The sequence below is a fragment of the Pecten maximus genome, chromosome 16 (genome assembly GCF_902652985.1).
Source record: "Pecten maximus chromosome 16, xPecMax1.1, whole genome shotgun sequence".
NCBI classification, from domain to species: domain Eukaryota; kingdom Metazoa; phylum Mollusca; class Bivalvia; order Pectinida; family Pectinidae; genus Pecten; species Pecten maximus.
This window is the reverse complement of record NC_047030.1, coordinates 2,707,905-2,835,857: the sequence shown is the minus strand read 5'-3', so window position 1 is coordinate 2,835,857 and position 127,953 is coordinate 2,707,905. Positions and strand designations below refer to the sequence as shown.

Sequence of the window (127,953 nt, the reverse complement as noted above, 5' to 3'; positions counted from 1 at the left end):
CCGCAAAATCTATTCAATCCATATATGTCTGTTTTCACACATTGCCTGCATTATCTTCAAAAGTAAAAATGTACACTGTATCCTCACTCATACCCTAACAACATGATATGTTTAACAAATCAAGAATCTAATCATACACACAACTCATATATAATATCATTAAGATATATGCAAGTTCTCTCAAATAATAACAATTACATGTAATTATTATGATACACCAGTTAAATGTATAAGAAATTAAGTTACACTTTTTTTATAAGGTCAATATTTCTGATGTTAAAAAAATTTACACTCATGACATATGTCATATGGAATTTATCAAACTTGTTCAATGATTTGATATGCCACAAGTGTAAGGTTCTGTTTATCACGTAACTACTATTTATAAGAATATAAGCTAACACACAAACACAATCGGGTATTTTGACAGATGCTGTGTCAAATCAGCACACATATGTTTATTTAGATATTAGATATGGTAATATTTTCCTCCAATCTCATTGGCTAAGTCATTGTCACACAGAGATTTATCTTGTGAGGTATTAACTTAATGTTTCTATTTTTGGAAACACTGGATCAATATTGTGATAACATAATCATTGTGACATCGCAATGCCCTAGTGTAAAATTCCAGTTATTAAGGTAAATAATATATTGTAGCGAAAATAGCCGGCGAACTATATACTCAAAGTCCCGCAGCCCTCGGTAGGTGTCCTCGAGGTAGCGTCAGACACCCGCCACAATACCCGAGTTTAGAAATGAATAGTGTGGGTCGTCGAGAATAACAATTCAACACCGTCGTAAAGTTTCAGTCTATGTATTCAGCAACATCAGCTGTGTACAGGGCATATATAAATGGCAACACCGCTCTCGCTTTCATTAGCATACGTAGCAACATCCAGCAAAGTAACACCTAACACTCTCCGGCTTGAACTCCTTTCATTTCAAAATATTTTATTCAATAAATCATTTGAATTAATTTAAATACAATATTTCATAATAGAGATATATATACAAATTGGATTGGACAACAGGCTTAGCCTATACAGGTCCTTTCCATACTTCCGTTAACATAAATATTATTAATAATTTTAGTGGTATAGTTGTAAATATAATTATGTAGAGAAAAAGTAAAATGGAGTGTTTATTATCAATTTATGGAAAAGAAAGATCATAACTGAGAGGAGAATTTTGCTTTATAATAGAGAATAATTTATTGAAGAGAATGTCTAACAAAGAAGAGAAAAGATTAACAAAAAATTAAATATATAGATAAGTAGATTAATGAAAAATAGATATAACAGTAGTTAATGGAGATGATGAGTAAACAAAAAGAAAAAAAAAGAAAAAGAGAAAACCATCACCTATCTTCATACATACATACATACATACATACTTACTTTACATACTTACTTTACATACGTACGTACGTACATACATACATACATACATACATACATACATACATACTTACATACATACATACATACATACATACATACATACTAACATACATACATAGATTCATACATACATACATACATACATACATACATACATACATACATACATACAGTTGAGTGTAGACTAAAGGTTACACAAAGTGCACTCCGAGTGCACTCCGTTTGGACTCGGAGTGCACTCCGTTTGGACTCCAGGTAAACTTGGAGTGCACTCGGAGTGCACTCCAAGTTTACCTGGAGTCCTATCAGGCCCCAATCCTACCTGGGTCCACATGTATCATGATACATGTACCTGTAACCAAGTACATATATACATAATGTTTATAGATAGATGTATACTCTTATACATTTTGACTCCTTAAACATGTAACAATAAGATATGTGTTACTGTTTTATCTTTGTATATATCATCTTATTTTGTTGGTTAATTTTTCGTTGGTTAACTAACAGCATCTAATATAATTGATTTTTTCTATAAGTTAACCCTATATAAAATGAATAGATCTGGCACCTCGTTGAAAAATGTATGATAGCATTCCTTTGATTTGAAGAGTTTTAACAAGCCACGTCAATTAGTAGAAAATTGGCAATAAACAAAAATGTATTTGGCAAGTTGTTTGTTGTCTCTCAAAATGTAGAGTTTGATTGTGTACTGGACATAACTTGTACTCGAAGTACTAAGTACTGTTTTTAATATATTTCAAATACTTTTCTTCCAACAGTTTATATTTATCTAAACATACAACAAAAAAGAAAGTTTTTTTTTATCACCTTGATAGCATATTACGGATCTAATGTCTAATTTTGATTTACAGTTTAACATCAGACTTACATTTCTATTTGGTAAACCAACTTTTTTTTTGTTATGCCTGCCTCATTAAATCCAGGTCATACATGGAGTTCTTTTAACAGTTATATCTGATACATCCTCCCCCCCCCCCCCCCCCCCCCCCCCCCCCCCCCCCCCCCCCCCCCCCCAACTTCCAGGTTAATATTTACTTGTATATCAAGCGTGATTACAGGGGTGTGGAGAAAAGACAGACTTACACTGACCCCTATAATGACCCCTTCCTCCAAGTTTACCTCATAAGGTGTACAGATCTGGACAGGTGTACACACGGTCATCTAACTAGATAAAGACCCCCTTAATTGTTAGATGGAAACTGGTCATCACACCTTACCTTTACCTAGCCCGAGTTTCCTCTGGCATTGGCACCATGTCTGGTATGGTGTCAGGGCTAGAGGAAACTCAGGCTGACCTATACCAAGGTCATATAGAATATACGTACAGACTTGTGACGGTCGATATCTGACACTTTTGAAATTATATGATTGTCCATTCCTATTACAGTATTATAATATTAAAACAGTTATAAGTCATTAATATAAAAAAAAAATAGTTGAAAAAAAAATTATTTCAAACTGGTACTATTACTTTATGTCTTTGATGTTATAATGGAAGCATGTATAGAGTATTAGAGGTCAATATGTAAATCAACATAGATTAATGTAATTTTCATGTTTGAGTTAAGTAAATACTTATCAAACATTCCATACACCAATTGTAGCTGGCCTTATGCAATTTTTTTTTAAAGTTTGAACATTTAACTTTATGATTTTATAATTGGCTTGAACAACCATTGTACATTCATGACCTGTATCTGTTACATACAATGTATGAGTGACACATACAATGAAAGATATTGACTGAATGGGAATAGAAAACGATGTAGTTCCAACAGGTCAGTTTTACAGGTAAATGGTACATAGGTTGCCGTGTCCAACTGCCCTGGGGCAAATTTTACCTCAGGCTCTATAATCTTATTTCCTGGATGAGAACAATGTGTACTAATTACGGGTATAAAGCTATAGGTTGGTTTTGGGAAATGGTGAATTTACATTCATTATACCATTTTGAATTACACTGAAATAATTTTTTTTATTATTTTAATCTCTTTCTTTACAATTAACTTTTTAAAGCAATGTCTTTATATTTTTGAATATAACAAGATAAGAACTGCATCATTTCTTAATCTGATTTGCATTAATTTTTTTGAACTTATATCATTCAACAATGTACCTCTACATACCGGACACCTGCATAAACCAGCCAATACGTTTGGTCTCAATGACTTACGGTTTAGACAGGTTACAATGTAATAAGAAACAGCTTATTTTACTTTCTAATTTCAGTAAAGAATGACTTCATTTCAATAGAGTTTGTCTTCTTAAACCTGTTAACCAATTTGTTAATGGTTTTACAACTTATCTTGACATTTCCACCTTAATTACACTGGCATTTCGTTTATACATGTAATTTTGGTCTGATTAAGGCCTCTCAAATGGAGAGCTACAATCCTTTCCTTCAAGTCAGGAGATAATCTTACTCTTCTGTTAATTGGCCTGAGGTTATAACACTGTGACCCTGCTTTGCACAGCTTCATCATTTGAAGCTATACAGTGGCAAAATTGACACAGGTATTTCTGTGAACCCAGGACAGTACCTGTAGCTGGCTCCTAAAACTTACCTGGCACGGTATCAGGGGTGTCAGGCCAGAGTCAGTCATGCATGGCCAATAATAATAGCAATTAAACAGATACTGTCATTTATTATGGGTAGTCCAGAACTACAATACTTGTATGTACGTTATGTCAGAATATTAATTTAACAAGGTAATGCTCGTAAATATGTACAGTTGTAAGTGTATATTTTTCTAATGATACATTTAAATATATAACCTATATAAACTAAAATGATTGTTTATTTTATAATTACTTGCCTGAATTGAGTACATATATGTAGAGAATGTAATTCATTAAATACCGTAAACTTTCAATATTTTGAATAATCAATAACATAATATAGATATATTATCTGAACTTCCTTTACAGTCATGACATATGTACAGTAATAAATATTCTAATTGAAATAATTTTCAATTCCTTAATAAAATGAAATACAATTTACTTACATCTTAATGAAATATGAAATAATAAGCAATTAACTTTCATAGAAACCTGATTATAGCATAAATTGTATAACTGTCTTTTATGGATCTTAATAAATATAAATTTAACATGTAGGCATTATTACCATATATTAACAATAAAAGAAATATTCCTAGTAGACTAAACAAATGTTAATAGTAATATTAACAGAACAAAAGTAATTTGTAAATATCTATTTATGTATGTGTAAATTATATTAAAAGCCTCAAAGTATTAATACATATATATGATATAGTCTGATATAGAACTGGGGTAGGCATGGTGTCTTATAGGACTCCAGGTAGACTCGGAGTCCAAACGGAGTGCACTCCAAGTCCAAATGGAGTGCACTCGGAGTGCACTTGGGTGTAACCTTTAGTCTACACTCAACTGTACATACATAGATTCATACTTACATACATACTTACATACATACATACATGTATGCATATATACCAATGTCCTCGATATCCCTATACTCGTTCACACACACATACATGTACATTTAAATTTATACATATAATTTTACATTCTCATACATACTGCCACATATAAATATATTGTGTTATATAACATGGTGTGTTTATATACTATAAATTAATTATGCCCCTGTCACACTTTACCGGATTGGGCCACCGGACGTGAAACGGATAACATTTTTGGATATCCGGTGATGTTCGTCAATATCCGTTTTATGTCCGTTTTATGTTCGGTTCATTCGTTTCATGTCAGGTGATGTACGGTGCGTCCGGTGGTATCCGTTGGAAAGTTTTGTGCATGCACAAAACTTAAAACGGACAGTAACGGATAAGAATATTCGTTGGCTGTCCTGTGCATGTCCGTTTTGTCCTGTATATATCCTGTCATTGTTCGTTTATATGCGGTAGGTGTACGGGGGGCATGCGTTACCCAGTCCGTTGATGGATCTTGAACGCATACGCCACGCATAAACCGGACCTTCAGCGGACACATAACGAACACATAACGGACACATAACGGACAAACACAGGATGCTTGCAGGATTAACACCGGACACGACGAATAGACAAACGGATTGAAAACGGATAACACACACAGAACGGTTGAATACAGAATACCTACAGGATACCTACAGGGGAGGAACTGACTACCGACAGAAACTGATTAATTATCGCAGGCATATAAAAAGGTTCTTGGAAGCTTCCAAATTAGATTCACAGACAGTTGTCAGCATGGAATGGAATGTCAGACTAAAGTTTCTGTGCAGTTTAGGGCCGCCTTGCTGCAGGCAGAAATGCATATGAACAATGTTCAGATGGACCTTCACCAGTACCTTTCCCACAGGAGAAGAAGGCACCGCAGGCAACAGCGAAGACGTTATTGGTCGAGGTCATGGCTGAGCCCGTAACTTTTTGACAACTGATCGCCGGAGAAATGCATATATCTTGTTTTTTTCTGCACGCGCGCGTTAATGTCCGTTAGGTGTTCGGTTTGTCCGGAATGCATCCTGAACACGTCCTGATTCACCGGTTCATGTTCGTTTGTTGTTCGTTACTCATTCGGAGACACCCGGTTGGTAGTACGGTAGCCGTACGTTACATGTTCGTTATTGGTACGTTTTATCCGTTCCATATTCGGTGCAAGTACGTCGTCAGTTTGGATTTTTCTACCGGACTGACAACTTTGCCACCGTATACCACCGGATAACAAAAATTTCTATCCGTTGATGTCCGGTACAGCAATCCGGTCAAGTGTGACAGGGGCATTATAAGTTGTAAATCTTTTTTCTTGAACTCCCCCTCCGCTCTCGCTTTCACCCCTTTTATACCAAAACCTAACGGAGCGCTACCGGAGCCCTGCCGGAGCCCTGCCGGAGCGGTGCACACCTGTACCGGAGCCTTCCGCTCCGGTGACTTAAATGTGTAAATAACAATGTACATAACACTTAGAAAAACAGTTAGCCGCGAGTAAATGTTGACCATGTGTAATAAAGATGGGGCATCGCTGGAGCTCCCAGATAGGTCCAGCCATTTGTAGTGGATAATAAGGATGAGAGGCGGTTAATACCTCTCTGACAGGGGCATTAAACATGAACAGGAGCCGGGCAGACGATTACTGTCACGGGCGTGGTGAATTGATTACTTCACGGGATATCATCCCGACGTCCCTCCCCATCTAATTACCAACGGTCAACAGATTGACGAGCTATTAAAATTCCTAAAGCAAAGATGGTATAACAGAAAATAGAAACATAGAAAAATACTACACTAATATAGAAAAATACTACAATCTTATAATGCAATTCCATCCTTTCGCAAACAAGTCCCATATCTAATATAATAATTAAAGAACTTTGAACAGTCTATACAGTGTTATACCGACCTGGTAGAATCTTTGCTCTCAGTATATTTGATTTTACAAGGTTGGTACAACACCATATTGACCTCACCAAAGGCCCATAATTGATAAATGTCCCACAATAAATCAACCTTTTATAGGAGTATCAGATGTCACTCTGTCAACCTTCTATATCTTACATATATACAGGTCGTCGCGAGCTTTCAATGGAGTTTGCCGAAAACGTTTTTTACTTTACGTTCTTAATTTGACAAGTTCGAACTATCCGAAATAGTGTCAGTTATAAACAAGCAGATTTCGAACTATTAGTAGCTAAAAAATATTGTTCTTGAAAAAAATGTGTGTTCGAACTATCTGCGTGTTTGAACTAACCGGAGGCTTACCGTATATACTTTCTCAACCTTGCACCTTGCATTCATATATTAATGTGGAATTGAATAAAAACATAATATTTCACCACAAACTTTTTTTTTCCAAATTGAGCTAATATGATTCACCGGTGTCCTTTTGGGTCAAATGAAGGTAGAACTTGAATTTTGTGAAAGAATGCATGCTAACATGTTCTTAAGGAATGTAACATCATGAATTTAACTTCAGGAGTTGAACAGCCAGTAATACTGGTTACCATATCTATGCTGCAATAAGCCCACAAGGCCAACAAAATCCCTCTGAGAAACGAGGCAAAAGCCCACAGGGCCAACAAAATTCCTCTGTGACATGAGGCAGGGATTGGCTAAATAAAGGACAATTGCATTTGATGGATTTTCTGGTGAACAGCTATAGACACGGTGGGCTAATTACCATAGTCATATGGCAAGTATACTTAAGTCGAAACTAGATGTATGGTGGTCTTATGGCAGGTCAGACCTGCGTGACTGAAGGGTTGCTAGTTTGAGTCCTGATACGGACACTGTTGTATCCTAGAACAAGATACTTTACTCTGTTGTGTTCCTGTCCACTCAGCTGTAAATGAGAATGTGGTAGAGCAGTGCAAGAAATCTTGTAAGTTGTTAGTAACGAAATGGTAGCTGCAGCTGTAAGCTGTTTGTAACGAAATGGCAGCTCCAGCTGTAAGTTGTTAGTAACGAAATGGCAGCTCCAGCTGTAAGCTGTTAGTAACGAAATGGCAGCTCCAGCTGTAAGCTGTTAGTAACGAAATGGTAGCTCCAGCTGTAAGCTGTTAGTAACGAAATGGCAACTCCAGCTGTAAGTTGTTAGTAACGAAATGGCAGCTCCAGCTGTAAGCTGTTAGCAATGAAATGGCAGCTCCAGCTGTAAGCTGTTAGTAATGAAATGGCAGCTCCAGCTGTAAGCTGTTAGTAATGAAATGGCAGCTCAGAAGTTCAGAAAGATACTGTTGTTAAAGGCCCTTTAACCACGAATAATTTGTGAATCTGTAAAATGACTGGTATCACAGTAAAAAACTGAAATGATAATTATTATGATTAACAATACAATCACTCTTGAACATATTAGTTTGTAATAATTTCATCAGATGAAAGATGTTAATTGGACTTTAACTGAAGTCAATAAAATTCAATTATACAATCATCAAACAAAAACATTAATCCATTTTAAAAGTTACCCTGATAAGAAAATTAAGGGGAAACTGACATAAATGTGTTGTCATCTTCAGTGGTATACCGAGGTACATTTTTTGCTGTTCTAAAAACAGCTATAAAGAAATTTTCTGAACTGATCATCTAACTTGGAATTTCAGCAATGAACATCCTGATCAAACTTGGAATGCACAGATTTGACAGGAATGAGGCACAAATTTAGCTAGGAATGTGGAAAGGAAATGTTTAGTTAGGAATGTGGAAAGGTAATGTTTAGTTAGGAATATGGAAAGGTAATGTTTAGTTAGGAATGTGGAAAGGTAATGTTTAGTTAGGAATATGGAAAGGTAATGTTTATAGTCAGGAATGTGGAAAGGTAATGTTTAGTTAGGAATGTGGAAAGGTAATGTTTAGTCAGGAATGTAGAAAGGTAATGTTTAGTTAGGAATGTGGAAAGGTAATGTTTAGTTAGGAATATGGAAAGGTAATGTTTAGTTAGGAATGTGGAAAGGTAATGTTTAGTTAGGAATATGGGAAGGTAATGTTTAGTTAGGAATATGGAAAGGTAATGTTTAGTTAGGAATATGGAAAGGTAATGTTTAGTAAGGAATGTGGAAAGGTAATGTTTAGTTAGGAATATGGAAAGGTAATGTTTAGTTAGGAATGTAGAAAGGTAATGTTTAGTTAGGAATGTGGAAAGGAAATGTTTAGTCAGGAATGTGGAAAGGTAAGGTTTAGTCAGGAATGTGGAAAGGTAATGTTTAGTTAGGAATGTGGAAAGGTAAGGTTTAGTCAGGAATGTGGAAAGGTAAGGTTTAGTCAGGAATGTAGAAAGGTAATGTTTAGTTAGGAATGTGGAAAGGTAATGTTTAGTTAGGAATGTGGAAAGGTAATGTTTATTCAGTTTAACTGTGAATTACTCTCTCCGCACATTTTTGTTCCTAAGTTTCAAAATTGTGCTCAATTTACTGCTTTTTTTTCTCTGCGTGTATCAATTGATCTGTATCGGGATTAGATATTTGACAACTTTCATTAGAAGAAACTCATCTCGGAAATCATGAATGGGCCTACCTTATCTGTTCTGGTAATTTGTTGAATCGCAAGTTCATGTTATATACTTTATACAAGCATTTCACAATCGACTGGTTTGAAACACGCTTTATCGTTATCAGAATCTTTGTTGCAGAAACAAGCTAATGTTGAAATTTCGCCTCATAATCACTTCAACCAGCTCAACCAGCATGGCCAGTTTTTTGTGGCCTTTTTCTTGGAATTGACAAATCAATCAGAAGTATTCTACTTTCATTTTAAGTATCAAATGTAAATTTCACTTAAAGATTTCTTATTGGAAAATCCGAGACCAAAAACAGTATTCGATGGGTGAGGGCCATTTTTATCAGCCAATGAGCTTGAGGTGACTTTCTTATGTTGCATCAACTCGAGTGCGTACGAGTTACCTCCCCTTGCAAAAGCCAGGCAGCAAGCGTAATAATTGGCAGAGAAAAAAGTTTGGATTACTCAGGGTTAAAACAGGTCATTGTGCAGGATTTTAACAGTTTTTCTACAATAAATTTATCTTAAACAGATGTCTTCAAACAGGATCATCCAGTGTGTTGTAAGATTTTTTTGGAAGAATTATTTCTAGACCCATCCTGAACTCATCAGGATTGATCATAGAAATAAGTGATAGTTTTATTCCCAGAGAGTTTTGAATGAATTTGGTCTAGCAAAATTTGGTGATGATCACTTGAAGTGGCCATTCCACAGCACCTAAAAATTTCTTATTTTATAAATAACTCAAAACTTGAATTAAAACATATATACATTTATTAAACTTGGCAATGGGGACTTACAGCTCAATGAAACATAAACAAGTGTAATGCAAATTAAAACTGATGTACATTGAAAAATGTTACTCCTATTGTTTAAGTATTGCATTACAAAAAGAGTATTTGAAAACATATTTATAAACATTATCAAATGATGCAGAAACAAAAACTACCCCCTAAACATAGAACAAACTTGGGGATATTGATGAAACTATTAATAAGTTGAAGATAATTTCCAAATACAGATGTTATCAGCTGTAGTCCCCAAGTTTAAAGTATGAAAAACAAAAATTTTGGTCTCTCCATGTCTGTCAGTACATATAACACAAATGGGTTGTAAAAGGACTGATCATGGCCAGAATCTCCGTAAATGATATATCCCAGATGTTTACTTAGAGAATCTGGTGTCGCATATTTGTTTTTGTGCATTTTGAAGGACATTTTTTGAAGTGTGAATGTAGCGAGTATAGCAGTCTGATGTCCATCGACCTAGAGTTTGGATCAAATGATCTTCGAGACGAGCCATATGAGAGGATGTAGCGGCTCCGGACCTAAAGGAGTGACCATTGTACAAATTGGCATCTAAACCTATTTTACTGAGCAAGCTTTTCACATGTAATATGAAAAAGGCTCTTGACAGAGGCTGTCCCTGACCATTAACAAAAAATGATTGACAAGCATTTACAACTACCCCTCTTCTAAGACATAAATACTGCTTAGTGGCAGATACTGGACAAATGTTAGTGTTATTTGCGTAAATGTGTATAGTGACCCCTTGTCTAAAAGGGTCTGTTTTAGATTTTCTCAGGGTTAACTCAAGTTTATCTTCGAGTAGGATGACGTCACCAATACACAAGTTAGAGTTCGGGTCAAAATGACTGAGATGGGTAAACTCTCCACAACGCAAAAAGCCGAAAAAGGCAATAAGACAGGCTGATTTCAACATACTGTCAATGAAATAGGAGAACACACTACTATCGAGTAGAGAGCACATGTGACATAAAATGTTCGCTGTTATAGGTAGGCGAGTTCTTTTGGTTTTGCACACTTGCTTCTTTTTGATTGCATTTAATAATGTATACAAGCCGGTAAGTGTTTGACCGTTTGGTTTCTCTAAGGGATGGAAACCCCAGTGTCTCACGTAGTAGAAACGAACGCCACACAGATACAGTTTAATAGTCGAGTGGCTGAGCTCAATACATTCACTACAATAAGTACAAAACCGTAACAGCAATTGTTCATTCACTGGTGGCATGCTGCAGGGTAGCCATGAATTACCATATAGTTGAAGGAAACGGAAATAGGTTTTGACGCCTATGTCATACTGATAACGAGTCCTATCCGATACTGCATGTTGCCACAAATCGTCTAACTTCTTCTCCAAAGAATCTCGTCCAGTGGAGGACATTGTGTCGGGTACAGGTCTGCAGTTGGTGCTAACTCCCTGAATCTGGATATCTGAAACCGAGATAGAGCGTCAGCAATATTGTTCTTAACACCTGGATAATATTCACTATAGACGGCGAAATTGCTGTTTGCAGCACACATAGTAAGAGTTCGCATGAGTTTCGTGATTGTGGGGTCTTTTGATCTACCTTTGGTAATAATATGAACTGTTGCTTGGTTATCACAGTAAAACTTAATGCGTTTACAAGACCACTCGTTTCCCCACAGAATGGCTGCGACCACGATAGGGTATAACTCTAAAAAAGCCATGGAGAGAGAATTGTCAGATATGTCGGGCAGATTACATGGCCATTTCTCAGAAAACCATCTGCCCTTAAAGAAACCACCAAACCCTTTGGTAGAAGCAGCGTCCGTGAACAGAGAGAAATCTGCAGCAATCGTAATGGAAGGCTCGTAAAAAAGAGACACGCCATTCCACTTCTCTAGAAAGTTTAACCACATATAGAGGTCGTCTTTACAATCACTTGTCAAATGCACGAAAAAATAACTTTCTTTGACAGAAGACATGAGTCTATAAAGGTAGGAAACGAAAGCACGACCCGGTAATATAACTCTCATAGCAAAGTTCAAATGACCTAGAAGCTGTTCTAATTCTTTTCTAGTGCAAGATTTCCTACTAAGGATGTCAGTTATAAATTCGGTGATCCTGTAGACCTTATCTAATGGCAACCTAGCTTCCATCTTGTTGGAATCTAAAATAATTCCGAGGTACTCAATAATGCAGGTAGGTCCAATAGTTTTCTTTTTTGACAGTGGAATCTGAAGTTTATTAAATATCATAGTGATCAAAGCCATAGTCCTGTCACTGTCATGGGAAGGATCATCGACTGTCAAAAAATCGTCCAACAAATGTAACATATTACTGATGCCGTAATTGTTGACAGCTATCCACACTATTGCCTGAGATAGTTGGTCAAAAATCTTGGGGCTGGACCGTGAACCGAAAGGAAGACGCACGTAATGATAGTAGCTGTTATTCCATTTAACACAGAAAAGGTGCCACTGACTTGGATGAATTGGAATTTGTTTGAAGGCGTCTGTAATGTCTGCCTTACACATGGCAGCATGCTTCCCTTTGTGTTTAATAATGGCGATAGCGTCGTCTATAGTCACATAAGAGAGAGAGCACAGATCTTTATCAATCAAATCATTTATACTGGTGTGCGCATTGTTATTATGTGGCGATGACAAGTCTATAATGAGACGTTGTTTACCAGAATACTTGTGTGTGGCTAAGCCCAACGGACTAACACGATACGGTACAAATGGCGGTGATTGAAAAGGGCCATACATAAATCCTTTGGAAACTTCCTCCTGCAAAAGATTTGAGACGGTATCTTGATTATTACGAGCAGATAAAAGATTACGGCATTCGTAAGTTGGTAAGTCTGTGCTAGATACCTTTGTATCAAAACCAACCTGTAGTCTGTCACATAAATTTGAAATGAAAGCCTTGTCTGGATGTGAGCGTAATTCATGTCGCAGTGTTTGCACTGAAATTGGAGTTGAAGCTGTCTGTGTAAACATAGGGAACGCATTGGAAACAGGTAGTCATTGAGACCTGCGTTTGTTTTGGTCTGCACGGGTATCGGTCTTAGCAGGCTGGTCATTGTTTGTTTTGTTAGGACAGGAATTTTTTCCATGATTATTGGATTTGCAGCCTTTACAAACATGCAAGAAGTTACAATTGGGTCTGGAACAGCTGCGCGGGCTGTTGAAATTGTTACAAATTTGGGCTCCGTTTTGAAAAACAATCTCTCGTCCCAGTACGTCATTTCTGTGGTTTCGGTCCACTTTACCTTTAGCCTGGACAGACTGCTTTGTAACACACATAGATGACACATGTGTTGTGGATTTACAAAAATCACAACATTTTACTTTTGAGCCGGCACACACTATCTGTCGAAGTGAAGGATCGCCGTACGACCAATCAATTTTCTGGTTCCGTTGATGCAGCACGATAGCACATTTGGCACTGAACATCTTGTGATATTCGTAGAACTTGTCAGGCCACACGTTGGCCGTTTCGATTATATGTGCCATGTAATCATCAAGCTCTTGTGAACGATTTGGGAAGCCTGAAGTCATGATTCGTTTAAAACGACCAAACGCTACAACGAATTCATCTAAAGTGAGGTTTCTTTGCAGTTGTTCATCGATGTCTTTGGAACGTTTGTTGGGCTCAAAATTTGGAATTAATAACGTGTTCAGGTTTATATCTTTGCCTGCTAGAATTTGAATTCTGACGTCTGGGTGAACCATATCGGTTATGGAAATTGATGCTGCTTGAATACCAGTAGATGAAAAGTTAGCTGACTGACCTGAGACTGATGGTTGACTTGGCGGAGATGTAGTCGGTGCTGGAGCTATATGAGCTTGTGCCTCATAAGCTGATTGTAGCGTGAACTCTTGTGAATTAGAGCTTGTTGCTGTTGATTTGGCAAATTGTTTCATAGTTTCCATCGATTGTTGACACAATTTGATAGTATTCAGCAGCATGGTCTCCATGTTGTGAGTGTTGATACCGGAAGCGGATGTACTCTGCGAAGTCTGAGGTTGCGCAATCGGGACCACGCGGGATGCATGCGCGCTCTCCTCGGTAGTGTTAGTCCCGAAAATTGCGTCCGATTCTAAAGAAATCAGTTGACTTCCACGATCGCTGTGCGTGTTATCACTGCTAAATAAATCAGTCGTAGCAGATTGTTCCCTGTTAGGCATAGTGTCAATTTCACTGCTAGCGACAGTTCTTGTAACGTTTCTGACTCTTGATCTGTTCGTGTTTCTGACGTTGTCGTCATATATCTTCTGCAAATCTTTGTGATTAAGATTGCCAGATATTATTATCCCTGCATCTTTAAGTGCATCCTTCATTTCACTGTTAGTCAAATACGGCTGGGAAGATATCTCGTGTTGGTTTAATCTACGTCTTTTTCTTGTCTGTCGTTCCGCCATTTTGAAAAAAAAATCAGCACCAAAATTTTCGTGAATTTAAAACTCTTCAGGAGCAAACGTGTGACACACGTATGTCGAAATAAGTCCATAAAAAGTCATTTTAGTCTAGTGTTAGATCCCAGCAAAAACTGATACTGTGACGTTTACAAATGGGTTCGTCACTACCTCTAATAGATCCTGGTTAGTGACTAGTCTACAGATGCAAATATATACAAATATTACTACTATTTGGTAGCCTTTAACATTTAACGAGAACATATAACACATAAAATATAAGTTTTATATATACAGTGGTCTGTCTGACCGCTGACACTTAATCTTAATACTATAACTCGTCCCGTACCACTCACAACGGCTAGTTATAATTACTGGTCGCCGGTCTGTGTGTGACCGCTGACTATACGGCTACGGGGATTCAGTGACTAGCAATATGTGTAATCGAACATGATTATACGCTCTGACTGTTCCCATGTATTTTCATCGGCCACCTAACCCCTGGTGTTTGCTGCTGACCACCAACACTACTTATAGTATGGTCGCTGACATGCCCGCCGACTACCTTGTAGTTGCTGACTTGACCGTCGACTACCTGCTTGTAGTCGCCAACTAATTTGTAGTCGCTAACCTATCAGCCTCTGCCAAACACTCTGTGTTAAAACGATTAGTTGATGGATCAAGGAGAAGACCGTGGTCACATCTATCTTTCCATAACTAGCTACCTTTCTTAGGGTCTCTCCGCTTCTGTCTGTACAGTTTGGATGCCGAAATCAGAGTGTTTGTGTTCTGTCAGAGCCGGCTTTTATACCCTCCGATATAGACCATCTGAGTCATTCAAGTGTTTTACATGCAAGGGTAGGATTACATAATCAAGCGTGCGGGAGAATGCACGAGAATAGTTCAGGACCCGGATGAACACATGTAAACAATACACAACGATGCCTGATCGGTATGTGTTATCTATTTTCATTACACTACCCACGCCTTCGAGGTTGAAGCTTCCATGCTTCTTAATTATGTTAGAACGAAATCAAAGAACCAAAGGAAAACAATTATTTACAAAACAAATAAACTTTCTTTATTAATCCAGCAGTGTTGAAACACTAGTGTACGGACACTTCGTTTAAGTGAGGTCCGTCCAAACGTTGTGGGCATCTAGCCTATTCTCTATTTCCAGTGAAGGTATCCAAATAAAAGTAGGTTTCATCTACCGTGGTTTGTTTCACTTGCTTGCCTGCCTCATGATATCGACAAGTGGTCGTGACTGTCCGCTTAGTTTTGTTCATGGCGGGCTCCGTCTGGACTCCAACACTAACAAAACGTCGACTAACCGTACTCGTATGTCGCTTCGTGGGATGATCCAGAGTTACTGGTTTCGGGATGACATGTCGCAGATCTGTGGCACGTAGCCTTTTGCCTGGTTCACCACTTTGTTCTGCTATTCTCTTCTTATGAAATGGCAGTGTAGGTTTTGTTGATTTCCTGATCACCCGACCCATCAAAGAATCATGCGGGGGTACAGGATTTGTGGCCACTGCTGTAGCTGAGGTTGAAGGTCTGTTGTCAGATGGGACAACTGGCTCAGTAGTTTCTTTCTCCGACTCCTCAGACAGTAAGCTCCCAGGGTCCTGCTTTTGCCAATCTTCTGTTTCCTTAGGCGAAGGATAGGAATCATCATCCGACCCATCGTCACTATCACTACTGGAGCTGCTTGAGCTGTCACTGGATCCTGCGGTCTGCTTATCCTCTGGTAGATTAGACACATGGACGGTCTCAGGTTGGCTGTTTTTGTCCATACCCTTCTCTTCGATATGTCTTTTCTCATGACGAGTAAGGTATACTTGCTTTGTAGTCGTGAAATTACAATGAGTACAGGCAAATGCATTCTTTTCAGAGTGTTTCAGACCACACATCACAAGATGCTCCCTGAGCTCTTCTGTTCCAGCGGTTCTGAACTTGCACATAGGACATGCCTTCATTGGGGTCGTCTTTGTGTTTACCATTCTCTGAAAGTACCAAAAGCTTTGATTAGTGGTATATCTTCTTCATGTGATACAGGTATTTTATGATAAAACATCTCAAGACATAGACTAGTACAAAATATAGTCAGAGTGTTTGGCAGGTGCTTTCCTATGTCTGCGACCCTGTTTTGGGTTAGTTTCTATATTCTTAGAACTAATATTCTTAAGGTCTCTCCCAGACTCGTTTTCACTCTCTTTGAAAGTAGCACTCTCCTCACACCAATCACTTCTACTGTCATCAACTTGCTTGCTCTCGAAACAACTCTCGTCAACCTGAGTCTGTTGCTCTTTAACTTTTGCAAAATCCTCTGCATTCTCATTCCTGAGCATCTGAACCTTTTTTGGCTTCATGCGGTCTACATGAATTACTTGTAGCTTCCCTTTTCGCCCACAGCGTACACGATATGTGACGTCAGTGAGTTTTGATATCACTCGGAATGGACCCTTCCAGCGACAGGCTAGCTTTGAACTTTGTCCTGTCTTGACGTTGGGAAAGAAAACGAATACATCATCACCAGCTTTGAATGGTTGCCAGGAGAGTTTCTGATCATGAAGCTTCTTCTGTCTAAGCATTCGTCCCTTTACACTTTCTCTGACTAACTGATGTGCGTCTTCCATCTTTTCCTGTAGCTCCCACGCCCATGTATTCTGTGGTAATGCTTTCAGATTTCGTGGCATTGAGTATTGTAGATCTAGTGGAGTAGAAGTTTCTCTTCCAAGCATCATGAAGTTTGGGGAATTGGAAGTGGTCTCATGTTCGGTTGACCGATATGCCATCATGACATATGGCAAGTGTCTGTCCCAGTCAGTGTGTCGCTCATTCACAAATGCCCTCAACATGGTAACCAGTGTCTTATTGAACCGCTCAACCATACCATCTGACTGCGGGTGGTAGGGAGTGGTACGGGTCTTTTGAATTTGCAGTATACGACACATTTCCCGAAACAATGCACTCTCAAACTGAGAGCCCTGATCTGAATGGATAATACTGGGGACTCCGAATCGACAGACGACTTCTTCTACCAGTATGCGTGCTACGGTCTCTGCGTTCATGTTTTGCATTGGAAAACTTTCTGTCCACTTTGTGTAGTAGTCGGAGATAACCAAGATGTGCCTGTTGCCATCATCGGTCTCCGGCAATTCGCACAGAATGTCCATAGCTATGCGCTCCATTGGGTATCCCGATTCAGTTATCTGCATAGGTGCTCTCTTGGTTTTTGTCATGTTCTTGCTCTTAGCACACATCGTGCAACCAGTGACATATCGTTTGATATCATCTTGTATCCCAGGCCAGTAATACTGTTGGCGGATCTTGGCAAGAGTCTTTCTTGTTCCCAGATGAGCAGCTGTCTTGTTATCATGGGCATGACCAAGGATTGTGCGACGTTCGTTTCTAGGAACTATGATATGAACTACTCCTTTTTGTGTTTTTCTCACCAATAGATCATCTTGAATGGACAGTATTTCAAACTGTGACCATAGGGATTTCACTGTTTTGTTTCTGCCACCTATGGACTTATACCCAGGTCTTTCCCCTTTCTTGACCCAGTCAATAACCAGACCTAAGTCATCATCTTCCTCTTGTTTTTCGCTCAGGGTTTTCTCACGTTTTTCTTTTTCATCAGATTTACAAGTGTCTATGCTCCTCACTATCTGAGCTGTAGATTCAGTTGCTCGATTGTCTGCCTTCAGTTCCCAGTCTGGGTCAAAGTTGCATTGACGACAAGGGATCCTGCTCAGTCCATCGGCATTCTGATGTTGCTTCCCTGGTCGATGAATGATGTGCATGTCATATGAGCTTAACACCTGAAGCCATCTTGCCATCTGGCCCTCTGGGTCTTTGAAATTTAGCAACCATCTGAGCGAACTGTGGTCTGTTCTGACAGTAAACTTTCTGCCATACAGATAATGCCGGAAGTATTTTGTGAAATTGACGACAGCCAGTAACTCTTTACGCGTTACGCAATACTTCCTCTCTGCCTTGGTCAATGTTCGTCCTGCAAATGCTATGGGTCTCTCTATGCCATCAATTTCCTGTGATAGTGCAGCCCCAATAGCTTCATGACTCGCATCGGTGTCGAGTATGAACTCTTTACTAAAATCAGGGTGGGCCAGAGTTTTTGCACTTGTCAATTCTCTTTTCAGAATCTCATACGCTTCCTGACACTGAGGTGTCCAATCAAATTTCCGTCCCTTTTCTGTCAGCTTGTGTAGGCATTTCGCAATCACAGAAAAGTTTCTGACAAACTTTCTGTAATAACTACAGAACCCCAGGAATGACCGCAGTTGTTTGATGTTGACTGGGACTGGCCACTCCGCAACTTTCTTCACCTTATCTGGGTCGGTGGAGATACCTTCCTCCGAGATCTTGTGGCCAAGGTAAATGACTTCTTTGGCAAACAGACAACATTTTCTCGCCTTTAGCTTTAATCCAGCTTCTTGTAAGCGTTTGAACACTTGTTGCAGATTCTCAATCATGTCTTCAAATGTCTTCCCGGTCACGATTATATCGTCTAGGTAAATTAAACAGGTCTGCCACTGTAAACCTGCTAGTACCGTTTCCATCAGTCTCTCGAATGTCGCAGGAGCTGACGCTAGACCAAAAGGCATGACCGTGAACTCATAAAGACCTGTTCTTGTCGCAAATGCAGTCTTCTGGCGATCTTCAGGAGCCAAATCAACCTGCCAATAACCGGAGTTTAGGTCGAGTGTTGAGAACCACGAGCAACCTGACATTTGATCAAGAGCCTCGTCAATACGTGGAAGTGGATACGCATCCGGAATGCTAACAGCATTCAGCTGTCGATAATCCACGCAAAATCGTAAGCTCCCGTCCTTCTTTTTCACGAGGACGATCCCAGAACTCCATGGACTGGAGGATTTCTGTATGATCCCTCTGTCAAGCATATCCTTTACTTGTCTATCAATCTCGGGACCAAGATTGCCTGGCACTCTTCTTACTGGCTGTTTTATGGGTTTGGCACCCCCAGTGTTGATCTTATGTTGAATCAAATCTGTTCTACCCAGATCGTCGTCAGTAACGGCAAACAGGTTCTGATGTTTTAGCAGCAATTCATACCCAGCGTTGTATTGATCTGTTGTAAGATTATTTTTGGAGTCATTCAACAATGTTTGGATATCTGCCCTAAGTCCAGCTACTTTGTTAGGTGTCGGTTCGTCGACGGTTCCCATTACACCTTCAATAGTGCTGACCTGAGCAATCGTTGTCCCTGGGTAAAATTGTTGACTCTCGTTGCCCAGATTCATTAATCTTACAGGCACCGTAGTATCATACTGCACAAGTGCCCTAGCGACTAATGCTCTCTCTGTCTTCAGAAAAGTCGCTGGTTTCTCAACTAGAAGTAGTTTGCTGGCTGTTTCACCTTCTGGTAAACATACCTTCCCTTGGACCACGACCTCACTGTTGGCAGGAATGGTTACCTTCTCTGTAAGTGAAAGTCGGTAGCAACCCATAGCACCCTCGTAGAATGTCGGTACCGTTACATCATCAAGTGTGAGAACACCTTTCTTGAAATCAAGAGACCCATTTCTCTCCTGCATTATGTCTAGACCCAGAATACCATCGGTATTAATCTTAGCAATAATTGCTTCCACATAAATGTCTTTTGTCTTATTAAGCCGGATGACAAAACTCCCTTTGCCCTTGACCTCAAGTTTCTCACCACTAGCTGTTAAAACATCTTGGTGAACTCTACTCAGGCGAGGTTTAGCTGATTCTGTAATTTTATCAAACACTCGCTCTGATATGATGGTGACTGTTGCCCCTGTGTCAACCAATAGGTTTACTTTAGTTCCATGAACTTCGGCAGTTATATACATGCCTGCTTCCTGCACGGCTGTAGACAACCCAATGCCAGCTCTTGGTTTCTTTTGTCTCTGTCGACGATGGGTGTTCACCTGCTGGGCCCCTGGTTGTTTCTGACTTTTATTAGGGTCATTCTTTTTGTCAGGCTTGGGACAATTTCTACGAAAATGTCCCTCCTCACCACAGTTAAAGCAGTTCTTGTTCCTGACCACATTAGACCTACTTCTAGACTTCATCTTTCCAACGTCCTTTTCCAGAGACTCTAGCTTTTTCTGCATGTCCTGGAGCAGTTTTAACATCTCTGACCCCTCAGATGTTTCAGTATTAGTATTTCTAAGATATGATTGGCCTTCCTTTGATTTCTTCTCACAGCGGTTGTATGCCTCTAATTCAACCGATAGTTGTATGGCCTCAGTCAAATTCTTAGGCCTCGACTGTTTGATTCTTATGCGCATCTCGGAGTCTGCAAGTGCTTCAATGAACTGTTGCATAGCCAATGTCTCCCTAACATCATTTGGCACTGTGCGATATGCCAAGTTCACAAGCCGTCTAATCGCTTGTCCCAGTTCTGGTAAACTTTCCGATGCTTTTTGACGCCTCTCCATTAACTGAACCCTATAAAGCTCAGTCTGGTTTGGGGGAGCAAACCTCTCCTCCAAGGCTTTGACTAGCGACTCATAATCCTGCTGCTTAGGAATGTCAAGGTCACCCAGTATCCCTTGAGCTTGGCCCCGCAATGCTACTGCTAAGTGGAGACCTTTCTCATTATCAGTCCATCGGTTTATTCGAGAACAAGCATCAAAATGTGATTTGAAGTCAACCCATGGAGATGTGCCGTCATATGTTGCCGCTTTCACGGTAACCATTTTACTTTTATATTTTGTCGACATGTCCCTGACTTCATCATCTGTTTCTTCAGCATCCCTCCTGCTGGCAACTCTACTCATTCTTTTTTTTCTGGTGGTTACATTGTCATATTTGTGACCATCTAGTCTGTGATCATTATCCACACCCAGCGGACATGGTACAGATGTCATTGGTTTAGTGCGAGACAATAGATTGTGACTGCTAGCCTGCATCTGTTTCATTTGTTCTCCGAGCTCTTTAATCTCTTGTTCAAACTTTTGTATACTTTCGTCCCTTAATCCAAGACTATAGTCTGGAGAGAACCTCTCCGGTTTTAGACGAGTATCTTTTTCTTTGGTTCCAAACCCAGAGTCGACAACTGCGTGCTTCCGCATCGGTATATTGGGTTGTGTGATAGGGGTTGAGAAATCAAAATGAATATGACTTGTGTTGTTAAAGTCAAGACCATTATCTGATTCCCTGTCAGACTGGTCACTGGTATAGCCTTCTGCCATATTATATCACAGAGAGAATATAAGTAACAAACAATTTTTTTTTTATTATTATTATTACATCAACAACAGTTTATAAACTGTAGACTACTAAAATGTCACAAACAAGTTGTCAAATAACCAGGATCCCGCCGCTGCCACCAAAATTTGTGACGTTTACAAATGGGTTCGTCACTACCTCTAATAGATCCTGGTTAGTGACTAGTCTACAGATGCAAATATATACAAATATTACTACTATTTGGTAGCCTTTAACATTTAACGAGAACATATAACACATAAAATATAAGTTTTATATATACAGTGGTCTGTCTGACCGCTGACACTTAATCTTAATACTATAACTCGTCCCGTACCACTCACAACGGCTAGTTATAATTACTGGTCGCCGGTCTGTGTGTGACCGCTGACTATACGGCTACGGGGATTCAGTGACTAGCAATATGTGTAATCGAACATGATTATACGCTCTGACTGTTCCCATGTATTTTCATCGGCCACCTAACCCCTGGTGTTTGCTGCTGACCACCAACACTACTTATAGTATGGTCGCTGACATGCCCGCCGACTACCTTGTAGTTGCTGACTTGACCGTCGACTACCTGCTTGTAGTCGCCAACTAATTTGTAGTCGCTAACCTATCAGCCTCTGCCAAACACTCTGTGTTAAAACGATTAGTTGATGGATCAAGGAGAAGACCGTGGTCACATCTATCTTTCCATAACTAGCTACCTTTCTTAGGGTCTCTCCGCTTCTGTCTGTACAGTTTGGATGCCGAAATCAGAGTGTTTGTGTTCTGTCAGAGCCGGCTTTTATACCCTCCGATATAGACCATCTGAGTCATTCAAGTGTTTTACATGCAAGGGTAGGATTACATAATCAAGCGTGCGGGAGAATGCACGAGAATAGTTCAGGACCCGGATGAACACATGTAAACAATACACAACGATGCCTGATCGGTATGTGTTATCTATTTTCATTACAATACTCCTAAGTTAAAAGACAGCTAAAAACACACAGCTTCAGCAACACATGTCAGCCTAAGAATGAAAGCGAGGCTAAGTATACAATGTCAAGGGATGAGTAAGGGGAGATAACCCCTATGAGAAAGGCATAGAAGTTTTGTGTTTTATAAACCATGATTATTAATGACATAATCATAAAATAATATACCTATAAAATATAAAATATATATATAAATATATAATATAAAAGGTCCTTCACAGGCACCCGAGTTCTCTATGTGTGTACAGATTGTTAGACTTTATAACAAAATACCATTCCAAGTGCTGTGTCTATATAAGATTGATAGAATCTTTCAGCCTTTTGGTGGTAAGACAGGGGAATCTCAACCCAAGGGGGAATCTTACCCCAAAGGTTGAAATTTCTGTCTTACTCCCAAGGGGGTAAATTTTTCTCTTGCCTTGTTTATCCTCGAAAATATCTAATATAGACGTTACATCAATACAAGACAATGTTGGCATGACGTGATTGAATTGTCAATGTGATGTCATGGCATTGTTGCTGTGACATCATACAATTTTTGAAAACGTGCAAAGATCATGTGTAGCTGGTCTCAACACTATAAGGTGACCATAATATAAGAAAATCTCACCCCAGTAAAATTGTTGATAACGCTGTCCAGGGTAAGAGATAAGAAAATTTCACACCAGTAAAACTGTGGATATCCCTGTCCAGGGTAAGAGATAAGAAAATTTCACACCAGTAAAACTGTGGATATCCCTGTCCAGGGTAAGAGATAAGGAAATCTCACACTGGTAAAACTGTGGATATCCCTGTCCAGGGTAAGAGATAAGGAAATCTCACACTGGTAAAACTGTGGATATCCCTGTTCAGGGTAAGAGATAAGGAAATCTCACCCCAGTAAAACTGTGGATATCCCTGTCCAGGGTAAGAGATAAGGAAATCTCACCCCAGTAAAACTGTGGATATCTCTGTCCAGGGTAAGAGATAAGGAAATCTCACCCCGTAAAACTGTGGATATCTCTGTCCAGGGTAAGAGATAAGGAAATCTCACCCCAGTAAAACTGTGGATATCTCTGTCCAGGGTAAGAGATAAGGAAATCTCACCCCAGTAAAACTGTGGATATCTCTGTCCAGGGTAAGAGATAAGGAAATCTCACCCCAGTAAAACTGTGGATATCCCTGTCCAGGGTAAGAGATAAGGAAATCTCACACTGGTAAAACTGTGGATATCTCTGTCCAGGGTAAGAGATAAGGAAATCTCACCCCAGTAAAACTGTGGATATCCCTGTCCAGGGTAAGAGATAAGGAAATCTCACACTGGTAAAACTGTGGATATCTCTGTCCAGGGTAAGAGATAAGGAAATCTCACCCCAGTAAAACTGTGGATATCCCTGTCCAGGGTACAAGAGATAAGAAAATCTCACACTGGTAAAACTGTGGATATCCCTGTCCGGGGTAAGAGATAAGAAATCTCACCCCAGTAAAACTGTGGATATCCCTGTCCAGGGTAAGAGATAAGAAAATCTCACACTGGTAAAACTGTGGATATCCCTGTCCAGGGTAAGAGATAAGAAATCTCACCCCAGTAAAACTGTGGATATCCCTGTCCAGGGTAAGAGATAAGAAAATCTCACACCAGTAAAACTGTGAATATTTCTGTCCAGGGTAAGAGATATAGAGGATATCTAACAGTGTCTTCAGTAATACCAAATATATTTCACGAGTGGGGCTAATATTTTGATATTTTTCACGAGTGCACATTTAATATATATCAAAATATTAGCCACACTTGCATGGAAGTCGATTTTCTATTCATACACTTGCGGTAAGGAAGATCTACATGAAGTTCGAGTTTGATGGGGCCCAAGGAAACTTGTGTTATTGCATGGAAACCTCTGTGAGGACAACAATGCCCCCGACATAGTGATACCTATATGTCACCTGCTTTTGGCAAAACAAAGGGTTTGTTTGTTTGCTTGTTTTTGTTTAACGTCCTATTAACAGCCAGGGTCATTTAAGGACGTGCCAGGTTTTGAAGGTGGAGGAAAGCTGGAGTACCCGGAGAAAAACCAAAACAAAGGGAACCTTCACATAAAATCCATCAAGAACCCATTGAGTAATGAAAACAAACTTCAACTCAATCCTTTGGACCAGGTTAGCGAAAACCGGTAAATGTTGTAGATGCTGAGACAACTCCATTTCGTTGTTTTGGTTCACAAGCTGAAGTACTGTTTTCTGACACAACAGTTTTCTTTTGTGTTTCATGATCGATTGTTCTCCCCCCTGCATAAACACCAAAGGTACCAGATTTGTCTGTGTCTGAACGTCCACCAAGGAGTGGTTTTGATTCTGGAGAACCATCTTCAGATAAGTTAAGATCAGGTACTGAAGGACTCTGATCTACATTCACATCCATTTCCCGGCTGGAACGGCTAGCTTCCTGGTGTATTAAAGGTGTGATACTCTGCATTTCCACCTCCTCCTCCACCGAATTGGTAGATTCAGATTGATCCACTTTTGTTTTGGTACCTATCTGTACATTTTCTACTTTATTCATATGGATAGTTATATTATTCACGGTTCCATTTTTTGATCCATCTGAAATGACAAATATTATGATCTTATTATTGTAACAAGAGGCCCATGGGCCTTAACGGTCATCTGACTATAAGTACTCAGTAGCAAGTATGGTGGCATTGTTGGCCATGGCGGCCATCATGGATTTTAGACTGACCATCTCAGGATCATTTTTGTTAAGTATCAGCTGAATCCCACTGGTTGAACTTGAGAAGTTCGAAATAGTTGTTGTTCATAAAAACCATCAATGTGCAATCATGTTACAAAATGGCCACTGTGGCAGCCTTGTAAAAGTTTTTTTACAAGACTAAACATAACAAGACTTTGTTGGCTCCCCTTCCTTAACACCCTCACCATTTCCCAGCTCAGTGGCCCAATTGAAACTGGAGAAGAAGTTTAGAATGTGTTTTTTAAGATGGCTGCCACGGTGGCCAACTTTGATTTCAGACCGACCTAAAAAATACAACACTTGGTCAGAACCATCTCAGAATCATTCCAGGCAAGTTTCAGATCAATCCCAATAGTGGAGCTTGAGAAGACTTTTGAAATGTGAAAAGTTTACCCACTGCACACGACAGACGAAGCGCGATGACTCTTTGGGTCAGATGATATAAAAATTAATCTTTATCTCAAAACAAGAGGGCCGTGGCCCTAAACGGTCATCTGACAACTGAATCACTATATAAGAAATCAAAATTACACCAAAGTTCTCCTTTATGGGCATGCTACTTGGACCCCATGGGTCACACCAGCCTCATATATATAAAATATGATTTGTCTCCCCTACAGATGTTTCGCAACAAAGGTTGCAATCCACTCAAAGTTAAGAAAGAGTAGGGTTTTAAAGGCAAAACTTTAGTAAAGTTCCAATTTTTGGGCCCCGCACCCTGTCCCTAGTGATCGGTCCAGTCTCATTTACATAAAATAGGGTTGTCCTCCAATAAAAAATGTTTCACATAAAATTTGGTTGTAATCCACCCAAGGGTAAAGGAGGACTAAAGTTTAAAAGCAAAATTTCAGCAAAGTTTCCATTTTTGGAGCCCCAATCCACTGGCCAAGAGGATCATACCAGCATCATTTATATAGAATATGATGCCCTTCCCCCAATAATGTTTCACACCAAATTTGGATATAATCCATCCAAGGGTAAAGGAGGAGTAGGGTTTCCATTTTTGGGCCGTGCCTCAGTCCCCAGGGATGGCACCAGTCTCATATATAGAAGATATCATCACCCTCCCCAATGATGTTTCTCACCAAATTTGGATGCAATTTCAAAGGCTAAACAAGGAGTAGGGTTTTAAAGCAAACATTCACCAAAGTTCCACTTTTGGGGCCCAACCACTCAGACCCCAGGGGTCAGACCAGCCGCATTTATATAAAATATGTTCCCCCTCTCCCCATGATGTTTCATACCAAAGGAGGTGGTGCATAGGAGGGCTAAATCGGCCCACTGCGATTTTTTTCCCAGAAACATATTTTTGTCAAAAGCATAATATCCCCGATTATGTTGGAATTAATTTCAAGTCCTCAATGTATATATTCTTTTTTTGGTGATTTCATTATTTCCCCATCAAACTGCATAAGAAGCTAATGTTTTGACCACTAACTATTATAGAACATACTATTATTTCCTATTTGTGAAACAAATTCACCCCATTTGTTTAAGGTTTAATTTTGTATATGAATCATCACGCTCCGTGACACTTAAATTAAATTTCAGCCTAATTTGATGTCTTCTTTGTGAAAATCATTGTTTTTAACTTTTCATTTAAAGTCTAATACCACAAAGTTATTGATGGAGTGCTATCAAAATTTCATTTTAGAAATAATCTATTGATATTCATAAACATTTAATGAAACAAATTTATTTGGTGAATTACTGGATATGCCAAGATTTTATTATTGTTAAATGCATACACCCCCAATTTTGGACAACATATCAAAGTACCGAAAGTACTGAAAATAGAGGCAAATGCTAAAAATCCAACAAAAATAACAATGCAATCAGACTTTACTGCTTGTGTCAGACAGGGTGCTCCTTTTTAACCCTTGGTTTTTTAATACAATTTACTTCATCACCTTTCTTTGTATGCAAAAATCTTTTGTTATCCAGTAATTTTTGATGATTTTTTTTGGTTGTGTATTAAGATTAATATGCAAACATGTTTTTTAAAAGCAAAATTTGATAGTACTCCAACGATTATTACATTTTATCTACTTAACGAATAAAAGAAAATTTTAAGAAGGTAAATTTTTAACTGAAAATTTTGCTAAAAAAGCTGTAATTACACTTCCTATTATACAAATCCATGCTAAACACACATGTTTTTATGAAATATAACATCACATGAGACTATCAATGCAATATGAAATTTATCAAGTACTTTTGTACAAGAAATATATTTAATTTAAAAGGGAGGGTACACATTTTTTACAGAAATCATGTTAGGTGGCGCTGCGTATACAGCATTTGCCAATTTTCGTTTTAGTGTCTAAAATGACATGTATTTGGTAAAAGTCTATCATAATATCATGCATAAAATAAGATTCGGCCGTGGGCCGCCATGCACCACCTCCTTTGGTAGTAATTCAATTTGGTGTTAAGGAGGAGTAGCATTTTGAAAGTAAAAGTCTAATGATGGATAGCAGATGACGATGGACGGAGCACGATTGCTATATGGTCATCTTGACCCTTTGAGTCAGATGACCTAAAAATGGTAAATGCTAAAATTGAGAGATATTTAATGAAATATGTATTAAAAATGTGGATACATACTGCTATCAGGCATGTCGCTGTCAGCAGAAGTACTCCCAATGTCTCCAAGAACTGTTTTGAGCACATAGTTGATGTTGGTATTTTCTTGGCCATCTGTAATAACATTAAAATTAAATGACATATCAAACTTGATATCAATTATCATGTTGTTTTTGTTATAAGTAACAAGAGGCCCATGGGGCATATATCGTTAACCTGGATAGCTCAGTAATTATGGCGAGAGATCTTCAACTTTGGTATCTCTAGATTTCCTATTCATAGTTAAAGAGACTGTGACTTTGAGGCCAATGGCATTGTAGCACGATGGTCCAGTTAATTAATGTTAATTATAGACTGGTTTCTTGATTGATCAATTTGTCAAAAAACAACAACGTCTTCTAATAGTTGTGAGATACGAATAAGTGATCACTGAAATTACTAAGGTAATTATAAAGTTTTCACCAACATACTGAAGGATACCACAATCTTAACTCCAAAACACTCAAATACATAAGGATGCCATTCTTAAATGACAGATTGACAGATTTTCGAAAAGATTTCCCTATGACAAATTTAAAACACATATTGACCTGATTTCGCAACATTCAAGAAAAGCATTCCACATGTCAATTTTGATTGTCCTATAACATTTCTTTTTGAAAAAAAATTGTCACAGTAACTTAATTTTGAAATCTTTAGAAAAGTAAGTCACTGTGACCTAGTTTTGAAAAAATCTGGATCCAATGTATACAAATATAATATATACAATTTCCATTGATCTGTGGCATTTTTTCAAAAAATAGGTCAGTGACCTAATTTTGCAAAATTCATGTTCAACATATATTGTTCAGCCTCATTTACGTAAAATAGGGTTGTCCTCCCACAAAAATGTTTCACATAAAATTTGGTTGTAATCCACCCAAGGGTAAAGGAGGACTAAAGTTTTAAAGCAAAATTTCAGCAAAGTTTCCATTTTTGGAGCCCCAATCCACTGGCCAAGAGGATCATACCAGTATCATTTATATAGAATATGATGCCCTTCCCCCGATGATGTTTCACACCAAATTTGGATATAATCCATCCAAGGGTAAAGGAGGAGTAGGGTTTTAAGGGGCATCTAAACAGCAAATCCAGCCAAAACAGTTGATATTTTACAAGGCTATAAATCCTCACTAGGGTGCAATTTAATAGAAGTAACTTGACTTAATTTTCAACAAAACATGAGAAAAATGCATGTTTCAGGGGGACATAATTAACTCATATGTATCGCATTTATTGCGCAAAACAGTCATGTCGTTTTGCTCACTGGAGTCTAAAGCACAAAATAGGAGCATTGGTTTGGCTAGATTTGGCTTTATGATATGTATTAACACTGATTTTATTTTGACCTTGAAATGCAAATGGCGGTTGTGAATAATATCAGACAATTATGGCGTATAAGAAGGTATTTCAAATGTCAAAAATGCTCTCATGAGATGTACTATAAAGAAGTCTAGACATGACGGGAAAACTGTTTTTAGGAAAAAATGTTCATCCGTTGAGTTTGGGGTAAAAGATAAATATTTCTGAAAAAGGCCCAAAACTCACCAGTTTGACAATTTGTCTTACAAAGGTCATTCTTACTATAATCAGATGCCTTAAAAGTATGATATAGGAGCATTTTTATGCCATATTTGTGTAATATCATCCACAGCCGCCATTTGCATTTCAAGGTCAAAACAAAATAAGTGTTTATACCTACATAAAATCAAATCCAGTCAAACAAATGCTCCTAGCCTGTGCTATAGACACTTGAGAGCATGACATCTGGGCTATTTTTCAGGTTTTGTTATTTTTGTGACTTAGAATTATTCCATGCTACAACTTACCACAAAGTAACATTATAGAAGAAATGGTTAACATCATTACATCAAATTATTTGTGATTTTAAGATACTACGTATCCAAACAAACATTTTGGTATAATATATGACTATTTTTGTGCAAGTTTAAGATATTTATTCGTATTTGAAATAAAACATTGTTCTGCTATATAGATGACCCTTAAAGAAAAATTCACCAAAGTTCCCCTTTTGGGGCCCGCCACTCGAGCCGCAGGGGTCAGACCAGCCTCATTTATATAAAATGTTTCCCCTCTCCCCATGATATTTCATACCAAATTTGGTAGTAATTCGATTTGGTGTTAAGGAGGAGTAGCATTTTGAAAGTAAAAGTCTAATGATGGATGGCAGATGACGATGGACGGAGCACGATTGCTATATGGTCATCTTGACCCTTCGAGTCAGATGACCTAAAAATGGTAAATGCTAAAATTGAGAGATATTTAATGAAATATTAATTAAAATGTGGATACATACTGCTATCAGGCTTGTCGCGGTCAGCAGAAGTACTCCCAGTGTTTTCCTCTGTTACAGTTCCTGTAATAACATTAAAATTAAATGACATACTAAGTTGTAAATATTTGCATTGTAAATATTTGCTTGGGATTTAATTTTGCTATGTTAGCGATCATCAAATATAGCACGAAAATTGATTCCAAGCGAATATCTAAATTTAGACACAAATATATGGAAACAAAGTTACTACGGAATAATTACAGGGGGTGTTGTATGAAATATAATTCCTGTATCTTGTTAGAAATATTGTCATGAAAGACGACCAAATATACAAGGTTATGTATTCAATATCTATATTGCTGACAATGGCAGGTGTAGTCTACGATCACGCGAGTGAGGTATGTAAATACATCCGTGTACAAGCGTGACCAGGTGTAGACTACAGCGATAGTGGTCACGCACGGCCGAACATCAACTCCGGGACGAGGTGACACAAACACCTTCGCTTAGAGAAGTCAGCTCGTCACGTACATTCACAACAATATTTGCCCCGCAAAATCTAACATCTCTACAGTATGTCTATAGCACTCCCAGCTAATGGTAGTAGGCCGTGTTTTATTTCATCAAAAACTTTCTTCTTCTGTCGTGTCATTATCTATCACAACCTTAGTCTACCCTACATTTGTGTTGTAAACTCCGGTGTAGCAGCCCATTCTTTCCCCCCTGCTGAAAATTTCCTTTCGGAAACATTTGACTAGCTGATTCTTTCCCTGGGGGGAAACTTTCAACTAGGGGGAGAATTGGCTAGCTGATTGTTTCCCCTGGGGAAACTTTTACAGGGGGAAAGAATTGACTCCCTCACCGGCTTATAAACATGTAGTTAATATCAATGAACATAATACTCCCAGACTGTATACAGACATCTTGTGATGTAAATAGTCACAGTTTTAATGATGACTGTCTTATTGGATTCAACAATTGATATATGTATAGTGAGAGGCCCGACATTATATAATATTTCCTTTTTCTGATTGAGATACACACAAAACCTACAATGGCAGGGAATAATGCTTTAAGAAAACAAGTATTAAAAATTCTAAATCTAACATAATACAAACCTTTTTCCTTCCTTATGTGTTTGCAACAGCAAAAAACTATTACACATATCACTGTAATCACAGCTATACCACTAGCTATACTAATGCCAATGATTGCTGCCTCAGACCTGTAACATTAAAATTATTTATTTAATCGACCAAGAAAAGCTCAAATATGTGAACATAGCTGTCAATGGAGTGTGGCCTTTATATTTTCATGATGACCTTGACGGGTGTGTCTATAACTTTATTGTGGTTGTCAATTGTCGACCTTGAGGGGCATGCCTGTTAACTTAATTGTGGTTGTCATTGGGGTGTGACTGTTATATTTTCGTAATGACCTTGAGGGGCGTTTCTATGAACTTAATTGTGGTTGTCAATGGGGTGTAGCTGTTATATTTTAATGATGACCTTGAGAGACGTTTCTATGAACTTAATTGTGGTTGTCAAAAGGGTGTGGCTGTGTTATTTTCATGATGACCTTGAGGGGCGTGTCTGCATGTCTGTAAACTTTATACTTTTATGATGACTTGGGGTGGAGGTAGTGGTTAGGAACTCTATACTTACAATCCTTTATCTTCATTAACATCAGGCTTGCTGGTAGAAAGTACAACTGACATGCTGACATCAGGACCTGTAGTGTGATCAGGTGGGAGAGCACCCGTCGTAGAAATAACAGGAGTTGTTGACTTTTCTGATGTCACAGGATTCAACTTTGGAGTTGTTCTAGGAGGACTGAAACAATAGTCTTATTGTTACAATATTTCTTTTGATTGTGCATATGACAAACAATGGTCCAGAAATTGATTGTATGTTATTGATTAATATAAAATATGACACTGAAATTAAACTCATTGTCAGTTTTGAAATTTTTCTTTTATGGTAATTTCATTAGCATGCAAATTATCATTGACTCTACCTGAAATATTATTTGAATTAATTAGCTAAACGTTTTGCACCTGTAGGTATTATCAGATGATGTGAAAAATCGTGTGCCACTATAAAGACAACAACATGGCCTGACTGTCCATAATGCAACACTCTGACCTGACTGTTTACAACACACTGACCTAACTGTTCACAACACACTGACCTGACTGTTCACAACACACTGACCTGTCTGTTTACAACACACTGACCTTACTGTTCACAACACACTGACCTAACTGTTCACAACACACTAGCCTAACTGTTCACAACACACTGACCTGACTGTTTACAACACACTGGTCTGACTGTTCACAACACACTGACCTGATTGTTCACAACACACTAGCCTAACTGTTCACAACACACTGACCTAACTGTTCACAACACACTGACCTGACTGTTCACAACACACTGACCTGACTGTTCACAACACACTGACCTAACTGTTCACAACACACTGACCTGACTGTTCACAACACACTAGCCTAACTGTTCACAACACACTGACCTAACTGTTCACAACACACTGACCTGACTGTTCACAACACACTGACCTAACTGTTCACAACACATTGACCTGACTGTTCACAACACACTGACCTGTCTGTTTACAACACACTGATCTTACTGTTCACAACACACTGACCTAACTGTTCACAACACACTGACCTAACTGTTCACAACACACTGACCTGACTGTTCACAACACACTGACCTGACTGTTCACAACACAATAGCCTAACTGTTCACAATACACTGGTCTGACTGTTCACAATACACTGGTCTGACTGTTTATATGCAAAAACCTCAACTAGTGATGCTGTTAAATTATTAGAATTCTTACAAAATGTACACAAACTTATAACCTTCTTAGAAAATACATGCACATAATAACAACCATGTACAATAGTTCTATCAAAATGAAAAATAAAATATAAGAAAACTGCAATCCATCTGTTCCGACCAATGAGTTTCTCTCAACTGACTTGCCAGCTCAACAGTTGCACGTACAGATGAGCTACCTATTGGGCCAACAATTAGAGAAACCAATTTTACGCTAATTCCTTGTAGTAGCGAAATATTATTTCCATGGTAATGAAGAAATGTCAACACTCTAGACATGGAATTATTTGTAATGATCTAAAAATACTGATATTGACAACTTGTTTTTACGGTCAGCATAGAAATAGTGAAATGAAAACTGCTCCACAGCAAAAGGTACAACTATACAACTTATTGATGAGTTTGTTTATCTGAGTGATATCAATTAAATCTTTCTCTGGACGGACAAATGATGGGACACCTTAACAGAACCTGCCTATATATTCCCTTCCAACCTTTGATTGGTGGGGGATGACAACTTTTGATTGGTGGGAGATAACAACCTTTGATTGGTAGGTGATAACAACCTTTGATTGGTAGGGGATAACAACATTTGATTGGTAGGTGATAACAACATTTGATTGGTAGGTGATAACAACCTTTGATTGGTAGGTGATGATAACAACCTTTGATTGGTAGGGGATAACAACATTTGATTGGTAGGGGATAACAACCTTTGATTGGTAGGGGATAACAACCTTTGATTGGTAGGTGATAACAACATTTGATTGGTAGGTGATAACAACCTTTGATTGGTAGGTGATAACAACCTTTGATTGGTAGGTGATGATAACAACCTTTGATTGGTAGGGGATAACAACATTTGATTGGTAGGTGATAACAACATTTGATTGGTAGGGGATAACAACCTTTGATTGGTAGGTGATAACAACCTTTGATTGGTAGGTGATGATAACAACCTTTGATTGGTAGGTGATGATAACAACCTTTGATTGGTAGGGGATAACAACATTTGATTGGTAGGTGATGATAACAACCTTTGATTGGTAGGGGATAACAACCTTTGATTGGTAGGGGATAACAACATTTGATTGGTAGGGGATAACAACCTTTGATTGGTGGGGGATAACAACCTTTGATTGGTAGGGGATAACAACCTTTGATTGGTAGGGGATAACAACCTTTGATTGGTGGGGGATAACAACCTTTGATTGGTAGGGGATAACAACATTTGATTGGTGGGGGATAACAACCTTTGATTGGTAGGGGATAACAACCTTTGATTGGTAGGGGATAACCATAACTTATAATAATAGCATACCTAGGTGTATTAGGTCTACACCCACAATTCTGCTCCAGGACGGACCCAAATCCACATGTCTTCTGTTCACATCTACACGGATCTGTCCCACAGGAATAAGCGTGTAAGTCACATTGACACCACTGGGGGCAGGCATTCGGATTCAACACTGTCGACTTCACTGTTGATGGTCGTGTAACACCTGTACGTGATCAACTCAGAAATGAGGATGGAACACAAGTCATGATTACAGTCTGACAAACAACATACTGGAACACAAGTCATGATTAAAGTCTGACAAACAACATACTGGAACACAAGTCATGATTACAGTCTGACAAACAACATACTGGAACACAAGTCATGATTACAGTCTGACAAACAACATACTGGAACACTAGTCATGATTACAGTCTGACAAACAACATACTGGAACACAAGTCATGATTAAAGCCTGACAAACAACATACTGTAACACAAGTCATGATTAAAGTCTGACAAACAACATACTGGAACACAGGTCATGATTACAGTCTGATAAACAACATACTGGAACACAAGTCATGATTACAGTCTGACAAACAACATACTGGAACACAAGTCATGATTACAGTCTGACAAACAACATACTGGAACACAAGTCATGATTACAGTCCGACAAACAACATACTGGAACACAGGTCATGATTAAAGTCTGACAAACAACATACTGGAACACTAGTCATGATTACAGTTTGACAAACAACATACTGGAACACTAGTCATGATTAAAGTCTGACAAACAACATACTGGAACACAAGTCATGATTACAGTCTGACAAACAACATACTGGAACACAAGTCATGATTACAGTCTGACAAACAACATACTGGAACACTAGTCATGATTAAAGTCTGACAAACAACATACTGGAACACAAGTCATGATTACAGTCTGACAAACAACATACTGGAACACTAGTCATGATTAAGGTCTGACAAACAACATACTGGAACACAGGTCATGATTAAAGTCTGACAAACAACATACTGGAACACTAGTCATGATTTAAGTCTGACAAACAACATACTGGAACACAAGTCATGATTACAGTCTCACAAACAACATACTGGAACACTAGTCATGATTAAAGTCTGACAAACAACATACTGGAACACAAGTCATGATTTAAGTCTGACAAACAACATACTGGAACACAAGTCATGATTACAGTCTCACAAACAACATACTGGAACACTAACAAACAGACAACATGATGGACGGGACGGGACGGGGCGATGGATGGATGATATTAGGTGTATCAAAATCTGACTGGATCTGAACGATTATGTGACAGTATGTTTTGTAATATGGCTGGAGTGTTTGCTTAATTTTCATTGGCCAATTTTCTGTTTTCCTCACAAAGACTTATGAGTGAGTAGACCTGTATGTGCTAAAAATAACTCAGCTGGGAAATTCCCCAAGCAGGTTGGCAATCTTGGCCTTCAATCACGCAACTTGTTACTATGGACAACAGCCATTCAGAATGTTGGAAAGAAACGATTGTTCAGGATCACTTTGTTTACAATTTGGCAGACGAGATACCCCAACAACTATGATAAAGGAAGAGGAATTACAAGATACAGTGGAACTTTGTTAACTCGAACTCGATGGGACCATGAGAAAACTTTGAGTTATCCGAGTGTTCAAATTAAGCGAGTTGTCATTTTTTGTGCAAAGTTTTCATAAAAAATTGTCAACATTACATGATCATTTTAACTCCGCTCTGTCACTCATCAGTTTAGTGTAAAGACCAGTCAATACATTTGTAATATTTCTTTCTGTCTCTCGTAGTTTGGTGTAGTTTTGCCGATAGACAGTCATGATAGAGTTTCTTTCACTTAGTCACTTCAATAACGGTATAATGTTCATGTCATGTTTGTAAAAGAAATAACGATAAAATGGAAATCAACCAAATAACAATTTATTAACGTAATATTACATAAATGTTTAAATTTAACACAAATTAGGATATATGTAATATGTAACTGAACCATAACCTTCTATTAGACATATAAAATACTGTTTGATAGGCCTACTTATGTTTTACCCATAACCACGCTATTTCCATGTGTATTGGCACAGGAAGTTGAGCTGCGCATGTGTATAAAATGCTACTGTTACTGAGTTGGCATGTTATCCGATTTAATAGACAGCGGTGACAGTTTATAAGACGTACTCTGAACACTTCGGAAGTAATTACGCTATTGTTTCAGTCGTTTAAGGATTTGATAGGCAGTGGTGACTGTTTCATTTCTACACCTGTACAAACATCAGCCGAGTAATAGCGTGAGATTAATTCCGTTTGAGCAAGCGGGTAGATGAGTAGTGTGTATTATTATCGGCGAATGTCTGATGTAAGTAAAGCAGTACTTTTTATTACCAATTGCAAATTGTTCTATGATTCCACAGAAAATTTGTTTAATGAATTTATTAAACACTTATATTAATAGCATATAATAATCTATAGGTTTTTCTTCAGTAAATTACGAACGTAAGTTTAATGCTGACAAATTTTTGGTGTTTACCACCGATCGTTATCAGACTCAAAAACGATACTTCGAGTTATTCAATCATTTTAAATAAAATTTTTATTGTTGGGAACAAATTTTCACTTTGAATTATCCAAGTTTTTTTGAGTTTTCCGAGTTTTTTTTTACTAGGATAAAGAGCAAATTCGGTTGGGACTGACAAAGTACTTCGAGTTAAACGGGGTATTCAAGTTTTCCGAGTTCGAGTTAACAAAGTTCCACTGTATTTTGAAGAAAAAAAGACTTGTTGAACACTCGGAAAAATACTTCAGGTGCAACAAAACTATTTCCGTAATATTGAAGTGCAAATGGTCAGTCTGCATGCCGACATTGAAAACTTTCGTCAACATGATCTGGACAGGAGCCTTGGGATTTTGTTATTTATTTGTTTTAGTTGGCAATATTACAAAGTTACAATTTTATTAAATGTTCGGTGTACACAAGACTATATGGACCTGGTCAAGAGTTTGATCACCTCTGCATACGGCCTCAATGAACAAAGTCTTGATCAGGTAGTTTAGTCTCATCTATACACCTCAACTAAAGTCAATAATTGTAAAATGTACTCCTATGAAGCAAACATGACAGTAAATAAGTGATGATTTTCCAAAATAAGGTGATCAAAATCATTTAAAGGCTGTTTAGTGACTAATGAGTATTTTCAACATTTCCATTAATATATATTGTGCTGTGGTTGAAGAGTAACGCTATACAGTAAAACCCACTTGTGTCGAACACGGTTGAATCGAATACATCGGATGAGTCGAACGTTTCGTTCGGTCCCGATTTGTTCCCTTCTTTATCTTAGTAAATTAAGCACGGATGACTCGAACACTGTTGAATCGAATACTGCAGTTGTGTCGAATATATTTTGTGGTCCCTCCCTTCTAAACTATACCAAAATTTCCATTTTTGTGTCGAACATCGAGGCGTCATGCTGTCTCAGGTAAAATTTGCTGGCCTCGTCTGATTGACTGAGTGTGACCGATCAGCCGTAACGGTGTAACCAGAGCCTATTGTTAGTTTCCGACTGTCGGTTACGCATCATCCCATTGGTTATACAGGTGCTCAGGTGAAGTAAAACGTTCAGGTATACATAACTAAGAATAAAATGTGCACGTTTTAGTCTACAAACCAATATGTGTTCTGTTTACTGTTTTGATGCACACGGCCGCCGAAAAAAATAAGGAAAAAGTAAATGATAAATTACATATCTTCCATCGAAAAATGCAAAGAAAAAATACCTGTCTGTCATGGATTTATTTATATATGCCTAAATTCTGAATACGACGATGCAATAGTAACAATGATATGCGGAATGTTTTTACTCTGTTCAAAAGATTGTGGCAATGCATGATTATGCAGCCGATAAACACTGACCGCGGACTTCACCTTTGATACAAAATCAGCACGCGTACGGTCAATCAATTTTCCCGGACTGTTTATTGCTTAATATTGTTAAATTGGAGAACAATATAAACGGATTTAAAGATAAATAATACGAGTACAATATATACATTTATATTCTTATAATGTATGTAACGTTTTCATAGAATATTATGCTGTCATTTGCGACTCCCGTGTGTAAATCGTGTGTCTATGTTAAAGATGATTTTACGCATGAACTTTGTTTTTATCTGTAACTGTGCACAATATTGTTTATTAGATAAAGGAATAATTGTTATCATGTACAATTAATTAATTTCTTTGTTATTATTTATTGCTTATTTTCGACTATGTTATCATGCAAGCACTTGTTCTGCGTACAACCGATGATAGTCGGGTTTTGTCTCCGTATACAAGCATGGATAAGTCGAACCATCGGATAAGTTGAATATTTTGCTTGGTCCCGTCGACTTCGACTTATCCGAGTTTTACTGTATATACATGTCATAAATGTATCTCACCTTGTTGTAGAAGACTAATAAAACGTACCTTCCAAACATTCTGGTTTCACACATGCAGTGACCCTCTCTGACGTTGTTGGGTCCCAAAGGAAGCTATCTTCAGGACATTTGACACATGAGTCATTGCCATAATCAGTTCGGCACACTGACACCGAGAAATCTACAAAAAGAATGGACAGTGTTATAATTAACTACGGTGGAAAGAAATGTGTGAAACATTTGATTTTATATATTTGAAACTATTTTCCTTTTGTGAGAATTTACGTTCAATATTTATCATGTTTCGATTTCATAGAATAATAAATTTTCAGTTCACCAGATTGCTATTCAAATCGCCCTACGTCAGTTGTCAGTTGTCATGTCCATCAGTCATCCATCCGTCAACCATTGTCCATCGGTAAACATCCCTTTTTATCACTATTTCTTAGAAAGTACTAGAAGAATATTTCTAAAACTTCACTCATATGACCAATAAAGATCATTCAATGGGTGCTAAGACCCCACTGGGATGTCTTGTTTCATTTTCATATTGATTGTATATTTATTTCAGTGAGAATTGTTGTTTTTTTTCTTCAGACTGTTATCAAATCCAAGGATTGAGAAAACTATTTCAGTGAGAATTTTAATTTGAGTTCGATTTTTAATTTTTTCAGAGATATCAAATCCAGGTTTTTTTTAAGGAATAAGAAAACTATTTTGATGAGGCATCTCAAGCAATATGAATCTCGTCTCTATAATACAACTTAGACTAATAGATTACAAATGATGGTAAGAATGATCTAATCACAACGTCGCTCAGGAAAACACCGCTATATATCATAACAAGGGATATAGTTGTAAGAGCTTGAAGTAACACACCAATATAATTAACAATGTTGGTAGAGTGAGGATCTATATATAGAAAGAGTGACCTTAGCTTTGACCCCAGGTAGTTGAAACGCGTGAGTATACAACAGATGATGATTGCATGTAGTTTTAAGGACAACTGGATCATTACTGAAATCAGTAGTGTAAGGACTGAAATCAGTAGTGTAAGGACTGAAATCAGTAGTGTAAGGACTGAAATCAGTAGTGTAAGGACCGAAATCAGTAGTGTAAGGACTGAAATCAGTAGTGTAAGGACCGGAATCAGTAGTGTAAGGACTGAAATCAGTAGTGTAAGGACTGAAATCAGTAGTGTGAGGACTGTAATCAGTGGTGTAAGGACTGAAATCAGTGGTGTAAGGACTGAAATCAGTAGTGTAAGGACTGAAATCAGTAGTGTAACGACTGAAATCAGTGGTGTAAGGACTGGAATCAGTAGTGTAAGGACTGGAATCAGTAGTGTAAGGACTAAAATCAGTAGTGTAAGGACTAAAATCAGTAGTGTAAGGACTGAAATCAGTAGTGTAAGGACCGAAATCAGTAGTGTAAGGACCGAAATCAGTAGTGTAAGGACTGAAATCAGTAGTGTAAGGACTTAAATCAGTGGTGTAAGGACTGAAATCAGTAGTGTAATGACCGAAATCAGTAGTGTAAGGACTGAAATCAGTAGTGTAAGGACTGAAATCAGTGGTGTAAGGACTGGAATCAGTAGTGTAAGGACTAAAATCAGTAGTGTAAGGACTGAAATCAGTAGTGTAAGGACTGAAATCAGTAGTGTAAGGACTGGAATCAGTAGTGTAAGGACTAAAATCAGTAGTGTAAGGACTGAAATCAGTAGTGTAAGGACTGAAATCAGTAGTGTAATGACCGAAATCAGTAGTGTAAGGACTAAAATCAGTAGTGTAAGGACTGAAATCAGTGGTGTAAGGACTGGAATCAGTAGTGTAAGGACTAAAATCAGTAGTGTAAGGACTGAAATCAGTAGTGTAAGGACTGAAATCAGTAGTGTAAGGACTGAAATCAGTAGTGTAAGGACTAAAATCAGTAGTGTAAGGACTGAAATCAGTAGTGTAAGGACTGAAATCAGTAGTGTAAGGACCGAAATCAGTAGTGTAAGGATTAAAATCAGTGGTGTAAGGACTGGAATCAGTAGTGTAAGGACTGGAATCAGTAGTGTAAGGACTGCAGTAGTGTAAGGACTGGAATCAGTAGTGTAAGGACTAAAATCAGTAGTGTAAGGACTGAAATCAGTAGTGTAAGGACTGGAATCAGTAGTGTAAGGACTGAAATCAGTAGTGTAAGGACTAAAATCAGTAGTGTAAGGACTGAAATCAGTAGTGTAAGGACTGGAATCAGTAGTGTAAGGACTGCAGTAGTGTAAGGACTGGAATCAGTAGTGTAAGGACTAAAATCAGTAGTGTAAGGACTGAAATCAGTAGTGTAAGGACTGGAATCAGTAGTGTAAGGACTAAAATCAGTAGTGTAAGGACTGGAATCAGTAGTGTAAGGACCGAAATCAGTAGTGTAAGGACTGCAATCAGTAGTGTAAGGACTGAAATCAGAAGTTTAAGGACTGAAATCAGTAGTGTAAGGACTGAAATCAGTAGTGTAAGGACTGAAATCAGTAGTGTAAGGACCGAAATCAGTAGTGTAAGGACTGAAATCAGTAGTGTAAGGACTGAAATCAGTAGTGTAAGGACTGAAATCAGCAGTGTAAGGACTAAAATCAGTGGTGTAAGGACTGAAATCAGTAGTGTAAGGACCGAAATCAGTAGTGTAAGGACCGAAATCAGTAGTGTAAGGACTGGAATCAGTAGTGTAAGGACTAAAATCAGTAGTGTAAGGACTGAAATCAGTGGTGTAAGGACTGAAATCAGTAGTGTAAGGACCGAAATCAGTAGTGTAAGGACTGGAATCAGTAGTGTAAGGACTACAAGAGGCCCATGGGCCTAAACGGTCATCTGACTTCCTAATTACATACTACTGGTGTATCAAACTCATTATAAGTAATTGGCGGACATGGTGCCATCTTGAGTTGAAAGATAACAACAATGACCAGGATCATCAAAGCACGATTATTTCAGGCAAGTTTCAGAGTCCACTGCTGATGGCTGGACGACAGGCAATCAACGCTGCACCACTGCATAAGCTTATATATTCTTTTGGCAGGTTAGGTAACAAAACGTTTGCTTCTAATATAAAATATAACAAAAGATGAGTATATAGAGAAAATTGTTTATTGTCAAATTAAATTCATCATAGAAGGTACTCTTATGATATTTGTTCAGAATTGTTCTATACAGGTATAGTTTCATACATATTTGAAATAGAAAACAGATGATAGCCAGATAGATCTTTTATTAGGCAAGTACCAGACACCATCTATATTGAAAACAAAATTTATAAATCATTTATAGAAGACAAGCAAGATTTTCAAAGTTGAAAACATGCATTATGAAAATCAAATTGTTCAAGAACAAAAACATTTTATTATGCATACACATGAATGTTAAGTTAAGGTAATGATAACCCTGTGGGAAAATAGTATCAAAATTATCATAGAAACAAAATATTCAGGGCTGTGTAGTAGCTGTTGCATAAAATTTAACAATTAGCATAGATAATCCTTACCAGCGAAAATCGAAAGTTCTAATAAGGAATATCATAGGGGCTGGTATATGTACTAATAGCCTGATAAAATTCACTTTAGGTTGACAGACAAATCCCTTGTTGTTACAGAGAATTAAAAGTGATGTGTTTTACAAACCAGAAAGTTGCCTATGTATGTACAGTATATATATTAAGTTATTTTCTTTGAAACAAAACACAGACTGATTTATAAAAATATGACTAATACAGTATTGCAAGAAATAATGTGCTTCATGTAAATTTTGTAAAGCTATAGACCACTGATTGGCTTTTTCACACTTCATGTCTTGAATATCTAGATATATATGACTTATAAAATAATTATTGAAGTGGTATCTGACTGAAATGCTGAACAAGAAAAGGAATAGTAACATATTTTGCAATGGTCTTACACTTCTTAAGCAACGAGGTAATTAACAAATTACTGAAATATTTCAGGTATTTTCTCATTTTAAGTTAGCAAAGGAAGATTCATATACATTGATAGAAGAGTTTCATTGTAAACATCAAGTAATAAACAACAACTTCTTATTTGTTTAAGAATAAAATTATCAGGAAAACTTGTCATTACTATAATTTATCATTAACAGTGAAACAATTGTCGAGTGTAAGAGGAACACTCATTACTGTACTCAATAGTATATTAATTTGGAAGAAATACATTTGTGCAAAACCATGTTTTTTTTATCAAAATATACAAAATAAAGAAATGGTAAAGATACAAATACATTTGTACATACAAATGTAGCAAATCCCTTATTTTTATTATTAGTTTTAATTATAGCAAAATGTAAGCACACTGAACTTTAAGAGCCATAAAACAGGTGGTGTTTTTTCTCAATAAGTAATAAATGTAGTTGAAACAAGCATTACTGAATGGAGATAAATGATTCGCAATGACCACATTTACCTACATATACATATACATATATAGCTTGTACTAACTTGTTTAATATTAATCCATATCATGTCAACTTCTCAAGTTCAATAGTTCATTCAATTCATCAGTAGAGGGTGAGTTTACGAGCGTTTATAGCTGCGGCAGTGACATACCCTCTACACTATACTTACCTCATATTAGTTATGAAATGAAGCTGACAGTGATACGGTAGCTTGTTTAAGCATTGTAGTTTAAAGTTAGTACTTCAATATGCAGGTATTATTTTCCTGCTGCTGCTTTTTAATCTTAGCAGCTTTATTATCTGTGACACAGAGATAAGTTTGTAAAATAGCTCTGATATACATATACATGTTGTACATTGCGATATTAATTCATTAATATTAGACCTTTTAGGACTCTTTATATCTTGTGTGCATTGAAAAACTAAACGGTGAAAGATGCTATTATAATGTATAATATTAGAATTCAACAATGAAAAATAAAACAATGTATTATACTGTTTGATTGAATGCTTAGTTATTAAGATCCTCATTGTACAAATAATATGCCTACATTTTGAATATGAAAGGTTGAATTGAAAAAAATCACATATATATATAGTGAATAGTTTTGACATGCAAAACATTAATAGTACACGGTACTAAAAAATGCTATACAAGTGTTAGAATTAAAGCACATTTGATTACACGAGTTTTAATACAAAACATACATATTATTTTAATCAAATTAATTAATAATTTTTTTTTTCATTAATATGACACCACATAAGTTGAACAGTGCAGTTTGCAGATTCTCTGTCAGTAACACCTGAAATCCAGTCCAAAATTTTGCAAAATGTTAATGGTTGTTTCTTCATTTCCACGAAGTTGCATGTGTCCATCAAGCGTTCCAAATAAATTCAGGGTGGAAGGAAATTTTACTATAATGTCCTTTAACTAAATACAGGCTGTAACAGTATATTACGTTACATGTAATGTTCTTTTAACAGTGCACATCTGTATGAAATATATGTATATTTGTACAGGGAAATTCCAACACATACAGTTTCCCTCATTGTCTACTATTCATCCAGTAATATCATGTCTGTAGTAATATTAGCATATACCTATGCATACATATTGTAGTTATTCTGATAAAATAAATAAAATGAGAGAAATGTTAAATTTGATCTAAAATGTGTATACCTGTCTAATGACATCATTGCTTGATACATAGGTAGTTAAGTAAAAAAACAATGTAAACATTCAAATCTTGAAATTCCTCTCATCAAGATGCACAATATTTTAGTTTAATTTTTTTTTTTTAGTTTTAAATTCACATGGCTTAAGTGTAAATGAAGTTGACTATATTGAAATACTATATATTTCCAATGTACTAGGAAACCACAAAGTAATCACATGTACATGTAAAAACAAGAGGCCCCACAGGTCTGAATCACTCACCAGATGCAATATCATTATGCTGGATTTTTCACTTTTCAGTTATTGTGAAGAAGTTTAAAGGGAAAAGTTGACGCCGGACAGATGCTACACAGTCGACGACATGAGTTCATGTTTGAACTAAATAATACCACATGCATACAAGTCCTGTGTAGTGAGAAATTACACAGGAGTCGCATGTATGTGGTATGGAAATGGTGGAAACCCAGATACAGCTAAACCACCAAGGTGATGTATTGTCATGCAGTCTCAAGTATAATGAGACGCATGCGAATACTGTCACCAATTGTTCACGGCGGGTTTTAAGTATTCACAGCGCAGTATACCATATCATGGTCAGACCAATAGGCATCTAAAACACCAGTTTTTCTCTCAGTGAAATTTGTGAATATTAAATCTAATTGTGATTTCATTTTGGTTGTTGGCTGATTGATAGTTTGTGTACAGTGAAATGTTGATTCCATATACCTGAGAAAAGTATCTTGTCCAGTTTTCTTCAAATCTACATTAAAATCTCCCATTATAACAATCTTTTCATTTACATCTACAAGTGGTTGTAAATGTTCCTTCATTATAGCACAAAAGTGTGATAGGGAACAGCCTGGTTTCTTATATACAACTGCACATTGCACGAGTATTTGGCACAGATTGAATGAAATGTAAGAAAATTCTACGTCTGTTGTGGAAAACATTTCATATGAGATAACATCTAAATGAGATTTCACATACATTACAAGTCCATGGTGTGGTCTGGATTGTGAGTGCAGCACATCATTTCTAAATATTCTGAATCCTTCTAATTCAAATGTGTCATTTCTATCATTGATATGAAGTCGAGACTCTGCTATGCCCACTACATCAGCTGCAAAAACATTTGGATCTGATCTAATGTCTAAGATGTGTTTGTTCAAAGATCTGGCATTGTTGAAAAGAAACTGGACTTGCATGTGTATATTATATAGTGGATTGAAACAAAGCTGTAATCCATTTTCTGATAACCTTTGCATCTCTGCATCAACATCTTTGTCTTTTGAAAGACTTTTTTCATTGAAGTCAATTATGTGAAGGTTTTGCAGTGATCTAACTCTAGAGAGTGCGACATAGTGGATATGTGGTATTTTGCGTGTCCTAGTTTGTGACAAACTGACTACAACTTGATCCAGTGTTGCACCTTGTGCTTTGTGAACAGTTTTTGCAGCAGATGGTGTAAGAGGAAACTGTATCCTTTCAAATGTTTTTCTGTTGTACATAAATGTACGCTTTGTTTCAAAGATAGGTGTCCAGGATTTATCTATGTTTCTATTTAACAAATGTTGATACTGAGATCTTCTCATTGCTCCTATTTTTCCATTGCCAAATAATACCCATACAATGGCTGGTCTAATAGTGGATTGTTTGTATTCAATATATTTCACTACACATGTACTACCATTTGTCAAACCATCAGCAACATCAATGTTTACAGAAATATCATAAATCATATCTACTGCAATAGTCAAACTGGTCTTCAGTTGTCCAGTATTAGCTTGTTTGTCTGGAAGCTTATCAATAAGGGACTTTTTGACATCGAGTGAGAGTTTTGTTTGGGAGAGAACATCTGTGTCAGCTTGGACATTTACTTTGGTTGTGGTAAGGTTTTCCATAAAGTTGTTGTTGAAATCATCCACAAATTTATTTTCAATGAAAAGATGTGGTGCTTTGACTGGATGTTGAATAGAGCCTACTTTAACATGGCGGGTCAAAATAGTTTGTTTGTCCTCATTTGACAACTCATTGTGTCGGAGTCTGTTTAGGAGTTTGGAAAACTCAATATCATCCTTTTGTCTCATGATTTCAGTAAGCTCAAACATGGTAAAATGATCTTTCCATAGGTTTTTGGCAAGACCTTGGCCTGGACATGAAAGATCTTTGAAAATCCAAGAATCTCCAACTGGGGAAAGCTGATATAAATCACCAACTGCAATTATGCTGACACCACCAAAGTCTTGTTTTGTACCAGTCAGCTGCTGAAGCCTTTCATGGATAAATGCTAGGAGTTTATTTCCAACCATTGATATCTCATCTATGATGACTACAGACAAATTTCTATACTTTGTCCTATATGTGTTTAGCTCATCAGCATACATGTTTTGCTGTGACTGGTACATCTTTTTGTGAAAAGCTGATGCTATTGTCATTCCATTAATGTTATAAGCTGCCTTTCCAGTATAGGCACAAAGTAAAATTCTGATGTCGTCAGGATTTTCTCCTTCTTCTGAACAAAGAGTTCTATGCAAAGTCTGATAAAGTGTATCAATGACAACTGATTTGCCTGTTCCTGCACCTCCAGTTAAAAATGCATACAGAGGTTCATCCTTATGTTGGATCCAGTGACTTACATGGTTGTGGAATTCTCTCTGTTTATTGTTTAAAGACTGTAGAATTGTGTGATATTGTTCATCAGGGATCCTAACTGGACTTGTTTGTACATCAGAAGTTTTTGTTGGCAATCCAATATCTGGACCAATATCATAATTTTTATGTGGTTGTGTGTCTGGATCAAAGTGTACATACTGTTCTGAAGGTTGTGGACCAATGTCAGCATCGTCTGCTTCAGTATGTTCAGTATTTGGGGCTACTTCATCAAAATCATCAAGTTCACATTCAGCCTGAAGCCTGGCTTGTTCTAGTTCCTCAACAAAATGCTCATACTTCTTCTGTACAGCTTTAATAATGTTGGATTTGCTTCTATAATGTTGCTCAAATGTTGTATATCCATTAATAATGTCAGTACTTTCATTTCGCCATGGAAGGAATAGAAGAATTCTTTCTCTATAGTACTGTTCAGAGTTTGTCTTTCTGCTGTAACCTACATATCGTATAACTCGTTTGTTCTTTCGTCTCCGAATCTTTATCCCATTCTTTAAATGTACCAAAACATCCTGATTTGAAAAGTTTTCACCTTCAGATACATCATCTTCGTTTTGTTCTTCTGATTTTTCTGATTTTTGAGCTTCTTTTGGAAATGTTACTTCCAGTTCAGATACTACATCTGCTAAACACCAGTTCTGAAGTTGCTTTGGTCTTTTAGCATACCTGGTGATCATATTATCAGCTTTGATATCAGTAGAATTCTCAGGTAGACTTTCCAGATCTTCTTTACTTTTTAAGAGAAATACCCTGTCATCTGGTGGGGAGGTATTTATAAAAACTACATCTCTAGTAGCTTGTGTCAATGGCATTTGGAGTATTAAGTAACTGGCTTCTTGAGCACTGACTTCTACAAAGTTCAAGAATTTGTTGCCAATATGTCTAACCTGACGTCTAAGGTCCATATTTCCTTCAATTGCTTCTTGTGAGGCTTTTTCAAGCAAAGCACTGATACCTCTCTGAGACTTACTGATGTAAGATACTATGTATGTCGCACATGCGTATGGATCTAAAACAAACTGAATGTCTAGGTTTGCATGCCATGCTTTGAGTACTGCTGGGTTGTAGTAGTTCACTCTGATTTCAGCAGGGTTTCTCCTGAGAAATATTTTTGGACCTTTCAATGATGCTCTGATACATTTAATGTATTCTGTTTCTTCCATTTGGACAACTGTTTGTAAAAATGCCTGAAAACTTAACTCGCAGCCATCTTTGTATTCATTCATTTTTTTTTGTAGTTCTGTGTATTTTTTTTTGTATTCTGCGACATCAGTTTCCAGTGGTTCTAAAAGCATAGTTCTTGGTAAAGGAGGGAGTGGAAACCCAAATCTACACACTGGTTTGCCACCTTTTTTGCAGGTTTTAGAATGTTTGTGTACCTGTAGTTGAACTAGTTCTGCAAGTTCAGGATTGTCTGTTTGTAAAGAACATGTGATATACTTGTCAACATAAGCTATGAGATCTTGTTCATCATTGTCCGGATATTTTGGAGCATTGTCAGTCCATAGAAGCATATGTATGTGTGGTGAACCTCTGTTCTGGAATTCTACTCTACGAAATGTGTCTGTCACATTACCAATGGGGTTGTGGTAACTTTTGAGAAAAGCATTAACAAAAAGTTGAACTCTGTTATCAAAAAATCGTGCACAAGTCACAGGATCTTTTTGAACTAGATTAGTTTTAAAACCCCAGTCAGCTGTTTTAAGATCATTATTCGACAGAGTTTTCCCATCTAACTGAGCTAAGGTTCTGAGAAGATCTGGCCATCTTGTATCTGCTGACGACAAAGACATAAACCATGTTGGCAGGCCAAGCTGTCTAATCATTGCAAAGACATCCTTCTTTTTAGATGAAAGGTATGCTGGAGAATTACGTAATGTTCTGAATATATAGTAACCTTCATTTAACCTTACAATTGAACTAGTGGTTGAAGAATCTTTAGCTTGACCTGCAGTCAATTTCTTTCCCTCCGATTTACATCTCCGAAGTGCAAGATTGACTTTGTCTCCAACTTGTTTTGCTTGTATTTTTTTCAGTTTGAAAAATATGTTTGGAACAGAATGAGCAGCCCTCCGATCAACACTTCTCAATTCCCATTTTGCAATATCACTGTAATGAACAGGAATCTGACGTTCAACGTTTTCCTTTCTTTTTTGACCACAAAATATTGTGGGGAAGCAAAGATACTCTGCATCTTTATCTTCATACAAACCGAGAGGTCTTTGATTTTCACCAGGTGCAAATACATAAACTTTGTTGGTATCAGTGTCAGCTTCATCAACCAGTGTATCAGCATTGCCTTGAATGCATTCATCAGGTGTAGCTTCGCAAAAGTTGTCACAATTGGTTTCAATTTCTCTATCATCTTTTAATTGTGTTTTACCTGTGTATTCAGAAATCATCTCACTTTGGTCACTCTGAACATCTTCTTTCCAAGAAGTATTGATACTGATTCCTGCATTCTTATACATTTCACTGTTTTGCATTAGCCATTCTAGAGCATTCATAACAGCATTTGGTCGTACATTTTCTGTGAAACAAGCAGATTTATGTGATAGACGTTTTTTCAGTTTTACAGCAATAGTTACATGCTCATCAATCTGTCTCGGTAATGCATTAACTGTTGGTTGAATATCAACAGGCACATTAACCACATTTCCTTTAGCTGATAGCTGGCCTCCTCTTGGCAACTCTCTAATTTGCATAAATGGTATTCTCTGAGATATCAGTCTTTCTTCAAGAGGGTGTAACTTCAAGACATCTGGTTTTATAGGCCATTTCATTCCATTTTTATGAGAGAGTCTTGGGATTTTTTCTTCCTTGAGTGTTGCTAAACAAGTTCTGCACAGCCATTCCTCATTATCTTGTGATTTGTAACCTGTACAGTAAGCCTTGCTTTGGTCACTGATGTTTGTGTTAGAAAGCTTTACAACACTCTTTGGAAACCATGTTTGGTGACAACAAGTGCATACAAAGACTGGGCCTTCCGCTGCTTTTTCATGAAATTTTTCAATACATTTTTCAATAGAATCTCCAAAGTGTCTTTTCATTGACAGATCTCCTTCATGCTCACAAAAATCAATTTTTCTTCGTTTTACACCTTTTGCAAGTCTCTCCGTTTCTCTTTCATTGACTCGACACCTTTTCCGGCTTTCTTGTTTGAATATTCTTTCACTGTCTAACTGTAGTGGTTGTTTTCGTTTAATTCGCTTAGCTTCAATCTCGTGTTCAGAATATTCCTTCTTTTCTCTTGCTTTGGCCATGCTTGTTAAAGTGCTTTGCTTAGTTTTCATTTTCATGTCTGGTTTTTGTCGGGCAGCTTTCTGAGCTTTATACTCTTGCTCACAAAATTCTTTGTTTTCTCTGGCTTTAGTCATGCTTTTTGAAGTGCTTTGCTTAGTTTTCATTTTCATGTCTGGTTGTTGTCGAGCAGTTTTCTTAGCTTTATACTCTTGCTCGCAAAATTCCTTGTTTTCTCTGGCCTTAGTCATGCTTTTGGAAGTGCTTTGCTTAGTTTTCATTTTCATGTCTGGTTGTTGTCGAGCAGCTTTCTGAGCTTTATACTCTTGCTCGCAAAATTCTTTGTTTTCTCTGGCTTTAGTCATGCTTTTAGAAGTGCTTTGCTTAGTTTTCATTTTCATGTCTGGTTTTTGTCGGGCAGTTTTCTGAGCTGTATACTCTTGCTCGTAAAATTCTATGTTTTCTCTGACTTTTCTTTTGCTTTTTAAAGTGCTTTGTTTAGTTTTCATTTTCATGTCTGGTTGTTGTCGGGCAGCTTTCTGAGCTTTATACTCCTGCTCACAAAATTCATTGTTTTCTCTGGCCTTAGTCATGCTTTTTAGAGTGTACATTTTATCAATGATTCTGAATTTTTGATCTTTTCGACGGTTTTTTATATAGTTTCTCATGTACTGCTTTCTGTTTGATTTATAATTAGGGTCCAATGATTTTGTGTTATGTTCAGATTTTTTATTACTCATACTTGTTTGGTACTGGAAGTATTTGTCTAACATTGTCTGCGTTTGCTTTACTGGTCTTTTAACTACATGTTCATCTTCATGTATCATTGACGTAACGTTACTTTCCTTTTCTTCGTTTGCCAGGTTAATACCTTCTTGCAAGTTAAGTACAGCATTCTGGGAAACCTTGTTCATTTCAGTTTGAGGATGTACAATGCAAACAGCGGTTACTTCGAACATGTCCTGTGGTGTATAGTTCATTGACGCTGCCAAGTTTATGCAGTGATCATGCACCTCTTGAATACTATGGAAATATTTAAGAATACTGCTCCCATCTGGCACTTGTAAACCTGCTATATTTCTAGAATGTGAATCAAATACAAAATATCCTCCAGTTTGCTTTACAACAACAAATGTGTTACCTTTAAAGGTAATGAATGCTCCATGAATATCTTGTTGATCTAAAGCCAGTTGCAATGCTTCAATCAATGTAACAAACTGATATTGATCTAAATCTTGGACATTTCCAAAGGTACCTGTTAGTGATTCTTGAAACTCTATTTTAAACATTTGCTCATTGTATTCTATAAGTCGCGGGATGTCTGGTATGGACAGATAATCGTAATTCATTGTAGAACTTTGTCTAAGATACCCATACAATTCATCTCCTTTCTCAAGTGTATAGTCCAAATCAACAGCTGTCCATAGACTTACGTTTTTCTCACTATTATGTAGAAGAGCAGATAAACTGTTGAGTACACACTGTTTTCCTGCATTTTCTAAAAATCTGGGATGACCCTGGTGAAAATGTCCTTGTATAACTTTTTTGTGAATTAGCAAATCTCTGTTTGATTGTTCCACATTACTGGAAAGTATTGTTTTAGCTATATCTTTTGCAATAAATGTATCAGCAGATATTTGTAATTCATTTTCTTTTGCAACATCAAATGCAGATGTGAAATTGTTAATCTTTTCAGGTACATTACTTTGGGAGGTTTCAACAGCAGATTCAGCTTCTACTGACAGAACAACATCGTAATGTGTTTGATGCAGATGTGACAAATAAATAGCTTCTTGCTCAATCTTTGAATTCTTATTTATTTGTTTTGCTGAGAAGAGTTGCCAGGAAGATACTGCAGCATCATAAATGTAAATGTTAGTTCGAAGTAAATCTGCAGCAGCCAGAATCTCAACTTCAGTAGCCCATGTGCCATCACGTAGCATGCGTGACTTTGACAAGTATTCAGGTACAGATTTGAAACCTGGTCGTAAATGACTTATGAATTTATCTTCAAGTTTCATTACATGATTAACAACTGCATTTCGCAATAATTTGTGATGACTTTCTTCATCTGACAATGCAAATGACAGGGCTCTAAAAAAACAGTTCCCGTCACCTAAAATACTTTTGATGTCAAGAGGTTTCCCCAAACTTCTCAATTCATAATTCAATGTTGATGCAATGTCAGCTTTCATTCCCAACTTGCTCATTAGTTTAAATTTCGTACAATATGATAGTTGTTGAAAAGGGTAGATTACAGGTTGGGTTTGTTTTTTGAAAATAATGTCCATATCACTGATATTTGTCCTACTTTCATTAGATTTTGAAGTGTTTACTTTGTCTGAATGTGCTTTTGAGGCAACATTTCTCTCTGTATATAATTCTTGTAGAGGTTTCTGGTGGGAAAGTTCTGCAATCCGTTTTTCAACTTTTTTTCTCATTTCATCACTTAAACCAACTTTGGCAGGTACGCTTGTACTTTCAAGTTTCATTTTTTTATCTGTACATTCATTGCCTGGTTGCGTTCTTTTTCTTTTTTCATGTTTGACTTTGGGAGTTACGTTTGTACAGATATCAGACCGAGATTTTTGTATACTTGCAACTTGCTCATCATTTCCTTGTGTGTTCATGCTGAACTCAACATTTCCCATCCTTTGCCTACTTGTAACAGTCTTTGGGTTCACTTTACTCTTGGATTTCATTTTCCTTGCTGTTACAACACGAGACTTCTTAGAACATTGGGCATTCTTTTCCATGACCACGACTAAATTTTTACTTATTCTTCTCACATTTGATGGCAATTTTTGTCCCTGTATACATTTTCTGCTTATTTTTGTGGTTCTTCCTTTTTTCATTGTTTGTTTAATTATTTTGGTGCAGATTTCTGAACTTTGTTCATTTTTATTTTCTTCCATTGAAATTTGCTCCGTGTTTCTTCTTTTCCTATTTGATTTAGCTGTTACCAGCATAATGTTGTAAAGTGGCTTTTTAATAATCCTTTTTTTTCCTTTTGAACTTGTTCTTTGCTTAATATTTGCAGCTTTGTCAAAATTATTTCTTTTTATTCGATCATACTTGCCAGTGACTAACATAATGTTGTAAAGGGGATTTCTTTTCCTATTGAGATTTCCGACATTCAAGCCGATTTTAGAATCATTCACCAGTTTTTGAACAGTTTTCTTTGCAAGATTTTTGGTTGTAGCGGGAGATTGTGTGCTTTTTATTTCTGTTTGCAATTCAGTGATAGCTGCTGAGCTAAAATCAGCGCTCAATTCAGAATTCATGGCCGTGTTCAAATCAGAGTTCAATTGAGAGTTCAATTCAAGGTTCAATTCAGAGTTCAATTCAGTGTTCAGTTCAGTGTTCAGTTCAGTTTTCAATTCAGTGTTCAATTCAGTGTTCAGTTCAGTGTTCAATTCAGTTTTCAATTCAGAGTTCAGTTCAGTGTTCAATTCAGTGTTCAATTCAGAGTTCAAGTAAGTATTCAGAGCCTTTTTCGGGGGCGTACCCTTCATGTCATCAAGTGCCTTTTCTACAGGGGGCGTACCCATGTCGTCAAGAGCCTTTTTTACAGGGGGCGTACCCATGTCAACGTCACTCGTAAAGCATTTTTGAAATGGAACACTCAAACCATCGTCACCAAGAGCCTTTTCTACAGGGGGCGTACCCATGTCGTCAACAAGAGCCTTTTTTACAGGGGGCGTACCCATGTCAACGTCACTCGTCGAGCCTTTGTTGGAGGGGTGGCCAGTCCCCTTCTTGGCAGCAAGACCTCTTCGCCAAAACTTCCCTCTGGGCATGGTGATGGATAGAACCTGAGATAACAAACATACTAGGTATTAGTAAAACAAAACATGGACCATACAGCTACTAGCCACTGCTAGCTGTTACAATGCAATATCCTAATAATGATTTTCTAAAATAGAAACTGTATAGAGATTCCCTCGAGTTTAATTTTTCTCAAATTCAAGTTTTTAATAGTGTAAGTTTCATCAAAATAAATGACAAGAGCGAAACTTTAGTGTCCAGGAGGACAACTATCATCTCTCTAATAACACTCTACAATAACATCAGTACACCCAGACATTGTACAGTCCTAACAGTATAACTTACATGTATATGCCACCTAGATACTATCACACATACCACCTAATACATTAAACCAGACTAAATCAGCAATTTTGCTACCATTTTTCCATTATTTAACTCATCAAACTTGAGGGTGAACTGAAAATGAAACAAGTTTTATGTTCATAGCATGATGCATATCACAAACTTGTTTGAATAACAGTAAGATCATGATTTGAGTAATGTCAACATGATAGAAGTAATGTTAACATCACATATAATGGCAAGACTCCTTTCTTTTCCCTAGCTTCCCAGATAATTGAAATATCTACATATGAGAAATAATCATAAAGAATAGGTTTGGTTACACACTGAAGTGACCTTGATCTAAAGTGCATGACCATAACCTTGGGTCAGTTGACTCCTTGTTATATTCTGAACAGCTTACCTCCAAAATGTCACAACATTCATCAGTTAAACAATATGTAAAATTTTACTTTGACCTTTGAAAAGGCCTTAATTGTCTTAAAATCATTGGACTGCTTATTTATATCAGCACCCTAGTACAATCATAAAGTGATGTGTTAATAGCTTTCAACTTTTGCTCAAAAATTTTAATAAATCTGTTTTTTCCCCCAAAAAAATCTTTCAGTTTAACTCCGGCAAGGGATAGTTTAACCGCCACAGGGAACATAATACCACGTATTACTATGCCTTTCAACACTCACAACATAAACTTAACACAAAGTCCAAAGATTTAAAAAAAAAAAAAACATTTATTTTTAAAGTTTTATTCCAGGAAGGGATTGTCTTACTCCATAGGGACTCTATTGCCAAATATCAGCACCCTATAGTACAATTATAAAGTGATGTATTAAAACTTCTTAACACGTGCACCAAAATCTTAACGCAGAAATATTGTAAGTCCAAAAATTTGAAAAATCATGGTTTCTTTTTTTTTTAAATCTTGAAGTTAAACTCCGGCAGGGGATAGTCTAACCCCAGAGGGACTCTATTGCCAATTATCAGCAACCTAGTACAATTATAAAGTGATGTATTAATACCTTTCAACACTTGCACCAAAAACTTAATTTCTAAGTCCCAAAATTTTCAAAATCTGTTTTTTTCCCAAAAATCTTTTAGTTTAACTCCAGCAGGGGATAGTTTAATTAACCCCCGCAGGAACCATATTACCATAAATTACTATGCCTTGCACCAAAAACTTAACATTTGAAAAACCAATGCCAATGCCGGAGTGACGACACAAGCTCTCACTCTTCTATGAATAGGCGAGCTAAAACGAGGCATAATCTTGCCAAATGTTAAATTTCTTAGTAAAACAAATTTGAAACAAAACTTTTCAACTCGCCTTATCAGGAGCATTATCAAATTTGCTTTATGGTATTGTAACAAAATATTTTCAGTAAACACAAGATCCCAGAGGGGTCTTGGCGCCCACCACTTGAATGATCTTTATAGGTTCTATGACAGATTGATCTTCTCTCTATTTTTCCCTTCCTCTTACTGATCTATGTAAATTGAGATGTACATCCGTCAAGTACTTTTCAAACAAGGGGAACCAATATATGAAATTTGAGATTTAGCGATAATGACTGTCTGTCGTTCATATTGTTTTCAGATTGGTCCCAAAATGCAATACGAGGGACTATGGGGAACTGACATATTAAATTTAAGAAAGATCTCTTCAGTACTTTCTGAGAAACAGCAATAACAAACTTCAATGGTCCAATTCCAAGATGGCTGCCTGTCGGCCATGTTGTTTTCTAATTAATTCCACAATGCAATAAGCACAACTTAGGATCAAGGGGAACCTACATATGAAATTTCAGAAAGATCCCTGGAGTACTTTCTGAGAAAGAGCGATAACAAACTTCACTTGTCAAAATCCAAGATGGCTGCCTGTCAGCCATGCTTTTTTTTAGACTAGTCCCAAAATGAAACTAGAACTGTGTTCCAGAGGGCCAACTCATACCCCCTGCCCCTGCAGTGAAGATTTTCCAACAACAAGTACAATCAATGATTGCGAAAGCTCACCGGCGGCAGCAATCACACTATGCATACATTTTTTATTTATGTATAAGCATGTCATTTTGAAATTGTATGTCACATAATATTGCTCCTAGACCTCTAATAGATGACCCCCAAAATCTTTAAAGTGAGTTTTTGTGTCAAAGTCCACAAAATGGTAAAATGCCCATTTTTTTCTGCATGATTTGCCACAGCATCACTCCTGGATCTCTAATGAATGTATAAACCACATTAGAAGGGTGATAGGTGTATACTTTTGGACTCGCCCCCAAAACTTCCCCAAAACTTTAAAGTGAGTTTTGGTGCCAAAAAAATTAAGTCCACAAAATGGTAAAATGCGAAAAAATCACAATTTTTTTCTGCATTATTTTGTCATAACATCACTCCTAGACCTCTAATGAATGTATAAACCAAATTAGAAGGGTATGAGGTGTATACTTTTGGACTTACAAGCTTTCCAAAAACTTACTCCAAAAACTTTAAAGTTTTAGGGTGGGACGCCGACACCGGGGCGACAGCATTAGCTCTCAGTTGAATACTCGTAACCGGTGAGCTAAAAACCCATTTTTAAAGAAAGAGTAACCCAGCAACCTAAATTTGTGGGGAAAAAACCAGCATGCATAAGTACACATTACGAGTCCCCAACATTCCTGTGTATTTCAAATGAAATTGGTTGATAGTTAAATAGGAGTTGTCAGAGTTATCTTGACAAAGTTTTCACTAAGAATATCGATATTGAAACCTGGTAACCGTGGAAACCAAAAATTATGTAGGGAAATATCATGCATGCACATTTACACATGGTCCCTATCACTCCTGTGTAGTTTGACTTGAAACAGTTCACAGGTTTATGAGGAGTTGTCTGGACAAAATTCCCCCTCACCCAAAAAACAAGTATAGTGACCTGTCCATTACCATGATAACAAAATTACAACATGCTATAGATTACGCACATCTACAATGTATAAGGGTTATTTCCATTAAGTTTTGTTTTAATTCCCTCAGTAGTTTACGAAGAGTAGCCGGTACATCGTGTCTACGGACTAATACAAAAAAACAAAGTATAGTGATCTGGTTACCATGATAACCACAAAATTACAAGGAGGAATTTAGGAGGAGTAGCCAGTACGGTGTCTACAGACGGAAAACTCGATTCCAGTATACTCCCCCCCCCCCCCCCCCTAGCTTCGTTGCAGGGGGTATAATAAACATAATCAGGGACCAGGGGCAATCTGCATATGAAATTTCAGAAAGATCCCTTCAGAACTTAAATCGCGATAACAAATTTCAATTGTCAAAATCCAAGATTGCTGCCTTTCGGCCATATTGTTTTCCGATCGCTCTCAAAATAGAATATGCACAACTAGGGACCAAGAGGAAGGTCGTATGGAATTTTGTAATGATCCCTTCATTACTTTCTGGGAAACAGCGATAAGAACTGTTTACAGACGGATGGACAGACCAGACGCAAGGCGATTTGAATAGCCCATCATCATCAGATGGTGGGCTTTGATGATGGTGGGCTTAAAAACATGAATTTGACCTTGAACTTTGAAGTGACCCTGACCTCAGGTCAGTTGATCCTCGGTATATTATTATCAACGCTGCTTCATAATGCCACATGAAATATTCATCTATGAAAAACACAAAAGTGACCTTGACAAATGGACAGTGATCTTGCTGCTTAACGTTGACATTACAGACGCAGGTATTTTTGTCACGTGTATATCTTGACAAAGTTTCAAGTGAATTGGTCAATTTTATTTTATACTGATGTACATGTGTACATTTGACAATGTGACCGGGAAATTACAGCCACAAGTGTGATATTATCAAGTGAACATCTTGACCAAGTTTCAAAGTTAATCGGTCAAAGATCTAAACAAGCGGCCGGTAATGAAATCCAACAAATAGTAATCAAGTACTTTCTGAAAAATAGCCATCAATATCTAATTGTCAAATACAAACATGACTGCTGAAGCCTGTCTGCAATCTGGATTTTTGAATGGTCAAAAAATGTTTTGTTGGTGAAGGAAAGCTGTAATTTCAGCGGAAAAAGTACTGACCCATATTGTCATGAGTATATACAGAACAATAAAGTTACATGCATACATTGTACCTGGCAACAGCCTTACTTAGTGCAGAGCTAGTGGTATAGAGTCACTTTGTCATATCACCTGAAATGGCAATAACAAACTTCAAGGGTCAAGATCCAAGATGGCTGCCTGTCCCCAAAAATAAATTAATAAAATGTTTTGGTTACCTTCCTATATGCTCTGAATATTTCATGGAGCAGGATACACACATGTAATTTGTTTTGACCTAATTAAAGCACCATTCAATATATTTTAGAGACAACAACGTTAACAACAATGAAAGTTAACAATTGATCTGCATTTTGGCAGAGAAAAATATCAAAAATTCACTAACAACATTGTGTGTACGTAGGTAGCAATTGATGTGCATTTCCAAAATATTTAGTTGATAATTAAACTAGTACAAAACCCTCATTTGGGTGTAGTGTACATATTCAAGATGATAATAACAGAAAGTTAAAAACATTGATCTAGACTTGAAATTTAATTCCAAGATAAATGAGTAGAGTCACTACTGATAAATTGATTAAAATAAACATCTTAATATGCATACATGTACTAATTAAACAGTTCATCTTGCATAAATTCAATGCACAATATACTCAACAGGTCCAAGCACACACTGGCAATCGACCTATATAAAACTGTATTGAGCTATATTTTCTGAAATTTCAATTTTCATTTAAATAGAGCAAAGTCACATAATATGGCAATGTTGACAAAAAAATGTAGTTTGATGTTTATTTTTAGCAGATATTTTGTTATCAACCTAAATGATTTTAATCTTTCTTTATATGCGAGTTTGTTTTGTTTTCTTTAAAAACAAATACAATAGCTCAAAAGACCTATATAAGATAGATATATACAGATATAACAGGTCTTTACAGCTATATAGCTCAAGGGACAGTGTGTTGAACCTGGCCAATGCAATACATTGATCATGATACGATATACATAACCCTGGGTTAAATAAAACAAACAATAACAGTGATTCCAGTTTTTTTTTAATATTTTATTTCCGCAGCAAATGTCAAAGGAACCTTTTTTGTTAGAACTACTACTACTAGTCTGTAGGCTCCTACATTATGACCTAATTATCTCTGCAACAAGCGAAATGGTTACATGAACCTGGCCTGTGTTCATTTTATACGTAACAGAAAATATTTCAAGTTAATTACATAGATGAGACGCATAGCATTACAATGTAAAAGCGCCGAATCACGATATTGTTTGTCGTAATTTATTTACTTTGCCGTCTGTTTTTAACAACACATAAATCTAACTGACCGCTTTTGACATGTAAACAGTGACTGTGTACATAAACTGAACTAATTGTCAAGTAGCAGGGGCTAAATTGTCGATGAAAAAATCATATCGCAACCAGTTGCTAAAGCACGTGTCATAATCTGTCAACAAAGACACAGACCTAATGCATAGGAATCGGGAAGTTTTTGTCGATATTCATATGCATTGTATATAAGATACTATTTTTTATTAAATGAGTAGATAAAACCTCCTAAAATAAGCTTGGAATATACACGAAAACAATAAATTTGCACACTTCTGAATCCTCATACCATCCATCTTACCTGTTGATCTCTGGAATTATGGGAATACATCACTTCCGGTTAGTTGCCTCCCTTGCGTACAATTTAAAGTCGCCAGTTCGAGGCCTATCAGAGGCATATTTTTTTCTTCTTTTTTTCTCTATTGTTTTCTTTCGGACTGATGACTAGTATTAATAAATTAAATAAATATTGCTCCAAGAAGTCCATTTTTGAACTTATAATTATTTTTTCATCAAACATGTACCAATTTTTGGTACATATCTTTGCAAGTTCTCAGCAATCAAAAATTACATTCAATTCAATATTTCAAGAAAATCAATGAGTCCTTTCGAAACAAAATTAGTTCAGAACTCCAGGTACACACATAAATCTAATTATGATATCACTGTATTTCTATGGTTAATAGTAGTGATTTTGACACATCCCAAAAAATAACAACACTTTGTCAGGACCATCCCAAGATCATTTCAGGTAAGTTTCAGCTCAATGCCACTAGTGGAACTTGAAAAGTTTAGAATGTGTTTCCAACTGGCGAGTATGACGACCATCTTGGATTTCGACCAACTCGTAAAATAACAAACCTTGGTCAGGACCATATCAGGATAATTTCAGGCAAGTTTCAGTTTAATCTGATCAGCTGAACTTCAGAAGAAGTTTCAAATGTGTTTTCAAAATGGCGGCTGTGGCGGCCACCTTGGATTTCAGACTGACCAGAAAAAAACACACTTAGTCAGGACCATTCCAGGATCATTTCAGTCAAGGTTCAGTTGAATCTGATCAGTTGAACTTGAGAAGGATTTTAAAATGTGTTTTTAAGATGGCGGCCATCTTGGATTTCTGACTGTCCCGAAAAATAACAACACCTGCTTAGGACCATATCAGGATCATTTCAGGCAAGTTTCAGCTCAATCCCACCAATGGAACTTGAGAAGATGTTTCAAATGTGTTTTCAAAATGGCGGCTGTGGTGGCCATCTTGGATTTCAGACTGACCCGAAAAATAACAACATATGGTCAGGAACATCCCAGCATCATTTCAGGCAAGTTTCAGCTCAATCCCACCAGTGGAACTTGAGAAGTAGTTTAAAGTGTGTTTTCAAAATGGCGTCTGTGGCGGCCATCTTGAATTTTACAGTGACCCAAAAAATAACAACACTTTCTCAGGACCATCTCAGGATCATTCTAGGCAAGTTTCAGCTCAATCCCACTGGTGGAACTTGAGAAGAAGTTTCAAATGTGTTTTCAAAATGGCGGCTGTGGTGGCCATCTTGGATTTCAGACTGACCCGAAAAATAACAACACTTGGTCAGGACCATCCCAGGATCATTTCAGGTAAGTTTCAGCTCAATCCCACTGGTGGAACTTGAGAAGAAGTTTAAAGTTTGTTTTCAAAATGGCATCTGTGGCGGCCATCTTGAATTTTACAGTGACCCAAAAAATAACAACACTTTCTCAGGACCATCTCAGGATCATTCTAGGCAAGTTTCAGCTCAATCCCACTGGTGGAACTTGAGAAGAAGTTTCAAATGTGTTTTCAAAATGGCGGCTGTGGTGGCCATCTTGGATTTCAGACTGACCCGAAAAATAACAACATATGGTCAGGAACATCCCAGCATCATTTCAGGCAAGTTTCAGCTCAATCCCACCAGTGGAACTTGAGAAGAAGTTTAAAGTTTGTTTTCAAAATGGCATCTGTGGTGGCCATCTTGAATTTTACAGTGACCCAAAAAATAACAACACTTTGTCAGGACCATCTCAGGATCATTCTACGCAAGTTTCAGCTCAATCCCACTGGTGGAACTTGAGAAGAAGTTTCAAATGTGTTTTCAAAATGGCGGCTGTGGTGGCCATCTTGGATTTCAGACTGACCCGAAAAATAACAAAATATGGTCAGGAACATCCCAGGATCATTTCAGGTAAGTTTCAGGTCAACCCCACTGGTGGAACTTGAGAAGAAGTTTAAAGTTTGTTTTCAAAATGGCGTCTGTGGCGGCCATCTTGAATTTTACAGTGACCCAAAAAATAACAACACTTTGTCAGGACCATCTCAGGATCATTTCAGGTAAGTTTCAGCTCAATCCCACTGGTGGAACTTGAGAAGAAGTTTAAAGTTTGTTTTCAAAATGGCCTCTGTGGCGGCCATCTTGGATTTCAGACTGACCCGAAAAATAACAACACTTGGTCAGGACCATCTCAGGAAGATTTCAGGTAAGTTTCAGCTCAATCCCACTGGTGGAATTTGAGAAGAAGTTTGAAATGTGAAAAGTTTACGCACGGCGGACGGCGCACGGCGCACGACGCACGGCGCACGACGACGGACGAAGCATGATGACTATAGGTCATCCTGACCCTTCGGGTCAGATGACCTAAAAATCAGTAGTGTAAGGACTGAAATCAGTAGTGTAAGGACTGGAATCAGTAGTGTAAGGACTGCAGTAGTGTAAGGACTGGAATCAGTAGTGTAAGGACTAAAATCAGTAGTGTAAGGACTGAAATCAGTAGTGTAAGGACTGGAATCAGTAGTGTAAGGACTAAAATCAGTAGTGTAAGGACTGGAATCAGTAGTGTAAGGACTGAAATCAGTAGTGTAAGGACCGAAATCAGTAGTGTAAGGACTGCAATCAGTAGTGTAAGGACTGAAATCAGAAGTTTAAGGACTGAAATCAGTAGTGTAAGGACTGAAATCAGTAGTGTAAGGAATGAAATCAGTAGTGTAAGGACCGAAATCAGTAGTGTAAGGACCGAAATCAGTAGTGTAAGGACCGAAATCAGTAGTGTAAGGACTGAAATCAGTAGTGTAAGGACTGAAATCAGTAGTGTAAGGACCGTAATCAGTAGTGTAAGGACTGGAATCAGTAGTGTAAGGACTAAAATCAGTAGTGTAAGGACTGGAAGCAGTAGTGTAAGGACTGAAATCAGTAGTGTAAGGACTGAAATCAGTAGTGTAAGGACTGAAATCAGTAGTGTAAGGATTAAAATCAGTAGTGTAAGGACTAAAATCAGTAGTGTAAGGACTATAAAATCAGTAGTGTAAGGACTAAAATCAGTAGTGTAAGGACTGAAATCAGTAGTGTAAGGACTGAAATCAGTAGTGTAAGGACTGAAATCAGTAGTGTAAGGACTGAAATCAGTAGTGTAAGGACTATAAAATCAGTAGTGTAAAGACATTGTTTGATTACCTACTACATACAAGCGTATCCCTATATCCCCTCAGCGACTTGTCATGAGGGGATAATAAGAGGCCCAATGGACCTACATCACTTTTTTGCTAATTCAATGCCTTTAAATTAATTGAAAGAACTTGTTTTAACAAAGACCATATTTGGGTGAAGTTGATTTAATTTTTATAAATGTGTAGCATCATCCAAGGAACCTATACCAGCCAAATGTCTTCACTCTAGGCATTTTAGTTATCAGAAGAAGTCATTCGAGTGTTTTAACACAAGAGGCCCAGGGGCCTTAACGGTCATCTGACTCTAAATTAAAGACCCTTATACTATTGTAGTATGCATTCTCTGTAGCAGGTTTAGAGGCACTGTTGGCTATGGTGGCCATCTTGGGTTTCTGACTGACCAAATAAATAACACTTGGCCAGGACCATCTCAGGATCATTTCTGGCACCGTTGCTGCCATGTCAAACTTTCTACGATGCCGAAAAATATCAACACTTTGTTGGCTATCCTTCCTTAACATCCTCACCAATTTCCAGCTCAATGGCACCAGTGAAACCGGAGCAGAAGTTTAAAATGTGTTTTTCATGATGGCTGCCATCTTGGATTTCTGACCGACCAGATAAATAACAACACTTGGTCAGGACCATCTTAGAATCATTTCTGGTAAGTTAAAACTAAATCCCACTAGTGGAATTTGAGAAGAAGTTTGAAATAGGTGTTGATCAGAAGAACCATGATTGCGCAATCATGTTACAAAATGGCCGCCATGGCTGTCATGTCAAAGTTTTACAAGGCCAAAAAATAACAATTTGCTGGCTTTCCTTCCTTAACATCCTCACAAATTTCTAGCTCAATGGCACTTGTGGAACTGGAAAGAAGTAAAAAATGTGTTTTTCAAAATGGTTGCCATGGCAGCCATCTTGGATTTCTGACTGACCCAACAAATAATAAAACTTGGTCAGGACCATCCAAGGATCATTTCAGGCAAGTTTCAGTTCAATCTCACCAGTTGAACTTGAGAAGAAGTTTCAAATGTGTTTTCAAAATGCCGGCTGTGGCGGCCATCTTGGATTTCTGACTGATCCGAAAAATAACAAGCCTTGGCCAGAATACCCTCAGGATCATTTTTAGTAAGTAAGAACTGAATCCCAATGGTGGAATTTGAGAAGAAGTTTGAATTAGGTGTTGTTCAGGAAAACCATGATTGCGCAATCATGTTACAAAATGATCGCCATGGCTGCCATGTCAAAGTTTTTACGAAGCTGAAAAATAACAACACTTTGTTGGCTCTCCTTCCTTAACATCCTCACCAATTTCCAGCTCAATGGCACCAGTGGAACTGGAGAAGAATTTTAAAATGTGTTTTTTTAAGATGGTTGCCATGGCGGCCATCTTGGATTTCTGACAGGCCTGAAAAATAACAACACTTCCTCAGGACCATCCTAGGATCATTTCAGGCAAGTTTCAGCTCAATCTCAATAGTGGAATTTGAGAAGTAGTTTCAAATGTGTTTTCAAAATGGCAGCTGTGGCGGCCATCTTGGATTTCAGACTGACCCGAAAAAATAACAACACTTGGTCGGGATCATATTAGGATCATTTCCGGAAAGTTTCAGCTCAAGAGCACTGGTGGAACTTGAGAAGAAGTTTAAAATGTGTTTTTCAAGATGGCGGCTATGGCGGCCATCTTGGATTTCTGACCGACCCGAAAAATAACAACACTTGGTCAGGACCATCTCAGGATCATTTCAGGCAAGTTTCAGCTCAGTAGCACTGGTGGAACTTGAGAAGAAGTTTAAAATGTGTTTTTCAAGATGGCGGCTATGGCGGCCATCTTGGATTTCAGACCGACCCGAAAAATAACAACACTTGGTCAGGACCATCTCAAGATCATTTCTGGCAAGTTTCAGCTCAATAGCACTGGTGGAACTTGAGAAGAAGTTTAAAGTGTGTTTTCAAAATGGCGGCTATGGTGGCCATCTTGGATTTCGGACCGACCCGAAAAATAACAACACTTGGTCAGGACCATCTCAAGATCATTTCTGGCAAGTTTCAGCTCAATAGCACTGGTGGAACTTAAGAAGAAGTTTAAAATGTGTTTTTCAAGATGGCGGCTATGGCGGCCATCTTGGATTTCTGACCGACCCGAAAAATAACAACACTTGGTCAGGACCATCTCAGGATCATTTCAGGCAAGTTTCAGCTCAGTAGCACTGGTGGAACTTGAGAAGAAGTTTAAAATGTGTTTTTCAAGATGGCGGCTATGGCGGCCATCTTGGATTTCTGACCGACCCGAAAAATAACAACACTTGGTCAGGACCATCTCAGGATCATTTCAGGCAAGTTTCAGCTCAGTAGCACTGGTGGAACTTGAGAAGAAGTTTCAAATGTGTTTTCAAAATGCCGGCTGTGGCGGCCATCTTGGATTTCTGACTGATCCGAAAAATAACAAGCCTTGGCCAGAATACCCTCAGGATCATTTTTAGTAAGTAAGAACTGAATCCCAATGGTGGAATTTGAGAAGAAGTTTGAATTAGGTGTTGTTCAGGAAAACCATGATTGCGCAATCATGTTACAAAATGATCGCCATGGCTGCCATGTCAAAGTTTTTACGAAGCTGAAAAATAACAACACTTTGTTGGCTCTCCTTCCTTAACATCCTCACCAATTTCCAGCTCAATGGCACCAGTGGAACTGGAGAAGAATTTTAAAATGTGTTTTTTTAAGATGGTTGCCATGGCGGCCATCTTGGATTTCTGACAGGCCTGAAAAATAACAACACTTCCTCAGGACCATCCTAGGATCATTTCAGGCAAGTTTCAGCTCAATCTCAATAGTGGAACTTGAGAAGTAGTTTCAAATGTGTTTTCAAAATGGCAGCTGTGGCGGCCATCTTGGATTTCAGACTGACCCGAAAAAATAACAACACTTGGTCGGGATCATATTAGGATCATTTCCGGAAAGTTTCAGCTCAAGAGCACTGGTGGAACTTGAGAAGAAGTTTAAAATGTGTTTTTCAAGATGGCGGCTATGGCGGCCATCTTGGATTTCTGACCGACCCGAAAAATAACAACACTTGGTCAGGACCATCTCAGGATCATTTCAGGCAAGTTTCAGCTCAGTAGCACTGGTGGAACTTGAGAAGAAGTTTAAAATGTGTTTTTCAAGATGGCGGCTATGGCGGCCATCTTGGATTTCAGACCGACCCGAAAAATAACAACACTTGGTCAGGACCATCTCAAGATCATTTCTGGCAAGTTTCAGCTCAATAGCACTGGTGGAACTTGAGAAGAAGTTTAAAGTGTGTTTTCAAAATGGCGGCTATGGTGGCCATCTTGGATTTCGGACCGACCCGAAAAATAACAACACTTGGTCAGGACCATCTCAAGATCATTTCTGGTAAGTTTCAGCTCAATAGCACTGGTGGAACTTAAGAAGAAGTTTAAAATGTGTTTTTCAAGATGGCGGCTATGGCGGCCATCTTGGATTTCTGACCGACCCGAAAAATAACAACACTTGGTCAGGACCATCTCAGGATCATTTCAGGCAAGTTTCAGCTCAGTAGCACTGGTGGAACTTGAGAAGAAGTTTAAAATGTGTTTTTCAAGATGGCGGCTATGGCGGCCATCTTGGATTTCAGACCGACCCGAAAAATAACAACACTTGGTCAGGACCATCTCAAGATCATTTCTGGCAAGTTTCAGCTCAATAGCACTGGTGGAACATGAGAAGAAGTTTAAAGTGTGTTTTCAAAATGGCGGCTATGGCGGCCATCTTGGATTTCGGACCGACCCGAAAAATAACAACACTTGGTCAGGACCATCTCAGGATCATTTCAGGCAAGTTTCAGCTCAATCCCACTGGTGGAACTTGAGAAGAAGTTTGAAATGTGAAAATTTTACGCACGACGCACGGCGCACGGCGGACGGCGCACGGCGCACGACGACGGACGAAGCATGATGACTATAGGTCATCCTGACCCTTCGGGTCAGATGACCTAAAAACTCACCCATATGACCTTGAAATTTAGAGTCAAGGGCATTTCCTTTTAGAAACTTTGTCAAACATCATTCCAAGAACCTACCAACAAAATATCTAAAATTGTGGGCCTATTGATTAATCATAATAAATTTGACCTCTCTGACCTTGTGTCTAAGGTAATTTCTTTTCACAAAGTTTGTTGGGCACCAAAATTACTAGGGACTTACTAGCTAAATGATATGATTCTAGGCCTTTAGGTTTTTGAGGGGAAGATATTAAAAGGAAAAGCTGATGTTAAACAGATGCTGCATGGACGATACAATCTACAGACAGCGTACACTGTATCCTTCTGGCCAGATGAGCTACAAAATCATCTGGTGTAGAAGTTACCTCCCTTTTCTGATTAAAAATTACTTACTTATATTACAAGACACAACACCACAACAATATCCATTCTCATGCAAAATGTAGTTTGGAGATGGACACCCTGTCAAAGCAGCAGCAACATGAGAAAAAACCTACAAATAAACAATTATGTGTTTTATTTTACACCATGGTTTCCTTTACTTTTAATAACATTACAGAAGAATGAGTGTTAGTCTTTATTTTGCACCATTTAAGAACGCCCAAACAGTTGGGCAGGTGAACCCTATACCAGAACACTAATCGGTGAATCAAATCTCTACCACAGCGCCATCGTAAACAATGGTTAAACAAAGCGTAGTACTTCAGAATTCTTTTTATCTTTGTATGTACAGAAAGGATCTATAAGATCGTGTTTGGCTATCAATATTGTTCTGTTTTGTAACTTTTAACTCTAAACAATTGTTGCTTAGCAATGTATCTAGTAAAGAGTTGTACTCACCATGAACAGCAGCATCACAACGAACATCCACGAGGCAAACCCTTGACAATCTGATCAGCGAAACAAAAATCAACATAAAATCTAATAACATACAGGATCTAATGAATTTCCATTTCATTGTAAAAATGTAAACTCTATTTATCTTACAACCATAGCTAAACAGTTATACCAATTTATATTAATCTGTCGGAGGGGTGTTACTGTGGGAGGGGTGTTACTGTGGGAGGGTGTTACTGTAGGAGGGGTGTTACTGTGGGAGGGGTGTAACTGTGGGATGGGTGTTACTGTGGGAGGGTGTTACTGTGGGAGGGGTGTTACTGTGGGAGGGGTGTTACTGTGGGAGGGGTGTTACTGTGGGAGGGTTGTTACTGTGGGAGGGGTGTTACTGTGGGAGGGGTGTTACTGTGGGAGGGGTGTTACTGTGGGAGGGTGTTACTGTGGGAGGGTGTTACTGTGGGAGGGTTGTTACTGTGGGAGGGTATTACTGTCGGAGGGGTGTTAGGGTGGGAGGGTATTACTGTGGGAGGGGTGTTACTGTTGGAGGGTGTTACTGTGGGAGGGGTGTTACTGTAGGAGGATGTTACTGTGGGAGGGGTGTTACTGTGGGAGGGGTGTTACTGTAGGAGGATGTTACTGTGGGAGGGGTGTTACTGTAGGAGGATGTTACTGTGGGAGGGGTGTTACTGTGGGAGGGTGTTACTGTGGGAGGGTGTTACTGTTGGAGGGGTGTTACTGTGGGAGGGGTGTTACTGTGGGAGGGTGTTACTGTGGGAGGAGTGTTACTGTAGGAGGATGTTACTGTGGGAGGGGTGTTACTGTGGGAGGGGTGTTACTGTGGGAGGGTGTTACTGTGGGAGGGTGTTACTGTTGGAGGGTGTTACTGTGGGAGGGGTGTTACTGTGGGAGGGGTGTTACTGTGGGAGGGGTGTTACTGCGGGAGGGGTGTTACTGTGGGAGGGGTGGTACTGTGGGAGGGGTGGTACTGTGGGAGGGGTGTTACTGTGGGAGGGTGTTACTGTGGGAGGGTGTTACTGTGGGAGGGGTGGAACTGTGGGAGGGGTGGTACTGTGGGGGGGGGGTGTTACTGTGGGAGGGTATTACTGTAGGAGGGGTGTTACTGTGGGAGGGGTGCTACTGTAGGAGGGGTGTTACTGTGGGAGGGGTGTTACTGTGGGAGGGGTGGTACTGTGTGAGGGGTGTTACTGTATGAGGGGTGGTACTGTGGGAGGGGTGGTACTGTGGGAGGGGTGTTACTGTGGGAGGGGTGTTACTGTAGGAGGATGTTACTGTGGGATGGTGTTACTGTGGGAGGGTGTTACTGTGGGAGGGGTGTTACTGTGGGAGGGTGTTACTGTGGGAGGGTGTTACTGTGGGAGGGGTGTTACTGTGGGAGGAAACCGGAGTACCCGGAGGAAACCCATGTGGTCGGGGAGCAGACCCCATACCTTTTGACATCTGGTTGAGAAGCGAAGTGTGTTATCATTGTGACAACCAGCTACCTAATTTCATACGAGATTAAATAAACAAGACCTAGAATTTTGTTTTCCAAGAATTTTTTTTCAAATTCAAAAATCTTACATAAAATGAACATGATTTATTACAAAGTTCAGAAATTGCTTATTTTGACAGGTTTAAAGGGGCATTTCTTCGTTCCAACATCAGAAACATGCACAAATTCTATGGATGACATCCAAGTCCGAATGATGATTATATCAGTGTTTGTGTTTACATGTTATAAAATTAATGCCGAAATGTACAAGAACAAGAGGCCCATGGGCCTTAACGGTCACCTGAGATTTGAAATATTTCAGTTAATTTAATTCACCCTTTTTGGCCCCATCCATCAGCCCCTAGGGGTCAGTCAGGGCCAACATGTACATGCCATCAAACTGTCATCCCATGCTGATAATGTTAACCAAGTTAGAATGAAAGTCAAAAATGTGATTTCCCTATATAAACTATAGTAAATTTTACCACCTCCCCAGGGGCAAACTTGAGACCCCAGGGTCATGAAATTCACAATTTTGGTAAAGTACCTTAAGACTCTTCCATCTATGAAGCGTGAAATGTGACAGTAACCTTTGTGTTTGAGTTTTTTACTTGGTATGCAAGTAGATCAGTTGACTACTGGGGATATTCTGACAAACTTTGCTTCCCGCATCTTTGATGCAGAGCCCTGAAAATGGTAATAAAAGCCTAATCTAGTAATCATAAGTGACCTTAGCTGACCTTTGGACTCCTAACTCAATCTTTAAACCTAATCCATCAATCCTTTCTAAAGTTATCATCTGGAAACTCATACTTTGATGAAAAAATATCTATTTTAACATTGACCTTCATGGTTGACCTTTTGTCCTTAAACCCATTCCCACTCTGTATTGCCCCATAACCCAACATCAAATAACGTTTCATTTAAATCCATCAATCTTTTCTCAAGTTATCATCTGGAAACCAACAGACAGACAGATGGACGGACAGATGGATGGACAGACGGAGACAAACACTTTAGTCCCCTCTAGTTTCACTGGCAGAGAACTAATAATAATTAAGGATATGATTCTTTTCAATGAATCTTCAGAGGACAAAAAAAAAATTCTTTTAAACGGCAAACTAAAATGAATTTTACAATGGATAGGAAAATATCAAACTTTTGATGTTTTTTTTCGACAATTCATCACAGGCTTCTTCTTCTGGTTAACATTTATAGAAAGAAATATTAGAGTCGACTCCTAATACAATATCAACGAGGTGAAACACTCGAAAAGTTGGAAATGGGGGGATGAGCTTCGATTCACTTTGAATCTAAGTTTAATCCGACTAAAGTATCAAATGCACACAAACTTCAGTAAAAGTACCTTGGTTTAGAATCCCTAAATATCAATGCATGTTATTCTTTAAATTTTGTTGTGTGACAATGATTAAAAGATGAGAAAATGTATAAAAAGCGATCGTGATAGCTGACATTGCATCGACTGTGGAATGGACGTAGTCTGTATATTTTAGAGAGGCAAGGGGCAATCAGATTGGTTAACAGCTCTGTCGTAAACAATACCAACTATAATTGTCGACCAATCATTAGCCTACGTCCATTCCCCAGCCGATGTATCGTTTGATCTTCAAGTGATACATCTTGTTGATATAGTAGGGGTACAGTAGCTAGGGGCTGATATTTTTTTACCAAAACTCAAAATACAAATATCTTATCCCTTTTTAGTCACCTATGGTTTGTTTGTTTGTTTTTGTTTAACGTCCTACTAACAGCCAGGGTCATTTAAGGACGTGCCAGGTTTGGAGGTGGAGGAAAGCCGAAGCACCCGGAGAAAAACCACCGGCCTACGGTCAGTACCTGGCAACTGCCCCACGTAGGTTTCGAACTCGCAACCCAGAGGTGGAGGGCTAGTGATAAAGTGTCAGGATACCTTAACCACTCGGCCACCGCGGCCCCGGTCATCTATGGACTATCAACATAAAGCTATAGACATAAAAGGTCTATATCGTAACACTTCAGATAAAAGGTCTATATTGTACCTTTAGGTACAGACTCGTAATATTTCAGATAAAAGGTCTATATCGCACCTGTATGTACGGACTTGTAATACTTCAGATAAAAGGTCTATATCGTAATATTTCAGATAAAAGGTCTATATTGTACCTTTAGGTACAGACTCGTAATATTTCAGATAAAAGGTCTATATCGCACCTGTATGTACGGACTTGTAATACTTCAGATAAAAGGTCTATATCGTACCTGTATGTACGGACTCGTAATGTTTCAGATAAAAGGTCTATATTGTACCTGTAGGTAAAAGTTTTTGCGTCCTTGTACTAGCGCCTAGCTGTATTTGAGTCTGTAGGCGAGCAGAGATAAAATCTCTGTGCTGCTGTCCCAGTTGGTTTGATAAAGGAGTTATTTCCCCTTGTACCTTATGCCGTTCCACATGTGAATCAGAATTCCGGAATGTAAAATATCTCTGAAAAAGAGTAATTATGATAATTATGTAGGCTTTGTTTTGTTTTTTGTTTGATGGTCCATCGTAGATTCATTTCTTTAGAAATAATTAACAACAGAAAATGATGTACATCTAACAAATAGGATGTAAAATCATCCTCTCATATCTGATGGTCTGTAACAACATGTAAATAATTACAAGAAATATGTGTAATTATGTCTTGTCTGTCCAGCTTTGTCAATTCCTTTTCTTTTTTACTTTTACCTTGATTTGTATTGAAAGGTATTCTTTGTTACAATCCTTGGTCAGTACGAAAGTTTTAAGCAAAATTCAAAATTGCTATATTACCTGGGTACTGTGGTTTTTCTACATAAATTGTTATACATATTTTGACAGGTATATACGATGTGCATGCCAATTGTATATACAAGTACATCATTTATTCCTGTCAAAATATGTATCTTACAATAAGCTTTGAGAGCTAAATCATTCAAGGATTCTAATATGCTTGATCAAACTATGAAATTTAACAGGAGGCCCATGGACCTTAAGTTAATTAAACGATCACCTGAGTTTTGAAATATTTCAGTTAATTTAATTTACCATTTTTGGCCCCACCCTTCAGTCTAAGGGGTCAGTCAGGGCCAACATGTACATACCATCAAGCTGTCATCCAATGCTGCTAATTTTAACAAAGCTAGAATGAATTCTAATAGAAATCAAACAAATGATAGTGAAAATTTGATTTCTCTATATAAACTATGGTAAAGTTTACCCCTTCCCCAGGGGGAATCGTGAGACCCAGGGTCATGAAATTCACAAATTATGTTAAGGACCTTAAGAGTCAAACCTTCCTATCTGTGAAGAGTATAAGATTATACCATATCAGGGAGTTGTGAAGAAAAATTTTGAACCCCAATTTCACCTTTTTTTGCCTGACCCTCAGGCCCCTGGGGGTCGGGACCATATAATTCACAATTTTGGTTGACATTTGGCCACGGAAACTTCCTGCCAAACATTGAATTTGAGTCAGCAGTTTTGGAGAAGAAGTCGAAAATGTAAATTGTTTAGAAATGAAGTTGCTTGAGTGATGAAGAAAGGAGTATATATATGAATGGAACGCTATATCCAGTCCTCCACTTCATCACGGCGGTATCATACCATTAAATGATACTTGTACATTACTAGGTTCGAGGCAGGCCGTCTGTTCTAACAACTTTAAATCATGTTTCTCCTTTTAATAATGTTTCAGACTTGTTGATGATCAAAACCCAATCATCTCTGAAGAGGAAGATGGATTTAAAGGCTTTTAATACCTTTATTTCACATTAAACTGACACTGTTGGTACAAAAATGAGGCCCATTCCTCAAAGTATGGCAGACTTGAAAATACTATTTAATATTTATTTTATAATACATTATTTATTAGCATTATCTAATTTAAAATTTTCAATAGGAAAGCATTATTGGAAAATATTATTACATAGGAAAAGTTAAGGATTTTCCCTTAAGTTGCATGATTCTTAACTCCCATAGAAAAATTTAGTCAAGAGATTTTAGTAGTTGATCATGATGATTATTGATGAAACTGGGGCCATATTTTGATGAATTTCCTATATCTAAATCCAAGGAAGGATTTTATAGACTTTGAATCATCATTTGGTGAGTTAATTAGTGAATCCGGCTAAACTCTGTCTCTATTATCATTATCAACAGGATTCCATTGTAGTCAGTAGTTCACACAGACAAATACATACATTACAATTTTGTCGTTGTTTTACAACTTGAGCATTTTCTCCCTTCGTTGGAGGTTTTGTGCCGCCAAGCTCCATCCAGGGACTGTCACCAGCTGGTGCACACTTACGTTGTCTTCCACCTAAGATGCAACTATAATAATAACCTGCAAAAATAATAATAAATACTGTGTAGATATAATATTATATACGTTTTCATTTATTTTCACCAAAAAGTACAAGTGAAACTTTCCTAGTGGTATAAAAATCACTTGACATTTTGCCAACTGACTTTAAACATTGTCCCATCCAGACAACTAAACAGTCCTCATTTGCACTCTTCCTTTACAAATGAAACAGATTTTTTCAAAAACTCACAAGCACAGTTTTCAATCACTGTTTGTATTTAATATAAACATATTTCCAAATAATGTTTAAACAAAACTGAAGAATATCATTCCAAACAGAAACCAGTGATTATTAGTAGCTTGATGACGTACTTTTAAGAACACCATATTTTCTCTCTTTAAATCATTAAGAAGGAGTACACGTTTACAATATCAAGCATGTTTGATTATGTATAAAATAACATTTAATAGAAACAAGACTCTCAATGGGCATGTACTTATCACTAACTTCGCATTAATCTCAGAATATAATAAGGTAAAAATTTGTAGAGTTTTATGAGTTTGGTTTATAAAGTAGAATTTAATTATAGTTAATTATTGTGATGTTGGGTAAAAATAAGAAGTTTTGTTAGCTGAATAAAAAATGTCTGTTGAAAAAAAAAGTCTGATGAAGGTGACAGAAAACATATAAGTCATCAAATCATCACACATAAACATTAATTGGTTGTGAAATGAAAATCCTTACATAAGCTGAAAGTGGCGATTAGGTAGCTCAATTGGTAGAGTATCGGGCTAGTTAGTGTTTAGAGGTCCCGGGTTCGAACCCTGGTCTGGCCGTGCCTTTTTCCTCTCCTATTACATATGGTGCCCAACTAAATACCCACAGAGGTGGTATTTTGACACTTGAGTTTTTTATCAACATTTCTTATTAGTATGAGAATTTTCAAACTTTATGAGTCTTTTCTATTTTGAATCATGTCTTGGAATCAAAATGGCTGACAGAAAGTCATCTCCCCAGGGGTCAAACCTGTCTCATTAAAAAATATGATTGCCGTCACCTTATATTTCACATCAAATTAGGTTGTAATCCACCAAAAGGTTAGGGAGGATTAGGATTTAACAGAAAATATTCACCAAAGTTCCCCTTTTGGGGCCCTGCCCCTAAGGCCCCAGGGGTCTCACTAGCCTCGTTTATATAAAATATGACCACCCTTCCCAAAGGATGTTTCACACCATATTTCGTATTAATCCACCAAAGGGTTAGAGAGAAGTAGGATTTATAGCAAAAATTCACCAAAGTTCCCCTTTTGGGGCCCCGCCCCTCTGGCCCTAGGGGTCAAACCAGCCTCATTTATATAAAATATGATTGTCCTCCTCCAATGATGTTTCACACCAAATTTGGTAATAATTCACTATGGGGGTTAGGAGGAGTAGTATTGTAAAGCAAAATTTCATCAAAGTTCCCCTTTTGGGGCCCTGCCCTTCTGGCCCCAGGGGCCACACCAGCCTAATTTATATAAAATATGACCACCCTCCCCCAATGATGTTTCACACAATATCTGGTTGAAATCCACCAAAGGGTTAAGGAGGAGTAGGATTTTATAGCAAAATTTCATAAAAGTTCCCCTTTTGGGGCCCCGCCCCTCAGGCCCCAGGGGCCACACCAGCCTCATTTATATAAAATATGACCACCCTCCCCCAATGATGTTTCACACAATATCTGGTTGAAATCCACCAAAGGGTTAAGGAGGAGTAGGATTTTATAGCAAAATTTCATCAAAGTTCCCCATTTGGGGCCCCGCCCCTCAGGCCCCAGGGGTCACACTAGCCTCATTTATATAAAATATGACCGCCCTCCCCAAATGATGTTTCACAACATATCTGGTTGAAATCCACTAAAGGGTTAAGGAGGAGTAGGATTTTATAGCAAAATTTCATCAAAGTTCCCCATTTGGGGCCCCGCCCCTCAGGCCCTAGGGGTCACACCAGCCTCATTTATATAAAATATGATCACCCTCCCCAAATGATGTTTCACACAATATCTGGTTGAAATCCACCAAAGGGTTAAGGAGGAGTAGGATTTTATAGCAAAATTTCATCAAAGTTCCCCTTTTGGGGCCCCGCCCCTCAGGCCCCAGGGGTCACACCAACTTCATTTATATAAAATATGACCGCCCTCCCCCAATGATGTTTCCAACCAAATTTAGTTGTAATCCACCCAAGGGTAAAGGAGGAGTAGGATTTTATAGCAATATTCACCTAAGTTCCCTTTTCGGCGCCCCGCCCTTCTGGCCCCAGGGGTCAGACCAGCCTCATTTATATAAAATATGATTGCCCTCCCCCAATGATGCTTCAAACCAAATTTGGAAGTAATCCACCCAAGCGTTAAGGAGGAGTAGCGTTTTGAAAGAAAAAGTTTACGGACGGCGCACGGCGGACGGCGCACGGCGGACGACGACGGACGAAGCACGATGACTATAGGTCATCCTGACCCTTTGGGTCAGATGACCTAATAAAAGGTCTATATCGTAACACTTCAGATAAAAGGTCTATATTGTACCTTTAGGTACAGACTCGTAATATTTCAGATAAAAGGTCTATATCGCACCTGTATGTACGGACTTGTAATACTTCAGATAAAAGGTCTATATCGTACCTGTATGTACGGACTCGTAATGTTTCAGATAAAAGGTCTATATTGTACCTGTAGGTAAAAGTTTTTGCGTCCTTGTACTAGCGCCTAGCTGTATTTGAGTCTGTAGGCGAGCAGAGATAAAATCTCTGTGCTGCTGTCCCAGTTGGTTTGATAAAGGAGTTATTTCCCCTTGTACCTTATGCCGTTCCACATGTGAATCAGAATTCCGGAATGTAAAATATCTCTGAAAAAGAGTAATTATGATAATTATGTAGGCTTTGTTTTGTTTTTTGTTTGATGGTCCATCGTAGATTCATTTCTTTAGAAATAATTAACAACAGAAAATGATGTACATCTAACAAATAGGATGTAAAATCATCCTCTCATATCTGATGGTCTGTAACAACATGTAAATAATTACAAGAAATATGTGTAATTATGTCTTGTCTGTCCAGCTTTGTCAATTCCTTTTCTTTTTTACTTTTACCTTGATTTGTATTGAAAGGTATTCTTTGTTACAATCCTTGGTCAGTACGAAAGTTTTAAGCAAAATTCAAAATTGCTATATTACCTGGGTACTGTGGTTTTTCTACATAAATTGTTATACATATTTTGACAGGTATATACGATGTGCATGCCAATTGTATATACAAGTACATCGTTTATTCCTGTCAAAATATGTATCTTACAATAAGCTTTGAGAGCTAAATCATTCAAGGATTCTAATATGCTTGATCAAACTATGAAATTTAACAGGAGGCCCATGGACCTTAAGTTAATTAAACGATCACCTGAGTTTTGAAATATTTCAGTTAATTTAATTTACCATTTTTGGCCCCACCCTTCAGTCTAAGGGGTCAGTCAGGGCCAACATGTACATACCATCAAGCTGTCATCCAATGCTGCTAATTTTAACAAAGCTAGAATGAATTCTAATAGAAATCAAACAAATGATAGTGAAAATTTGATTTCTCTATATAAACTATGGTAAAGTTTACCCCTTCCCCAGGGGGAATCGTGAGACCCAGGGTCTTGAAATTCACAAATTATGTTAAGGACCTTAAGAGTCAAACCTTCCTATCTGTGAAGAGTATAAGATTATACCATATCAGGGAGTTGTGAAGAAAAATTTTGAACCCCAATTTCACCTTTTTTTGCCTGACCCTCAGGCCCCTGGGGGTCGGGACCATATAATTCACAATTTTGGTTGACATTTGGCCACGGAAACTTCCTGCCAAACATTGAATTTGAGTCAGCAGTTTTGGAGAAGAAGTCGAAAATGTAAATTGTTTAGAAATGAAGTTGCTTGAGTGATGAAGAAAGGAGTATATATATGAATGGAACGCTATATCCAGTCCTCCACTTCATCACGGCGGTATCATACCATTAAATGATACTTGTACATTACTAGGTTCGAGGCAGGCCGTCTGTTCTAACAACTTTAAATCATGTTTCTCCTTTTAATAATGTTTCAGACTTGTTGATGATCAAAACCCAATCATCTCTGAAGAGGAAGATGGATTTAAAGGCTTTTAATACCTTTATTTCACATTAAACTGACACTGTTGGTACAAAAATGAGGCCCATTCCTCAAAGTATGGCAGACTTGAAAATACTATTTAATATTTATTTTATAATACATTATTTATTAGCATTATCTAATTTAAAATTTTCAATAGGAAAGCATTATTGGAAAATATTATTACATAGGAAAAGTTAAGGATTTTCCCTTAAGTTGCATGATTCTTAACTCCCATAGAAAAATTTAGTCAAGAGATTTTAGTAGTTGATCATGATGATTATTGATGAAACTGGGGCCATATTTTGATGAATTTCCTATATCTAAATCCAAGGAAGGATTTTATAGACTTTGAATCATCATTTGGTGAGTTAATTAGTGAATCCGGCTAAACTCTGTCTCTATTATCATTATCAACAGGATTCCATTGTAGTCAGTAGTTCACACAGACAAATACATACATTACAATTTTGTCGTTGTTTTACAACTTGAGCATTTTCTCCCTTCGTTGGAGGTTTTGTGCCGCCAAGCTCCATCCAGGGACTGTCACCAGCTGGTGCACACTTACGTTGTCTTCCACCTAAGATGCAACTATAATAATAACCTGCAAAAATAATAATAAATACTGTGTAGATATAATATTATATATGTTTTCATTTATTTTCACCAAAAAGTACAAGTGAAACTTTCCTAGTGGTATAATAATCACTTGACATTTTGCCAACTGACTTTAAACATTAATGTCCCATCCAGACAACTAAACAGTCCTCATTTGCACTCTTCCTTTACAAATGAAACAGATTTTTTCAAAAACTCACAAGCACAGTTTTCAATCACTGTTTGTGTTTAATATAAACATATTTCCAAATAATGTTTCAACAAAACTGAAGAATATCATTCCAAACAGAAACCAGTGATTATTAGTAGCTTGATGACGTACTTTTAAGAACACCATATTTTCTCTCTTTAAATCATTAAGAAGGAGTACACGTTTACAATATCAAGCATGTTTGATTATGTATAAAATAACATTTAATAGAAACAAGACTCTCAATGGGCATGTACTTATCACTAACTTCGCATTAATCTCAGAATATAATAAGGTAAAAATTTGTAGAGTTTTATGAGTTTGGTTTATAAAGTAGAATTTAATTATAGTTAATTATTGTGATGTTGGGTAAAAATAAGAAGTTTTGTTAGCTGAATAAAAAATGTCTGTTGAAAAAAAAAGTCTGATGAAGGTGACAGAAAACATATAAGTCATCAAATCATCACACATAAACATTAATTGGTTGTGAAATGAAAATCCTTACATAAGCTGAAAGTGGCGATTAGGTAGCTCAATTGGTAGAGTATCGGGCTAGTTAGTGTTTAGAGGTCCCGGGTTCGAACCCTGGTCTGGCCGTGCCTTTTTCCTCTCCTATTACATATGGTGCCCAACTAAATACCCACAGAGGTGGTATTTTGACACTTGAGTTTTTTATCAACATTTCTTATTAGTATGAGAATTTTCAAACTTTATGAGTCTTTTCTATTTTGAATCATGTCTTGGAATCAAAATGGCTGACAGAAAGTCATCTCTCATTTTGAGGAAAAAGTAATATCAGACTTTCATAGAACTATCATTTCAAATTGTTGACACCAAAATCCCTGTCAACCAAGATACGTATACATTCGGTGTGCCCAATGAGTGACCAGGGAGTGTCCAGGGACATTTTGTACGCCCAGGAATTCGTTCATTGATGTTTTTAATATTTTTTTCTGTATATCTATATTTATATAGGGTCATTCATGTTGATGTCACACTGGTCAGAACTATAGATTAGGCCACGTCCAATGGTGGTCTTTTAATTATTGGCTTTGGTTAAGTATAAGGTTTATATAGTGAAAAAATACAGGTGAGCTGATAAATACTAATATAAGCTAAGGTTTATATAGTGAAAAAATACAGGTGAGCTGATAAATACTAACATAGTCATAGCAGTGAAAAATGAAAGGCACCACAGGAAAGAGAATAATTCAATCTTCATTTTGGTACATGACATTTAAAATTTGGTAGAAAATTATAAGGAAGAGATTGACTATTAAAGCTGTGATACATGGACAAACCACAAATAAAGTCACAAAGTGGCTAAACTGGACATAGTGACATCAGCATGAATGACCCTATATAAAGACACGTATCACTGGGTGTCCTAGGCTCGGTTATAACCGGAACAAGGACGTTAAGCCCCATCAATCAATCAATCGTATCACTTAGTGTCCTAGGCTCGGTTATAACCGGAACAAGGACGTTAAGCCCCATCAATCAATCAATCGTATCACTGGGTGTCCTAGGCTCGGTTATAACCGGAACAAGGACGTTAAGCCCCATCAATCAATCAATCATATCACTGGGTGTCCTAGGCTCGGTTATAACTGGAACAAGGACGTTAAGCCCCATCAATCAATCAATCGTATCACTGGGATCTAGAGACAATCACTATTTCAAATAAAGATATATCTATTTAATACAGATATCTGAATTAAGTTGATAAAAACCTCATAGTGACATCAGCATGAATGACCCTATATAAAGACACGTATCACTGGGTGTCCTAGGCTCGGTTATAACCGGAACAAGGACGTTAAGCCCCATCAATCAATCAATCGTATCACTGGGTGTCCTAGGCTCGGTTATAACCGGAACAAGGACGTTAAGCCCCATCAATCAATCAATCGTATCACTTAGTGTCCTAGGCTCGGTTATAACCGGAACAAGGACGTTAAGCCCCATCAATCAATCAATCGTATCACTGGGTGTCCTAGGCTCGGTTATAACCGGAACAAGGACGTTAAGCCCCATCAATCAATCAATCGTACCACTGGGTGTCCTAGGCTCGGTTATAACTGGAACAAGGACGTTAAGCCCCATCAATCAATCAATCGTATCACTGGGATCTAGAGACAATCACTATTTCAAATAAAGATATATCTATTTAATACAGATATCTGAATTAAGTTGATAAAAACCTCAATGGCTTGTCAGTAGTAAGTCTATTAAAGGGGATAACTTTTTCATAAATTATATTCAAACGCCTATGACCAGAATATTCAGTATTTAGAGCAAATGTAAGGTAGAATCTAGTAACGTAAAGGAATTGCCTGCAGGCACGTATGCCTGTACACCCGGGCTTCCACATCATTTTGTCAAGAAAACATTTTTTTTCATTAGATGATTTTCAAAGAAATATTGTTTTAATAATATGATATGAAAATGTTGAAATTCCTGTGGATGGTTTCCCATCAAACCTTTACATTGACCTGCAATTAATGTAGGCCTATTCATCGGCGTCTAGATTTTTTGACACTGTATCCGAACGTCTCTAGGTGTCATTAAAAGATGTAACGGACATATACATGTAGAATCTCTACATGTATATGTCCGTTACATCTTCAGCATCATGCGTCGGCTAAAGACATACGAGGACTGATTGATATGTTGTGAGCCTCGTATTGAAGGAGGCATTCAAGTATGTTCTTTTTAAGTTGCACTATTCTCTGACTACATACCGTATTTGCCCTAATAAGGGCGCCCCTACCTTTTTTCAAGGAAATAAATCTTTGACTGAGTGTCAAAATGGTGTTCAAAAGTATTAATTCATGTGAAATATTTTGCTACTTTAGGTGTTCAATTTTCTTCAGCAAATTAAGTAACTGGAACACATGCTTTTGCCACATTTTGTGTATTCCTACAGGCTACAGATGACATGTCAGTGCAAAGAGCACCCAAAACTAAACACACATACAAATAATAACTTACCATCTTTATTTGAAGATAAAGTAAAGACTTCATTCTTGTTGATAAATAACGTTTGTTCAGAACAGAAAGCGTAGTAAAAGACATTGTAAATCAATTATTAGGTCAAACAGAGACCTATATACTAGGGATTCGCAACAAGCTCATTGGCTTACCAAACGTCACCGCCGAGCGGAAGTTCGGGTGATTTATCCCAGAGTGCATTGCTGCTCCTACTGTTTAGACGCCATATTGAAAGTACGCCTGAAACACGGTCAGCTTTATCACAGCTCATAGAAGACTATTGTCCGATAACAAATCACGGGAATCAAACGTAAGTGCATTTTTTTTTATGTAAACTAGTGTTTCAAACGTATTCCGTCGTACTTTATATTCGGAAGACTGCACATGTGACCGTTCAACTTCTTTTCACGGCGATTACCGCGCTGGTTAGCTTATGTCGGGCCGCTTATGTCTGGTGTTAAGGACAGTGCTACATGGTTTCAGTTTAACTCCTTTTTTATTTATTGACCAATTTCAAAATGGTTTTCAAATAATTGTTGCTCGATAGTTACTCTATCGCGTTTAGTCAAATTTGTTGTGTAATTCATTGTGAATATTTAGTTATTGCCCGGTGAAAATTGGTAAACAAAACAAGAGAAAAAGATGGCTGGTATACTTTCGTCTATTTTGTTTTTAACTGGAAGGTGTATATAATTTAAACTATCCATTAATTATATTCAATTCAACTTTAATATCATATTTATGATTAGATTAGTGATTTGATAGCTATAATCTGTAGAATTTTATATAGTATAATCATGACTTCTGTTAACATTGATCTCATGAATAATTAAGCCATTATTGAAAGAAATGCATTAATTGAAACTAATCGAAAAAAGCATAAATCAGTCTAATGTAAATAAAATAAAATATTATACTTTTTGTAAATTATTTAGTGTTTCAAAACAGATATTTGATACAGAATTGCAGGGATTGATCGAGGAATGAGTGTGTTGGAATATAATAGCTATGATATCTTTTGCACATAGCAAAACATTAAATACTGCGGTATATATTTTATTGTATTGTGTGGGAAATTAATAAAATCAAAATGTTATATATTTTTTCCCCATTATGACCGATATATATACCCCCTTACCTTTGAGATATACAGTCAAACCTGTCTATAGCGACCGCCCAAGGGGAGGCAGAAAAATGGTCACTATAGACAGGTTGCCTTTATAGACAGGTCAAAATTATTGCACCAACCAATTTACTTAAACCTGCCATAAATAAATTGTCATTGAACAGGGCATTCAGAAGACCAGTCGGAAGTTAAATAAATGCATAAACTTTATAAATCTGAAGGGTTTAATATTTAATGATTTGTGGACCCAAACACAAAATATAACTCAAAATGGTCTTATGGATAATTTTTTAAAAATATTTTGTTCTGAAATAATGCTATATGTATCTATCAAATTATCTCCCTTTCTTTCATAAATAAAGAAAAAGAATACACAATAATTAATTAATTAATTATATTTGTGTTACTACTAATTATTTTGAGTTATAGTCTTACTTCTTAAAACCAATTTTTTTTTTTTTCTGGCCCAAATTGAAATCCGGATATTTGTGTCAGTTTACGACTTTTTATTAGTATTGACTAATTAAAGATGGCAGCAGTACAAAAGCTAGTACCGACAGCTACGATTAAGAAAGGCATTATTGGCTTTCATGTGAGTAAATCTTGTTGACAGATATGACCAGTGTTTGTTATTGAAGTGATGTATCCTAGCTGTAATCACAAAATTAACTGACCGTGTCAAATGAAGCCACCTGTGCACAGTTGTAATGTAATACCGACACGCATGGTGACCCGACTCCTCTCTTACCGAGCCCCAGGCCAGGGCAGCTACAGTAATTATAGTCTAACAGGTGGTAGGGGTCTTTTGTTTATATACTCAGGCCAGGGTTGTGGTGGTCCTTTGTTTGTATAATCAAGCCAGGGTCGATGTGTCTCAATTTTCCGGGGATTTTATGAGGGATGACTGCCGAGAGCAGAAGATGGCTGACAGAAATCGGTCGCTATAGAAAACAAATTAGCGACCGCCGTTCCGAAATCACCGGTCGTTAGCCACATTAGACAGGTAGTCGCTATACAGAGGGTCGTTATATATTAAAATCTCACGGGGAATCTTAAAACCGGTCGTTATAGACAGGCAGTCGTTATATACAGGGGGTCGTTAGAGCAGGTTTGACTGTACATCAATCAACAGGTGTGTCTCATTGTCAACACATGCCCTGAGGCTGCCCATGTCCATCTCCCCAAAATACTAGAGTTCACTAAAGGCATGCTGTGCAGTATACAATCTAAATATTTACCTGTACTCTGGAAGACAAAAATCCCTCAGGTGTGTCCTCATTTCCTAATTAAACTTAAATGGGTCCATTCATATTTAGATATATATGTTTTTAGGTTAATTTTGAATGTACGAATCTGTTTAATCAACATTTGGGGTATATGAATTTACTGCAGGGTATTTGAAATTTGAATGTTTCAAATTTAAATCTTATAGAAGCTTCTCTGTCTATTCTATACCATAATGTATCAATACTTATTAAACTTGATTTTTTTTTCAGAATGCCAAAGAAGAAAAGATCTACCATTGGTACATGACCTAAGTACTATCAAAGTTTTCAATACTAAATAATAAAATATTATCAATCATCAAACATGACAGTGTTTTTTTTTTTTTTTTTTTTTCATTTTACTTAAGACTTTTGCTATAGCATTTGTCTAATAAACAAGAAATATCTCTAAAAAAAAAGATAAAAGGCATAGTTTTAATGCTGGTTTTTATACTGTAAAACTGCTGGTGAAATAAATCAACGAATCACTGGTCTAGTGGTGGGTGCAGATGAGCTCTAAGGCCTATAGGTATACAAGATATATAACATTAAACAACTACAGATGTGTACAGGAGAGTGTTACATAAACTGTACATGTACATGAAAACTGTTCAATATAAAATTATCTACACTAATAAATTTTGTCTTTTGCAAGCCAAGTATAGATAATAACCTAAATTTGACAACTCTCTAACATTATTAACAGATAATAGTTGGATTAATTTAAAAACAGAATGTCTTTTGTAGTAATATTGTTTTATACATTTTACCCTCAGACCTGTATATAATGGACATATCAAAATAAAATGAAACTCGCCCTCGATGTCACCCAAATCACAATTGTTACAGGTTCTATTTCTTTGGGTAATATTATTATGTCTATCTATTTCTATATTTAATTTGTGTGAGGATGCTCCACATACATTTATATTTAGTTTCTATAGGTTTAAAACTGTACACAGTGGCTATCTATCAGATATCGATATATAATATACCTTTCGACGAACTAGATATCTGTTAACATGTTTTGTTTTGAAACATCGGTCAATCTCTGCTCAATGCTTTTAAAAGCATAGTCTACTGGTGAATAAGAATAAAACATGTAATCAATACCTAAAGCAGCAAATTCATTCTTAATGTCACATATCCACACATCATTCTCATTTACCATTTCATCAAGACATGTTTTCAATACCAGATTATCCGACTGTTTCACCAATATTTGAACACTCTTAATTTTCTCATAATAGTTAATGGTAATCTACTCAATTCACAGTAAACGAAGTCATTGCAAGTTGATTTAGGCACCTTATTAAGTTAAGTATTTTTTTTACAGAATTTCTAATGTACGCTTTCGACATCCGGTGTTTTATGAAATCCCCATATTTCCGATGCATAACGTAAAATACTATTTACATACGAATCAAAATTAGAACATTAAGTTTCTACATTCAAGCTATGATTTCTGAGAGAAGTCAGAGAAAATAAAGCTTTTCTGCCTTGTTCTGCAAAATGTTTTTGTGTTTTGTAAAACTTCCCATTGTAGTTGAACAGCATACCCAATAATTCAAAACTGTCAACAATTTCTATATTGTCATTATTATATTTCCATGGCTCATTATTTCTTATTTGTCCACAATTTCTAAACACCATGATTTTAGTTATATCAACATTGACCTCCAGATTCCATTTTATGGTATATGCATATAAAGAATCCAACATAATTTGTAAATCTTCTGGGCAGTTAACAAATAAAGCCATGTCGTCGGTATATATACATTAGCAAGAAAAGATCAAGCATCTGTAATTCAATACTTGGACAGTTGTCATTAATAAAGTGTATTTAGATACAAAGAAAATAACAGGTGATTATATTTCCCCTTGTGAGAGTCCGGTATAATTAGGGAAGCACTGACTGAAGTCAGTATCACTATCGAAAATATAAGAATCGTCGTCAGTATATTTCTCTATACATCTAAATTTAGATCATCGGCTAATGGCAGAAAATCGAACGACATTTATATGAATCTTTAACGGAAAATGGTGCTTTTTTCGGCGGACACTACTTAAATATCGTTGTTCACATCTGCCGATATACATTACAGTGAATAGGTATAACTATCGCCAGTGTGAAGTTATCTCAGACAGACGGTCATCCGTCGCCATCTCTTGGCACGGCACATGTCACTAATATAAACAACTCCGATATCCACCTATTGCGCAGCCGCAGCGCTTGGTCTCGCTAGATCTCGTGCTAAATATACTTCCGGTCATGAGTACAAAAGGTGAGGTCGTGACTCTGCGAGAAAAGCGGTTGTTGCGAGTCCCTAGTATATAGGTCTCTGGGTCAAAGAAAACGATGTCTGATATGATCTGGGAAATCACCTGTTTCTATAAATAGAACACAAAAGAGTTCCATTTGAACATAAATGGTGGAACACACGTTCTCTGGTCTAAAGATCAGCTGGCATGGTTTACAAGTTTACAGGAGTATTCAAGTGATGTTTAAGCTTAATATATGATAATGAATAGATATCTTCATCTGGAATATTTTTATGACTGAATATTTTACCGTTTCCACAACCTTGGGTATTCTGCTATAAGGTATAGTCTGTTTCATAAAACTTCAGAATAACTAATCTTAATAAGGGCGCCCCCACTGTCAATTACCCGCGCCCCGCGCCCTTATTAGGTCAAATACGGTATGTATATAGGGCCGTGTACTCCAGGACTAGTCTCATGTGGTTAGTTTATATTGACGAGGTACTAAAGTAAACAAGACAAGTGCCTTTTGCAAAATGGACAAAATTGGTGAAAGAGCAGTGATCCAATATTTGCATAAAAATGGTTTAACACCCAAGGATATCCATAATGATATGGTAGCAACAATAGGGAAAGATGCCCCTTCATATGCTTCAGTGAAAAGGTGGGAGGTGGAAGCCGACCGAAAAAAAAAAAGAGTATCTACTATAAACTACTTTTTTTATAGTAGATTCTCTTATTTTTTCTATGGTATTATATCTCAGTTTACTGTCAGAACTTCAGACGCCTGTGCTGAGATCAACTATCGACGGAGAACGAATGCCTCTCTGACACTGTTACACCTGTGTTGCGATTTTGTAGATTAAGACATGATTTATGTTACTCCTATACGTATATGAGGTCTTATTCCACCTGAACAGCCTGTCAAAAGTTTCCTGTCGAGTAAACCTCTAATATTATTAGAGTAGATTTATGTATGATTTATCACCTAAATATGTACACGATATATATTTTCAATCAACATCATTACATATACTCCAATAATATTAGAGGTTTACACGACAGGAAACTTTTGACAGGCTGTCATGTAACCTCTAAGCTTAATCACCACCGCACATTACTCCTATAACATAAGAGGCCGCTGGTCGGCTCTTTTTCTATCGGATATTATTTTGCCGACTGCGACCTCTTATTTCCGAAGCACTAATTCTTTGATGCAGTTTCCGCCCGAAATCCGGGCGGAACTAAATATGCTTGAAAAAAACTCTTAATAGGTTGACAGGTCATTACAACGATGTCTACGTATCATGTATGCAATATTTATCCCATATGTATGTCACAGACAACAAGGGCCCAATGGGCCCAAATCGCTCACCTGCAATGCAGTGATCTTTTCATATATGGATCCTGCAGTTATTTGAAAGCATGCTACAGGACCAATATGTCTCTCTGCACTTTGGCTTTTCACTAAAAGTCATTTAAAGATTTAAGCATACTTGATCGACGTGACCTTGAATGTGAGTCAAGGTCATTCATTTGAACAAACTTGGTAGCCCTTTACCACAGCATGCTACAGTCCCAATATCAACTCCCTGGGACTCTTGGTTATTGAGAAGAAGTCGTTTAAAGATTTTAGCCTTTTGACTCCTGTGACCTTGAATGAAAGTCAAGGTCATTCATTTGAACAAACTTGGTAGCCCTTCACCCCAGCATGCTACAGGCCAAATATTAGGTCTCTGGGACTGTTGGTTATCGAGAAGAAGTCGTTTAAAGATTTTAGCCTTTTTGGCCCCTGTGACCTTGAATGAAGGTCAAGGCCATTCATTTGAACAAAGTAGGTAGCCCTTCATTCCAGTATGCTACAGACCCAATATCAACTCCCTGGGACTGTTGGTTATTGAGAAGGAGTCGTTTGAAGATTTTAGTCTTTTTGACTCCTGTGACCTTGAATGAAGGTCAAGGTCATTCATTTGAACAAACTTGGTAGCCCTTCAGTCCAGCATGCTACAGACCCAATATCAACTCCCTGGGACTCTTGGTTATTGAGAAGAAGTTGTTTAAAGATTTTAGCCTTTTTGACCTCTGTGACCTTGAATGAAGGTCAAGGTCATTCATTTGAACAAACTTGGTAGCCCTTTACCCCAGCATGCTACAGACCCAATATCAACTCCTTGAGACTCTTGGTTATTGAGAAGAAGTCGTTTAAAGATTTTAGCCTTTTTGACTCCTGTGACCTTGAATGAAAGTCAAGGTCATTCATTTGAACAAACTTGGTAGCCCTTCACCCCAGCATGCTACAGGCCAAATATTAGGTCTCTGGGACTCTTGGTTATTGAGAAGAAGTCGTTTAAAGATTTTAGCCTTTTGACTCCTGTGACCTTGAATGAAAGTCAAGGTCATTCATTTGAACAAACTTGGTAGCCCTTCACCCCAGCATGCTACAGGCCAAATATTAGGTCTCTGGGACTGTTGGTTATCGAGAAGAAGTCGTTTAAAGATTTTAGCCTTTTTGGCCCCTGTGACCTTGAATGAAGGTCAAGGCCATTCATTTGAACAAAGTAGGTAGCCCTTCATTCCAGTATGCTACAGACCGAATATCAACTCCCTGGGACTGTTGGTTATTGAGAAGAAGTCGTTTGAAGATTTTAGTCTTTTTGACTCCTGTGACCTTGAATGAAGGTCAAGGTCATTCATTTGAACAAACTTGGTAGCCCTTCAGTCCAGCATGCTACAGACCCAATATCAACTCCCTGGGACTCTTGGTTATTGAGAAGAAGTTGTTTAAAGATTTTAGCCTTTTTGACCCCTGTGACCTTGAATGAAGGTCAAGGTCATTCATTTGAACAAACTTGGTAGCCCTTCACCCCAGCATGCTACAGACCCAATATCAAGTCCCTGGGACTCTTGGTTATTGAGAAGAAGTCGTTTAAAGATTTTAGCCTTTTTGACTCCTGTGACCTTGAATGAAGGTCAAGGTCATTCATTTGAACAAACTTGGTAGCCCTTCACCCCAGCATGCTACAGACCCAATATCAAGTCCCTGGGTCTTTTGGCTATTTAGAAGAAGTCGTCTAATTTTTTTTAGCATATTTGACTCCTGTGACCTTGAATGAAAGTCAAGGTCATTCATTTGAACAAACTTGGTAGCCCTTTACCCCAGCATGCTACAGACCCAATATCAACTCCCTGGGACTCTTGGTTATTAAGAAGAAGTCGTTTAAAGATTTTAGCCTTTTTGACTCCTGTGACCTTGAATGAAGGTCAAGGTCATTCATTTGAACAAACTTGGTAGCCCTTCACCCCAGCATGCTACAGACCCAATATCAAGGTCCCTGGGACTCTTGGTTATTCGAGAAGAAGTCGTTTAAAGATTTTAGCCTTTTTGACTCCTGTGACCTTGAATGAAGGTCAAGGTCATTCATTTGAACAAACTTGGTAGCCCTTCACCCCAGCATGCTACAGACCCAATATCAAGTCCCTGGGACTCTTGGTTATTGAGAAGAAGTCGTTTAAAGATTTTAGCCTTTTTGACTCCTGTGACCTTGAATGAAGGTCAAGGTCATTCATTTGAACAAACTTGGTAGCCCTTCACCCCAGCATGCTACAGGACCCAATATCAAGTCCCTGGGACTCTTTGGCTATTTAGAAGAAGTCGTCTAATTTTTTTTAGCATATTTGACTCCTGTGACCTTGAATGAAAGTCAAGGTCATTCATTTGAACAAACTTGGTAGCCCTTTACCCCAGCATGCTACAGACCCAATATCAACTCCCTGGGACTCTTGGTTATTGAGAAGAAGTTGTTTAAAGATTTTAGCCTTTTTGACCCCTGTGACCTTGAATGAAGGTCAACGTTATTCATTTGAACAAACTTGGTAGCCCTTCACCCCAGCATGCTACAGGCCCAATATTAGGTCTCTAGGCCTTTTGGTTATTGAGAAGAAGTTGCTTGAATGGAAAGTTGACGCCGGACGGACGGCCGGACGGACGACGGACGGACGACGGACGCCGCGCCACGGCATAAGCTCACTTGCCCTTCGGGCAGGTGAGCTAAATATATAGTATAATACGGTGTATAACACACAAAATACATGCCCATGTCGTTGTAGCACTTTTCTAGTCGTTTTTAATAATGGCTGCCTAATGGTTGATACAAAATAGGTGTCGTTATTTCAAACGGAACGAAATGATACTGACTTTGTTGTATTCCGCTTGTAGGACAGAGGTTGTAATCCATTTTTGTTTTAACCGGCAAATCACGTGGTATATCTACTATCACTACCGACAGTATTGTCTGCTTGAGCTCTGCTCCGCTTCGGAAGAAGAAAACTTCATAATTTGTGTTTTTTTACGAAATTATTCTCATTTAATCATTCGATTATGGAAAGAAATATATATTGGACCCTGTGGATCATTTAAATGTAAGTTGACACGCTATATTTTTTCAATATACGAACTTTGAAAATTTCATCGTCAGCATCGGGAAAATCAGCTATGGGCAGTTAGAGGTTACACGGCGCCTGTCAAAAGTATCTCGCCGTGTAAAACCTCTAACATTGTTGGAGTACACCGCACATAAAACCTGTTGCTGTGACCCACCTAATTAAAGTCGTTTAAAAGTTATCTTTACTCACATTTCATATGATCTGACCTACCTTATTCTATTTATCTATCATAAATACACAAAGTCACACAACGTGTGTCTATATCTATATCAAAGATCAGTGATTATTAGCCTCTTTTGTCGTTTAAGCGTAGGTCCCATTTGTATATACCGCCATACTTGTTTTGATTGTGACCTCTCGAGGTTATTTCCGGTTTATCCAAATATGGAGTTGAAATAGACAAAACAAACGAAACGCTGTGAAAATGTTACGCTACGTTTTCCTTTTTATTTGCATTCCGTATTTTATAATAACCGGAACAGCAAAGTTGTTTTAGTGACCCAGTAGGTTGCAAGTGAATTATTGTGGATATAGTTATATTTAAGAGGTGTCCATCAACAGTTTGTGCATAAATGGATTGATACTTCATCAACAAGTAAGCGTACACATATTTGTTAACGTGAATTATCGTTTTAGATGGTTTATGACACTTTTTCGTCGCGCCCTAGAATCAGGGCGCTGGCAGCTACAAGAAAAACACGCTGAGGGGATATGAGGTCGCAATATCCACCAATGTAATCAGGTGGAATAAGACCTCATATACGTATAGGAGTACATTACATAATGTACAATGTATTACAGATTATAAGTCATGACTTTCATGGTAGATGTTTTGTGCTAATATGTTTCTCGTAAAATATGCTAATCAACTTTGTCTATCTAGAAATACCAATTGTCTATCTAAACAAGAGGCCCAGGGGCCTTAACAGTCATCTGACTCTAAATTAAAACCCTTATATTATTGTAGTATGCATTCTCTGTAGCAAGTATATAGTGGCACTGTTGGCCATGGTGGCCATCTTGGACCGACCCAATCAATAATAACACTTGGTCTGGACCATCTAAGGATCATTTCTGGTAAGTTAGAGCTGAATCCCACCAGTGGAATTTGAGAAGAAGTTTGAAATAGGTGTTGTTCAGGAAAACCATGATTGCGCAATCATGTTACAAAATGGCCGCCATTGCTGCCATGCCAAAGTTTTTACAAGGCCGAAAAAATAGCAACACTTTGTTGGCACTCCTTCCTTAACATCCTCACCAATTTCAAGCTCAATGGCACCAGTGGAACTGGAGAAGAAGTTTAAAATGTGTTTTTTAAGATGGCGGATATGGCGGCCATCTTGCATTTCAGACCAATCTAAAAAATAACAACACTTAGTCGTGATCATCTCAGGAACATTTCAGGCAAGTTTCAGCCCAACAGCACTGGTGGAACTTGAGAAGAAGTTTAAAATGTGTTTTCAAAATGGCGGCTATGGGGGCCATCTTGGATTTCGGACCGACCCGAAAAATAACAACACTTGGTCGGGATCATATCAGGATCATTTCAGGCAAGTTTCAGCTCAATAGCACTGCTGGAACTTGGGAAGAAGTTTAAAATGTGTTTTTCAAGATGGCGCCTATGGCGGCCATCTTGGATTTCGGACCGACCCGAAAAATAACAACACTTGGTCGGGATCATCTCAGGATCATTTCTGGCAAGTTTCAGCCCAACAGCCCTGGTGGAACTTGAGAAGAAGTTTAAAATAAGTTTTTCAAGATGGCGGCTATGGCGGCCATCTTGGATTTCGGACCGACCCGAAAAATAACAACACTTGGTCGTGATCATCTCAGGATCATTTCAGGCCAGTTTCAGCTCAATAGCACTGGTGGAACCTGAGAAGAAGTTTAAAATGTTTTTTACAAGATGGCGGCTATGGCGGCCATCTTGGATTTTGGACCGACCCGAAAAATAACAACACTTGGTCGGGATCATATCAGGATCATTTCAGGCAAGTTTCAGCTCAATAGCACTGCTGGAACTTGAGAAGAAGTTTAAAATGTGTTTTTTCAAGATGGCGGCTATGGCGGCCATCTTGGACTTCAGACCGACCCGAAAAATAACAACACTTGGTCGGGATCATCTCAGGATCATTTCTGGCAAGTTTCAGCCCAACAGCCCTGGTGGAACTTGAGAAGAAGTTTAAAATAAGTTTTTCAAGATGGCGGCTATGGCGGCCATCTTGGATTTCGGACGGACCCAAAAAATAACAACACTTGGTCGGGATCATATCAGGATCATTTCAGGCCAGTTTCAGCTCAATAGCACTGGTGGAACCTGAAAAGAAGTTTAAAATGTGTTTTTCAAGATGGCGGCTATGGCGGCCATCTTGGATTTTGGACCGACCCGAAAAATAACAACTCTTGGTCGGGATCATCTCAGGATCATTTCAGGCAAGTTTCAGCTCAAAAGCACTGGTGGAACTTGAGAAGAAGTTTAAAATGTGTTGTTCAAGATGGCGGCTATGGTGGCCATCTTGGATTTTGGACCGGCCCGAAAAATAACAACACTTGGTCGGGATCATATCAGGATCATTTCAGGCAAGTTTCATCTCAATAGCACCAGTGGAACTTGAGAAGAAGTTTAAAATGTGTTTTTCAAGATGGCGGCTATGGCGGCCATCTTGGATTTCGGACCGACCCGAAAAATAACAACACTTGGTCGGGATCATCTCAGGATCATTTCAGGCAAGTTTCAGCTCAATAGCACTGGTGGAACTTGAGAAGAAGTTTAAAATGTGTTTTTCAAGATGGCGGCTATGGCGGCCATCTTGGATTTTGGACCGACCCGAAAAATAACAACACTTGGTCGGGATCATCTCAGGATCATTTCTGGCAAGTTTCAGCCCAACAGCCCTGGTGGAACTTGAGAAGAAGTTTAAAATAAGTTTTTCAAGATGGCGGCTATGGCGGCCATCTTGGATTTCGGACGGACCCAAAAAATAACAACACTTGGTCGGGATCATATCAGGATCATTTCAGGCCAGTTTCAGCTCAATAGCACTGGTGGAACCTGAAAAGAAGTTTAAAATGTGTTTTTCAAGATGGCGGCTATGGCGGCCATCTTGGATTTTGGACCGACCCGAAAAATAACAACACTTGGTCGGGATCATCTCAGGATCATTTCAGGCAAGTTTCAGCTCAAAAGCACTGGTGGAACTTGAGAAGAAGTTTAAAATGTGTTTTTCAAGATGGCGGCTATGGCTGCCATCTTGGATTTTGGACCGACCCGAAAAATAACAACACTTGGTCGGGATCATCTCAGGATCATTTCAGGCAAGTTTCAGCTCAATAGCACTGGTGGAACTTGAGAAGAAGTTTAAAATGTGTTTTTCAAGATGGCGGCTATGGCGGCCATCTTGGATTTTGGACTGACCCGAAAAATAACAACACTTGGTCGGGATCATCTCAGGATCATTTCTGGCAAGTTTCAGCCCAACAGCACTGGTGGAACTTGAGAAGAAGTTTAAAATGTGTTTTCAAAATGGCGGCTATGGCGGCCATCTTGGATTTCGGACTGACCCGAAAAATAACAACACTTGGTCAGGACCATCTATGGATCATTTCAGGCAAGTTTCAGCTTAATCCCACTGGTGGAACTTGAGAAGAAGATTGAAATGTGAAAAGTTTACGGACGGCGGACGACGACGGACGAAGCATGATGGCTATAGGTCATCCTGACCCTTCGGGTCAGATGACCTAAACAAGAGGCCCATGGGCCTTAACGGTCATCTGACAAACACTTACACTCACAGCAGGGACACACACCCCAATCCAGCATTATTACCATAAATTATTTATCGCAGCCAGTTATGTTTTAGATCAAATTTGGTTTTTATCCATTTAGCTTGTCCAGGAAGAGCAGCATCATAAAGCAAAATTTTAGCCAAGTTCCCATTTTTGGGGCATGCCCCTCTGTCCCAATGGGTCAGACAAGACTCATTTATATCAATTAGGATTGCCTTTCCCCAATGATGTTTCATACTAAATATGGTTGTAATCAATTCAGGCATTAAGGAGGAATTGCATTTTTAAGAAATGTTTAACCTTAGCGCTCCTTTTGCCCCATCTTTTTTTCCCCAGGGGTCAAACCTGTCTCATTAAAAAATATGATTGCCGTCACCTTATGTTTCACATCAAATTTGGTTGTAATCCACCAAAAGGTTAGGGAGGATTAGGATTTAACAGCAAATATTCACCAAAGTTCCCCTTTTGGGGCCCTGCCCCTCAGGCCCCATCGGTCACACTAGCCTCGTTTATATAAAATATGACCACCCTTCCCAAAGGATGTTTCACACCATATTTCGTATTAATCCACCCAAGGGTTAGAGAGAAGTAGGATTTATAGCAAAAATTCACCAAAGTTCCCCTTTTGGGGCCCCGCCCCTCTGGCCCTAGGGGTCAAACCAGCCTCATTTATATAAAATATGACCACCCTCCTCCAATGATGTTTCACACCAAATTTGGTAATAATTCACTATGGGTGTTAGGAGGAGTAGGATTTTATAGCAAAATTTCATCAAAGTTCCCCTTTTGGGGCCCTGCCCCTCTGGCCCCAGGGGCCACACCAGCCTCATTTATATAAAATATGACCACCCTCCACCAATGATGTTTCACACAATATCTGGTTGAAATCCACCAAAGGGTTAAGGACGAGTAGGATTTTATAGCAAAATTTCATCAAAGTTCCCTTTTTTGGGCCAGTCACTCTGGCCCCGGGGCTCACACCAGCCTCATTTATATAAAATATGACAACCCTCCCCCAATGATGTTTCACAACATATCTGGTTGAAATCTACTAAAGGGTTAAGGAGGAGTAGGATTTTATAGCAAAATTTCATCAAAGTTCCCCTTTTGGGGCCCCACCCCTCAGGCCCCAGGGGTCACACTAGCCTCATTTATATAAAATATGACCGCCCTCCCCAAATGATGTTTCACAACATATCTGGTTGAAATCCACTAAAGGGTTAAGGAGGAGTAGGATTTTATAGCAAAATTTCATCAAAGTTCCCCATTTGGGGCCCCGCCCCTCAGGCCCTAGTGGTCACACCAGCCTCATTTATATAAAATATGACCGCCCTCCCCAAATGATGTTTCACAACATATCTGGTTGAAATCCACTAAAGGGTTAAGGAGGAGTAGGATTTTATAGCAAAATTTCATCAAAGTTCCCCTTTTGGGGCCCCGCCCCTCAGGCCCCAGGGGTCACACCAACTTCATTTATATAAAATATGACCGCCCTCCCCCAATGATGTTTCACACCAAATTTAGTTGTAATCCACCCAAGGGTAAAGGAGGAGTAGGATTTTATAGCAATATTCACCTAAGTTCCCTTTTTGGGGCCCCGCCCTTCTGGCCCCAGGGGTCAGACCAGCCTCATTTATATAAAATATGATTGCCCTCCCCCAATGATGCTTCAAACCAAATTTGAAAGTAATCCACCCAAGCGTTAAGGAGGAGTAGCGTTTTGAAAGAAAAAGTTTACGGACGGCGCACGGCGCACGGCGGACGGCGGACGGCGCACGGCGGACGACGACGGACGAAGCACGATGACTATAGGTCATCCTGACCCTTTGGGTCAGATGACCTAAAAACCTACGTCCTTCCGTCAGCCTTTTTGTCCAACCGGGCTTCCACTTTCATTTTAGGTTATGCGCCTGGCCTGTTTCATATATATCGCTACGTAAAATATGATTATTAGATTTCTACCTGGAGTTAACGGATTCTCTGGAACATCCATGCTTCGTTCTGATTCCATAACATAACGAGTACTGAAATAAAGCTAAGAACTCAATTCCGTGTCGTTGTCGTATACGCAATAGGCCCACACGACGGGAGATTCCCGATGGCCAAAAATCCAATCCAGCTATGGTCTCACTAATTACCGACAATAGCCGACAAGAAGTTAGAATTACCGACAAGAAGTTAGAATTACCGACAAGAAGCCGACAAGAAAGAAAATGAGAAATAAACAAGAAATATCTTTAAAAAAGATAAACGGCATAGTTTTAACTGGTGGTTATAATGTAAAACTACTGGTGAAATAACAAAATTATATCAGTTTGAATCATTTTTGGTGATAATAAGACTACAAATGTGTCATTTGAATAGATTCATCCACTTATTCAGCTTGCATTCAATTTAAAAGGGACATCACGGTAAAAACGTTGCAATTTTCACTGAATGTACGCGCTTTGTTCCTTTCCAGTTATGTTTCTGTGCTGTTCCAATGTTCACAGTCAATCCCTATGTCCAGCTTGACCACTCGATTTAGTTGGGAATCCCCCTCTAAATATAGCGCGGAAATTATTTTTAGATCATTACGTGACTGTTTTGAAATCGTGGTAACAAAAACACACAATAGTTTACAAGGTGATATCTATATTCCATCTAGGTTAGTTGGATAACGATATTATACACAGTGGTTTAAATGTTAAATAACACGTTCTGTAAATGTTACGGCACACATTTTTATGTGTAAATAAGTGTATAGTATAGTGACAGTAGCGATGTACTGGTACAGACTGTATTTGTGTAAATATTACCGAGATTATCATGACCTACTACATGTATCAAACAATCAAGCAGAATACGAGCGGCGTCCGTATTACTGCTGTTTTCATGTTTGAACTGTTACAATCTATTGTACTGCTTCCCAAGTTTAATTCTAGGATTGTGTTTGACCCATTTTCCTATTATTCTCTTCATTGCGGAAGCTGTTATAGTTTTCAACCGCAGTCGATTCACATTGGAAGCCATTTTTGTTTCCGTATATATATACAGAGAGATTGGCAGCTCTCTATTTGCCCTTGTGTTTAGATAGTGGCCCCTGACCTTCCCACAATCCTTTACGGTCGCTCGGTTCAGTCTTCACTAGACGCCATATTGGAGAAAACTTGAAAACCAGACACATAATTATCGATAATTTCTATTTGAAATCATCACCAAGATCCAATTATGTGCTTTAATTTTATTAATATCAAAGTGCAAAAGTGTCATCAATATGAAATCAGAGACATATATACAGAGATTGGCAGCTCTCTATTTGCCCTTGTGTTTACATGGTGGCCCCTGACCTTCCCACAATCCTTTGCGGTCGCTCGGTTCAGTCTTCACCAGACGCCATATTGGAGAAAACTTGAAAACCAGACACATATTTATCGATAATTTCTATTTGAAATCATCACCAAGATCCAATTATGTGCTTTAATTTTATTAATATCAAAGTGCAGAAGTGTCATCAATATGAAATATATCAGAATTTGCTGTCCAAGTGTTTGTATTTTGAGTATGAAAGTCAAGCACAACGCAGGAAAGATCGGCGGGAATCTCCAATTTTCGAAAAGTCCCTATGGGGTTTTCGAGAATACGGATAAATGACAACAATGTGCATGATAATCAAGACCATATTCCATAAGTATGATAGTTTTTGGTAAATGTGGTAACTTTTGTAGTGGCCAAAATAAAACGATGTGCTTTTTGTGTGCGTTTAAAATTGACGATGTTTTGGTCTGACGTAATGGCGGCTATTTACAAACTTGGACATGTCGAATAGGACCCAATGGATTTTAGAAAATACGGATAAATGGCAACAATGTGCATGATCAATAAGACTATATCCCATAAGTATGATAGTTTTTGGTTAATGTGGTAACTTTTGTAGTGGCCAAAATAAAACGATGTGCTTTTTGTGTGCGTTTAAAATTGACGATGTTTTGGTCTGACGTAATGGCGGCTATTTACAAACTTGGACATGTCGAATAGGACCCAATGGATTTTAGAAAATACGGATAAATGGCAACAATGTGCATGATCAATAAGACTATATCCCATAAGTATGATAGTTTTTGGTTAATGTGGTAACTTTTGTAGTGGCCTAAATAAAACGATGTGCTTTTTGTGTGCGTTTAAAATTGACGATGTTTTGGTCTGACGTAATGGCGGCTTATTTACAAACTTGGACATGTCGAATAGGACCCAATGGATTTTCGAAAATACGGATAAATGACAACAATATGCATGATCAATAAGACTATATCCAATAAGTTTGATAGTTTTTGGTTAATGTGGTAACTTTTGTAGTGGCCAAAATAAAACGATGTGCTTTTTGGTGTGCGTTTAAAATTGACGATGTTTTGGTCTGACGTAATGGCGGCTATTTGCAAACTTGGACATGTCGAATAGGACCCAATGGATTTTTAGAAAATACTGATAAATGGCAACAATGAGCATGATCAATAAGACTATATCCCATAAGTATGATAGTTTTTGGTTAATGTGGTAACTTTTGTAGTGGCCTAAATAAAACGATGTGCTTTTTGTGTGCGTTTAAAATTGACGATGTTTTGGTCTGACGTAATGGCGGCTTAATTACAAACTTGGACATGTCAAATAGGACCCAATGGATTTTCGAAAATACGGATAAATGACAACAATATGCATGATCAATAAGACTATATCCCATAAGTTTGATAGTTTTTGGTTAATGTGGTAACTTTTGTAGTGGCCAAAATAAAACGACGTGCTTTCTGTGTGTATTTAAAATGACGATGTTTTGGTCTGACGTAATGGCGGATTAACCAGAACATGTCGAATAAGTTCCAATACTACGATACACACATGCGCAAAGCCCGATTTACCTGCGCTCGCGTGTGTTTGATAGGAGACAGGACGCTCTCGATAAGGGATATGCTTGAGTGGTCACGAATAAAGGGAGCCACTACGTGTACGGGGAAATAGCGATGTTACTAATCTCTCTGTATATATGTCTCTGATGAAATATATCACAATTTGCTTTCCAAGTGTTTGTATTTTGAGTATGAAAGTCCAGCACAACGCAGGAAAGATCGGCGGGAATCTCCAATTTTCGAAAAGTCCCTATGGGGTTTTCGAGAATACGGATAAATGACAACAATGTGCATGGTAATCAAGACCACATTCCATAAGTATGATAGTTTTTGGTTAATGTGGTAACTTTTGTAGTGGCCTAGATAAAACAATGTGCTTTTTGTGTGCGTTTAAAATTGACGATGTTTTGGTCGGACGTAATGGCTGCTTAATTACAAAACTTGGACATGTCGAATAGGACCCAATGGATTTTAGAAAATACGGATAAATGGCAACAATATGCATGATCAATAAGACTATATCCCATAAGTTTGATAGTTTTGGTTAATGTGGTTGTGTTAACTTTTGTAGTGGCCAAAATAAAACGATGTGCTTTCTGTGTGTATTTAAAATGACGATGTTTTGGTCTGACGTAATGGCGGATTAACCAGAACATGTCGAATAAGTTTCAATACTACGATACACACATGCGCATAGCCCGATTTACCTGCGCTCGCGTGTGTTTGATAGGAGACAGGACGCTCTCGATAAGGGATATGCTTGAGTGGTCACGAATAAAGGGAGCCACTATGTGTACGGGGAAATAGCGATGTTACTAATCTCTCTGTATATATGTCTCTGATATGTCACAACATTTGCATATTCAGAGTGATAACCTTTTAATAATTGATGTTTTTATGTATATACATCATCAAATTCGAATGGTCATTGTTCAGAAGGTTATTTTTTTTAAAGATATACCCAATAATATGATAAAAAATACAAAATAGATATTGGTTTACCGTGAGGTCCCTTTAACTTTGTTTCGTTTTTAACTGTATATCTGCATTTTGCATTGACCGCTACATTGACCAATCACATACTTCATCTTGACCAGAACGCCACCTGTCGCGTCATATCCGGGGCCAAAACCAAATTAGACGGCTATGCCGAAAAACTATGTTATCTCTCATTTTCTTTCTTGTCGGCAATTCTAGTTTCTTGTCGGCTCTTGTCGGTAACTAGTGAGACCCCCTATAGCTAATGGACATCTGTAAACAACACCTCATAGTTTTCATATATAACTTATAGAGTAGATTGACCTGATATAGTGTATTATTAGACTTGCGCAAGTCATATAAGGTATGTCCATTAGGTGGATGACACTAAAAACAAAGAAAATAAAGAGGATGTCCATAAGGTGGATGACACTAAAAACAAAGATTATATAGGGGATGTCCATTAGGTGGATGCCACCAAATACAAAGAATATATAGGGGATGTCCATTAGGTGGATGTCACCAAAAACAAAGATTATATAGGGGATGTCCATTAGGTGGATGACACCAAATACAAAGAATATATAGGGGATGTCCATTAGGTGGATGTCACCAAATACAAAGAATTAGTTTTAAACATATTTTATTTGAAATAATTCAAATGGAATTGGACACAAGTTATATAACTTATAAACGTCCTCTTCCATACAATAGTATACAATGGTAAATAATATTAAATAAATATGTGGCAGCTAATTGTAAACAGATGGTATTAGTGTACATATCTAATATTATTTAAAATAAAACAAAACAAAACATTACTTTATACAGATAGTATACTATAAAGTATTCCCAATATCAACAATAATGCAGAAAATTTCATTTGTATGACAGTATACCTATAGGATATAAATATATTAACTATCAAGGGTTTGAACAAATAATTGTATATAAAAAGCAGTTACATAAAGTATATAATAAGAAATTTATTTAAAATACTCAGTTGTAGCAGACTGAATACAACTAATAGATTGGATTATGCAAAACGGTTAGTGTTTTTAATATATTCTTGTACAAATAAACGTATACTATCATTATCAGTCTGGTTTAAATTAACAGAACCGTTCAATAGTACATCTAAATCGACGACTACATCATATCTGGATAGTTTTCTGAGAAATATATCACGGCGAAAGTTGTATGAAGTACACTGAAAAAAGTAATGAAATGGGTTTTCTAATGGGTAAGAACAGCTACATGCTGGTGATAAAACTAAATTACACCTGAAAAGGTCTGCGTTCAAAGTGCTACAACCGTGACGAAGTCTAGTATGTATTATGTCAAATTTTCTGTTGCCTATAGACAGTTTAGTAACAGGTTTGTCTTTTCTAGTAATAGGTTGTTTAAATTTTGGTAATGATTCTATATTTCTGGTAGAGATGTCTAACGAGTTCCACATTCTAATAGTACTAGGTAAAAATGATTTTTCATACAAGACTAATCGACACATGGGTATAATGTAATCTTGACCATTTCTCAAATTGTATCTACTGATTTCGTTTACTCTATTGGTTACGATATCATGTAGATATGAAGGAGCTAAATTTTGTTGTATTTTATAAAACAATAACAACTTTCTCTGTTTCCGTCTGTCTTCAAGTTTTTCCCAACCGGTTTCATTATATAGAGACACCCTACTTGCAAATAAAGGCAAACCTGTAACTATTCTGGCGGCTTCTAGTTGGACTTTTTCTAATTTATCACAGTCTGTATAATTACAACCATCCCACACTTCGCTCGCATATTCTAAAATAGGTCTGATGAATACAATATACAGTTTAGATAAAATTTCTTTATTTACAGTAAATTTCAATTTTCGTAAAACAGATAAATGCTTAGAGGCTGATCTTACAATATTGGAGATATGTGTTTCCCACTTACCATTTTCATTAAAAGTTACTCCTAAGTGTTTATGTGTAGCACTGTTCGTAAGCGTGGTATTATTAAAAGTCAACTGAACATCTAATCTGTCTAAAGAGCCATTAAAAAGAACCACATCAGTTTTATTAGGGTTGAAATTCACATTCCATTTCTTAGACCAGTTATCAATAACTGCTAAATCGCGGTTCATATAATGTTCAATTTCTGCAGCACTATTTGAAGAATATGCTAGTGAAGTGTCGTCGGCAAACATTCTAGACATCGAAAATAGGTTTTCACAAATGTCATTGATATACAATAAAAATAAAAATGGTCCTAAAACAGAACCTTGTGGTACACCAGCTTTTATGTAACCTGTGTAAGAGACAGCGTCACGTAAATATACAATTTGATTTCTACCACTTAAATAATCTTTCAGCCAATTATAAATTTTACCTTTAAAACCGTATGCTTGAACTTTTTTCATTAAACCACCATGCCAAACTCTATCGAAAGCCTTCGAAATATCAAAAAATACCATACATGTTTGACGCTTGTTTTCTAGTGATACACAGATGTTGTGATAAATTTCCAGTAATTGTGTAACAGTTGAATGGCCTGGAACAAAACCTGACTGGTGTTTGTACAAAAGATTATTATTAATGATAAAATTGTATAAATGTTTGTAGATTACTCGTTCAAACACCTTACTAACTGTACTAAGAAGAGAAATAGGTCTATAATTAGACGACAAAAAACGTTCACCCTTTTTAAATAAAGGTACTACTATAGCTGTTTTCCACTGACTTGGAAACTTACATTGACTCAGAGATAAATTAAAAAGTAATTGAAGAGGTACACTCACACTTTCTGCAGTATTTTTCAACATTTCATGACTAATTTTGTCTTTACCGGTAGCTTTATTTAGCTTCAAAGTTAAAAGAATGTCCTTAATTTCATTTACAGAGAAAACAATATTTTCAATGGAATTGTGACATCTAGAAGGAAAATCAGGGACAACAGTGGGTTCATCGACGTTATTAGCAATAGAACAAAAAAATGTATTGAGCAAATTTGCCTTTTCTTTGTCCTCATGAATTAATTCACCTTTATCACTGTCATATAATGAAGGAATAGATTCTGATTTACTTGTTTTACCAATAAGTCGATGCATAAGTTTCCAATAGTTTTTAGAATCAGACAACGATAAGTTATCAACAATTTCATTAATATTTTCAAAAAACGATGTTTTAGCATACTTTTTCATGTTATTTACTTTGTTTCTCTGTTGCTTAAATTTTAGAATGTCATTTGGGCGATTAGTTCTACGAGCTTGTTTGTGTAGCCTATCCCGTTTCCTGATTTCTCTTCGCAATTCTGAATTAAACCAGGGTTTATCATTCTTCCTAACAGTAATAGTTTTCTTTGGTATACATTGATTAGCAAACTCAAGAAATGTTGAGGTGAAAATATCACAAGCTTCATCTATATTACAATTTTCAAAATATTCCCCCCATGAACAATTTCTGATCAAATTATTTAATAGGTCATAATTAGCATCTTTATAAATCCAAACATCCCGTTTGTATGTATTCGTATTTTTACCTGGTATCTCAATAACTACATGAGTGGCAGAATGGTCACTTATTCCATTTTCAACGGGTATGACAGAAGATTCTAAAACATGTACAGTATCGCTAACAAAAATGGGGTCAATAAGAGTCTGTGTATTATAGGTGATACGGGTAGGTTCATTTATTACATTCAAGTTAAAAAGTAAAACAATATCATTAAGTCTATGATTTCGAATCTTTAACAAATCAATATTAATATCGCCAAGTATGATGACATTGGCACAATAATTAAAAGCCCTTTCAATGGATGCTTGGAAATTGTCCCAAAAAGGTATATTTGATCCTTCAGGACGGTACACAGTACAGATCAGATAGGAGAAACCAGTACAATTCAATTCTATCCATAAAATTTCACCCCCATTAAATTCTAAATCCTGTCGACGTTTAAAATGAACATCTTCAGCTATGTAGGCCATTACACCGCCACCAAAACAATTCCTATCTAGTCGGAGTGGCTCCGAGAAACCTTCAATTAAAAGATCAGAGTTTGGTACATTTTCGTCGAGATGTGTTTCAGTAAACAAAAGAACTGTATATTCATGAGCTATTGATTCAATATCAGAAATTTTATTACGAATACTTCTTGAATTCAGATGGAAAAAAGAAAACTCTTGCGAGTGTAAATCAGGACCGGGATTGGTTTCGATGTCATTGCTTAAAAGCAATATCAATATAATAATGTAGTACGGGTTTTGAAGAACAGTTTTTAGATTGTTGAAGATAATATGCAGAGTCTGATAGTAAAGTACATGTAGTTTTCGAATACCAAGCAACAGAAAAACAAAAAGTAACATAAAAGAAAGTGCGCGTTTACATACACATCGTATAGATTTGCCATACATTTTAAAGTAATATGTCCCGATTGCCACTCTGTACAAAACTATATCAATAAACATTATACAAAGTTGATTTTAAAACTTGTTTTGATAAATGTACGGAGTAAGGCAAAAGGACACAATTTAAACTTTTTGAAAAAGTGATATGGGATACATCAAATATGCTATATACAACAAACAAGTGAAAATGTACAGAAGAATAGAAAAGTAGAAGAGAAAATAAACTCACCCATGTACATGAACGTATAAAATAAGACAGAGCGTCTCTTAGCATTACATGTAAAGGTTTTGAATATCCTTCAATAAGAGAAGGATGGGCAGCGTAGCAGTTTATTTTATTATACACAATGGATGTAAAATAAAAAGACGAACAAGAGATCTTTGTGTCATAACATACAAAAAAATATTTACAAAAGATGTACTTTTATATTCGTACAATTTAAACAGCTAACATTAAATTAATGCAAGCTCGTGTCATAATTCAATCTTAATGAAATAGTGCGACACACACGAGGTCAAATAACCGATATTTTATAAAATAAAGTCACCTGGAATACTGACGAACTTTACATTGCAACAGAAACAGACAGACAGACAGAGAGAGACACACAGACAGACACACAAACAGACAGACACACAGACAGACACACAGACAGACACAAAGACAGACGGACAGATACACAGACAGACAGACGGACACACAGACACACACGGACACACAGACAGACAGACACACACACAGGCAGACGTACACACAGACACACACACACACATAGACAGACGTATTATGTTTTAAATAAACATATGTCACAGTTTACATATATATTTGTATAGTTCATTTTCAAAATATATACAGTTTTCATGGATAAATACCTTGTTTCTATGACTTAAGGTTGATGTTAATTTAATTTCTCACATAAGTTCAAGTAAAGTTACACTCATGACAAGATAAAGCGTTTACTATTACTAGATTACTATTACTGATGTGAATATGACACATGTGGACACTCGTGTGTGCATATTTCCACTGCACACCAGCTGTATGCATATGTGTCGTGGTGGATTAATTGTGTATAACATTACACACTTATACAATTAGTGTGCACTGTGCACAACCTCACACACAAAAGTTGGACAGGCAGACACACACACAAACGGACGGACGGTCAGACATACGGACGAACATAGACATAACGTGGCGTTGAGTAGACACATTTACCGATGTATGGTATAAGTATAATATATGTCAGATCAACATGAATATTTAACGGTCAATTTGAAGTAAACAATGTTAGTCTGAACATGAATTATTATATTATCCACATATTTTCAAGTAATGTCACACTCGTGTGTCTCCACAGTGGACAAAGCATAGACAAACACGGCAAATAATGTACGGGTTTATGTGCAAAGTATGTTCGGATTTTCATAATGTAGCGATCAATTAGACCGTATGCCATAAATACAGTACGTGTACTATGTATTACATATGTATACCCACACTGAGCTTCAAGTTTAACTCACGTGCATAATTTAAGACAAGTATTTGTATGTACATGTATTAGTATATATTGGGCGTTTTGAAATAAAATGTATTCTACAATAGTTTAGTCATACATTTATAAATCCAACTTAGCATATCTTGTAATGCAATTACATTCGTAACACAAGTTCGGCAAGTTTATGAACAAATTGGGGTCATTTGTCCATCAATACCTTGGATCCCGAACGTCTATATCCTCATGAGTTCGCAAAGAATATATAGGGGATGTCCATTAGGTGGATGTCACTAAAAACAAAGAATATATAGGAGATGTCCATTAAGAGCGGTCAAATATTCCACCACTAACGGTTCCACCAGACTCACTGAAGTTTTTGTTTTTTAAGCGATAGAGTTTTTGCATTTTTGTGCGTTTTCTTTGCCCAGGTTTACGCGCCAAAGATGAGTTTGTGGGATTGTGAGACCACCATCCGTTGATGTAGTGGACTCTTCTTGTCTTTCACGTCTTTCAGCGGCAATGTGTGTGAAGAATCTTTGGTAGGTGTGGAATGCACCGTCCCAATGCAAATAGACCGGACCCATTATACTTAAAATTGTATTTCAATATCCCGTGCCAACGGGGATCGTTTTAGTCTTGATTCAAACAGTCGTACGAGTTTATTTATAACTACATCGAAAAATGTCTGAAATTTAGACTTAACCAATCACAGACAATGAAATGACGCCAAGTGTGATTGGCTAGTCAAAAACTGAAATCCGAGAGATTGGTCCTTTAGGTTAAACGCGATGCCGCTTTTGAAGAATGTAACAAGTGAATTTTATGTAAGTATAAGTATTGCTTCTTCATACAGACGAAAAACATGTGTATAAACATGTTGTCATGTCTAATAGTTCGTCGCGGTTCTTCAAAGACATTCAGTTCGGGTGCTGGTATTGTGTGTTTTCACTGCATAGGAAGCCAGCCAGTTAAGTGTATACAGGTACATTTGAACTTGGTGTGTTGTTGTCATTGTGTAAGATTTCGCTGGTCATTATTACTCTTGGCAGACATTTGTGTGTCCCCTCAGGTCAATCGGCACGTGGCCCATAGGTGAAGGTATAATATTATAATTTCTAAATATGGACCCGCCCACATCGCCAATTAGTATTTTTCATTATCAGGTAGTTGGGGTTTGAATTAATTCATTGCAACAATTTCTAATAATCAATCTACACCAACTTATATAAAATAAAAATATATATCGTGATTTACTCTTTTTTAGTACGAAATTTGAAATATATTGGTAGTTATTATAATCAATACAAAATAAACATTGAAGTAATTCCATTATCATATCATTTAATAAATTTCTTTCAAATATATACATATAATTAAATTGTTAATTGCTCAATTTTTCCAGTCCATATTATTTAATTAGTATACACGAAGAAATAATCTTTCTATTCTTTCTTGTCGGCTTCTTGTCGGTAATTCTAACTTCTTGTCGGTTCCCGTTCAATGCAGTGAAATTATTAGAAACTAAGATACGGAAACAATTGTATCAATCATTTTCTATTAATGCCATCATTGTCACATATATTACTACATTGTACGTGTAATTAAATTAGTATAAATCGAGAAATAAAACGATCGTATTGTTCATTTTCTTGTCGGCTTCTTGTCGGTAGACTATAATTGTAACCTCTTGTCGGCAAATCATTTTTTTGTCGGCTTAATTAACAACAAAACAATCCAAATAGATAATAAATAACTGATAAATGAACAAATCAAACATGGTATTGATAAATAAAATGTGTTTTTTTTCTTCTTTCTTTCTTGTCGGTAATTGCAGCCTCTTGTCAGTAGATCTATTTTTCTTGTCGGCTCAATATTACCTGTCGCCAACATTACATAAAACCACAAAATAATCCAAAGAGATAATAAATAACTAATAAATGAGCAAATCAAAGATAGTATTAATAAATAAAATGTGTTTATTTTCTTTCTTATCGGCTTCTTGTCGGTAATTCCAGCCTCTTGTCGGTAAATCATTATTTTTTGTCGGCTCAATATTACCTGTCACAACCATTATATCAGACCACAGAATATTCCAAAATAGAAAAAAATAACCAAATCATACATTGTATAAATAAAAGCTTTTTCGGCATAGCCGTCTAATTTTCTTTTGACCCCGGATATGACGTGACAGGTGGCTTCTGGTCAAGATGAAGTATGTGATTGGTCAATGTAGCGGTCAATGTAAAATGCAGATATACAGTTAAAAACGAAACAAAGTTAAAGGGACCTCACGGTAAACCAATATTTATTTTGTGTTTTTCGGCATAGCCGTCTAATTTGGTTTTGGCCCCGGATATGACGCGACAGGTGGCGTTCTGGTCAAGATGAAGTATGTGATTGGTCAATGTAGCGGTCAATGTAAAATGCAGATATACAGTTAAAAACGAAACAAAGTTAAAGGGACCTCACGGTAAACCAATATTTATTTTGTGTTTTTCGGCATAGCCGTCTAATTTGGTTTTGGCCCCGGATATGACGCGACAGGTGGCGTTCTGGTCAAGATGAAGTATGTGATTGGTCAATGTAGCGGTCAATGCAAAATGCTGAATATGCAAATGTTGTGACATATACGGAAACAAAAATGGCTTCCAATGTGAATCGACTGCGGTTGAAAACTATAACAGCTTCCGCAATGAAGAGAATAATAGGAAAATGGGTCAAACACAATCCTAGAATTAAACTTGGGAAGCAGTACAATAGATTGTAACAGTTCAAACATGAAAACAGCAGTAATACGGACGCCGCTCGTATTCTGCTTGATTGTTTGATAGCAGGTCATGATAATCTCGGTAATATTTACACAAATACTTTTGTTTGTTTTTGTTTAACGTCCTATTAACAGCCAGGGTCATTTAAGGACCATCTTCGCTAGCCAAGGCTTCTGATTACGTTACACTCCACGAACCCTTGGCGGATATAGTCGTGTTCAAACCGTCGCGCCCTGGAATCCCAGGGCACCCAATCAAATCGCGTTTTACATTCTGGCTTGGTTTCGCAGTAAACAAAAAATGCGGCACCCAGTACAGAGCTACATTGCCGACTATGTCATGGCATTTTACCTAAATACAAAAATCACAATCTTTGGGGGAACATTCGCAGTGTTTGATCAATTCATATAAGTCATTGATCACATATCTCATCGAAATGATGCCAAGCCTCCATGTGTGTTTGTAAACATCACCGATGAAGTAAATCGGTAACGCTTGTTTTGATTGGTCGAAAATTTCATGCGTGAAGGGTGGTAATTTCGAATCACCGCTAGAGGGCCAGAACTGACGCCTATATCTGCCAAGGGTTCGTGGAGTGTAACGTAATCAGAAGCCTTGGCTAGCGAAGATGTTTAAGGACGTGCCAGGTTTGGAGGTGGAGGAAAGCCGGAGTACCCGGAGAAAAACCACCGGCCTACGGTCAGTACCTGGCAACTGCCCCACGTAGGTTTCGAACTCGCAACCCAGTGGTGGAGGGCTAGTGATAAAGTGTCGGGACACCTTAACCACTCGGCCACCGCGGCCCCACACAAATACAGTCTGTACCAGTACATCGCTACTGTCACTATACTATATGAACAGTGTTTACACTTATTTACACATAAATATGTGTAACGCGCAGCACGTGTACCGCAGGGGTGCCACGTGTGTCGGACTGCTACCAAGTTTTTGCCCAGGGTTCGACTGCCGCTTTCGCTTGCAGATTCCAAACACAAATGAATTTTCAAGTAATAGACAGTATTTAGTAAACTGGTGAGAAAGAAAATGGACTCGTCATATAAAGTTCAACAATTTATTAACATGTGTAAAAATAACAAAAGTACCAAAATAATACCCGCGAGGCACAGTGAGGAATTCACAATTATATACGTCTAGCCTAAAACATTTACCAACCATCTTTTAATCACAACTAACCATATAAATGAAATAAATGTAGTTTACCCCGAGTCTCAAGCACGTGGCATGTCCGGTCAGAATACAACATTTGCTAACCACCCGTCTTTTCTCCCGTATCTACTTACGAGGTTACCAACAACCATCCCTCGCTTAACCGGTATAGAAACAGCCCGAGAGGCGGAAATATTCACTAGCCACTCCGCGAGTGCTCTCAAAATGGAATAATCCCTTCAAGCAACAACCTGACTTCCGACATGACACAGGCACACGAGACTCAAATTAAACAAAGTTCTATACATCGAAAATATATCAAAATACTACACGTGAAAATAAAAATACATGTACGATAGTGGCAAATAATATCCAGCAGACAAATTAATATGAAATTTAGGAAAGGATGGGCGACGGTTATCTAATTAATTTCACAGATTAAAAGTCAACACCACTTACCCTGCTGACACCCGGACGAAAAGTGATTGACCCCAGAGCAGCACGGGTATCTTGCGTAACCGGATGTTACAATTTTCCGGAATGAGTCCAAAAATAAACGAGCGAAACGCAACTGCGTTACATACCCCCCAACCACCTGAATAGGCTACGACCCGTAGCCGGTAACAGTCAAAGGGGAGATAATTTACAAACAGCCAAAGGGAGATAATCTAGCTATAGGTGAAAATGCTGGACATCAGTTGCCACATCAACATGTTACCTAACTGCCTACCAGGAAAACAAGATTAAGTTCACAAGAGAAGAAGTTCCTCACTGGCCCACAATACATTTCATTTTTCACAAAAATACACCAGGTAACAACTGGTACAACATATTGAAACAAAAATGGAGGCGACTCCCTGCAATCAGGTTTTACAATCACACAATTTTAGTTATATCAACACATATACATTTGTATCATTTAAATTAGATTCTTATGCATTGTGGTTAACACAATATCAATTCATGATCAATAATTATACCTTTATTTCCTTTGTATTGTCAATCTACAAGGACAAAGTTAGTTTTACAGGCAATTAGTACAGGGGTGATCATAGCACCCTAAGTCATGATCATCAAAAATTGTACAAAATGACAAACTTTCCATAAAATGTCTATTCAGAGAATGTTAAAAACTTTTAAAAGTTCAACTGCTTCCTATACAGTGTTTCTTTCTTTCAAGCTCCTGGGAATAATCTAGTTCAAGGTGTCATTTCGGATTACATAATTCTGTATAGTGGACATACTCAACATCCTTGTATGTTTTCACAAATTTTCTTCCAAATTATGATTTTACATCACAGATGCTCGCCCATTATATTTGCCAGTTTACATGATTCAGCATTTCCTATGCCTAGTGTAAAACAATATTTTTGTTTTGTGTTTTTTTTTCCTGGCAGCATTTCTTTGGCCCAGTATAAAACAATGCATAAATGTGTTTAGCATTGATAATTAGGCCTCAAGCACTCTGAGCATGGAATATTTAGACCTTGAGCATTTCCATTCAAGTTCTGGATCTCAAGCATATTGAGATTCAAGAATAAACAAAGTATATGTTTGGTATTTAAGCCTTGAGTATTGACATTTGGCTTTCAGCATTTTGAGATTCAATATTTGGGCCTTGAGCATTTTGAGCATTGAATATTTGACCCTTGAGCATTTTGATTCACTCCTGAGCACATAAGTATTTCAAATTCCAAAAATGAATATTAACATTTCTTTTCTATTTTCCAGTCAGTTCTTCAATAGGGATATAGTAACCATATAACATCTAGTCACATAAAAAAAATAAGTTACACATTACATTTACAAATTGCACGTTACTTTCCACTGTGCAACAAAACTTGACACAATAAAAAAAAACCTAGACTTTCACAGTTGATGCTGGGTTATACTCAATAATATGTAGACAAGTGTCTTATTTCATTAGCAGAGATCAAATTATAGGTATAACTGGTAATTCCTTTATCTTACAGGAACCCTGTGGCCAAATATCAATTTTAGGAGAACTAGGTGTTCCTTATAGAACATTTAATGACATTAAATTTAATTGGAGAGAAACCTCAAGGATGTAATTTATTTATAAATTTCGCAAATGTAGAGTAAGCACATTTGTCAGGGGTCCAGCAACAACTGTTAGTTTGCAGGGATTTAGCTGTAGTTCACCTCCATAACTAAATATTACACCAAAAAAATAACACATTACACACTACAATACAAACATAAAACCCCAAAAAATGAAAAAACATGGACTTTTGTCCGGTGTCAGCACTTAACCCCCCTCCCTGACTAAATTTGGGGAAGCCACTCCCATTATATATAATTAACCACTATAGACATTCTAAAACAATTTTAACTTCCTCCTTGAACTAAATATTTTGCCCGATCAGAGTTGACACAGTAGCAGACTATACCCACCCAACCTATCTATAACCATGCAGTCGCCCATACCCTGTGTTGGTCATATCAACTCTAGCCACAAGGACCAGAGCTCCTGCAACGGTTACACTAACCTATGTGCCAAAGAAAACCCACCCGAACAATTTAGGGGAGGGAGCGTCTTGGTTGAGTTTGCCTCTCAGTGTTGGTCATATCAACTCTAGCCACCGAAGGGACAACCCCAAACCGGTGACCTCCCAGCTAACCAGCTAAGAAAAAACCCTAATCTACAATACCCTTACTGAACCCCCCCCCCCCCCCCCCCCATCTCTGATTGAGCCCCAATATCTAGTAAATAAGTAAATAATACATTTAGTGATCACTTACACACTACTACAAATAAAGTGACTCCATACACCAACTATTGAAAAATTCCTTCCCCCTCCAGTATCCAGTTTATGTCTACCCCCTTCCCCTCCCCCACTCCCATTCTACCTACTTCAGAACCCCCCCCCCCCAAACTAAATCTTTCTCAACTCCCTGATGGCCACGTGCTGCAGCTCATGGTAGTATCTCCTCATGCCGGTTGGGTTCAGGTGAACCCCATCGGCCAGCAACCGAGGGGACATGAGGCGCCTCCGGGCGACCCAGCTTTGCCCACGGTCCCTGAGCTCAAGGGACATGGCAAAGTTGAGACGCGCCCGGCGCGCCCCATATTCCACCCCAGCTAATGCCCGAAACCGGGTGCGAGGGAATACCCTCATGACCGCAACACGGGCCACCCCCCACCTATCCAGCTTATCTAAAATCATTCGCAGTACCCCCATAAACTGCTTCCACCCCTCCCCCCGTGAATCTAGGTCGGTCCCCCCAATTTGTAGAATAACCACCCCTGGCCGAAATCCCTCCCCAATCATAGTATCCACTAACCCGACTACGTCCCATATCCTCCCCCCGGACCTGCCATACATTCTAACCTCCACCCCCCTCAATCCTAAATTCTCCCTATAATGCCCACCCCTGTTAGTCTTTATCAAACCCCCCACCCGGTTGACAAAACTATGCCCCACAAGGGCCACCTTGCCTGTTACCTGTCTATCCATGTTTAATTGTACCTACAATAAAAAAGAGAAGAAAAGAATTGTTACAATTCACCTCAATACATTACCATACTCCTCACATCCAGATTAATACAACTATAATTACTGTCCATGGTATTACTGTCACTAAAGCGTCACTGGCACACCTCCTGGGGAAGGGAAGGAATTCCAGGGGTCGACTCCAGTGTCCTCCAGGCCCCTGCCCATGTTGCCTGCCCGTGCCAACAACTTCACTCAACCACCACATGTATTAGAACAACTGTACCTGTTATATTTCTATGAAAGTTCCTCCAGACGTCTTTGGATGGACCTTCCAGTCACATATATATATAAAGCACTGCGCGGTTGGGGGTCACGGTCAACCAGGGGGCAAAGTTGACTACCCCAATGTCCTGTGTTCACATCCATCACCATACAGCTCAACCCTGGTGGCCATCCAAGGTATTTTGCAAAAGTTTGTATGCAATTCCTATGTGGTTATTTCACATGCACCATCAGTTGATCAAACGCCATGTGCTGTCTTAAGGTCATAATCATGGTACCTCTGGAAGCTGAGTGTCTATGTCCGGGCAGGTCTACTGCATGCAGTCGTGTTGGAGCTCCATATGGTCACAGGGGCCTGGGTCCTCTTCCGTGGTTCCCTCCCCCAGGTTAGAGGGGGTGCCAGCAACACAGGATTTTACATGAAAGTAAATAACAAATAGTCTATTAGTTATATAATTATGACTTAAAACATTCTCTCACATGATAAATATCCTACACTACAGGAAGTGACAATTGTAATTAGGTGAGGTCATAGGCCCCAGACCTCATCCAGTCGGCGGACGCCTACGACGTCCCCCTGCCTGAGGGGCTGACAATCCCAATAAATTCAAACTCCGGCTTAAGTTCCAAAGGATTATCTATATTACCCCCATCCCCCTACTAACTAGTGGCTTCCCCTCGATAGATCCGTCGCCCATCCTTTCAGAACCTTCCATTCTCACCAGTTTTTTTTTTTTTTTTTTAACCAAAGTTATCCCTTCAAGCTCAATATTACAATATTACTTTCGAATTTATTACTTAAAAAAAACTACCGCTCTACTTTACAAAACGGAGACCGCAATATCACTAAAATAAACCGGTCCCGCCGGAGGTTCCAATTGTAACGCGCAGCACGTGTACCGCAGGGGTGCCACGTGTGTCGTACTGCTACCAAGTTTTTGCCCAGGGTTCGACTGCCGCTTTCGCTTGCAGATTCCAAATACAAATGAATTTTCAAGTAATAGACAATATTTAGAAAACTGGTGAGAAAGAAAATAGACTCGTCATATAAAGTTCAACAATTTATTAACATGTGTAAAAATAACAAAGTACCAAAATAATACCCGCGAGGCACAGTGAGGAGTTTACAGTTATATGCGTCTAGCCAAAAACATTTACCAACCATCGTTAAATCACAACTAACCATATAAATAAAATAAATGTAGTTTACCCCGAGTCTCAAGCACGTGGCATGTCCGGTCAGAATACAACATTTGCTAACCACCCGTCTTTTCTCCCGTATCTACTTGCGAGGTTACCAACAACCATCCCTCGCTTAACCGGTATAGAAACAGCCCGAGAGGCGGAAATATTCACTAGCCACTCCGCGAGTGCTCTCAAAATGGAATAATCCCTTCAAGCAACAACCTGACTTCCGACATGACACAGGCACACGAGACTCAAATTAAACAAAGTTCTATACATCGAAAAATACATCAAAATACTACACGTGAAAATAAAAATACATGTACGATAGTGGCAAATAATATCCAGCAGACAAATTAATATGAAATTTAGGAAAGGATGGGCGACGGTTATCTAATTAATTTCACAGATTAAAAGTCAACACCACTTACCCTGCTGACACCCGGACGAAAAGTGATTGACCCCAGAGCAGCACGGGTATCTTGCGTAACCGGATGTTACAATTTTCCGGAACGAGTCCAAAAATAAACGAGCGAAACGCAACTGCGTTACACATGTATGTATCATACAGGATATGTACTGTATACATGTTTGTGAGTATCTATATCATAGGGTGTGTGTAAATGTTTGCAAGTATGCCTAATGAGATACATGCTTATATAATTTGTGTGAGTTATACAAGTAAATATTTATATCGCATACATGATATGTGTACATGTTTGCAATTATGGAAATAAGAAATCTATATGATAGGATGTGTGTAAATAAATGTGTGTGGTATGCAAATATATGTGTGAAAATTTCATATAGTGTTTATATATGTGAGAGCAAGCAAATGAGATATATAAATAGGGTTTTGTGTGAATGTGTGAGTTTGTAAAGGAGTACTTGTATTTTATGTACATTGACGAAAAACTTGAGTACACATTGACGAAAAACTTGAGTACACATTGACGAAAAACTTGAATAAAAAGATAATTATGAAAGAAAAATGCAAAATATTTGTTCAAGGACAGTCATGTATATTAATTTTAAAAAACAAAATGAATTTGCTTTCTTCACATGTAACACAACTGACACCAAGATCTATGTTACCATGAAGAAGCTGAGTACCATAACAGAACAAAAACAAACAACATGTAATAAACAATTATTTCAAGGTCTTTATGGACAGAAATGACTCCATCTGTCTTAGGAACATGTCAATATAATGCTTTTATCTTAACATTCAGCCCACACATGTTCTGTTGATGTTGAAATTATTTTCAAATTGTTAATGATATCAGACTTTGAAATATTTTTGGGTTTCTCCTTGTGCCTGATCTTAATTTCAAAAGAATAACACCACACAATAAGAGTTCATGCTATGTGTTCAAACCTGTATGTTTTATTAGAATTTTTTTTTGTTTTTTTCTGTAGGATTGTTTGATATTTTTTAACAAATTCCTCAAAACAAGTCAGAAGAGATCGAAGTACAGGAAGGATTTTTTTCTCAAACTTGATACGTACATGTACTCCTTGGTCCCTAGTTATATGCTCATTAGGGCCCCGTATTGGAGATAAAGATGTCCTATGGAAATCACTCTGTGTGTCCGTCCGTCCGTCCATCTTCAAATTCTGTTCGAGGCTGATAAACATTTATTGACAAATATTCCTGCAAAGTTGTTTGGAATTAAACAAGGAGTCAACTTACCAGAGTTCACTATCAACTAGTAATGGTGTGAGAGGTCAAGGTCACTTAGTGAGATGATAAGGTGACGTTTTATGGTTTTTTTTTTTTTTTTATTTTATTTTATTTTTCAATGTTCACATAATACATGGTAACATAGTCATAATACATGGCACAAGCATACAGAGATTATACCAAACTAGTATTCATACATATATTTATGTTTATTTACCTCTACTCTCCCTCGCGATTCTTGGTCACTAACACATATTTCCCCCTTGGGTCCATGTACTGGGTAACAACCTATCAATTCTGACAAAAGTACCGTGTCATATAAAATATTGACCCCCCATAAAATATCGACCCGGGTCAGTATTTTATGCATAAAATAATGACCTATGTACCCCATAAAATATTGATCCCCCCTACATTGTGATGAAACAATTTACATAAAAGCAAACTTGACAGCATTATTAAATCATCTAAGCTTTTATACATAATTCTTACATGTCAGTCCTGCAAGAAATAAACAGGTTGTCAGTCTCACACCTGAGGATAGGGCCAGGGGGCTAATTATAATCAGCTGCAAAGGTGAGATCATGACCAGTTGCTATAGGTGACCAGCACTCAGGGTGTGGCCTTCCAGCCTATACAAAATTACCAGGTATTAATAAGATTTACTGTAGAATACAAACAAATTAAACTCAAACACAGGTTTGGGCCAGGAGTAACCAATATTTAATGATTATGTAATGTTATGTAACAATGTACATAATATGAAGCTGTGGACAACATAGTCCACAAATTATGAATTATTGGTCTTCTGCTAAGAGACAATTACAAACTACTAACTACAAAAATAAAGGATACTACTCACTAAAATATGATTACACAAAGATATAAGGGATGGGTGGGATGTGGTTTTCTGCCGTCAGGACAGTCAATATCCGGTCAGAGCTGGCATCTGGACCTTACACTCACATAGTGTTTTTGAGACTGTAACTTTGATTGATTGATTGATGGGGCTTAACGTCCTTGTTCCGGTTATAACCGAGCCTAGGACACTGAGACTGTAACAGGGCAGGTCAAAGCACATGTACTTCACCCCTCTGCTTGGCTGCTATTGGCTGAAAACTGCTGAGCCTATGAGGTGATTGGCTAACCGAACAAATCCTCTTCCTCCAGCAGAGGGGTCCCCAAGGTCCCATTGCCCCCATCTTGACATACCATGCTTGACTGAGCAAAGCAGGCAGTAGGAAGAGGATGAAAGGTGACCCATGGATGACCTAACAGGTGCATGTACTTTGCCAGCCTGACATGAAAAACATTAACCCCATCCTATCTTATTAATATTGTATTAATTACTTAATACCTACATATACATACATGTATATGGCTAAAGAAAGTTTATAGTGTTAATGATTTAGTATCTATCCATATTTGTACATTTTAACATGATATACATGTATATACTATATATTTTTCCGATTTAAATAAACAAGGATATGATATCAGAAATCTGTTTAACTATTTACTGTATATACAAATGAAAATGAAGTAAGTTATATATACATCTCTGATTATATATATTAATTGATTCTTAAACTTTGACAAAAGAAAGTTCAATGCTGTCTAATGTCTAACATCTGCATTTTCTGTACTTTACAAGAAAAAAATGATGTACATAATTATGTATTTTAAATCAATATGGCAGAACAAGATTTTATATTAGTTTTGGGGTAAATCATACTTAAAAACTTAAGATATATAAGTTATGATGCATAAATTGAAGATGTTTAAACCCTACTTTAAAACAATGTTTTGTAATTATATATATACAAGTATATTTTCATTGCTTATATGAGGATATACATGTATATAGATAATATTACTTTCAAACTATAATCTAAATAAATAGAATCAATGCCTCAAATTAAAATTCAATTATCATAAAGGTGTCATCCTGTTTTCCCAAAAACTGAAATCCTGGATGCCCCAAAAACTTATAAAATTTATAGAATATTTACCAATTTTACTTTTATCAGACAGCCTCCCACAGTAACAATTTCTATCATACATCCTCTTATAGTAACAACCTATATCATACATCCTCTTACAGTAACAACCTCTATCATACATCCTCCTACAGTAACAACCTCTATCATACAGCCTCCTACAGTAACAACCTCTATCATACAGCCTCCTACAGTAACAACCTCTATCATACATCCTCTTATAGTAACAACCTCTATCATACATCCTCCTACAGTAACAACCTCTACCATACATCCTCTTATAGTAACAACCTCTATCATACATCCTCCTACAGTAACAACCTCTATCATACAGCCTCCCACAATAACAACCTCTATCATACATCCTCTTACAGTAACAACCTCTATCATACATCCTCTTACAGTAACAACCTCTATCATACATCCTCTTATAGTAACAACCTCTATCATACATCCTCCTACAGTAACAACCTCTACCATACATCCTCTTATAGTAACAACCTCTATCATACATCCTCTTACAGTAACAACCTCTATCATACATCCTCTTACAGTAACAACCTCTATCATACATCCTCTTATAGTAACAACCTCTATCATACATCCTCCTACAGTAACAACCTCTATCTTACATCCTCTTATAGTAACAACCTCTATCATACAGCCTCCCACAATAACAACCTCTATCATACATCCTCTTACAGTAACAAACTCTATCATACATCCTCTTACAGTAACAACCTCTATCATACATCCTCTTACAGTAACAAACTCTATCATACATCCTCTTACAGTAACAACCTCTATCAGACAGCCTCCCACAGTAACAACCTCTATCATACCTCCTACAGTAACAACCTGTATCATACTTCCTCCTACAGTAACAACCTCTATCAGACAGCCTCCCACAGTAACAACCTCTATCATACCTCCTACAGTAACAACCTGTATCATACTTCCTCCTACAGTAACAACCTCTATCATACCTCCTACAGTAACAACCTGTATCATTACTTCCTCCTACAGTAACAACCTCTATCATACTTCCTCCTACAGTAACAACCTCTATCATACATCCTCCTACAGTAACAACCTCAATCATACAGCCTCCTACAGTAACAACCTCTATTATACATCCTCCTACAGTAACAACCTCTATCATACATCCTCCTACAGTAACAACCTCTATCATACATCCTCCTACAGTAACAACCTCTATCATACAGCCTCCTACAGTAACAACCTCTATCATACAGCCTCCTACAGTAACAACCTCTATCATACAGCCTCCTACAGTAACAACCTCTATCATACAGCCTCCTACAGTAACAACCTCTATCATACATCCTCCTACAGTAACAACCTCTATCATACATCCTCCTACAGTAACAACCTCTATCATACCTCCTCCTACAGTAACAACCTGTATCATACAGCCTCATAAGGAAACAACCTCTATCATACATTTTCTAATAGTAACAACTTCTATCATACCTCCTCTTATAGTAACAACTTCTAGCATACATCCTCCTACAGTAACAACCTCTTTCCTACAGCCTCCTGCAGTAACAACCTCTATCATCTGATGTTTATTTTCATATTAATGTAGCCGTATCGGACTATGAATATCTTCAATGCCTATATCTATATGTAGGAGGTATAACTATATGTAGGAGGTATAACTATGTGTAGGAGGTATATAACTGTGTGTAGGAGGTATATAACTGTGTGTTGGAGGTATATAACTGTGTTTAGGAGGTATATAACTATGTGTAGGAGGTATCTATATATATGTAGGAGGTATAACTGTGTGTTGGAGGTATATAACTGTGTGTAGGAGGTATATATCTATGTGTAGGAGGTATATATCTATGTGTAGGAGGTATATATCTATATGTAGGAGGTATCTATGTGTGGGAGGTATATAACTGTGTGTAGGAGGTATATAACTGTGTGTAGGAGGTATATAACTGTGTGTAGGAGGTATATAACTATGTGTAGGAGGTATATATCTATGTGTAGGAGGTATATATCTATGTGTAGGAGGTATATATCTATGTGTAGGAGTGGTTTTTTTTAATCATCATTTTGCATCATGAATCGTCATTGTCATCACTTTTATCATCATCATACATCACCATCATTATCATCATCATCTTCATCCTCCTCCTCATGCACATGCTTCTTTTACTTTCTGCATACAGCTAACTCATGTACATGTACATTGACACCTATTCTCACAAACATAGCAGACTGACTTCACAATAAACACACACACAGATACAAAAGCATATCCTCACACACACGGACACACACATGAACAAATTACACATACAACCATTACACATCCTATAAAGGATAGAAAGGCAGAGAAGAGGAGAGAAAGAGGGAGAGGGGAGGGGGTGGAGATTACATTCCTTGCTTATTGATATATATAGAATTTTTGAGGAGATGAAATAAATTTAAGATTGAGTAAGGTGTTGTCAAGGCCATTTGGAAAAGAATAGTTAGTATATTATAATTCTATAAAGGGCATCCATTTTTTCCAATTTGTCTCAAATTTTGTTTTCATCAGACTAGTTTTACTAGAAATTATATATTTTTGTACATGGAAATGATCCTGAATCGTATTAAGGAGAGCGCTTCAATTAAGAGATTTGTGAAGACATCTAGACTTATAAACATAATGTTTAATAAGAATTAATATTTCAGTATCTACAACATTGGCATTAGGATGAACAATACCAAATAAATGTGTTTCTTTCCCCCAGAGGGGAAGCAAAAGAATATACAGAAAAGATTCCAATCTCTCTAACAAAGTCTGTACCTCTATACACTCCCATAAACAGTGAACAATTGTCTCCCTTTCCATATTACACAGTGTACATACATAATTATAGGACTAGGAATTAGATTGATATTGAAAAGAAAACTGTTTGTTACCAAAATGTGGTGTATAATCCTTACTTGAAACCATTGAAGCTTAGAACTTTTTGTAATATTAAAAAAAAAATTAGTATATTTTTCCACTGCTGGTCATCAAAGTCAAAAACATCACTCCATTTCCAAATGCCAGTAGGGGGTTGGAGCTGGTTTAATAATATTGTTGTAGAAGTCTTAAGATCCCTTTCTACTTTTAAAGATCATTTCAAGTAGAAGAGGTATGAAAGGATGAGATAGTCCTAATGGATGGAAGTCCTGTTTCTGCAAGAAACACTTAACAACTGTGACCAAAGATACTGTAAATAGTTGGTATTAATTTGAAATTCATGAAGAAACTCATCAATTGAAAAAAAAACCGCCAAATTATCATAATTTTTAACTGGGTCATTTATAGTATGTTCACCAGCATTAAACCATATTTGATAAAAGAAATAGTTATTTTCAACTTGAATGTCATTATTATACCATAAAGGAGTTTTTAAAATTGACTCAGACTTACTTTGCTGCATAGAAAAGGACTTGTTTAATCTAACCCAACTTTTAAATACATCTTTCCAGAACTTATTATTACAATTCATACTACATGATTGCACATATACTCCCATCCATACTAGATAGGTTATCAGTATAACAGTTGAGTTTATGAAGTCAACTCAAAAATTAATAAAAAATCCATACATATATTGAATAGTGAGTCTTTCTGCTTTACTGGTTTTTAATCTTATTTCTGATTGATAAATTGATAAATGTGTGTGTGTTTAAGGTACAGTGACCAGACTTCCATGGCCAGTAAATATTACTTGCTATTGAAATAGTATGAACAAACGTTAACACCAGGGTGTTTGCAAGATTAGATACAATGTATGGTTTTACCTGTGTTTCTTTTGAAAATGGAACACTCTTGTATTCACAAAGGCATACCAACTCTTCCTAATAAACCAAACTGTTTGGTTTGTTTACAATGAGAATAAGTAGATAATTTAAAAAAATATATCTCAAAACAGGTACAAAATTATACTTATTAATTTCTATGGATAACCATACGATATTTACAAAAGTACTCCTATAGTCTACTTGAATTTTAAAAATACTTTTTAGATTTTAACTTTCAATCTTGCAAACTCACCTACCCTATGTAACAACAGACCACTTCAGAGGAGTAAATACATGTACATGTGACAATGATTTTTTTAGTATTTATAATCAAACTCAGGTAAAATATTTGATAGCAGTATACCTTTCAGACAAGTTTGATACTATTTTTGATAGCAGTAAACATCATCTTGTTTTATTTTTATAATGATGAGCATAACACCTAACAGTCGACCCGGACTAATGTTATAACCTAGAGTCGCGAGTAGGAGGTTTAAACCTGCAACATCAAAGCCAAAGGCAGGTGTGATTATCGTAGTCGCTTGGTAAACAGCCCTTGGTTTACAGATAAAACAAATCTGAACGGAGGTTTTAAGTCATACGTGTAGTCACGGAACTAAGACGATATGCATCCTTACCAATAAAGTTAGTTTCGAGCGTAGATAACAGTTATACTGAGCCAGTATCATTCGCGGCCATGGTGTGTGACTCGGGAGCTAACATGGTTGTACGTTGTTATTTTGATGCTTTCTTTCAAAATTTCCTTATAAATATAATTTTAAATCTTATTATTTTTTGTTTTTTTTTGTTGCTTTCAGTAATTTAAATAAAACATTTTCTTTTTGAGTTATTTCTCATACTGATGATACGAAACTCAAAAGCTGGCCACCTATGACCATACATTTCGGAATACCTTAGCCGATTAGTGTGCCTCCCACAAAGCGGAAGTTCCGTGTGCCCTAGATAGGGGCTTGACTTTTTACTCAAATACACTCAAATACACAAAAAAATACTCAAATACAAATAAAATTCACTTCTATAACATCAATTTGTATGTGATGTGATTATTAATTTGTAAATATTACGACATAAGGCCTGATAAAAAACCAAACCAAACCAACAACTTTGCAAGGGAGGTAACTCCTTTTCCTATACAACCTACCATACCTATTGAAAACATCAGTCTGGTTTTCTTTAATGTTTTTTAAGGCCTGACTCTTTCCTACAAATATATTTGATTATTATTATTTTTTAAGGATCTTAGTCTGCCTGTCTCTTTCTACTAAATATATAAAATATAACATGTATTATTGTTACTCAATCAAAATACTCTAGATTTCAATACATAAACCATAAAATGCTATGTATGCAAAGAATAATTTACTCATGCACAAATATTTTTTTTAGTTGAGTAAATAGACTTTTTGTCAGGTTATAGTCACTTTCAGCATTAAACGGAATCATCATGGATTAAAGGAAAAGTTTCCTGTTCGTCCTTGTCCAAGTGTCACTTATACTCAAAATATAACTATACATGTACTAATGACTGTGTTCAATGCACTATTGTTCATGTGTTTTATTGTATAGATTTTAATTCCCCTTATCTCTCTATATATATCTGTGTAAATTTATTTGTGCTTAATTATCATATCTATTCCGATGCCGATGGCAAAAGATAATCAAATTTCCAGGAGGCATCAGAAGCGAACGGAGAGAGCTAACCATGGCACAGGATGTGATGAACTTTAGAAACAGCAGAGTGTTTTGATAAGTGAAAAGTTTGAACTTCGTCTCTCTCTCTCTCTCTCTTTCTCTCTTTCTAATATGTAAATATATGTCATCTTGTAAAAATAAATGTATTATATGTATGTAAAATTATATAGGGAAAGTGTTTAATATAAGTTTGATAACTTGTGCCCAATTCCCATGTATAAATTAAGATACAATAAAATATGTTTAAATCAAAATGTGTTTTATCATTTTCTCTTGCATTAATGACAAGATTTTTATTAGAAGAACGAAAACATTTGTCCAGTCTCATCTATTTTCATGGCATATTGTAGCACAATTTTCCTCTGTAAATTATTTAGATTGAAATTTTCTTCAGATCTGATGGGCAAATTTCCTTCTTCTATTTCAAATTAGTTATAGGTTTTTGTCCAACTTTGGTCTGAGCTGTCTTTGAGCCATGTAAAGCCGCCAATTTAAGGAAATTAATTATGACTTCATATAATGTGTTCTGTGACCTATGGAGCCCTTAGTGTTGAGCCCAATAGGAAAAAATCCTTAAGATTTTCCTTTAATATGTAGGAATGACATGGTTTTTCTTAATCAGGTCCATACAGGTGCCCTATAGTAATCACTCTGTCTGTTTGTTTGTTTGTCTGCCCATCCACAATAGTTCCTTAACTTTCATACTTATTGATCATGGCCAACTCCTGACCAAGACAAAGCTAGGTCACTTTGGGTGAGAGGTCAGGGTCATTTGGATCAAAAGGTGAAGGACAATGTAGATCTTTGACAATAATTCTGTCTGTTTGTGGGAAGGTAAAAGCTAACGTGTGTTTTATAGTATATATACTGTATTTATATTTCCATTAGCACAGAAAACTGTGATTATAACTGATAAAATGAATACTTTAAAGTCCTTCCAGTCAAATCTAAAGCAGGTCAGCATTTTCTCAAGCCTAAGTTGAGTATAGGCTACACATTCTTCAAATGTATAGTTTCATATAAAATATGAAATTCCAAAAATAGAATGAAACCTTTAAACATTTTTATAATTTTTGTAGAGACCAGTAGTCTTTCCCATATTTTCCAGTCCTTATTAAAGAAGTTCAGATGATTTCCCCTTTTACTGGTTGCAATATCTTGGAGTGTGGTATGTTTCTTTGATATAATTTTTCAAAGCTGATAAAGACAGACTCTTTTCCTGGCACAGGGCTCGAACTTAAAGATAGCCCGATAGTCTGGGACTAGTAGATTTTCTACCCGGGCTAGTGGTTTGAAATTCCGGTAGCCAAACGGACTAGTGGAAATCTTGTAGAACTTTAATTATTTGATTAAAATGTTGTGGCATCTTGTGTTATATATGTATTTTCATCAAAATCAAACAATACTTCCTATTTCCTTTTTCCAGTAGATTCTATATTATTTTTACACAGACAGTTATAAAATTAACTTGCTCCTCTTTTCTGTTTGAAAAAAAAATCTAAGTTGGCAGGTATGTAAGATAGTTTTATGAATTCAGTGGAGATATCTTCTTTGGAAAAATTCTCTTTTATAGCACTTTTGACACTTTGATAAGTGAGAAAGTTAGTATGAATATTGAATTTCTCCATTAATTCTGTATAGCTGTAAAATCTACCATTGCTATTTTCTTTGACTATAATTTTTTTTATATAAATCCTTTTCTATACCAATCTATATAAAAAATGCTCTTATTTTTATTGTTACTAAAATAAAAGATTGTAAATGTTTCATTTTCAGATCGCTTTCACTACAATTCTTAATAATTACATCTCTTTTTATCTTGTCTGATGAACTTTTCCATAAGAAATAATAAATTTCTGAATTCAGTCTCTTAATGAATATCACCAGGATTTGGTAAAGTAATAAAAAGATGATTTAACAACTTCATGAACAGATGATTTAACAACTTTATGAACAGATGATTTTTGCAAATATATATACATGTGTATACATGTTATAAGTATATTGAGGCAAAATGCAACCTCTCAAATAAAATTGAATAAAATTCATGTATTGCATTTTTTGTTTTTTTTTTGCTTTTAGTTTGTTTTTAGATGATATGCCTACTTCACACAGAAAAAAAATCATCTAAATATATAAATGTACACATATATATTAATATACAATCCTGGTGTATTTCTGTTTTTGATAGGAAATTAAAAGTTAAAACAAAGATATGCGTTAAGCCTTTACCTAATTATGGAAAACGTTAAACATACATGTTTAGTGCACTTGAAGTAGAATCCTTGAAGTTTACTTATAAGAAGTAAAACCATCTTATGGACCATAATATTCAATCATATCATCACAGAGTAAATTTTGAAATTTTGAAGCCCATATGAATCAACACCTGATGGTCTTAACTTATTTCTCCTTGAACTGTTTAAGGGTCTCCATAGAATCTATATGAAATATTTTGCTTGTATTATGCCTCTTTTATCAGTTTAATGTTGTTTTTGTTTCTTTTTTATGTTAACAAATTTTGGGATATTGTGGTATATTATATATATAAATTAAGGTTTATTATGAGTTTATCACATATATTCTTATTTTGGCAAAATGTGCTATAATTGTAGAGAGCATATGTTCTTAACATTGCTCATGTTATATTTTAATGTAATTATGTTATATTTGATGTACTTAATATTAATTGCGCGAGGAGCAAAAGAAGAGTAACAAGCTGAGTCCCTGATACAATATTTTTAATTCATACTCATCTTTAAACTTGAGTTTTTATACTGCTGTTAAATGACCAGTTTAAGATAGTTCATTTTATATCTGGTTTAATTAGGTCTTAGGAAATTAAATCTTCAGTATATCTCACAGGTAAAAATTGGAGGTTATAGGACCCCCCTCCCCCTCACCCATCTCTCTCCACCTGCTAACACAGGTGTGACACCCTTTCATTACCTGGACAGTTCAGTTATAGCCTTAGGGGGACTCTTTCAATACACTGGTCAATTAGTGTAAGTTACACAGGCGTGTCAATCATCTCCCCAGGTGTGAAAAATTGCTCTACAAATATTGTAGAAATAACATCCATATC

General features: G+C 37.3%; 3 protein-coding genes across 5 annotated transcripts; all 3 read right to left on the bottom strand.

Moving 5' to 3' along the window:
- Positions 1 to 10,156: 10,156 nt before the first annotated feature.
- On the bottom strand, positions 10,157 to 23,495 carry LOC117344458 (zinc finger protein ZFPM2-like). 3 transcript variants are annotated; one of them, XM_033907201.1, is made up of 2 exons: positions 22,530 to 23,495; positions 10,157 to 16,598 (listed from the first exon to the last, which is right to left on the bottom strand). In XM_033907201.1, the coding sequence occupies exon 2, from the start codon at positions 13,168 to 13,170 to the stop codon at positions 11,545 to 11,547; it is 1,626 nt and encodes a 541-aa protein (XP_033763092.1). In that variant the 5' UTR covers positions 13,171 to 16,598; positions 22,530 to 23,495; the 3' UTR covers positions 10,157 to 11,544. All 3 variants share the same exon structure in this region, with proteins under 3 accessions (XP_033763092.1, XP_033763093.1, XP_033763094.1).
- A 986-nt stretch (positions 23,496 to 24,481) lies between these two features.
- On the bottom strand, positions 24,482 to 74,249 carry LOC117344459. The gene is made up of 11 exons (XM_033907204.1): positions 74,107 to 74,249; positions 72,196 to 72,370; positions 68,400 to 68,449; positions 67,953 to 68,052; positions 39,128 to 39,259; positions 34,643 to 34,823; positions 32,116 to 32,283; positions 31,570 to 31,676; positions 30,473 to 30,532; positions 28,138 to 28,230; positions 24,482 to 25,382 (listed from the first exon to the last, which is right to left on the bottom strand). The coding sequence occupies exons 1-11, from the start codon at positions 74,179 to 74,181 to the stop codon at positions 24,940 to 24,942; spliced, it is 1,584 nt and encodes a 527-aa protein (XP_033763095.1). The 5' UTR covers positions 74,182 to 74,249; the 3' UTR covers positions 24,482 to 24,939.
- A 2,654-nt stretch (positions 74,250 to 76,903) lies between these two features.
- LOC117345432 lies at positions 76,904 to 97,207 on the bottom strand. Its single transcript, XM_033908517.1, has 3 exons — positions 97,011 to 97,207; positions 78,826 to 78,968; positions 76,904 to 77,089 (listed from the first exon to the last, which is right to left on the bottom strand). Exons 1-3 carry the CDS (start codon positions 97,057 to 97,059, stop codon positions 76,904 to 76,906), a joined length of 378 nt encoding a protein of 125 aa, XP_033764408.1. The 5' UTR covers positions 97,060 to 97,207.
- Between the last annotated feature and the right edge of the window lie 30,746 nt (positions 97,208 to 127,953).

Bases quoted from the DNA above. Each gene is read 5' to 3' on its own strand.
- LOC117345432 (XM_033908517.1), bottom strand. From the start codon at position 97,059: ATGGAATCAGAACGAAGCATGGATGTTCCAGAGAATCCGTTAACTCCA. The intron at 78,969-97,010 runs GTAGAAATCTAA...TTATTTTTGCAG, and splicing joins AGAGAATCCGTTAACTCCAG to GTTATTATTATAGTTGCATC. The intron at 77,090-78,825 runs GTATGTATTTGT...ACTCTTTTTCAG, and splicing joins AACAACGACAAAATTGTAAT to AGATATTTTACATTCCGGAA.
- LOC117344458 (XM_033907201.1), bottom strand. From the start codon at position 13,170: ATGTTTACACAGACAGCTTCAACTCCAATTTCAGTGCAAACACTGCGA.
- LOC117344459 (XM_033907204.1), bottom strand. From the start codon at position 74,181: ATGGAGCTTGGCGGCACAAAACCTCCAACGAAGGGAGAAAATGCTCAA. The intron at 31,677-32,115 runs GTAAGTATAGAG...TTAATGTTACAG, and splicing joins GTTAATGAAGATAAAGGATT to GTCTGAGGCAGCAATCATTG. The intron at 25,383-28,137 runs GTATGTATCCAC...TTGTCATTTCAG, and splicing joins CAGCGACATGCCTGATAGCA to ATGGATCAAAAAATGGAACC.